At 40.6% G+C, this 144179-nt stretch overlaps 4 protein-coding genes across 5 annotated transcripts in view; 3 read left to right on the top strand and 1 right to left on the bottom strand.

Annotated features, from left to right (window-relative positions):
• Positions 1-5222: 5222 nt before the first annotated feature.
• sox21b (SRY-box transcription factor 21b) lies at positions 5223-7959 on the top strand. The gene is made up of 2 exons (XM_070976559.1): positions 5223-5470; positions 5625-7959. Exon 2 carries the CDS (start codon positions 5641-5643, stop codon positions 6385-6387), a length of 747 nt encoding a protein of 248 aa, XP_070832660.1. The 5' UTR covers positions 5223-5470; positions 5625-5640; the 3' UTR covers positions 6388-7959.
• Positions 7960-24510: 16551 nt separating this feature from the next.
• On the top strand, positions 24511-29922 carry dct (dopachrome tautomerase). Its single transcript, XM_070975685.1, has 8 exons — positions 24511-25014; positions 25119-25418; positions 25595-25695; positions 26000-26166; positions 26301-26480; positions 26580-26715; positions 26815-27016; positions 27434-29922. The coding sequence occupies exons 1-8, from the start codon at positions 24726-24728 to the stop codon at positions 27607-27609; spliced, it is 1551 nt and encodes a 516-aa protein (XP_070831786.1). The 5' UTR covers positions 24511-24725; the 3' UTR covers positions 27610-29922.
• Positions 29923-30017: 95 nt separating this feature from the next.
• On the bottom strand, positions 30018-112045 carry LOC139340075 (glypican-6-like). Of its 2 annotated transcripts, XM_070975679.1 has the most exons (10): positions 111880-112045; positions 90285-90443; positions 80810-81201; positions 74972-75137; positions 55105-55235; positions 54316-54459; positions 53284-53313; positions 32905-33041; positions 31454-31629; positions 30018-30668 (listed from the first exon to the last, which is right to left on the bottom strand). In XM_070975679.1, exons 1-10 carry the CDS (start codon positions 112028-112030, stop codon positions 30463-30465), a joined length of 1692 nt encoding a protein of 563 aa, XP_070831780.1. In that variant the 5' UTR covers positions 112031-112045; the 3' UTR covers positions 30018-30462. The 2 variants fall into 2 exon arrangements, with proteins under 2 accessions (XP_070831780.1, XP_070831781.1); XM_070975680.1 differs by lacking the exon at positions 53284-53313.
• Positions 112046-143907: 31862 nt separating this feature from the next.
• LOC139339853 (FAST kinase domain-containing protein 5, mitochondrial) overlaps positions 143908-144179 on the top strand; it is a 3305-nt gene continuing 3033 nt past the window's right edge. The window contains exon 1 of the mRNA XM_070975246.1: positions 143908-143996. The gene's annotated coding sequence lies outside the window, so the exon portion shown is untranslated. The remainder of the gene's footprint in view (positions 143997-144179) is intronic.

The raw sequence follows: 144179 nt of genomic DNA, 5'->3' as shown, positions 1-144179 counted from the left end.
CAAGTGTGTTTGATGTTGTGTGCAATGTTAAAGATGAACAAGTCACCCTGTGGATTTCTTTCTTGTTCTGAAGGACGATGGCACACTATGAAAGCCCAAATAGCTTGTTGCTGCGCTGCCACGGGTTCAAGGAGATTGGATCACTTTTTGTTTGCGGAGCGGCCTCAATTCAGCTTCCACATAAAGAGTGAGAGACTAGGAAAGGACTGAGAGAGAGCAGTCTTTGTGGGGTTGAAGGGAAGGGGTGGATAAAAAAATTGCCTTGGTGCATCAGTTTTCTCTGATCCCAACTGGAACTATAAATGTATCTGAGAGATGAGCTATCTGTGGCGGGCTGTGCCACAAGCAGGCCTTTTCTTCCCTCTGTCCCTGTGATGAGTTAGCAGGACCTGGAGTGATAAAGCTGATAGAAGGGCTGCTATCAGGTGGCAGTCTGGGTAATTACAACTCTCTATTTGGGGCTTTGCAGTGATGCTGTGGCGATAAGGGGAATATAATGAGGAAGAAAGGCCAGCGATAATGTATCCGCTAAATGGTTCAAAATAGTCTATCATGGGAAAAGTCATCTCGGAGCCTGGAGGGAAACAAGTATCTGTGGATTTGAACCACAGGGCCCTGCTGCAGAGGCTACGTGGAAGGTTTAAGCTAAACATACGGCCTGTGGGGGGTAGCGGCAATCGTAGTTCAAAAATCTGACTTTTCACAAAGGGTAGGATAGACCGTTTTTTTAATGATCCAGGAAGTCGTTTGATTGCCGCTGCTATTTTGTTTGGCCCTCAGGGTGCGGAGATATTCTGCAGTGTGAGATTACATATAATACTTTGACAAGCGGCGGTTTAAAGATGAAGGTCTTATCAACCTCGCGGACTCCACATCCTTCTGTGTAGCCATTCTCCCTCCATAATGTGCTTTCAAAGTTTGTTGTATCTGTCAGTTCAGGTCCTCGAAGATTGAACTGACAATCACTCCTCTTTCCTCCCTCTTTACCATCATTCAAGCATTCACTCACACACGCTCACTCAATCCTCAGGGCCATTTTCCTGTTCCACTCCCCAGTCTTTAATACACACTGCAGTGTGTTCTAGCTTGTATGGCTGTTTCATTGTGAATTACAGATTCCCTCACTAGGGATCATGACCACTATCAATAGTATTTTCACTAATGTGATTAAGTTAATACTGTGCTCTATGAGAGGATTATTTCTCAATTCCTCTTGATATGCGTAATATTTAGGTTGTGGTTGAGTAAATATTTTGGTTCTCCATCAAAATAATTCCCACTGAGACAAAGACACGAAAGTCTGCCCTAAGGAGCAATAAAGACTGTATAATTAGAATGATTAAAGAACTGCACAACTAATTTGGCACTTATTGAATATATTTTGAGAACACAACATTCAAAATAGGTCACATATTTAAACCACAAAAAATATTAACTTTATTCACATTAATTATGTATTTATTCAGACATTCTGTGTGAGTCATTTGAAGTGATGCTGAAGTCGGCATTGTCTTTTTACCAATCCGGTCATTATGTCGCCTTGCACTTAAGCATATTTTCTACGTATTGTGGAAGCTGTAAAGAAACCTCATTAGACAAAATGACATCTAATCTAAATGCAATCATCTTTAAATAGTAATCAATTGGATTCCTTACAACACTAAACTGTTTGTCATTAGCACTTTATCAAAGGCTCACTTAAGATAAGATTCTGCAGCTAATGGCGTGTGATGGTGACAAATTGACTTCCAATATTCTCCACATCATGCAGGAAACACTCTGCTCTAACATGTTTGCTCGGCTGAAAAATGCATTTACAATTTTTTAGATTTTGTTTCCTTGTTCCAGAGTGTCTTTCATATGAATACCTTTGTCTTAATCTCCCACAAATTGGAATTTATTTCAGCCAATCATTAATAAAAATAGGCTACGTGATGAAAAGAGTTAACTGAAAATACACAGTAATTATGTTTGAAACAATATTATATTTCTCCCTCCTTAAAGCTTCTGTATTATAATATCAGTCATGCTTTTAAATAGCTTTTTAGCAAAACTAATGAAATATTTGGGTCCAGATTCATGCTGTTTATCTGCAGCATAAATCCTTAATCTGAAAATCAGCTGTAAAAAGTGGAGCAATTTGCATGTTCATATAAGGATTAATGAAAATCCTCAGAAGACGGATGAAATGGATGAGACGGCTACCTTTTTCACTGTGAGGAGCATTTGCTGCTTTCTGTGTTGGCCTGCATGGGAGCAGCTCTGGCTCAAAGAGGAAGGGGAAGATCCAGGCAGGGCTGTGATCAGACAAGCAGAAAGAAACCACATCAGGTACACAATCAGGACCCCTCCCTCGCCCTTTCTTCCAGCCTCCCCGATAATGAGCAAACTTTCATGTGGCTGTAAATGCTCCTCTCTTCTGTTTTTGAAGTGGCAAACATGAGATATTGTTGTTTACCCTGCTCACTTTTCTTTCCCAGTCAAAGAAAAGCCATCTGATAGCAAGAGGCCAACTTATGTTATCTTGAAATCAATTCATTTTAAGACTCGATTCCCCTCCCTCCACCTCCAACGGTGCCACTTTCAGAGAGTAAACAGCAACACTTTGAAAAGAAGAAGGAGGTAAAGCACACATCCCACATTACTCCTCATAGATGAGGGCTTTTTATGCAGGCTGGGATTATCCAGGGATCCTCATCAACTCTCTTCATAATTTGTTGTGCTTTCTCCCAGAGTTAGTGGAGTGTTGAGCAGAATAAACTGGTGCTATCATGAAGATTCTTGCACCTCCAGGGGCTCCTATTTCAGAGTGATGGCTTTAGCACTTTAGAGTGAACTGTGTGCGATCTCTCCGGCTAGGAAAATGTCCCCATGGGCTTGTTGTTGCTGCTGTCTGCCTTCTATTTGCATGATATTTTTCTATTCAGTCTTATCATCAGTGTGCTGTGAGGTGGGAGTGCTGGCTCCGTCTCAGAGGCTGGACCCGGGCTTTATCGGCAGGTAATTCTCCCACTCTCACTAACTCATCTTGAATTATTTAAGTGTTATTTCCAGGACCCAGGCAGAGGTAAAAGAGGGGGGAAAAACACACTGGGTTGTTGTTGGTGTTATTTATTTATTTTTCGGAAATCAGATATCCTTGAATTACTAAATTGAATAAATTAGCGTTTTCCCAGCCTGCAAATTAATAAGCTGTTTTGTGAAATAGATACAACGAATCTTGACATTTTGATCAGTGGAAAACATGCTGGATGGCTGTGCCTGCTCCCGTTAATGCAGGCTCAACAAGGCCCTGGCATCATCTGAAATCCTCCAACACGTGTTATTAAAAAAACAGATGCCATGCTTTAGGAGCAGGGCAGTGAACAGGGTTTTTTTTCCCTCTACGTTGTTAAACAAATAAAATAATAAATTACATAAAACTGCAGAGAGAATTAAAACAAACCCATCTCCTCGGGGGGCAGTCAAAAGCACGCATGTTTGCAGACACTGAATTGCACACCTCTGTAACTCTCTGCTCCCGATAAGAACTTTCCACCGTAACTTATTCATATAATTCATAGCCATTTTTTCCCTTTTTTTGCCCGTTTGTGTCATGAGAGGCACATGCTCCTGCGGAGTGAGTGGAGCGCTTCATTGCAGTAATGTTATCGAGGTGAATGACAAGCCGACAAAAGGGGCGCGCAGTGTTGAGAGGCGCTCCGGCTCAGTTTGGGCAGCAGGTTTGTCTCTCAGCTGGTCCCTTTGGCGCGCATCATCCTCACCTTGTCAGGTTCCCTGCTTGAGACAAAGGAGCGATCCCTCGGTGAGCTGCAATAAAAACAAGCCTGATCCCCGTTCACAGAAAATTCAAGACAAATCTCAGCATGCAGTAATCAAAAAGGCGCTGCTTTTGTAAATTGCGCATCACTTTGGGATAGGTCAGCGTCATCACTCAGCTTTCACCCTGTCAATAATCTGCCGACACGTTATTTAGGCCTGCGTTAAAAGCAGAATTATTTCTCCGATATTTGTATTTTATAATAATAACAATAACAATATATATGCTAATAATAATAACAATAACAACAATCCCACTTTATATATTGTGAAACCTGTCCTCAGATTAGGTTAAGGCGTTCAAAAAAGAACAACAGTTGTGAATTGAATTTGACATCCATTTATATCCTAATTTAAACGCTCGACCTACAGCCTAATTCGTCATTTGTAATATTGTTTGATAGCCCTTCTCTATTTTCCTTTTTTTTGTACACATAATTATGTACAACGGAGAAGGTGCGGGAACAAACCACTTAAACCTACAATTTACTCAACAAGTCCTGCAGATAACTGTAATTGCTTAGTTGAATATTCGACAACCTAATTTCAGTTGTCGACTCGCTGCCCTTGGGAAAGTCCTTTGAAGTGAAAGTGAAAAGGGGGATTTCGGGAAAGTAATTAATTTCACCAAGCGCGATTAGAAACACTTCAGACCTCCTCGGCGTCCGCGTATTTACGACAAATGCAACGATATCAGAAAATTAAAGAAGATATTCTTTACCTCTCTTGTCGTCTTACGCACTACTTTTCAATGGCAGTGCCACCCATGGGGAAGGGATGGGAAGGGGCAGGCGGAGAGAGACACCGGTGAGGATGAAAGGTGAGAAAGTTGGAGTGGCAGCAGCATGATTCAAGCTGCTTTGATTGGCAATTAAACAGCTGGAACAGAGAGGAAGAGGCGATTGGGCATGCGGTGATGCATGTTTTAAACAGGGGAGACGAGTGCTCCTTTTCCAAGTATTTGATGTCTCAGATTCGACGCAAGTTGAGTCTGAACTTCGAAAAATCCGCACCTGTCTGCTGCGCCCACTCTCACAGTGGCCGGGATGAAGCCTCAGAGGCTCACACATGTTGAAACTTTAGGTGTTCCAGGTGCATCCGCCGCTAACGTAAATAACTTAATTACTTTAACTGAAATAAGCAGTCACTCGCTAGAATAAATGTGATTCAGGATAAGAAACCAATGAGTCCAAACAACACCGAGGTCAACGCTCTGAGTTAAAAAAACAACAAAAACAAAACCCTCACATAATAAATAAAGATGATATATCCTAAATATGAGATGCGTTTCCTCTTTAAACAGGGTGGGATTTTTTAAAAAATCGTTCAGCAGTCGCCTGCGTGATCGACGCAACTGCGCATGCGCCAGAGGCACTTTCACTACCTGCCACACAACCCTGTATTTCACATGGGGCAGGCGGGAGTCATCATCCACTTGCGTAAATGCTGCTGCTGAGTGGTGTTTGACAGTCTCAGGCGACAAGAGGAAAGCAAGACAGCGGCTTTTTTTCGTGCCCTCTCCTGTTTGCTAAAGGCGTTATCACTGATGAATGCCACCATGAAGCAGAAAACATAAGTTGCGCACTCGGAAGGACGCTGCCACTTGTACTTCGCACTAGATATTTATCGGTGGGATGAAGAATTGAATTAGGTAAGTGGCCCAAACATGAGCCGCAGCTGCTGTTGTGAGTCCGAACTGAATTTAACTGAATTGCTCAACTTTTGAAAGGAGTTCTCTGTGTGATTTTGTTCTGATTTCGCAAGTTATTTATACTTATTTTCTCATTTTATATATTTTTTTCCAGAAAGTTTCGTGTGAGCATGTCTAAACCAATGGATCACGTAAAACGCCCGATGAACGCTTTCATGGTTTGGTCCAGAGCCCAGCGCAGAAAAATGGCTCAGGAGAACCCGAAAATGCACAACTCCGAGATCAGCAAGAGATTAGGAGCGGAGTGGAAACTTCTCACCGAGTCTGAGAAAAGGCCATTCATCGACGAAGCCAAACGACTGCGAGCGATGCACATGAAGGAACACCCAGACTATAAATACAGACCGAGGCGGAAGCCCAAGACTCTGATGAAGAAAGATAAGTTTTCTTTCCCGGTGCCCTACAACCTCGGGGAGCACGACGCGCTCAAAGTTAACGGGCTTTCCGCTGGAGCACTTTCCGAGTCCGCCCTTGGGAACCCTGACAAGGCAGCGGCGGCCGCGGCGGCTGCTGCGGCGAGGGTATTCTTCAACCCGTCCATGTCTACGAACCCCTATTCCTTTTTCGACCTGGGATCCAAGATGACTGAGCTTTCCCCGCCTTCGTTTCCGTACGCGTCCCCGCTGGGCTACCCGCCGACGGGCGCCACGGCTTTCACCGGGACTGGCGGTGTAGGTGGCGGGACGCACACCCACACGCACTCACATCCGTCCCCGGGAAACCCAGGCTACATGATCCCTTGTAACTGTACGGGCTGGCCCTCAGCAGGACTCCAGCCGCCCTTAGCATACATCCTGCTCCCCGGGATGGGAAAACCTCAACTTGAACCGTACCCTGCATACGCTGCAGCGTTATGATAGGCCCACTTTGGACTTCTGAGAAAATGAAATGTGAAAAGAAAAACAAAACAAAACAAACAAACAAACAAACAAACAAACAAAAAAAGCTATTCATGCAAGAGTTTTATTATGCATGCACAAACTTGTACATGTGATGAAGTGCTCGTCGTCTCAGATATCACATGTGTATGTATATTGATTAATGCCTTTATCTAAGGTAATGCTTATTTAGAGAACTCTCTAATCTATTATTACTCAGCCATCACCTCTCACAGCCCAGAGGAAAAGGACTAAAGGATGGCACAAATGCACACATTGAGAGGAAATTCTATCAGAGCAGTTTGTCCATTTTGAAAGGTACACTATTCGATTTCTATCTTTTTGCAAGTTGCACCTGCTTGACTAACCTGTTGGGATCAGTGGCAGCATATAGCCCACAGTGACCATACTAATCACAGGATCACAACATTTCCTCTCTGATAAGTTGTTGCAGGCTAATGGGTTATAATCCATGGATCAAGGAGGATTTCCACAACGTTTCTCCCCTCATGAGTGACTGTAAATGTGTACAGATAAAAATGACTCTAGTTTATTTGCCGTTATAGGCTTAGTGTTTGAGATAGGGCCAGGAATCTACGTATTTCACTAGAAATCCGGTGTATATTTTGAGTTTTTAAACCGTTTTATAGATGTCTGTAATATTTATTGTTTAGTGGAATCTATGGTGACCCAGACGATTTTAAAAAGGACAAGACTAGTTCTGTGATATTTGCACATGAAACGTAGAGGATGTAATTTATTTTGAAGGTGACATTCCATTTCAGTGCATTGCAACTTATGGGGTTTGATTCCTTGAACCGCTTTTTTTTAATTATTATTATTATTTCTATTTTTTTTATCCTCAAAAAAAAGTTCCAATTTAAATGCAGATGGAAGTTCATTCAAGGCGTTTATCATCCCTTCATCTCCCACCCTCCCACTCCTCGTATCATGTGCAGCAGAAAAGGAAAAAAAAAAAACGTTTTTAACTAACTCTTATGGAATTTGTATGTTTTGTGTTTTCTTTAACCTCCGTTCTGTACTTCAGCCTATTGCTACTGTTCACTTGTTGAGCAAAGGACTACAATAAAGCGTATTCGGATTAAACGGAAGGGAATCGCGGCTCTACTTCTTGATGAGATGAACAAGATTGTTATCTTCTCTCTCCCTGCTCCTGCTCCAGGTGAAGTGTAAGGTATCCTCCAAAGGCCGCTTTTGTCCGCGCGTTGAATGGCATTACCGGGGGGAAATCTAAATCAGCCCATTGTAATCAAGAGCCAAAACCTTATTTATCACAATTTTAATCGTGAATAGGAAGGAAGATAAAACTGTGTGGAACTCCGAGCTTTCTTTTCCCATGCAAGAACCAAAAAAAAAAAAAAGAGAGAGAGAGAGAGAGAGCGAGAGAGAGTGAGAGAGTGAGAGAGCAGCTTTTAGGCTGCAGAACAAGCTCGTCTTTGAGGCTTTAAAACAACCCGAGCTGAGTGTGTGCGCTCCCAAGTCTGCAGAGAAAAGTACATTTACTGTGAATTCAAATGGGCCATGCTGTTCAAAAAAAAAAAAAAAAGCACGCTGATCACCTGTCTAAAAGAGGGCATGTTCTCACGTGCACCTGTGTGCGTGCGTAAAGATGTGTGTTTGTGAGCGCTGTGCGCAGCATTTCAGCTCATATCGCCTCTCTGACGTGTGATGTGTGTGATTTAAGCAAACTGGCCCTTCCTGGGTTACACCGAGAGATTAATTCATAAGGATCAGAGCGATTATGCAAAACTAATTTGGACAGTCCAGGGATAATTATCTCCGTCACGGTTAATTAAACCCTTTCACCACTATGTTCTCCATTGTAACACCCCGATCACTCCTCTCCACGGAACTTCCCTCTTGGCCCCGAAAATAACGCGCAAGTGACCCTGTGTTTCATTTAAAGGTCTGGAAAACAACAAAAACAAACGCAGAGCTGTCAGAAGTGGTGGCATTTCATGTGCAGCATATTCAAAGGGACATTTTTTGACAGCAGAATTTATTGGTTCAAAGTGGCCTCTACATTTTTATTGCGTGTTTTATTATTCCATTTTTATTGTTATTTTTGTTATGCCATAAAGTGAAAATTAGACGAGCATTTGTAATCTACAAAACAAAATGTAAAAGCTCATTTTGAAATGTTTTTTTAGGTGTATGAAGGTGCTGATGAAAACATAGAGGAGGTCGTTAAGTCAGCAGAGGAACTTGCATGATGAGTTCAGTGGCGATTTCTTTCCCCTTTCTTTGGCTTTTTCTCTTATATTTTTCTTTCTTGGGGGGGAAAAAGGGAAGAAAGCTGAAAGAACTTTTTTTTTCCAACTCTGGGAGCGTTTAGACGGTCGAGGGGGTTTTGTCTGGGAACAAAACGTGGGTTGGGAGGTTTTGTGAGAGTGTTGTTTGTTGAAGTGGAGCTCAGCAAAAGCGGCTGCTTTCCCTCATTGTGATGAAAGCAATCAGTGGTATTTGGAAAACTGTTAGCATTGTGCACTTCTTCTGTGTCCGTTGTGGAGGATTTCTTTTCACAAGGTTTTTTTCAGCCGATCCAGCTGGCCGGAGTGAATAGCACTGCAATGTGTACACGCTTTGTCCCTCCAAGCCCTTCAAGTAGCCCACATTGAATAGAGTGAGTTGACACTGCATGACAGTGAAACAACATAATAAAAAATACATGAGCGCATGAATAGAAGCAGGCGCATAAATAAATAAAATGGGTGGCCAAAACTGGATAAACTGAATGACAAAACGGTGAAAGGAGAACAAAAAGATATTTAACACGCTAGATTAGCATTAGAATGCAATCTACAAGCCAGAACAATTGATGAATAGGTTTACCGGCCAAGAAAGAAATGGACTAAATGCCTTTTGAATAGATAGCCTATGTTTTTTTTTTCTTCTTCTGTCTGAGACTGAATGAGAAAGGTGGAGATGCAACTATGGAAATAAGTGGGAGAAAAGTTTTTCTTCTAAACTGTTTTTCACTCTTGATTCCAAGATCCTCAGTAAATCCTGGGCTGCAGGATGAGATTAAAGATTATAGATCATAGAAAATGTTTTATTAAAATCAAACTGCCCTGAAGAGAAGTCATGCTTTTGGGTTTCATCCTTTGAGTTCAGTTTTCTCACCTCATACAGGCCTAAAATAAGTTTTATAATACAATTCAAATTTAATTTACCCATGGCCCACTAAATATTCTAAATCTACTCAATGAGAATAAGTTTTATGTGGTTTAATAGATGATGGGTGGGTATAAATGGCTGCATGGTGATGAGCAATCTGGCCCTGGTGCAAAAAGATGCGGAGCACTTGACCAAACCACTGGACAAACTCAAGCGCTTGTTCGGATTAAATGATGCTTTAATTCAGCACTTATTCAAACTAGTTAAGACACTGTAGTGGCAGCCATGTGTCCGCTGCAGTGCCTTTTCTCCTGGCATTAGGAGAGCGTCAAAGATTATGTTTAAAGAATATCTTCAGTAAATGCAGTGAGAGTGTTTACTTGAGATAAAGACTGGTCCTCCTGCTGAAGCAGTCTGCGTATTCATTTTGCTTACATACTTCACTGATGTCTGTTTAATTCAGAACAAACAGGCACTTAAGTTCTGAAATGATAGCACTGTTTAGTGGCTTTAATTAAACCTTTATTCACATTGTTTCCAGAAGACAATATGCAGAGAAGTGCTGCAAAAAATGTATCAGAATATTTTAATTTTAAAGCGACGATTGACGCAGTTACTCCACAATAAACAAAAGCTAAGAACGGTGAATATAGTTTATATTTTAATAAGAAATTCAAATAGAAAATCCTAACAATCCTCGCCTTGGTATTTTACTGTAGCTATATTGACAGCCGATACAGGGGTTTCTGCAGACGATTTAAAGCTATGGCTGCCTCATGTTTTCATAAGCCCCCCATCTGATGCCCCGATATCATTATGTCTTAGTGTTAAACCCTTTATGTGCCTGTAAGACATTTGTAGAAGTGAGATTAGGCAAATTAACATACATATGTATCACCGGTTCAACCATGTTGACCTTAGAGGGATGTACAATGGTTTCCTCATCCCTAATTCGCCCAGGGCTGCCCCACAAGCATGTGGATTATCACCTGGCTTCAATGGCTTGAGATAGATAATTTTAGTATTTTTTCTGACATGAATAATACATCAATATCATCTCTTTGAGGATATTTTTCTCTATTTGTTTGCAGGAGTCTGCTTCTTGCTCACCTGGTTGTCATAGCATGTGTGTGCTGTGTGCAACGCTGAGAGATATGCAGCCAGCACTGGCTTCTGTGTGAGCAACCTCAAAGAGTCTGATCACTGACTTCTCCATCTCATTTTAGGCAAATCAAAGTGTGAAAAGTCTCTCCTGAAGCAATATCTCCATCATCAGGTTGGGTCAAGAATGTTTATGAAGGCTGTGTGCCATATTACCTGTAATCTCCGGAGTATGAACTGCCGTATTTCTTACTTCTCTATGCTCCCAGGAGGGAAAAAATGCCAAAATTATCTTGCATTGCACCTTTTCCGCAACACCTCAACATGGCAAATCAAAGCCTCAAAACCGTACATGTCACTGTGCCCAAGGTCACCGAGAGAAATGAGAAATCTCTGTGTACTGTACAGTCCATCCCTATAAACATGCCACACAGCCTCTGAAGTCTGACTCTGCTTTTAAGAAGTCCAAGTTTGTTTAATAGTACATAATGCAATAAGTCGATGGACCCCTGCTGGAGTTCAGAGAGGCAATGCTTGAATTAGGTTGGGGGCAGGTGGGTGGGGGTAGAGGGGGTTGATGGGTTGGGGGGTAGTTGAGGTAATCATGAGTTTTGCAGGGGAGACGAGTGAACTGCACTCATAGTGCCCACCAGACTGTCTGGCCTCTGAAAACATTAGCAGCAATATCATAACCCTGCTGTTATTTCTCACTACGTGTTAAACGTTTTAGGACAGTTCTTTTATCAGTAGAATATTTCTTTATTCTTTGTCCCCCGACTGCAGCTGATGGAATCAGGCTTCAATCGATCCCTGTGTGGAAACATGCAGTTTATTACCTTTATGACAGCTCAAAAACAAACAAACAAAAAACATACACAACATGCTTAATATTCATGTTTTGTTCCTAATTTTATGAGAACTGATTTTTGTGTCAGATGTGTCAGATGTCTGCCACAGAAAATTGAATTAGGTCTCTTTGGGGTCTCAGGGACCCCAGCTTGAAAACGTATGCTCTAGATCTATACTCTCTTCCAAATCACAGATAAGTGTGTACGCACTTGTCAGTAGTCCATTTGGACTTCTGTTGATGTTTTATAACAGTTTGTGCATAAGAGGTCTAACAAGGAGCCCTCTCTGGGGTCTAATAACCCTCAAATATCTCATGTAGTTTTGTAGCATATATTATACGATACTGTTCGTCTTTATTGATGACTTTCTGACAAACAAAAGACAGATGCGTTTTATCGCACATAATAAATATGACAGTAATGTTTGGTGTGATTACAAAGGTTTATGTCATTTCTGTGTTGTGTCATCATCAAATGTGCCCAGTTTTTGACAAAAGGAAGAAATACCATGTCAAATTTTTCAAAATATTGTGTTAATAATAAGAAAATCAGAAGAAAAGAACAAAAAATGTTTGAAAGAGTTCAAAAAAGGTTGATTGTTATCTTTAATATTATGTTTGTGTATATATTAGTGGGATTTGTGGGACCCTAAACAATAAGGAAGGAGAGGCTGCCTTTTCTCATCAGATTGTTACGTCTAAGTAAAATAGATAAACAATGGATATCCATCCCCTCCCCCTCCAAAAACATCTGAAGCATATCTAAAATAGATTTTAAACATTGCCTCTAAATATTTTGTAGTCTTTCTGAACACAGGTTGAGGTGTGCCAGAGACCATGATGAGATGCTGTCTCTGAGTCAGTTTTAAAACGCTCTGCTCTCAGTGGGCTGTTCGACTCTAAGGCTCCCACTGCTGTCTAAAGGACCTCACTGCACTAATAACTTCATATATTTAGTAGCTTAAAAAGGAGCATTATTTCACAGGACGTGTTCGAGCATTACAAAGGCTGCTTTTAAGATGTACAATTTAATATGAGAACATTATATACGTCCATGTGTATTTATACTTGAGGGGAAAAAGGGTGCAGATGTTGTGGGGGGACACAATTGAATTTTTGGCAAGGTTATGCTCGTTCAAAAGATCCTATAGCTGGTAGGTAGTCACTGAAATCATTACGTTAATAACCTAAAACATGAGGCATGGGATTACTCTATGAATCCATCAATAAATTAGAATAATGTCAGTGAGAAGCCTTAAAAAGTGTTCTTTAAACTGACATGACATTTTTTGTTCCATTTCCAAATGACCGCTGGCAGAGATTGCTGGCTCTCCTATTAATTCTCAGGTTTTCAAGGAAAAATATATCTATCATAAGTAGAAATAATGAAGTTGAAGAGCTGATGCCCCGAGGAGCAGTCACAAAGAATTATATCTTTCTATAACACAGGACACAGGCAAAAGATAAGTACCTGTCAGTTGGCATACTTTCTGCTACATGTGCCTATCAATAAAAAAGAGATTATTTTCCCCAGTTATTACAACAAAGATCTGGGGGGCTGGAAGATTGCACCTTTAATGAGAAGGAATGATTTCCTCCTGCACACTCACAACCACACTTGAAGTGAGTGAGCTGTAATGGCATCAATTTTCCCTCTCTCTCTCGATTTTACAAGAACTTATTAAAATGAAATATTGCCAACATTAATTCACAGGGATTATTTATTACATTTTAACAGGATTATGGTGTGCAAAGCTTGATTTGGGATTCACACCCTGTATTGTGATATCGTGGTTTAGCAGTCAAATTCTGCAGTCTTGTCGTAATTAACAGCGGCAGAATAGATCATTGCCAAATGATATGTCGCTCCACAGCTAATCTTCGTGTGCTGAAATGCTGGAATACTGGAGGAGGCGTTCAGTGGATGCAAAGTTGGATTTTGTCTCTATTGGTGGAGGGAGGCTTGTCATTCTGCTCGCAGTACTTTTCTGTTAAAGAGCCTCCAGTCCATATTGCAAGAGGTTGATTTCTTTGTAGCGGTGTCCGTTATTGAATCCTATAGCATCAGGTGTGGTGGTGTTTAATAGAGCCGACACTGATGGCATGTCTGTGGCTGTCAGATTTATTTTCTCACACACAGTTTTGCAGCCATGGTGTAATGCACTGGAACAACCATATAGATGCCTCAGTAATGACAATATAAAGAATGCAAGTGTGTGTACCTCGATGACAGCAAAGCAATAATTTAAACGGGCACCTTATCATATTCAGCAGAAAATCCAACACTTGCAAAACACGTCTTTAATCTCAAAACGTGGCCGGCTGCTGAAACGTGCCATTAGTTATACTGATGAAGGAGCATGACTTCATACCTTAATTGGGAAGCAATGCGAAGGTCCTCAGAACAAATCTATTATGAATGCTCCTACCAGACATCACATGCAGGGGTCCTTCTGACACCCCATACTCCTTAGCCACATCATCACGCTGTGTCTAGTCGTATTGTGTTGTGGAAATTTTCCACGTTCTTTGTTACCACAAAGAAGGGTTACATTGAAGGTAATGGCTTTTCAACATTGTATTTACACTTGCTTTGTTTGCTCGTGTGTGGGAAGAAAAGGGATCTATAGAAGGATGTGAAACAGGGAAAGCAATCAAAAGTCTGGCCTTCACTCTCACTGTGCTGCTAACAAAAATGTTACAAGGCTAGGAGTTGCTGAAGTACCTGCAGACAGAGAGACATTTCTGTCTCTCTCCTTTGAGCCACTGAGAGGTCCTCTTCTCTAAATGTTTTTCTTTATTATTCCACATGTAGGACACATGGTTTTATTCAGCCTCTTCTTCTGCAAAGTAAATGGCTGTCTAAGTTACCAATAGCAATTAAAAGTATGACATAAATAAAGAACAGAAGCATGTTACGCCGAAATGTTGCTATACATATGATGGATCAATGGCAAAATCTGGAACTTTCAGTATTTTAATTCAAGTACACTGAAGTTGTTTGCATGAAAAGTAAAATGGGTCAAGTGGAACAGTGCCCTTTGACAGTCCTTTTCAAAATGGAATGAAATAGAGGCATTTATTTCCTCCTCAAAGAGATGGCACCCATACAAACTCTCACAGGAGACACAAATGAACTTGAATGTCTAAAAGCAAACCTCTACACTTTGATATTAGTGCAGACAGGTGTAAAAATATACATAGCTAACACAGAGCAATAATAAGAGATTTATGTATGTAGGGCGCAAAAGAAATGCAGAGCCGTTGCCTGGTGCTGTCAGGTTCACTTTCCTGTTGCGTCATTCACCATGCCATCGCACAGTGAAGCCAAATATGGCAGAATCCTCTATTTCTCATACCACGTGCATCATGATCTCTTGTCAGGCAAAACAGATGCCTGAGCACCATGAATTGTTGGATGTTTGTATGTGAGTGTAAGAAATGAGTAAACAAGTTGAAATATTTCACCCTTAATTTGATGCACAATGCATCTTGACAGCCAATTGAATTCATGCAGATTCAAGAGCCAGTGTCACATGTCAGGCCCTCTCTGCTCAGATAAGTAAGTTAGTTTACTAGCAGGAAGCTAATAACTCCGTATCGCCGCTCAACATGGCGAATCAGGCGTTTCTATTTGTCCTGTAATATTATCACCTCATTCTGACCCTATCTAACCTTTTACCTGTACAGTCAATACACTCAGAGGTGATAAAAGACCACGAGTGAATGGAGTGTGTGTAATGTTGCAGCCAGCAGCGATTACAGAGGTAACATGAACACTTGGAAGCGATACTGAGACAGGGCTTTTTGTGCCTCCTAAATTGCTGGACAGCTCCAGGGCTGACATTTAAAACATAACATCACCAAACAAAAACACATTAAAAGAGAAAAGCTGAGCACGGGGCTTTGAGCAAAACCTGAAATTCAAGTTTTGGCGAAGGCAACTGACCCAAATTTCCTGCCCCTTCTTCTCCTTAACATGCTTCTGCAAGCCTGGGCCCTGGGGTGACGTATCCCTTACACAGGGATTGCCAGTGCATTTACATAGCATGGTTAATGAGAGATCAACACCAGGAAAGCGCCTTGAATATAAAGCTTTCTTGTAAAAATAATGAGCGAGCGATTGATCCATACTCAAACAAGCCGGTTTGCTGAGTTAATACCAAAGGCAGATTATAGCCAGTGCCAAAAGTGCCCTGGCGTGCGACGCCTTTTGCTTAGAGGGTCCCCAAACTTGTCATCACATTAGCACATGGTCAAGGAGTACATCCTACCAGTCTCATAATCTGCTTTCCTGCACAATTAGCCTTCTATAATAAGGCAGCTGCCTGACAGCCGGCAGGGAGAAAAGAGGAAAATCACTGGGTTTCACATAGGATGGATGGATCGTTTACTGCCACTGAAATATAGACTCTGAGGTGGGTCTCTCTCCAACTCATCACCTACTGCTGGTCCTCACATTAGGTCTGAACGTTATGACAACATGGAGGCTTGCTCCTCTTTATTGTGCCAAGCATCTATTGCACTTTGATGAAGCCAGACAAAGGAGGGTAAGCGGGGGTGGGCAGGGGGAGAGAGGGAGAGAGATAGAGAAAAAGCACCCATGGCCTGGGTAGATGTGTTTTTAGCTCCGAAAATCTGAGAGAATCAGATGTTGGAGAGGGTAGAATGGCAGGGGATGGCAAGTTTTCTGAATAAAATAATAGATAATTTCATTCTGACAAAGGCGAGGAAACTATGGGCAAGAGAACAAAATAGCAGGAAGGGATGGAGAAGGGAAGGGGTTTGAAAAGAATAAGAAGAATTCAGTGCTGCTTCTTGCAAGGGAAAAGAAAAAAAAACATTGATGACACCCGGTTCCATTCTTCCGCTCTCCCCTTTCTCTGCTCCTCGCCTCGCAGCACGGCGGGCTAAGCTGGGAGCTGTAATGTCATTAAATTGCAAATGCTTTTTTTTCATTTCCGACACACACTGTTTACTTATCTGGCAAAAACATATGTTGGAAGGAATCCGTTAAATTCTGCCCATTGCCTTGGGTGAAAGTGCAATAGAAACGGGCCCACTGAGCTCCTTCTGTCGTCTCCTTTTAGCACTTTGCCTTATCTACAAGGCTGCTTAGCAGCAAACTGGCGAGTTCAATGAAAAATGAAGATACAGTGCAAGATTAGGGAAGAACAGTGAGGGGAGAAATGCTTGGAGAGAGGGTCATCCCATTGCAAATGATTTCACTCCTCTCCATCTGCATAAATGACTATTTTTAAGGCATCTCCAGCGTCTGTATATTTTTCTCACTCTGCCACACATTTAATTTCACGCCCCGTGTTCTGAATATGCTTAAATGCATATCTCTGATGCACCTTTAAGCCAGAGGAAAGAGGATGGGGTGGGGGGAGTAGGGAGGGTACGAAAGCAAAATTAAAGATAAAATGGTGTGATTTGCACTACAAGTCTATTACTTTATGGCATTTACATATAGTTTACCTCTGCAATTCCAAGATTTTTTTTCTAGCACCTTCCTATCAGTATTTGGGCTTGTATAAATATGTATAAATCTTTGTTGAGAAAAAATAGAATTCCTAGCACTGCACTGGAAAGTTTGAAGGGTGCACTTTCTTGCTTCAACTTCTTCTCTTGCTCCCACGAGACTGTCAGCATATCTGCTGGGGGTGTTCTCTCTCAGCTTGCCCCAACAAAGGCACAGGCTTCAAGCACTTTGTGCCCCATGATCCCCAGATACTCCTCCCCTCGGTGGAACGAGTGGGGAGAGGGATCCCGGGTCATGGTTTGGCCATGGCTTTAGAGGAAGGGCCTGGCAAAGCCTGATGCAAGCGAGGAGCGGCATCCTTGTCAAACAAGTGGGTGAACAGCTCTGTGAAAGCACAACAGGGACTCCTACTATGCCACGAAGACAGTCATAGACAGTATTCGCAGAGGACCCCAGACTCCCACAGGGGTCCCTCACAGTGACGTGATGGGCAGCAGCTACATGTGTGCTACCGCCGTGCTATCAGGTGGATGCGTTGTTCTACAGTGGCGAGGAAGTTTGAGCTGCAAGTGGAAAGCCCGCCCCTGACAGCAGAGAAGAGGAAGGCTGTGAATTGGCCTGGGAATGAAAAGGAGAGAGAGAGAGAGAGAGAGAGAGAGAGAGAGAGAGAGAGAGAGAGAGAGAGAGAGAGAGAGAGAGAGAGAGAGGCTATTCAGAGCACGATTCCTTTCCTTCATTGTCTGCCCGCTTAGATTTGAATACGCTCACTCAAAGCAGACGAGAAAAATGCTTCAGACCCTCGCATTGTTGGCTTTCTCTCTCTTCTTTTCTATTTGCAATTAAATGCATTTCAAATGGAACAACTGTACAGAGAGCATTTCTGATAAGAAGGAATTCCATTGCCTTTAACCTCCTTTGTAATGGCTTTGCAATTTTTGAGCACTCTTATTATGAGAATTGCACAATCAAAACATATCTTTGAATAGAAAATGCCATACAACTTAAGTATTGCTTCATTGAAAATTAAATTGCATTTAAAAATCATTTTTAGTCCCCTGTGTTCCTCATTTCTTAAGCCAATCTTAGTGTTTCTGTTTTGTTGCTTTGTGTGTAACATTGTGCCTTGACAGGACCCTTGTGTCCTGAGCAGTATCGTACACACTGGTCCTAAGCATGGGATGAGATCAGTCAATTAGAATTAATGTCATCTGGTCATTTAGAGCTAAACACCCTCCATATGCATTGTGTTTGCTTTGTGTGCAAAGCATCAACTGCAAAACCAATCTCATCCTCCAGACATGAATTTTTGAAGGATTTGAACGCTGTAAATAACTCCAAACCCTCTCTTACGAGGTTTACCCCTGCAGCACTTTGTAACTTATCAGGGCTGCCTTGTGCCTCCTCTAATGCTTGCATTATGCTCAAATGTAAATCGGTAAGCTGCCAGAGAGGTGGGCGGGAATCACTGAAGAAAGAATCACTGAAGGGTCTAGCCAATATTCTGATTGGGGCATAGCAAAATAAACAGTATAGTTTTGTTTTTTAGAAGCCAGCTGAACAAAAATATATCACACTACTCTGTTATATTCACAAACAAGAGTTCTTTGGTGTTACACACTTCCACAGATTAAGTAATAAAAAGTGAGACTCCTGCCGTCAAAATGTTGGAATAATTGATAAAGTTTTCGAGGGTTGTAGGTTTTCATTATCAAAATGCCAACACTAGTATAAAAGGAAACTAATGTATTCTGAGTGAATGATGCCCAGGGGTCTGTTTTGTATTTCTAATTTCCATCTCTAATGGTACAAGAGACTGATTAGTAATTAGGACAGACTCATTTAAATGCATGTAATGAGCGTTATAGGTTTCCCATATACTGTGCACTTCATACTGATGAAAACGGATAGCATCTTCATCAATTTGAATGCATGTTGACCTTTAATGGCAATTAATCTACAACACGACTCTGCATGCTGCTCGTCCTTGAATTGGCGTTATAGTGTAATAAGTATATCATTGGCATCTCCCAAATAATTGACCTCAAGCGTGTTTTGCAGCATAACTATTAATCTTATTTTCCAGTGAATAATTTGATCAGTTTGCAAGAGAAGTGGGTTATACACACTACAAACTAGTGCAGACGGATATGTGGCCCCTAGATATTAATTTGGAGATGGATAGGAGTCTTAAAGAGGATTAAAACTCTATGCAGGCTAGTCATTTCATACGACTGCATACCACCCAGTCCTCTGTATATACTGTCAGTCACCGCTTGGCATGGTTGAGATTTGAAATGGTGACAGTTAAAGTACAAAGATGTCCAATCCTAGACTATTTCATGGCATATTTCTTGGAGCATCCTGAAGGAAATGCAAACGGTTGGGGCCATTCCAGTGAACCAGGGCCACCAGAAATAGCAACACTGCCCCCCTGCTATTGTCTACAGACACTGCATCTCCCTGCCTGTCTGAGCAGTGACACTCGTTCTCTCACACTAGGATACACTGTCATAATGAACATAAAGGAGCCTCATAACCACAACTGCTGTTAACATTTGCATGGCACCTGTTTTAAAGACGCGTTTTTGACGTTTGTGTTTCTTCATGCACGAAAACAACAAAAGGCTATTCTTAAAGGAATGCCACAACTAGAAATATCCACATGATATTGACAAAAAAAATTCACTGAATCACTGAAAAACCACAAAAGAGATTTGAGCCTTCTGCGTGAGATTTACAGCCCGTTGTTTTGGAATATAATAAGAGGAAGTGTGCTGCAAATTAAAAAAAAAAAGAAAAAAAAAAAAAAAAAAGAAAAGAGATTAATCAAACAAGTGGATTAGATGTTTTCTAATATAATCTAATAATATTCATTTATGTGGATTTGGACAAGTTCTTAAGAATTAGGCATGCCAGGATGTTTTAGAATGTGATCATGTATTCAAAGGGTTTTATCTAAATATTGGAATAGTTACAAATGTTTGTTAGTAAGAGCTTTTTTTGTTAATCAGTTAGTTCGACAGCTGTCATGAAAGTATTATGAGACATTAATTTACTGGTAATAAGATGACCTGTGCTATGTTTTTAAACGTATAATGAACTTCATGCAGCTTTTATTTTGAAAAACAGTATGCATCATTGTTTTTGTTTCTTCTTGCATGTTTGTTTTGTAATAATTCATTTTGCCTATGTGAGGTATTAACATTTACCTGACCTGTTCTCCACTCCCCTTTGTTTTGTTTTTTTATAAAACTTTATTACAAGAGCACAAAAAATTTAGTCTGTGCTCATTAAATAAAAAACAAAACAAAACAAAACAAAACAAAACAAAAAAACAAGCAAACAAACAAAAAAAAAACCTCACATGAATATTAAGAAGAAATCCAAAGTGAGTGTGGAGTGGTTCCTCACATTAATGAAATGATACCACATAAAAACAAGCAAAAACATTTGAATCAGTTGCCTTTCACCAGTTTCTGCGACACTGAGCTCTGCGCTCTGTAAATGCAACTGAAGTGGCCTCAGTTCAGATTTTAAAAGGTCTTCTATTATTTGGCCAGCACGTATTCCTATAAAACATATGCAGAGTGGGTTAGGTGCAATATTCACAAAGCTGTCAAGAAAATGGATGCATTTCTCCATCCACATGGTAACGAGTACGTAACACAAGTACAACTGAATAATCACCTCCATCTGTGATTCTCTTTGAAAGACCATTAACAGAATGGTTTCATTTGTCCTGCTCTGAAGATGCATTAAGGGCTGGTATGCACATCTTTCTGCGCAACCTGAGCAGGAAAAGACAAAGACGGTGAATTTGAGTTTAAGTGATGAGCAGTTGATGAGCAAAATTGTTCTTGCCATGATTCCTTTGTTTTACATGATGCATATTTTCCAGTCTTGTCGCCTTGATCTCTTCTTAGATAATCATAGAAATATTATGACAACAATCTTCACTTCATATCCTGACCTGATGAGCAGAAGATTCCACATGAAACATTTGTTTTAGACCTACCATCCTCTGATTAAAAATATTTTCCACTCACACTGCCGCATCTTGCATGCCATTATTCGTAGCAGCTTGTTTCTCCACGGCTCTCTGGCACCATCCTGTGTTTCAGCAGGATTCTGTTTATTTACACATCCTGAACAAGTCAGCGTTTAGGTGGAGGATATTTCCAGCATAGACTTGAAGTGAAGGAAGTAAAATATCTGAAAGGTGAATATTAATTTTGCTCAGAGAATTTTGTTCATATTTATACCCTGCAGTTGCATTCAGAGTCTGATGACTGGTTCAATTCAGTGTTAAAGGAATTCTTAGCATTTGGAATAATAAATAATAAACATTTTTAAACATGAACAAGAAAGGCAAATGAATTCAGCTGCATATACCTCATTTCTGCTGAGCACGAAAAGGTTCTAATTTACAGAATAAATCTTAAATCTGTTTACTTCTGGCGTTCAAAAACTCAAAGAGTAGCACATACTTACAGTACATATATGTTTATATGCACCTGTGTGAGTTTGTGTTGAAGGTGCTCATTTTTATCTGAGCACATTTCTTTTTAAATTCCCTAAATTAGCTAAACCTTCAAGCATGTATGTTTTTTTTTCATTTGATAGCATCTGATTTTATCTTGTCTGTAATTTGATTGAAGTTTGTATACTATGCTCAAATGATTTCTGCTTTTTTTTGCATGTGAAAACGTCAAATTTTCCTTTGCACGATGAGCCTCAACTGTGATGAACAACCATCAAGTCATAGATGGGGGAGGGGGTCATCATTCATTTGCACACTTGTTTGCTGGAAGAAATGTGAAATAATTTGTATAGAGACATTCCATTTGACTCCCTCCAGGAATTCTGTGCTCTAATCCTGCTGAGTGCAGTGAACCTCACAGGACCTGTTGTGTAAAGGACTCAGTGGCCCCACATGCGTTTTCTCATGAGGCCATGTTTATGTCTGTGCTATGGACTGACTCTCATGCGTAGCTGGTACTTCACCACTTTAAAGCTGTTTTGGGCACTGATTTTAAATCTGTTTAAAAAGGACCATCGGAAGATTTTTATTATAACAAAACTCAACTGTTTTTTGTTTTTTTTTCATGTATTTACATTGAAATTATATTCTGTAGATCTGAAATGGAGCTGATGTTGACATGACGCCGTGTTACAGTAATATTTAGGATGACTATGGAACCACTGAGAGAAGAATGCTTGTATATGGTTGTAGTTTTACTGTAAAGATCAATTTCATCAGTACTGAAAGAACTCCAGAAATTAAGATAAACTGGGGCAAAATCCGTGCGAGTAGAGAAATTTCCAGATGCCTCTTGTTATGCGTCTTGGCGTCTTGTCTCTCGTTATAATATGGATACAGCTCATCAGTTTGCAGCTTTGATAACAACAGTAATGGGTAAAAAAAACTCTTTCTCTTTGGTGTGGTGGACTAAAGACTGCTCTAAAGTCTAAAGAGTGCATGTGCTTATACTGTCAGGAGTCACATGCCGGCCCACTGGAATGCATCAGGAGTGTGGTTCAAAGACACACATCTCAGCATCAGGAGTTTCTTCTCATTATAAAGCCTCTTTGAGGAGTGTGGAGCTCCTGCTTCAGAACAAAGGCTGCTTAAAGGAAACTCTCGCTGAATCCTATCTATTTATAGAGAACAGTGAGAAGCCACATCCATATGAAAAGATCATACTGCTGTCATGAATCACTGGTGATGAAAACTCAGAGCAGGTGATAAGCTTGCTTTTAGTCACAAGTACAACCTCACAGATGCTTATGTGCGTATATATGACGCTAGAGATGGGTGTGATCTTTATAGCTCATGTTTTAACAGTTTTTTTGGTTCAATTGTTCATTTATAAGCCTTTTGGATCAATAGAATTTAGTATATCATTGATTTGTCTTGTTGATTCAGTTCAAGTCAGGTTTGAAAAAACTACATAACATCAAAAACATACATGAAGAAAATACAAACATATAATAATACAGCAGAAACAATAAAAAAAACTGCCTCTGTCCTTCATGACCACCTCCCTAAATTCACTTTCACTTGTGTTGCTGAAGTGTTGAGTGAGTCACATGAAATCCAGTCATGTATCCTGAGAATCATCCTCTCAATTATTTAAAGACGTCTTTGACGTAGTTAGTTTTCTATCACACACCAACAGAGGAAGAACGTTCTGCCTTCAGGGCGTTTTGTGGTTCAGACTCTTTCACAGAAACCAAACTTTGAGCCCTCTGTTCTTACAGGACTATATCAGTACTGTGGTCTATGTTATTCCATTTACAACACATTGCATTATATTTACATTCGTCTCTAAAGGCACAGTGAACACCACGTCTGCTTTAATAAAGTTCAGTTATGCATGCACTATAATACAGACGACTACTAGTACAACAAAAGGTATTTGGTATTACAATAAATCAGAATTTTCAATAATTTTTTTTTAAAGATTGGATTTATGTGGCTGTTAATTATTTATTTTTATGAAAGACACATACCCAGTGGCAGAGTACTTAAACTCAACACTCAACTCAACAATACAATGATGTAAAAACACTCCATAACAAGTAAAATCACTGCAGTACATTGCATATTCTTACATTTGATGTTATTAGATTGATTATACTGCTGCACAAATTTGCATTATGTTTTCGTTTTAAATGCCACATCTCAATTTGAAATGTCACTTTAGCTGCCAGAAAAATGCGCTGGAGGAAAAAACTAAATATTTAATTCATTCATGAAATGTAGTGGAATAGAAGTAGAAGTAGAAGACTGGAAATGGAAATACTCAAGTAAAGTACAAGCACCTCAAAATTGCACATAAATGTAGTAGTAAATGACCTTAATTACTTTTAAATACTGCATATGCTGGTATGGCTAGCATGTGAAAGATAAGGATACAGCATTCTGTCAAGTCCCTCAGTTGCCCTTTTCTCAGCTCACATGCACAGCAAAGTGTGTCAGCTGAGGCTGGGGTGGGAAGTCTGATCGATGCTACAAAAAAGCTGAGAAAAGATCCTCTATAATAACAAATGGCCGAAAGCTTCTGAAACTGCATTGTCTGGCTGGATTAAAGTGATTATTCCCTCATTAAGATTTACACAACAGATCCTGGCTGGCCCTGACTTGAAAGCTGATTTTTTTTCATTCAGCTCTTTGATTATGATAGTTCCACTAATCGACTCATTTGTTTTGTATTTGTTCACACATCAATTAGATTCATTCTGCATTTGACCAAATATCAAATATCTGTACAGGTGGCTGTACAATATGTTGTGTCTGAGGCAAATCTGATGATCATTTTACTCATTAACTCTCAGCCATAAACAAAGATCTTTGTTACAAAGTGGCTATACAACATTTAATGGTCCCTTCAGGCAGTTCCTTGGTATTCACCCAAGCCTTAGTCCAGCTCACAGCACTGCTGTCAGGTGATCATCACAAGACCAGTGGCTTAATCCTCCTCCTCTTTACAAAAGCAAGACCAGAAATTAGAGGCTTTCTTAATGTGCATGTAACCAGCTGGAACACAACATGATTTGGCTCTAAGTGTTGTTTCCACAGATGTTATGACTATCACTGAGTCTAATTTGAAGATACACAACTGGGGACCGTAGCAGACTGCGATTCAACACTTTTCTGGGGGAACTAATTGACCGTTTTACTGCTGATAGTTGATGTACAAACTGATTTAGCACCACTGACTGGAGGAAACAAGCAGGTGAAATATGATGAACGCGCTGGGTCTTGGTCTTCTTTGTTTGCTCGTCTGGCAGGAGCCTGCAGAGGCTCAGTTTCCTCGAGTGTGCTGCACAGTCGAGGGGATCCTGTCCAAGCAGTGCTGCCCCTCTCTGGGCTCAGATCCTGCCAACGTGTGCGGCTCTCTGTCAGGGAGAGGAAGCTGCATGGCTGTTCGAGTTGACAGCAAACCCTGGGGAGGTCCGTACAGACTGAGAAATGTTGACGACAGAGAGAGGTGGCCCACCAAATTCTTCAACCAGACTTGCAGATGTGCTGGTGAGTCATGTACACTTTTATTAAGATGCTGTTTTTGTGAGCCTGGAACATCACCGACAGCATCACCTTGATTTGACACGTTTAGCTTGCTCTCTGTGTTGTAGGTAACTTTGCAGGGCATGACTGTGGTCAGTGTAAATTTGGCTGGACCGGACCAAACTGTGACCAGAGGAAAGCCCCTGTGGTGCGGAAGAACATCCACTTGCTGACCCCTGCGGAGCTTCAGGACTTCCTCAATGTTCTAGAACTGGCTAAGACCACCACCCACCCAGACTATGTCATTGCCACCCAACACTGGCTGGGACTCCTGGGACCAAATGGAACTGAGCCCCAGGTTGCCAACATCTCCATCTATGACTTCTTTGTCTGGCAACATTACTACTCCGTCCGAGACACTCTTCTTGGTAAACGGTCACGTTTCGTCACATAAACACTTTGATTGTCTTTGGCATTTGGTGTTTTTCCCTTAATATTGGGCTAGGACTTTAAAAACACCTTTTTTGCGATCAAAAGTAATTTGTTTACATGGATGAAAACAGGTCAACATTTCTTTTACAGCTAGCACTTTGTTTCCCTGTAGGTCCTGGTCGTCCATTCAAAGCCATTGATTTCTCCCACAAAGGACCAGCATTCATCACCTGGCACAGGTATCACCTCCTCAGCTTGGAAAGAGAGCTACAGGTAAGTGTTATCTGAAAAAATGTTATTAAATCAATTAATGTTGGCAAGTAGGCTCTTTAAATTTTAGAAAAAAAGTTTCTTTTTTGGGATGATCAGCTTCTCATTTTATTATGACCTGATGTTTAATATTTGCCTTTTAAAAATGGTTCTTGCTGAATAACAATCATTGTCAGATAGCTTGACGGTTCGTTCCAGAGCACAGCTACATGAAAAGGACTTGGCCATTAGCTGTCAGAAGCCCATGCTGTGTTTTTTTTTCTATTAATGTAATCTAGTATCAATAAAATTGGTTTGTTTTTTGCAGAGACTGACCGGCAATGAGAATTTCGCGATCCCTTACTGGAACTTTGCCACAGGGCAAAGCGAGTGTGATGTGTGTACCGACTCTCTGCTTGGGGGCCGAAACCCAGACAATCCGTTCCTCATCAGTAACCAGTCCAGGTTCTCCAGATGGGGAGTGGTCTGTAATAGGTCAGCTCAAAATATTGATTTTAGGGGAAAAAATCCAATGCTAATGGGTTGGATATTGACAAAAATAACACTGTGGAACAAAATAATGTGTATTTTGACTGGTAGGAACAATTTTTAATTGTTTTCTTTTCCAGTTTGGACGACTACAATCGTTTGGTGACTCTCTGCAACGGCACCAACGAGGGCCCCATTCAGAGAGGGATAATGGGGGGAGGAAACACGTCTCTGCCCACCATGAATGATGTCAGGAGTTGTCTTGGGATCAGAGACTTTGACAGCCCTCCATACTTCACCAACTCCTCCTTTAGTTTTAGGTACAGCTTTACTGTTTAGCATCAATAATAATTTGTCTACAAGCCAGTTAACTCAAGGTTTAAGAGAGTTTACCAAACTTTCTGCTTTGTAACCAACAGAAATGCCCTTGAAGGGTATGAAAAACCAAATGGAGAGCTGGATGAATCTGTCAATAACCTCCACAACCTCGTCCACTCCTTGCTCAACGGCACCAGTGCTTTGTCTCACTCTGCAGCCAACGACCCCATCTTTCTGGTCAGAGTCTGATTCCTCGGGTTACTCTGCAGTGTCTCAGCGGAGTCACTAAAGTTATCAAAATCACTGCCGTGTTGTTTCTGGTTGTTTGTCTCGCAGGTGCTCCACGCTTTCACTGACGCCATTTTTGACGAGTGGATGAAAAGGTTCGCTCCATCCAACGCCACCTTCCCAGATGAGATGGCCCCCATTGGTCACAACAGGGACTACAACATGGTTCCCTTCTTCCCTCCGATCACCAATGAGGAGATATACATTCCGTCTGAGCAGCTGGGATACTCCTACGCCGTTGAGCTTGATGGTAAGTTAAAAAGAATGAGATCAAAGGAATAGCTTCGACATTTTGGGAAATATGCTGACACTTAGATGAGAATATCAAGCTACAGCCAGCAGCCGATTAGCTTAGCTTAGCATGAAGACTGGAAACAGAAGAAAACAGCTAGCTCGGCTCTGTCTGAAGGTAAGAAAGTAGGCTTAAAAGCACTTGTATATTTATTAACTTCCACCTGAAGTTAGAAAGTCAGGTTTCCAGTCAGAACTATTAGCTGAGTCACTGATGTTGATTCACAGCCTCATCAAACGTATCAAATCCCTCTTTCTTATATTGGAGCAAATGTTTTAAACATTTTAATTTAACATAATGACTGAAATGTACAAATAAGTTTTCCCCTGCCATGACGCTCCCATGAATATCTCCACCTGTGCTTCATCTTTGCAGTGGCAGAAGGAGGGCCGAATGTGTTTGTGCTGGGCTCAACTCTGGGGGGAGTCTTCATCGGTCTCCTGGTGCTTCTCCTTATCTTTGTGCTCTACCTGCGTCAGCGGAGAAACAGAGGCTTTGAACCTCTGATAAAAGCAGACTTCACAAATAGAAAGTACACAGAGGAAGCATAGATTTCTGTTGTTTTGAAACGCACTCACTCATACATAAGAAAGATGGAGCAGCCTGTCGCCAATGTTATGTGAGCCTTTCTGTGACGCAAGAGGAAACTATTAATCCTGTAAAGGAGCCACACTTTCACTTCTTAGTTGCTAAATTTCGAATAAGAAGAATGATGTAAATCATATAGTATCCATTGAAAAATATGAATAGTGACACAATATGAGTTTCAAGTGAGACCAATCATAATGAATGTATACTTTAAGTGGTTTGATAACATCCTTGTTAGCGAGCTTACAAAGCATGACCCCCCCCCCCCACCGTCCTTCATAATTATATACCTTCTCCAGTGTCTTCATATGAGTCACTACAAATACAAATCTATTGGAATGTTTTTAATAAATATTTATTCTCAAGAACAGTAACAAAACACAAATGCAATCATCTTAATTGCACTGAAAAACAATAAGGCATATTTGCTCAACTAGTTCTTCACCCCTCTCAGTTTGAATTAGCTTCAAACTCCAACCAACCTCATGAGGATAAGACTTCATACAGCAATGCGTTGATTGTAAAAAAAATGTTGACGTATTGTGTTTCCTGCTCATTCTGTTTTTCAGATTATTTGTCTGAGCAGACATCCATTTTCAATATTTTATTGAAAAAATATTACCATTAAAAGTTCAATGATATAAAACATAAAAAGGGCATTCTGTAAGATCAATAGTCATAATAAAGAATCCTTTTAAATGACACATTTGACATATTTTCCTCTATATTTTTGCTCTTGCAATGAGGATGCAGACACTGACATAAATGCAATAATGGAAAGCTCAACACATATTCATTGATATACTGCTAAGGACATAAGACTGGTTAATTCCTTGGATATGTAAGCTTAGCTGGCCTGGTGGTTATGGAGCTGACGGGCTCTCAGAGAACAGTGGACGTACATACAGGCTGGTTTTGTCCGCCCCCCTCAGCAGTGCCAGGCCTCTCACATTCTCTGTAAGTACGCTCCACTGAGGAGCTTCACTGAAGCATTCAGCCCTGTCCAGTCTCCACAGATTCTCATTTCACAGGTGACTGTGGTCGGCTTCAAGCCTGTCTGTGCTGCAGACATAACCATTCAAGCTTTACAGATAAATTTAGGGACCCTTTCTTTGCATTTCCAGTAACCGCTGTGCGCTGTTTGTGACTTCTTCTCTTAATAAATCCCTCAGCTTTTACATAACACTGTTAATAAAATTTCAGAAATGGCAACATTTAACTTGACTTTTTAACTGTCAGTATTTCCGTTTTGTAGCTTTTCAAACACTACAATGCACATTTTAATGACTATTTTATCCAGACTGTGAAAGCAGTTACAGGGTAAGCTTTGGCTATTCAATCACATATGCAAAAGTGACAAACATTTTTTTTTCTGTTCCTGTTGCTCCTGCATATGCAAATCCAGAATTCCTGGAAATTCTAAAACTCTTTAATATTTGTAGAGGGAAACTTTTCTGAGGACACAGAGTACACCTTTAAGGCCCTCAACAACTGTAAATGAATATAAAGGTTACAGCAGCAGGTGATTCTGTACTGAATGGGTTTGCCTTTCATACTGTAATGCGCGTGTCAACTTACACATGCACAGAACAAGGTCATGAGATTCCACTTGTGTGGAACTTCCTTTAAGAGGCTTCATAATGTCAGAAGAGTATGTTCAAATATCATTTAGAAACAGCTGATGTGTGTATGTCTTGGCTGTGCGCATTTGCACGTAGGTCACTCATGCTACAAAGCGGTTACATGGAAACACACTCAATGGAGGAATAAAACCCAGCTGATAAAAAGAAGTGAAACGTATTATCGATCAATCATGATATTAGCAAGGAGTAGAGTTTCTTTTCTGAAAGGAATTAATAGATTACACACCAGGAGCGCTACAGAACCAGCATCACAATGACGGCATTACTGTACATTTGTGGCACCTTCTGCTCCACATGAACTGTGTCCAGGCTGTCTACTCTTGAAGCCAAGGCTGAGAAACCAGCATGATATGAGAATATTTTGCAGATAATAAACATGTCGCGAAGGCAAATGAGTATATAAAAATGTCAATCTTATCCCTTTGAACAAATTGTCAGTTTAAGCACAAGGCGGCTGCTGAAGAGTTTCAGTGGATAGGTAAGAGCAGAGCAGATCCGAGAGCGACCCATGATAAACATACATAAGATAAAGCAACATGATTCGGTGGCTGTATGGATTTATGATAACTTTGATAAATTTTCAATAGCTTCTCATCAGAAATCAAGAATTGGCACATGATTTAATGACAATGGAAGAAGGATTCAATTAAAATTTTAGGTGGAAACCACATGTTCCTGAATTTCATCACTATCCTTTGTATTTGTTTTTAAATATAATGTTAAACATATATTAAACTCATTGTGCCTCTTTTAGGTGCATCAAATAACCACATTCTCAACATTTGTCAACACACAAACAATTTTTGCATCAAAAAAAATCAAAACAATCAAAGTGCGTGTTATATTTTTCCACATGGAGACCTACATTAATACCTGCCATATGTGCGAGAAATCTCTGAAGCAGAGTTTGTTGGGCCGGCATCAGTGCTAGATGGTGAAGTGATGCCATAAAATATCAAGTCAAAGGATGGCACTGCACAATCTTTGGGAAAGTGGGAAATCACGATGCATGACTGCTCTCTTTTTCAGAGCAGACTCCTCTAGCCTCGAGGCTGGCAGCCTGAATACTGTCTGCTTGACTGTAGCTCCAATCTGCCTGAATACAAAAACTGCAAAAAAAGAAAAAAAAAAACAAAAAACCCTGCTGTCCATGTTTAGCCAGTTCCTCCAGCATTATCTCCATTGTCGTTGGAGTGCCAGGGCTGAGAGGGCCAGCGTGGTTGGCAGGGCTACAGAGGGTGCACGGAGCGGGGCAGAGTCATCCACAGGCCCACTCCGGTCGGCTTCCACCACCGGGGCTTCAGTGGCGGCGCCGTCCATGTCTGTGGGGCAGACCTCTGTGCAGCCGCTGCCACTGCCTGAGCCACTGCCCTCATCGCCTGCAACATCATGACAAAACACAAGCCAGACTGAGCACAACACTAAAAAATGTACCATTAGAGAATATATTACAGCAGACTTCACAATTCTAAACTGTTGCTTTGAAGTTAAAATATTCTACTTTTTCATGTTAAAATTACAGCAGCTGCTTTTGGAGGAGACCCAAAACAGAGCTAAAAGGGGAGGACACAAATACCAAATGGATGCTAACACTGCACTGTATCTGCTGGATTTGTAATGAAGCCACTGTTTGCTCACCACAACGACTTCAAAGGTGATAACACAGTATGTCAGTGCTTTGTTTACAGCTTGTTTCTGTGCCCTGAAGTGGCTACATTTCAGTTAGCGGAGGTTAAAAAATAAAATAATTATAAAAAACATATACAAATCTTATCTGTGTCTGTTTATGACTCTCGACCAAATAATTTATTGAACGTGTATCTAAATGAGGGACTGCACACCCAATGTGCTGCTTCCAAATTGTTCCACAACTGTTTTCACCAAGGCTGCACACTCCTCGATGAAGACTGGAACTGTTTTCATTGCACACTGCCTGTGTTAACTATTTGCCCCCTCAGTGCCTCTTGTGGTGTCACTGATGCTGATTACCTCTGCGTCAAGGTCAGGTAGTATTTCAAAGCAGACATGCTATCAAGATGAGTGACAAGTTGGAGCATGAACTTGACCAACCAGGACAGGGAGGGCAAGACTATAAATATATTTCCTGCCTTGTTGCTGCATGTTGTCACAGGTGTGTACATGGGAAGAGCATCAAATGGCTTACTTGAGTCTTGAAAGTAGATGTCATTGCCGTTGTAGGCATTTTTCAACTTATTGGTCATCACCCTCAGAGCCATGATCTGCTGACGGATGAAGGTGTCTGGGCGGGTGATGTCCACGCCCACCTCAGGGTTATTCACCTGGTTGGTCAGTCCATCCTTTTGGACTTCAGGGAAGTACCTTTTCAGTTAAAAATACAACAAATAAAATAAACTTGATGTCTTGTTTTTGACAAGGTGTTTGTTAAAGGTCTAGTGTGTAGGATTTAGTGGCATCTCATGGTAACCAGCTGAACACTCCTTGCCTAATACTACCTTTCCGAACGTTTAGGAGAACCTACATCAGCACAACAAACATGAAAGGTACTCTCTAGAGCCAGTGTTTGGTTTGTCCTTCCTAGGCTACTGTAGAAACATGAGGGTGTAACATGGTGGACCTGCTCTCTGTATAGATACAAAGAGCTCATTTTAAGGTAATGAAAACATAATTCTTAATTTTTTATTAATTAAATCTTAATTTTTATTTAATTTCTGCTCATAGATTCTCCTAAATCCTTCACACTGGACTCTAAAAGGAAAAGGAGTCAATAAAAATAATATTCTTGACACTAGACAAACTAACTAGACAAGAAAGATCAGAGAAAGGCTAATGGTGCACTTGAGAATAGCTTGTTGAAGTAATAACCGAGCTGACAAAATCAACATTTGACCTCATAATGTCGGGTAATGTTCTGGCACACTTTTGAGATATTTCTCCGGGGGAAACATGTCAGCTGCCTGCATTCCTGCTTGATAAATACACAGCCGGCCATCATGTGAGGGTGTTTCACAAACTGTCTCACAACAGCATTTGTTTCCCATAAGCCCGGGTCACTCGGAATAACATGCGCCTCTGAAATCTCACCAGGTCTGAAGAGGCAACATCTCACTGATTTCATAGCAGCTTCCACATCCAATACCAACATACAGGGTTTAACTATTAGCTTTAAGGGTTGTTCAGCGAATTAAAAACATGAATGCTGAACATCTTTTGATCGTACAATTGACGTTATGAATAAAAGCAACGCAAATCCATTAACTATGATCTCAGCCATGGCTGTGGGCATTTGGAGAGCTTGTGCAAATATTTTCCTTGAAAATGAAATCAGATTAACACGGACGCACCATGCTGGCTGCAAATTTTAAAGAAGAATGAAAGGAAAATAACACTGACAAAAAGCAGCAAAGCAAATGATAGTAATGCAAAAGGTGAATCCACACAACTCTGGAGTTTGTGTAGCTGAAGAATAACAAAGTATGCCAAGCTCTTACAAGGTTTAACTCAGCGAAAGCAAATAATCTGGTCCTTAATTCTAGGATTAGACTGATTAACAGCCAGTCTAGCTGAACAGACTTTGGACTTATTAGTAACCTTTTGTATTAGCCTGCATTAGCCTCCAGGCACCGGTGCACTTACCTGCCCTTGGTGTGTCCATTCCAGCACTCATCATCACTGGCATTTCCAGCGGTCACTCTGTCCTCCATGCACATGGCCTCAGGCAGGTTGGACCAAAATTTCTTCGACAGCTTCAGCTTCTCTTTTATGTCAACCACCTTAAGCAAAGACAGGGGTCGTTACGAGGGAGACAAAAAACTGCGTCTAAACAAATCAAAGCTGTGCTCCAACATACGAGTTGCAGCCTTAGAGCTGAAAATGATGCACGCGCGCACGCACGCACGCACGCACGCACGCACGCACGCACGCACGCACGCACGCACGCACGCACGCACGCACGCACGCACGCACGCACGCACACACACGTTGTACATGCATGGTATATATACAGGATATGACACAAGAAACAAGGAGGCTAAAAAGGGATATTGTCTAAAGGTGAAACATTTTTAATCAAACTGGAATGTATTTAATAAGACATTCATTCTCCCGGCAAGAAAATGAAGAACAAAAGATCGCACAGAGTGTTGACAATGACAGCCCTCTCATTCTTTATTAACTGTATGCCCTCAAAGCCTTACAACAGTGTTCCTTATTAACATATATTCTTGTAAAAGCATCTGAGAGAAAATGCAGACGGAGATATCCTTGAAGTTTCTGATATATATGAAAAATTGTGTGTCGAGACGTCCTAATTGAGAGTTTACTCATGATACTGGGACTGAACAATTTATCGAAAAGGTAGAAATTGCAGCATGGCCAAGTGCAATACCCAAAATGTGTCTCAACATAGCGTTATAAATGAAGCTCTGTGGTGCTACAGAGAGTACAGGAACATGCTTGTTTGGTACAGACCCCAGCAAAACATCATTAGTCTTTATAAATTCTTTGGTGAAAATTAAATGAAAATACTAAAATCATGACTCATATTATGATATCTGCCAAAACAGTTGCGATATAATTCTTTTTTCCTGTCATTCAGCCCTACATGATACATCTCATTTGTAAACTCATTATAAACCTGCCCCATCTTCACTTAGCACGTAGCACATTTTATCAAAGGGATTAGAAATCTTGGGATTTAACCCTGAGACATCTTAACTCTCTGACTCCCAAAAAATGATTTGGGTTTTATTTTCCTCCCATGCTGACTATCGAATGTTTGCATCATGGAAAAGTTAAGACCATGCAGGCTTGCAGCAATAATTTCAGCTTGAATGTCAGACTTAAATGCTCCTTTGCATCCCGGCCATGTGACACAGTCAGATATCGTTTCCTGACTTGAGCCTGTTGAACTCCAATCTTTCATCAAACACAGAATTTGACATATTTCACTGAAGCTGAGAGAAAGCCTGATAGCAGCAGGTTGGCCCCATTATCTTTTTCCGTCTGACTTGCTGTTGGCTTACGTGAAATTGTAGTGAACCTGAGCAGAACATGAAAGGTGCTGTACTGACTGTGTGACGCCGCTGTAGGCCCCGACTCTGCTTTTGATGTGTTAATCCTGTCACACTGATGCCAAAGCACTTCAGCGGCTGTGATACTGCCCAGAGGGTCAAGGCTGCACTCAATGCAAGAGATTGACTGGCAATGTTTGACTAAACCTCATACATTAAGTTTAGTTGAACAAGTAAGAGATTCTCAGTTTTTCTGAGCATCAGCTGGCAAAACCAGGCCGGCTGAAAGTGTGAATTAAACTGGAAATGACATACTAATGTTTTAGTAATGCAAATATTTAATTAACACCTCCACTAAATATTACTCTGCCATATTTCACGTAGCTGTAATAGATAAACATTTAATTTCTTCCAGCTTATTTAACAGGCTGAGGCGACAATGTCTTGTCAATGTCTGCATTTCATAATATTCTCTGCTGTGCAGCACATACAGCTATACTCATCATATCCGTTACACAGAGCGACTGAATGTTGAATGTTTCCTATTAAAACCAACCACAACAAACACATCGCCTTTACATAAACTCAGAGAAATCCACAGGGAACAAAATAAAAAGCACTCGATGAAGATAAAGAACCTCAATTTTCTGATGCTTAAAGGAGAAAAAGTTAAAAAAGAAGAGGAAAGGTTGAGTATTTTCACACAAAAATAAATATGCCTCTGGGGAAAGTCTGCCTCTCACTTCATTGCGCATTGCCCATGAATAAATAACACGACTGCAACAAGCGGCCCTGGCATGCAACCAGGCAAAGTGCACACTAGATGGCACTATGTCTTTGAGGAATGGGGGGATGAAAGCAAGCAGAGAGAAAACACAGAGGAAATGAAAGCAAGGCATTTGACATTGAAACATGTTTACTAATGATGTTTCCTTCACATGAAACTTCACGTTCCCATGGATCTCCATGTGGTCGAACGTAGACACTATATTTGCCATGGAAACAGACGGAAGGCGGAAGGCTAATGAAAGTACACAAAAATCTACAGTACAAACAGGAAAACATGTCCATATTATCATTCCAGAGCTGTGATGGTAGGTGAGGAAGGAGAGGGGTGTGTGTGTGTGTGTGTGTGTGTGTGTGTGAAGCAGAGATCCTCATTATAATCAGCTGCCTATTACTGACAGGGTTGATATTCTCATTAAAAATCACAATGAAGATCAAAACAGCTCCCCCTCTCCTCACACCAGGATATTAAATTGTATTTGTTTTCATTGACAGAGTAACAGATTACTATTATAATCATGTGTGATGGCTACTCCAGCTCCCGATGACATTAAAGGTGTTAGAAGTGTGTGTGATACCTATGGTTCTGTAATAAGGGCTGACAAGGCAGTTGATAGAAGCACTTACTCATTGGATGTGCGAGCCATCATCATTTATATTGTAATTTTTTCCTTCAGTGACTTCATGAACTTAAGTAAAACATTAGAACAGTGCCAACATGCATATTCAGGTATTAGAAGTGTTGGAAGACGACAGGCACAGCTCCTATAGGCTGTAACTGTACAGAATAACGTTTTCACATAGAGCACATGGATGTGCGTCTCATTGTCCAGTGAAAACCAAATATCTCCAAATGTTGTTATTTTTAATGTTTCATATAAACCAAAGTATTCAGTGTTGCTATATTGGCTGATGTAAGTTAAACCATTTATTTAGCATTTATAATACAAGCAGTATTTTTTTATCATTACAGCAGCATTACAAGAGTGTTTTACTACGTTTACCACTTAAATGCCCACAGGTAAAGCTATAGTTGTTTGAAAAATATATCATTAAACACATATCTGCTTATAACTATGGTGTGTTGTAAACAATTTATTAGATGCTTGAATGCTAAATAGGTATAAAGTGCTGCAGAAAAGAAGCCCTGTTTTTTGAACAAGTCTTGGTTTGGCTGTATTTTTTCTGCTTTATAACCTGATTTCTTTCTTTTCATCTTTTTTCTGTTTTTGTAAAATCGTGCAATAATATTATTATATCACAAAGGCGCAGTCTAGTGTATCAGTCAGTTTCTATCGTATAGTGCACCCAAAGAAAGAACTGAATGTATTTTCTGCTTTGCCAAGGTCTTTATGGGGAGGGCTCTTCCTATAGGGATGTACAGGGCCTTGATCTCTCTCTGTTTCATGCATCATATATTCTACATCTCTTGAAGAATTATATGCAACATTCATTATAATTTTGTGAAAATACATGCCAAGAGATGTTGTAGGAAAGAACTACAGAATATTCTGCTTCACGTTAAGGACTTTGAAGGTTTTCAGTCATTCATATACAGTAGTGGGATATTTAAGTTAATTGGATTTACATTTTTAGCACTGTTTCACCAGATTTTTATTCGCTATAAAACAAAAAAATCACTTTCCCTGCGACTCACACTGCTAAATATTCACATTAGTGACAAACACTGCAAATGCTGCTTCAGGTTTGGAGGTGCTGAAGGTTTCAGCAGTTCAGCTGGACAGTTTAGATATTTGTCTCACACATTTGCAGAAAAAGTGTGAAAAAGAAAATTCAACGGATAAGTCTGGTGTTATCCTATATTTTTCTTCAGCACAGTCAACAAATCCCATCAAAAGAGCAAAACCAAAACTGCTTTAATGTCTCTTTCAATACTTTCTGACTTCTGTGACTTCTGACTTCTGTGGGACTCAAGCCTAAGCCCACCAGTTCCTGCTGAGACATAAGCTTTAAAAATGGTCGACATATATAATTTTATTGTTAAAAGTTTCGGTAATTTTCTAAAACAGCTGGTCACTGTAGTTTTTAGCAAATGCCATCGTTATCAATGATAACGATGGCATCATCAGGCGTATCCTGTAAAAGTGTTTGTGTTTGGCTAAAAAGAGGACAGAAAGTTTTCATTCTTACGCATTAGTTTAAACCTTGAGGATGAAACGCTGTAGGAGGGGCAGCCCTGCACGCTCTCTCCTTTCCTTTTTCAGGTTCGTCCTCTGTCTCCCTACTTCCTGTCATGAACCACATATTCCTCCATCGTGTCTCCGTCCCCTCACTGTGACTCTGGCCTCTTCTCTGTTTGTTCTTTCTCTCTGTCCACAGTCCTAAGTGAAAGTGAAGGTTTCATGGCTAACTGACCCGCGATCTTAAACCAGACTCCCGTTCTGAGAAGCTTGGTGAGCAAAGCCCCTGGTCTCTCTCTCTCAGCTGTATCACAGTGTATGCTCAGTCATTTCTGGACTGTGTAGCATCTGTCCTCTTCCACCTTTTCTCCATGTCCTCATTGGAAACATCTGGAGTACTACAATGGAAATGAGCAGCAGAGCATGAGTGTAATTGCTCTGAAATTTCCCTGCCACTTAATATATGATTAATCTTTTAATAAAAATGAATTCAATCACAAATGTAATCAGTCATCTATAATTTTCTTCTCTCTCTGTTCCTTCTATTTCTGTCTCTTTGGGAGCAGGAAAACAGGGAGTTAAACCACACTAAAGACGATAAATTCAGCAGTAAACAGCACTGAGAAGTAGCCTGTAATGTATTACAGCTCACACAGCTTAGCGCACCATGATCCAAACACAACCTCACCTTTAAATTTGCTTTTTTGTGTGTCTCCCCACAGATAAAATCCAATCAAACATACTGGATATACAGTACAATGTTTACTCACTGTAAGAAGTAATTGGCTAGCTTGAATGGACAAACATGAGGAAATGTTTGCAGATAATAATTATTTCCAAAAACAACAGCATGAGCCAATGAGATAATGGTGTTAGCAGGCTTAAAGTGTGCGTGTTTACAGACACTCCAGTGTATTTATCACCAGTCTTGTTTTCGTGTGCATGCAGCCGAGGGTACACAAGAGGCAGGTCGTGAGTTCCCCCTGTGTGCATGGTACCAGGGCGGCAGCCGTGTGCCACCTTTCAGCTCGCCGCAGAGCTGTGAGTGATCTGTACTTTGACCAGCAGTTCTCAGATGCCCTTGCCTATCCTCAGATCAAAAGCTGACGTGTCACTGGCTTTGAAGCTGCAGTCACACTCCTGGCAGCAGCACAATGTCAGGGGCCCGGGCTCTTATCTGGCCGTGGGACGATGCCCGGACGTGCTATCTGCCTTTCAACAACAAAAAGAAAGAAATATATGGCCAGATTATCACTCTAACTTTTACTCTCAGAACACATCACGCTCACGGTGCTGACCTACAGTGTTCGGCGTCTCCTCTGGCTGTTCTGTCAGCCGGTAAATCTCCCTCTCCCTCACTTACACCCACCCACCAGCACACATGCAAACCCTGCTTATCAGACATTCTGCTAGTTAAAACACCTCTATCTTGTTAAATTAACAGTTAGTCCTTTTTCAAGCAACTATCTGGAGATGTCATCGTATCTTGACACAGAGCATGTCCCTCTGCTGCCAGTCTGAGCTAAATTAGTGCATGTTCAATCTAATCATAGACCCGGCAGCAGGTCTCACCACTAAACCACAAGGGGCAGACAACTCCTCGATCAACTTATTTTCCCTGGCAACTGCTCCTCCTGTCTGCGTTAAAATAGTTTTTCATTTGATACGAATGCAGTTTTCTTCCTGCATCTCAATTACAGAGGTCAGGGAGTCGGTTCTGCTCATACCAAGACCTTGGCCGTGCCATGAGTCTCTCCCTGACCAGTGACCACTTTGAGGACAGAGCGAATAGTTTCTCACAACGAGGAAGGCCGCAGTAAGAATAACTCTGCCTCTTCATCACATTCTTCATCAAAGTTACATTGTTGAGTGAGCCAATCCTAAAAACTAATAGTGCTCTCCAGGTCTGGGTGCACCGTGTGTTAATGTAGCCAACAGATCAACTTCTCCAGTGTCGAGTATCAGGGTGCAGGGGCCCTGTGGGTGTATGTCCCCGGACACGGCTATTTAATCTGGTGTCTAACACGTCATAAAGTCCCTCTCATTGGTTCAGGTCCACCCATAAACAGCAGATTCTCTCAACCAGGACCTGCCATCTGGCTCTAAAGCAATTTTAGCACATTAAAAAATCAGCAGAGTAGAAATAATATTGGCAATCCCAAAGCACACCAAGTAAATGACCTCTGTGATAATGTTTTGAGTAGCAGTTGTCTGCCCTTTGTCAGGTCTCTCTTGTCCTTGTCTGGAAACATTCACCTCAAAGGTGACTGGTGGCGTTGCTTCGAGCAGGTAACTACCAGAGTGCATGTAGATGTGGGCTGTTTTCATCCAATCAATACCCATCAACGGAGGGCCAAAGCAAATGTGCTTCCCCTCTGTGACTTCACAATAGCTGAGACCAGAGAGACGTTCTCCTTGCTGTTTATTTTGCAGCACTCACACAGATGGGAATGGTACACCAAAGCAAATCATGGTTAGAAAAAAGCACAACCACTTGCAAACTAAAATGTGGTTTGATATGACAGTGCGGCGGTGGTTTCTGTCCTCCGCTGCCGAGCTGCCCGCCATGTGATCACGATAAACCCATTTTTAGCATCATTCTGCAGGCCATCGCACTTTTGCCGACTCTCAGCTGGAGCCGCCCTCCTTGTTTCCCTTGATTACGACTGATTATGTCCCAGCATAAATCTGCCACGGCAGACATGGACATATCAACAAAGCCTCAGCCGGGGCAGTGCCGATGTCTTTCTCATATCTCCTGGTGACAGCACTGTGTGATTGTTATTATGCTGCTTCCTGGGAATGGATACTTGACATACAGCAAAACTCTATTGTTATTCAAAACGGGCTATTATTTTGCATTTCTTTTGATTTTTCGGTGGCTGAAATGTTCTGAGATCTGCCTTAATGGTATACATGACAGCAAAAGATGCAGTTATTACCGAGGCAATAAACAAAAGTAATGAATATTTATCACTAATCAGCGTTATACTTACTTTAAGATTTAAAAACTGCCTCAAGAAAGACTGCTCAGTATGTAGGTTTCCTCCCATACTGTCTGACCACGTTGTCAAATTTAGTTCTGATTCCCTACTTCAGTGAGAAAAAGCTGAATACTGAATTGAATCGCTCACTTCTGTGACACCCTAGAGGCATAACTATATTCTGAACTTTCTTCGTAACTGTTGTAGGAGAAATAATTCATCATACCTTTAATTTAATGTGACGGTGAATCGTGGGAAAAAGAATAAAAAAAAAAAAAACACAAAGAAAAAAATAATGCCGCTTCCAAAAATAGTGGAGGCTGTGTTGTTACAGGAGATGCATAATCACAAGCATTTTGGTCTCTTTAGGCTAATTTGATCACTCTACTGAGTAATAACAATAATCCAATAAAAGTAATCCCTCAAAATACATTACATTTCCAAAAAAGCACCAAAAAATGATGCAGCTATCCTTTGTGAAAGACATTTGTGGTCGTCCAGTGGTTAAAATGATGCTTTACTAATCACAAATGACAAATGGCTGCGTGTTATTGTGCCTCATGTAGAATTTACGTACTGTCAGTGTACAATAGGACATATTCAGGGGCCCATTTTACATAATATTGCCTCAAACCATTTGCTCAGTCCCTTGGCATCTACACAGTTAGCCAATACGGTGCATCATGGTGAGAAAAATTTATCACACAATGATCCCGCAGTGAGAAAATATGACAGAATATTGATGAAACAGTGGTGAGTTTGCGAGTGTGATTCGCCCAAGGCTACGACAGCAGAAGTTTGAGAAGGGAGATGATTAAAGGGAAGCTATGCACTGTGGAGAACAGAGCAATCATCAGCAGGCCTGCTCTCTCCCTGCTGCCCATGTTCCCCAGAGAGGCATGGAGCCCAGAGTGCAATGAGGCCAATGTATTTCATTAATGTATTGATAGATATGAAAAGTAGTGGAGCCTTTGTGAGTAAAAAGGAACGATGTATGGAACTATTTTACCTTGAAAAGGGAATTATGCCAATTATCATCATGATGATGGCGTATGAAAAAGGTGAAAACTGAAGCACTTCAGCTAAATTATCATGAATGTTTATGGTTCGTTAACATTTATTTGCAGCTGCAAAAATGCCCAGAGCAGAAGATCTTACACTAACACCCAAATGTATACGCCTTCATAGCACACATCACAAGCGTGACTGCGTCCGTCTTAGTTTTTCCTGTGGGTAGATAAGCCATCTTAAACCCTACTCCACTCTAGAGGGAGTTGGAAGCGCTGGATGACCTTTCACCTTGTTGGGGAGATTTCTTTAAGAATGTGGCCAAAGTGGGGATTTGCATCTGGCTAAGATCCACCTCCAGATGTGGTCTGGCGGATCTGCCCACATTCCATGTCATGCATTCTGCATGCAACTTGCATACATTTGGGTTTTTTTTTCTTCTTCTCTGGCTACGATATCCAGATACACCTCATATTTGAATGTCGAGGTTTTCACATTTGACGCACGAATACTGCTGCACAGCCATTTGTCCACTAACAAGGCTTCTCACAAACAGCAGGGCCATGGAATAAGTGATGTTTACAGTTGCATATTAAATGCTCTGGATTTCTTTGATCCCGGTGTTATGACTGCATTCGTAATTTCTGTTAGTTCTTGTGTGTGTCCTTGTCTGTACTATGTAGTTTTCTTTTTGCAGATTGGAGTGTGGCATTGCAGAGAGGTGATTGGTCAATTGTTTCTGGTCCTGGCTGGTGGATTGGTTGTTTCCAGAGGTACCTGCTATAAAAGGGTCCAAGATGAATATTTGAGTGAATATTTTTGTTGTCTTCAAGTATACTTCAGTGTACTCAGGTAGTCCTTGAGTACCACTTGAGTAATATTTGAGTATATTTAAAGTGTAAATAGCTGCTAAACTGGCACAACTTTTTACAAACATAAGGTGTAGTGAAGTACACCAGCGAAAATCATGATTCATCAGCATTCAACACACACTTGCAGTACAACTGTATTATATCACCAATGTGTTGCAAATATACTGAAATATACTTAAAATGAAGGGAAATTAAAGTACAATTTAATGAAGCTTGCTAATAGTGTATTACAAAGGACTGATAATAAGTATACTTTTCATAAGTACACTTTATAACTATTACTTTGTAATTTAGCACATGCCAGGCATACATGAAATTAAACACAAAAAGTTGTGATAAATTTTCTATACTTAAGTTATATTTCTAATACACTGTGTAAGTATACTACTTTTTGACCTGGCTCATATTTATCACACTGTGCAGCAGTGACACAGGCAAACACGCAGCTTTGAGACACTAAAGAAAGCAAGTCGACCTTTAGGTTGAGCGTATAACACACCGTGCCTGCACTTGTCAAAGTGTTACTGTATTTCAGACTATAGCTCCTCTATCAGCAGCGGACTTTCCTTTGAGCTCCAGTTTTCCTTTTGTTTCTCATAGTTTGGTCCCTATTTTTATAGTTGGTGACTACTTGTGAATTTCCTGCTGATCAAAGGCACACAAATAAAATGACCTCGAATCATCATAACAATGATCATAATCATGATCAATCACACGACTGCTCGTGAGTTACTGCTGCCCTTTGCTGTTCGCCGGCCCGAGCTGCTTGACAAACGTGTCTTTTTCTTCAAATCTGCTGTAGAACATTTTTCTCTTAAGCTGGCTCCTAAATGCTTTCTTAAATGTACTTCACAGAACTTCACAGATAAATATGGGCCCAGAACTCACTTTGTGATACAGACTCAGGTTCTCCTTTTTGAAGTTTACTTTCAACCACCTTGGAATAGGCTTTGGAAACGGTGTTATTCTTAGTTTCACACTACATAGACACTTGTGCATGCATGAAATATGTCTGGATTTGTCTTAGAGAATAAAAGTGCTGACTTTTTATGACTTCTATAACTCCTCTCGTATAATTTCTAATGTACTATGGAAGCCTGAATTGTTTTAACGCTAAAGCCACGGTGTTCTCATTGTGCCTGTCTCCTGGACAGCGGGACTAGTGCTGCTTTGTGAATGACAACAGTGAACTGTGCCTGATAAGTATTCTATTGTTGTTGCACCTTTGGGGTTAATACAGCATGTGTGATGTCTCTATCTCAGGACCAACAGGACTGTTACAACCCCCAAAGAAATGGCTCACAAAAGAGGTCTAACATAATTAAATGATTAAAATTAAGTTTATTAATACAAATTATCAACCCAAAAAACAACCTCAACCAAACAAAAGGACTGATGGACCAGCCAAACTGAACAAAAGGAAGGAAAGAGCTCCAGGCCAGCCCACCAAGGGCCGTCGGAGCTGGGATCTTTCCTCTACCCTGAAAATATCCCAACTAAACCCTAAAGGAAATAAAGCCACGAAAACAAGACTACTGGACCCATCAGAGAAAACAAACGGAAACACAAGTACAACACAGTACGCAGTACAACAGAAACAAACTGCTGCAGACACATTATCTAACTATGCCCTTCCACCTGACACAAAGTGAGGGTGTGCTTCATGTTCATCGACATCCGCAGCTCCTTTCGCTCGCACAAAAGGTGAGACTTTTCACTCATGCCATCAGAGAACCACGATTTATCGGTTACTGTGGTTACTGTGTCACCTGAAGTGGGTTTTAATATAGTAGAGATCCCAGAGGTCCATTCAAATCAAAGTGCGCAGCCCTGACTGTTCAACAATTCGCCTTGGACTGAGCAAGAAGACTCATCTGCATGGTTACACACCCACACAAACTGATCTTTTTTTAAAAGCTTTATTTAGTTTCAGTGAGGTCTCTTCATGGAATGCACTGCTCCACAATTACATATGATAACAATTGGAGGCTGTCCAGAACAATTACAGCCTGACCTGTTGGTCACTGGGCAGCTCCACTGGACCAGTTGGGGGATATAGTATAGGTGCCAACAGTGGTACTGACGCAGGTTGCATGGATGCATCTTTCAGTGCTCTCCGGTCTGAGGATGTAGGTTTTTTTAGTTTCAAATAAACCTGCAATAAGAGCCATTAACAGCCTATAGTTCTCCATATCTGGATTTTAAATGTGCACTTGAATGCTGAACAAAGGCAGAAAGAAAAAAGTAAAAACTCATTGTTCATGATAAAGTTAGAGATGAACACTTCGAGGAGGTCTGGTCGAAAGTATTCACATCTTACTGAGTAAAAGTAGCAATACCACAATATAAGTAAAGTATTTCAATCTGGCTAAAGTTAATGTGCAAAGTTGTGTTAGTATTCATTATGCAGGAGAATGGCTCCTGTCAGTATTATATTATTTCATATGTTGTTATTTTATATGTTTTAAACTGATTCATTAACATATAAGCAGCATTTTGATGTTGTAGCAAGTTGAGATTAAACACTTTAATATTCAGCAATGCATCATATTCTATGACATGTTCATATATTTTCTATGTCAAATCATAATCTACAAAGTGACTTGGTACTATAAGTGTCAAATAAATTTAGAGAAGTAAAAAGCAAAATATTCCCCTCAGAAATGGAGTAGAAGTATGAAGTCGCATAAAATGGAGTTACTTAAATGCACTTGAGTAAATGTACTCGGTTACGTTGGTTACTACTGAGTCTGGTGCAGTGACAGAACAAAAATATTGCAGATTGATTGATTCTCACAGTTAATAGTAAATCTTACTGACATGCACAGACTGGAGCGTACAGACCAAACAGTAATCTGAATTCAGATCATTCATTAACGCCTATAAATAATGCAGGATCCTCCTCTGAGTGGGGGCCTAAAGGTCCACCACACATTACTACTGTCTCTTGGCATAATTAGAATTCAGAGAATATAGCCCCAAATCAAATCTGTCCAGTTAAAGATCTGTTTACTTTCATGATTTTTAGACACGTTCATAATTAACACCACGGCTGAACGCTGAAGCTGGGGCAGAAGTGCTTTAAGCTGCAGTTCCTCTACGGTCCTTCACGCATGCCACAATGTGCCGACTGGGAGTCCCAATCTCTCTGAGATAAACACTTTTCCCCACAAGACGCTAATCTCAACAAGTGGTTTCACTCAGTCTAATGGTTGTTAACGTTAAAATTAGTGCATTTAAAATATACTGACACATAAGGAGTGTTTGCTGCATGTTCACAGCTACCTGTTAATCCTCCATTATCATGCAAGGATTTTCTGTAGGTTTTAAATGATCATTTCCTGGGAATGTATCACTCTCTTCCAGGATTTATTACAATAAATTTCATGTTAACCACAGAATTGCAGAGCATAAATCATATAATTTATTGTCATTTTCTGATGTTTATCTTCCATATTTATAAGTTTATGTGGCAGTGCACAACACAGCTGTGACGCTGATTCTCCTTGAGGTGATTTCAGCTGAAAATAAACATGTCCCAAAATGTATCTTACTGTTAAAAAAACAGAACACAACATTAATTATTATCACATCCTGACTGATTCTGTCTGCGCGTCAGAAGACTGAAATAATTAACAAAGTTAACGACGGTGTGCCATCTGCATAAAAACGCACTGAATGTTAACAATCCTGGTTTCCCAATCCTGGGAAATCCCAGGGATCACAGTTTGTGGCATTCAAGTCTATCCCACATCAGCTCCACCCAAACGCCCCTGTTTCCGATGAGCAGTTAACATAATGTTTATAGAGCTGTGGGTGACGGACACTGAGTCAGGAGGTATTAGTACACACTACTATCACTGCCATGTGGCCACACATGACGCACATGCACACATGCCTGTTCCTCTTGCTGTCTGCTCATTGTGAAATATAGAATATGTGTATGTTGTAAGCTGAAAACACAGCTGTTTGTCTGCTTTGGGAAGCTCTTTATGTTTTGGTCTCTCTTGTTTAAACTACATTGCAAAGACCACTAAGTACAGTAGTAACGAAGCATGACTGGTGTGTACTGCACAGGTGTTTAGCTTGAAAAGAGACACGATCATGAATTGAAAATGTAAGAGAGGTGCTTGACCTTCCATAAGAGCCATTATACAGCCACTAATGAACCTTTTCAATCCATGTTTGTTTTCTCTGGTAATAAACCACGAAATACTGTTTGGGTTACACACAGAACAAGTCTCATAAATCCTCTATGTCCAAGTGGTGCTGAAGGGCTGATTCACAGTTTAAGGTACATTTGAAATTTGTCAGTATGTCATTTTACAGCACTCAAATATTTATGCTCGAGTGCCACTCCTCACAGAGAGATTTGTTTAATTTACAGTCAAACAATGCCCTCGACCATAATGCCACATATGCATTTCTAGACTATTTATTTTTGTGTGGTCTCAGAGAGTCATGTCAGAATCTGTGGAATCTACATAATTGCACGGCTTGGGCAGGAGTCTGTAGATACAACAGCTCAGGGAACGGTGCTGTGGACAGGCCCACTTTACTTCCATTAAGCTGTATCCAAAACAAGAATGTTTCAGTGGCTTGACATGTTCCTGGACTGCACAAATATAAAGCCTGGGTCAAGATTTTGGGAAAGGAGTGGTTGTGCCTTTTTCCTGTCAACTGACTTCACAAACCACACACGGATGTTTTACTCAGTGTTTCCTACCGAACATGGCAGAGAATGAGAGAGAGAAAAATTGTTGTGTGCATGAATATTCAGTTTCACTTAAAAACAAATATTTGGGTATTGTTGTTGATGACAAGCTGGGTTTGAGTGCCGTGTGGATGCTAAGACGAAAAATGAACTTTTTTAACCGTTCCACTGAGATGATGTCTCTCTTTTAAAGGAAGCTTCACTGACTATTTAGAAACCTAGATTTGTCCAATAAGCATAGACTTGGATGTCAAGTAATATGGCTGGTAAGATCTCAGGAAAGAGTCAGGCCAAGCTTTGGATGTTTTTAACAGGCAGGTTCTTGGGACGGCTAAAGCTATATTGGACTGCCAGGACCATCCACTCCAGAGGGAGTTTGAGCTATCGCTCTCAGGCTGCCATTTCAGGACTTAAAGACTCCATTTCTCTTTCATCCCAAGTGATGCTGATATGCTTAACAGCAATTAGCACTGGCTGCATTCCTTGCACGACCCTGGCACATTTGTACTCCATATGAATTTCCATTTCCCTGCACTACTTGTGATTTATTGTTGATGTTGTCCTTTTTTATTCTATCATTATGTGAACTATTGCTGCCTAACAAATTAGCTTTAGTGGGAAAATAAACATAGCTTTGAACACTGAACCTTGTTAAACAAGTTATCCATGTACTAAACCGTAATAATGAATAATTTATCCTGATGAGGAAGTGAGCAGAGAATAAAAGGGAAATGATCTTTTCCACCACACACTGTACGTAAAAAGATTCAGCATGCAGCCTGACTATTCTGGGCTGGCTGAAAAACTACCTTTTTGCACCTTTTATTCATTCAGTCACACTCTTCACACACTTACTCCTGATCAAAGTCATGGAAGACTGGAGCTCAAGTATTGGATAAAAGCAAGGAAAAACCCTGGGCAGATCACTGGTCTCTCACCATGCAAACAAACATAGACAGACAATCACACAGTCACACCTAACAGCAGTTTATTGACCTGCATGGCATGGCTGCAGGAGTACTTCGAGAAAAACAAAAAAAACAAAAGCAAACTAAGATTCAAGTGCAAAACTTTTTTTGTTGTGAGGCAGCATTTCTCAGCATTGATCCACCAGGCTGCCACCTTTCCTTACTGAGAGCGCTGGCCAAGAGTGATTGTCTCTTTCAGACTCCCAGCGACTGAAATGCACATTGGCACGATTAGGCATATAGCAGACTGAGTATATAACACTCAACAAAGTGTTCTGGATCTAATGTCACAGTCACAGAGGAGGCTTTTGGTTATTTTCTACGTAGTCCCACTCCTCTCCAAATATGTTTGCTCAGTTGGACGTTTGACCTTCAATCTGCAGAACTATGCAGAGTTTGACTTTAGCCTCCACATTCATCTGCTAAAGAGGGAAAGTCTCTCTGAACTCACCTCTAAACTGCATTAAAGAAGCGTACGTGAGAGCATGATTTGTGACATCATTAGTCAACTAGAGCAGGTGCCAGTTTCCATAAATAGTGCACGAGCAGTTCAACCAAGAAGGGATTTGGATGTAAAACTAAGCCGTAGTTTTACAAGCAAAAATAGCAAAAACAAAGTTTATACAAAGCCTTGAAAAATAAGCACACAATGTTCTGTTTATCTTGTTAATCCTCATGTGACCCTTCATACTGATTTCATGACCTCAGGTTGGAAACCACTCTGTGTCTCCGTGTCTAGCAGTTTCTGTGGAGAGTATTGTCCATGATGGCTGCTGGGAGCAGGAGCTTGGAATATAGACTAGGTTTAGACTAACCTTGGGGTGTATTCCTGAACACGCCGCTGATTGTTGACTTGGGTTTGCAAAAATGTTTATCCTGTAGCACAAAAAAAAAAAAAACCTCTGACAGGGCGAGACGGGGAGAGGAGAACGGTGGGAGTGAATTATATCTGCAAAGATGAAAAGGAGGCAACAATTTGTTTACAATGATAGCTTTTTCATTTAATGAGCAGTGATAGTCATCAAGCCTCTATCATATGTGCGTGCACGGAAACACAAAAATATTAATATTAATAAAATAGCAAAAAGAAAACGATCTGAGAAAACGAAACCCTCCTCGTGAAAATCAAATTTTCTGAAAACCATTTGGAATACAAACAGAGACTTTGTCAATAATCAGAAACCTCAACTGTATTTTCTCCTGTTTTGTCTCCTGCTGCGGGGAGCAGACATTCTTTATTGTGAGTGGACAACAGTGTCTTCTTTGAGCAGGAAATATAAAAAAACATCCAGGTGAAATTCGGAAAAACTCAACGAGTCTTCGACATACACATAAATTGATGTGACCCAGCTTACTGAATCCATTATGGATGCAGGAGCTGGCCATGACTTAGGTTTCATTTATAAATAAACAGGGAAGAACGTGTACAAGACTGACTTGACTTGTAGTTGCTGGTGATGACTAAATCAGATAGAAAAATATCTGATTCGTCTGAATGACTTTGAAGACATTTCATGGATTAATTTATGATGAATACTGTTCCCTACTGGCTCTTTCAACAATCTAGTCTTATTTGCATCTTGCTCTCAATGTTTATACTGATAAAATGTCGACTGTGTATTACACAAGGGAGACAAAAAGAACCAATAAAACTACGCCAAATTGAACTGCACCAAACTTGTTACAAATGTCAAATTAATAGCTCCACCTCTTATCTATAATGTGCCTCTGAGCCTGACAGTCTGTTGTGCCTTTATCCCCTCTTTGGACTTTCAAATCTCCATTTCTCTCTGAGCTTTGAGGGTGTGTGCGCTGACAGAATGTCAGGCAATTAAACAGTCATGGCTCATTGAGCTGGAGGTGGGCGCGCTCCTCCAGGCTTCTCTAAAGGCAACACAAGAAAAGAAGGCAAGCACTCCCTGCCATCCCTCGCACATTCTTTAACTCACAAACTTAGCGGTAAATCCAGACAAGAAGGTCTTATCAAAGGACACTTTAAACTATTGTCAACTTTCACAAGGCTGAGCAGTGTCACTGTCACGGGTAATTATCCCGTGCCAGAATGTAAAGGAGGACAGTGTGTGGGACAACAAAGATGCGCTCTCAGGGAACCAAGTCATGTGCCTGGTGCAAAATAAACGCATAGATGCTGCAACACTGAAGGCAGCATGAGGCGGCTGCTAGACGAGACTTACACCTTTACATCTACTCCTAGCATGCGGCACTGAGGCGAGAAAAAATAAGCTTCAGTTAAGACATGCATTAACAGATAGCTTCAGGCTTAAGTCACGATGATATTTCTCAGGTGTACCAGTCAAAACCTGCATTTGAAGGTCTGCATTTTGCTGCATGCTGGATATGAAAAGAGAATCGTGGCAAAACTTTCCAACTGCAACAGTTGCGGACTAACACCTCTATCTTCACAAATGTAACAAAATGTTTGTTAAGTACCTGTGATACCCTTTTGAAATGATTACTAACAACCTACTGGGGTCCAGCTGCGCTGCCATATTGAAGGGAAGAGGCAAGAATTGAGGTTCATGAAGAACAATGGCTAATAAATTGCTTTTCATGAAAGCCACCCACTGACCACCTGTCCAGCCTTAGTTCTAAAGAGCCAGAGATGCAATGGTAAATAAGGGGAAATACATGTTATGCCTACTGCTGCTGCTCAGTTGATATATACCAAACAATAATAGCATGTATCCTTAGCCAAATAAATAGGAAATATTTGTATCGAGCAAACAGGTAAACCATCCTCCTGACACTGTTTCTTAATTAGCTTAGTGGAGATCTCATCCTGCTGCAGGCTTCACTTGACCATAGCATGGCTTAAGTGACCAGGAATTACAATATAATACACAAACGTGTCTATTTATTTCATTAGCATATGCTTTGTGACTCATTTTAACACCTTCTGATCCAAATGCTGCCTTCTCTCTCAAAGAATGTCTACAATTAACGTTTGAAACTGAGAGGCCATTATTTTAAAATCAGTACTGCAAATGTCCTTCAGACAGAGTATCTCATGTGAACTAGCTACCTCAGCATTCAGTGCGGCTGCAGCCGTACTGAATGCTGAATTTACAGCGGCTGCTGTAAACGGAAGGTTACAGACCATTCGTGCATTTTCAGGACCTTTTTTCTGCCTGTCCGTGCCACACCTTTGCTTGCCTGCTATTGGTTCATAACCAATGTTATTCTGTTACATGTTTGACAGCTGGAGGTAAGCTGATGTGTGTGGTATCTAAAACAAGTGACCTCAAGCAACATAATTTAATGTTAGCTGTACAAACCACTGCCACCATCAATATTTCCACAAAATGACTCACCACTCTCTCACGAAGCCCATGTTTCAATGAATCTAACTTTTACCAGCTGACAATACTCTTTGCAGACTAATTCTCTACCAGTGTGGCTGCTTCATTTGCTATCTTCAAAAAACTGCTGCAGCATGATTGTTGAAACCTTGAATGAAACCTTTAAGTTGTGTCAAACAGGCGGCACAGGAGGATGATGTCAGCAGCTGTTAAATACAGTGCATGCTGTAAGTGTGGTGTTATTAATATGAAACAGGTGGCTTGGACTATGAAGGCCATGTGACATAATGCATGAGGAAGACAGCCTGCTTTCTCTTCCTTTTTTTCTACACAGACTTTTAAGGCATTTTTGCCTTTGTTTAAGATTAAGAGAGAATGAAGAGAGGCAGAAAACACAGGGAGAGAGAGATGGGGGTTATAGCATGCAACGAAGGCTCACGACTTGAATCAAGAACCCAGAGCGTTGCGGTTGCAGCTTAACCACTCAACCAAAAGGATACCCTGAGCTAATTATCTTAGCAGAATAGTCGAATAGCCAGTGAGGTAAATCATATATTCACACACACACACACACACACACACACACACACACACACACACACACACACACACACACACACACACACACAGTATATCAGCTGTGATGTACATAATATACAACTATAATAAATTAACAATGGATCACATGGCTACTTGTATATGAAAGGGGACAGTGCAGACAGTTGCAGTGATGAACCAAAAGAGAATTATCACTGGACTCTGCAGTTCTCAGCTCTATTGAGCTTTATACCATGTTTCAGCGCACAGTTTGGATTTTAAGGCCTGAAAGTTTTGCTTAGCTTTGACTATTGTAGAGACAGCAGGCAGCTGTTTTCAGTGAAAAACCTCTGAAAACAGACTATGCAGTAACTGGTGAGCACCAAACAGCAGGCAGACAAAGACAATGTCTAGCTGGTGAACAGAGAGGAGCGTTAAGCAGCTAAAGAGACAGTCAGTGGAGCTAAAGGCAGAGAGAATATTTGGTATTTAAGTCACCTGCACCATGATGCCATATAAATGTCAGTGTTGCTCTGTATCTTCTGGATGATCAGAATGGCAACTCTTTGCCAACAGGTTTACCATATTACTTAACCTGTAAGCTCAGCCATATGTCGTATTGCAGAAGGCATTCGGACGCTTACTGAGATTCCTAAATGTACAGAAAGCAGGGTTTTGATTTTCAGTGGCTGAGATGAGGGATGTGAGCCGAACTGAGACAAAAGACAAACCGAGCATTTTCTTTGTCTTTCCATTAAAAACGCAACCCACATTACAGCACATTACAGAAGTGTCACTATTCTCAGCTTCCTGTGGCCACAGTGATCGGCATAGACTCCTCTAGTACACAGATGTTGATAATAGAATTTTCTGCTCAGGTACACCGCTCTAGTTATCGTATGTCAAAAATAAGCTCCTGTCACTGAGCTCCATCTTGTGAGAGTCTCCAAGCAGGCTAATAGCCCAGTTATTCATGAGCAGTCTGGAGCCCCCACTTCACTGGACTGTTAGAGCAGATGCTAGCTGCAACACTCCCCCCACCAACTCTTCACAGCTCTCCCCTCTGCCAGCTCTGACGGTGCAGGTCACCTGCTGATTGGTTGGCTTCCTCGAGGAGTTGACTCCATTAGATATGGCAATGAGGGTCTTGGACGGGGATGTGTCTAGAATAGATATGGTGGTTGACGAAGGTTCATGTTGGATCTCCAGAGAGGAATCCTCCCTAGCTGAGGACACCTTGGCATCCGTTCAACAATCTCTGTGGTGATAGAAACTCGGCTGTAAAATATGGTGTTTAACAGCTGATACTCTGATGCTATAATACACTGCTTCGGTCATTAGCGAGTCTGAGGTGTTGCTGCATTAGAATCCTGACGCGATTAAGGAGAAAATGCTCTATTATAGCAACTTCACTGGGGCTAGGTGACAATGACTCTCATGTGAGATGAAAATGAGATCATGACTGACACACCAAGTGCTGCATACCGCCAGGATTTACAGGCCACGGTGCTTGTTTACTGTAAATCTCCAGCGCTTAGAACACAATCCTACGCATCCCCCCACCACACAACATTAAGACATCATGTTTCCTTCCAGTCACAATGCATGAAACAGTTGCAGACAATAAACCCAGCAAAAAACAACTGAAATGAGTATAAAATCTTGAACCTTACACTGTGTTGCATCGCATTCCAAACAATCCTCTGGTTTGCAGGATAAAGGCAGGGAAACAGAAAGTGTTAATTAATTCAGTGTAGGTGGAAGAAATTGTTGATGGACATAGAAAGCTAAAGAGGCTGTATATAAAGCATCAAAAATGGGTGCAGAATTAATTAGATTGTGCAAAAAAAACAAACAAAAAAAAACATAATTAGTGCTGAATAAAACAAATAAGTAATTTACTGCTGTGGGATTGCAGGAGCCAGATGGCAAAAAACTGCTGCTATTCAAATGATGTATTCATTAAGTACATAACCTAATATTAACCTGACACCAAACACGGAGTTGATATTGTGGGTTTGAAACACTGTGGGTGAGGCTGCCACTTCACTAAACTGATTCAAGAAATTTGGTACTTTTTAAGGGTCAAGAATGCAAAAGAACACACCAACATAAGTGAGGCGCAATTTGAAAAGATCCACTCTGAAAAGGGCTGGAGGGGAGAAAGGAAGGGCACGGTGGCTGCAAAGGTAATCCATGATGAGAACTGTCTCTCAGCCGAATTGGTCTGTCAGCTGCGTGTTAACCTTTACCCTGATGCAGCATTTTAGGTTTCAAGGTTGTTTGAGATGGAAATCCATGTATCAAGAGCCAATCCGACAAACATACAGCTAATCTGATAGAAAATAAAGGTGTGCTTTACAGCAAACAATTGATACTATGGTCAGCCTCAGAGAATCTATCCATCAATTCTTTCATCCCTCTCTTTTCTGTTTGCCAAGTACACAGGGATGAGAAGGGCACCGAACGCGGCGCACCACACCTTCCACTGCCCTCTTGGGGTAAAGCTGTTGATTCGTTAACAAACACAGATCGATAGACGGGCCTGAATGGAGGACAAGTACAAAGAATTAATTTCCGGCTCCAGGGGCTTACGATGGCAAATCACCAGCTTTAATCAACAGTGTCAAGTCAGAAAGACAAATGATGTTTACACTGAAGCAGTGTCTTGCCTGAAAACAGCAACACTGGCTCTGTCTCCTTACCAGTCTGTCCAGGCTTGTGCCAGCTGCAGTGGTAGGCCGCTCCTCTGGGCTGTACGGCCTGAAGCGAGCGTTGAACACATCCGAAACACCACGGGTAGACCTAGTCATTTCTGCGGGTTTTGGCTGGCCACAGCCTTGAAAAACCTGCAATTACAAAAACATGGGCACCCAATTGTCAGGGGTTTAAATTACTCTGGATGCAGAAAATAGGGAAAACATGCTGTTTTGTTAAGGTCTTGTGAAGCATTCACCCCACATTACCGGCGTGACAGTGCTCTTTGTCAAGCTGAGGTAACCACGTTGATAGGTGATTCAACTAAGAGCTGTGACCGATGCTATTTACGATGGTAGAGTTACGTTTTTACGGGCTTTTGGGAAAATACCACATATACTTAAACCATAAACAAAACTGCATCTGTTGCATGGGAAAGCCAACAGAGCATTTAGCTTTGAATGAGAACTGGCATCCAAAAACTGTGTAGGCTGAAAAAATTCTTCACAACCACCTACCTTTTTTTTTTTCTTTCTGACTACAATTTTGTGGGCAAAGAAAAATGCAGTAAAACACAGGAAACACATTAACTACTGTTAGTTGAACTAAGATTATCTGACCAAATTGAAACATATAATTCAAATACAAGACCTAAACTTGGACATAATTAGAACGTGTTGTACTACACACCTTAGACACAGCCCAGTATGACTTAAAGCAAGCTCCCCTCTTAGCTCCTGCACAGCTCTTTCTGAGGTCTTACTTTCCTTCTCTGGCTATAAACCAGATTGACATACCCTGTAAGAGACCTGGGCACTGTTGTCTTGCATATTCATGATGGCCTCTGAAATCTTGACATCAATAGGCTCCATGACGGATTCAATGTTGAAAGGTCCCTCCAGCCTCTGTGCCACCAGCAGCATGGCATCTGTCATAACAGAGGAAAAAAAGGTGGGGAGGACAAGCAGAGGTGCAAAAAGATATAATTTAGTTGAAAAAAAAAAAAAAAAAACTAAACAAAACAAAACAAACACGTTTCAATGCTACCTAAGTGGTCATGAATGGTTGCTTTTTAAACAGTCTGCAGCATGCCATGATTGGGATACAAGCAGGGGAATGATGCATTCAAAGTAACTGTCCATCGCTATTTTCAGTCAATATATCTGAATAGCATGCACTATGTGGTACTGCTCACATGCTTAGTGAGACATTCCTGTCATGTCTGATGTGGCAGGGTCCAATATTAGTAATGCTTGGGAGAGCTTGTGCGCTGCAACTTGAGAAAATACAAACATACAGTGTGATTACACGTTTACAAGTTCACTGCAAATGCAGAAAACACACTCATAAACTGGCTCCATTCACGCCCTTGGATACTTCTCTGTTGCGGTGCAGCTAAGTTCATTTGTGTACATTTGCAGTGTTCCTATATTTGCTTGTATTGTTATTATTATTATTTGTTTCCGCTGGTGTTTTGCATAATTGCTTGCATTTTATTGATGCTGGTTTTCTGTATTTTGAAGCAATTTCCAAAATACAATGCATAAGTTGTCAAGCCGGCGAGTATGTTTTCCTTATTTGTTTCTGTTTTCTTTCATTCCTTGTTTTCTTAAGCTGCTGTGTGTCAGGCTCTGTCAGCTCGCACTGAGACTTAAAAAAAAGGAAAAACAAAAATAGAGGTTGATTCCACAGACAACCAAAGAAACACTGTTAACTTCCATATTGCACATTTCTATTTACAACCCCGATTCTGAAGAAGGTGGCATGCTGTGGAAAACGTAAAACCAGAATGCAGTAATTAGCAAACAAACTGTTTACTGACAAAAGTTTCATGAAGTGTTCCTGAGCCCATGTATTAATCCCCTTTATACAATCATGTGTGTGATGAACCTCTCTCCATCCTTGCTTGTGAACAACTGAGCCTTTCCAGGATGCCCCTTTCATACCCAATCATGATACTCTCACCTGTTACCAATGGACCTGTTTACCTGTGGAATGATCCAAACAGGTGTTTTTGGAGTATTCCTGTCTTTAGTTGCTCCTGAACCGACTTGTTTGAAACATGTTGCTGCATCAGATTCAGAAGTCCGACCTCCCAAAATTCTAAATCCTAAAATGCGATGGGTATTTTTCACTATTTTCTGACATTTAAAAGACTAAATAATGAACGCATTAAAACAAACCCGTAACAAATTGTTAGCTTCTTATGCAACATTTCAGCAAAGGTCACAGACTCAAACTGCACTGCATCTTTCTGATTACTGCACAGTACTGCCAGGTACCTCTGCCTTCTCCTTACAGTCGACTCTTGTGAAGCCTGAACGTTTCTTGGGGCAAATTAGATTTTTATGTAGATCAACTCCATCAAGTCAATGAAATTTGGTTATGCTGGCCGCAACAAAAAGCGCTGATGAGTCATTGATTTAATAGAACTTTTGAAAAGCTAAGCATTTAATAATACTATAAGGTCAGTGGCTCATTAATATCCTCGTGTTGACGCAAGCCAGAGGGGCTTGTTGAACATAAGACACTTACCATTATCACCTCCACAGAGTCCTTTTGCTTTCACCGCTTTAAATGAATGCCTCTGACCGCTTTATATAAAGATGCTGCATTCAAAATATTTCATATTTACAACTGTGGTGGCTGTGGAACTAGTCAGGCAATAGCTGTTACCCTTCAGAGACTAAGTGAGTTAATTGATATTACCACGAAACGGATCTTTAGTGCTCTCAGATCTAATGTCTCTCCATAATGGCAGTTCTGCATTTGAATGGTGTACCACAGGGAGCCGGACATCACCAAACCACTAACTCACAACCAGGCCCAGATCTGGAGACAGCACTTAGGCAGTTTGTCAAGGGAAGTTTCTCCATCCATAGACCTCCCAGGACAAGACCTCATGAGCAGGCTGTCATAACGACTCTTCAATTACCTCGTTACTAAATAGAGTCATCCTGTCATTTGGAGACTACAGAAACAATGGCTTCTTACTGTACATGCCGCCTTAACAGTTTATTTAATCAGCACTAACATGCAGCCAGCAGTGTGTTGTTTTGTTAAATAACATCTTTTATATTTCTTTTGGCTTGCTGCTCTTGCTGCCCCACCCATCATAAGAAAATGGCATAATCTATTCCCAAACTGTGAAGGCACAGATAATATTCCAGAGAACAGACCCCCCCCCAGAAAAAAAAAAGATCGAGTGAAACTGTGAAAAAAAAAAAATTTCTATGAAAATTAATTGAAACTAATATTCTCTGTAAAAGGCAGCCAAGTACTTGAAGGGAATATAGGGGAGAAAAACTGTACCTGAAAAGAAAAGGAAATCAAAATTACACTCAGTTCCTTTTGATAGCAGGCCTGTCTAGCTTTTCATTCTTCTGGGACCTGAGATCAGTAATGGCAGAGGAAAAGAGCTGAGAAACATTAGCTCAGCTCTGGCTCCATTTCCTTTCCAATTATGGCAAAATCGGAGCCTTTGAAGAGCTCTTCTGTTTGTTTACACTGTGGACTGCAAATAGCCTGTGATGCTTGCTGAGATTTTAATATACAGACTATATCAGTGCCAAATGATTTCCTACAGTAGCACTTCAATTGCACCACTCTGTAACCATATGGTGTCAGTGTAGATGACACCTGCACCAGCAGGACAATCAAACAAACAAAGAAAATATGACTTGCTACAACTTGTCTATTAGCTTTGATGCTCATCAGTTGTTAGATTGTGTTTGACATTGAACTGCAATTAAGACAGAATTACTTTCTTTTGCGGTTTTTGCCTGGAAATAATTTGACTTAGGCATTGCTATACAGCTTGCTGTTAAATCTGTTTATGATGGAAATTCATTCAACTGCCCCAGGTGTGTCTGCTTACTTTATGACAAACAGACAGAGAAAAAAAATCTAAATTCAAACATGTGCTTAAAAAACAGTGCAAATACTGAAAATTTAGGTCAAGGGAGCCAACTGGGAAAAACTCATATTTCATAATAACAGAGAAGAAGAGTGCCTCTAGCATTAGAGACGATGGCAATCTTTCCCTACGATGGTGACTTATCTGTAACTTATCAGATGGGCTCGACAAACAGGGGGAGCTGGGGTCTTTGTCTTCATATATAACTGAAGGAGAGCAGACAAAGACGGAGGAGAGAGGGGAAGAAGAGAGCAGGGGAACGAGAAGTGGTGCCATTTGGGTTGAGTCGGGCTGGGGTACGTCTCTGTCCCAGAGGAAGAGGGGCTCCTGCACTGCGTGTGGAAAAACCTACATGGAGAATTAATGACTCTCATTTATGAGGAGTGCATGAAGTCCAGTCCGCTGTGGCATGGCTGCCACTCTGAGCCAAATTTTTGCCTGCATCACTTTTGCAGGACTGAGATAGGCCACTGGCCAGCCGCAGGAAATCTTTTTATCATCACGAAACAGCCGTGCAAATAGACACATCTTGTCCTATTCTGAGCTGAGAGGTTTTAAAAACAACTGAGACTGCGCCTTACTGGATGTAGACATGTAATAATAAAAGACACCACGCCATGAAAGCAAAGCGTGATCCAGATATTTAGCTTCATATTGGAGGTTAATGCTAGAGTTTGTGATGTGAAACACGCTTATTTGCACTGTCTTGCTAAACAGCTACAAAAAAATCTGAGGAGGTAATATTACTCTGGGCTCTGCCTCTTTATCGAGATTGATGTCCACTTAAATTCAGGCTATGTCAGCCAGCGGCAACCTCCAGCAGACAAGGACAAATAAGGAAAGTGAACAGGCCCATCTATGGCTCTCTGCCTGTGAAGAGCTCCACAGAATGAAAAATGGCTTGAGTGTAATTTAGATTCTGTAAAGCATAGCTCATCTGTGGTTCAGTCAACCAACAAATGGTGCTATATGAAACGGTATAAAAATAGGAAAGAAAAAAAAAAGCATGTTGTTTCTTTGGCATACTTTGTCCTGATCAAAAAAGTCCTTGAACATACACATATGTGCACAGACACAGACACACACACACACATTATGTACACATAAGCACACATTTGCACATACTGTTAGAAAAAAAAAACCCCTCGTACTTTTAAAGTATTAACAGCAATAAAACAGCCGGCACTCTCAGACCATCAAGAGTTCCTTGATGAAATGAAGAGTTAATTTCTTCTTTTATTAAAAATCTCATATACAAAGGGAATTCGTCCATAGTAGACAAGCTGGTGGCTGCTCGTCTTCTCTGTCAACCTCCAGTGACTCTCAGAGAAAAGGTCAACATACTGTATATGAAAAGTATCCTCAGCTGATACAAGGATCACAAAGAGCGTGTCACGACCGCACAAATACAGAACACAGCAAGAAAGAGTATTTCTACAAGATGTAGAGCTTTGTTCAGCTTAAAGTCTGGGAGACAACGTGATATAGATCTGCAGTCCTGTATGCACAGCAACTGCTGCCAGCTTGATGGAGGAGAATGAGCCTCTTCCACACAGATTTTCTGCTCTGCTCTGGAAATAGCTTTATCTTAAACATACTGAAGGATACTGAACTAAAAGATGCTTAGTAACATGTCCTGCTCTGCTGTAACACATGACAGCCATAACACCAATGAGAGCCTGTGTGTTGGGAAATGATGGGAATTCTTGGAGAGGCGTTGTCAATAGGAGCCTTCAGAATGGAGCTTATCGCTTGTAAATGCAATCTACTGAGGTGAAGGCGGTTTAGTTGGCCTTTACAAAGACCTTTTTGCCATATGGCTCCATGGATGGACCATTTCGGTCCAAACCAAAATATCTCATGTTTCCCAGAGGATGAACCCCCTAACATTTCCCTTATCCAGTGAAACAACATCTACAAGATGAACTAGACCCAAATTTTGGAGACATTCAGGGTTTTGAGATGATATATCCCCTGACTTTTCCTCTGGCGGCACCAAGAGGTCAACATTTGTGGTTTTGAGTGACGCATCGCAACAAATATTGGATGGACTGCCATGAATTTTGGCACAGTCGTTCATGTGCCCCTCAAGAGATATTGTAATAACTTTGGTGAACTTTTCATAGAGCCTTCATCAGGTCAGAACGTCTACTTTCCCGGACAGACATTCCCATTAGCCTCAGTGGTACTTTGCATTTGATGCTAATTTGCAAATATATACTAACTAATGGCTAAAATAAGATGGTGAACAGGGTAAATATTACATGCTGAACATTAAGACGTTAGCATTGTCACTGTGAGCATATTAGCATGCCAACATTAGCATTTTGGTCAAAGGACGGTTGTGCCTAAGGCCAGAGATATGCTTCCTTTTAACTACATGCTTGCATATGCATGATGGCTGCCTCGTGTGACGGCAAGCCGCTCTGCTGAACTGGCTCGCTGTGTGTGTTGTGTGATGGACTATTGAAAATACTGGGGGTGTCTCCCATCATCAGTTTCTCACATTGGCAGAATGACAGTGACATACTCGCCATTTTCACGATGTACTTGGCTTAGGGGCCTTACATATCATTTACGATGGCACTGTTGTCGCTTTTTCTGCTGTGATCTCTGAATTAAAAAAATAGTAACATCCTCGAGTCTAGTGCCATGTTTATTGTTTAAATTATGCAAATCTAGAAGTACCATACTGTCCAAATTATCTGGTGCGCCCTCTAATGGTATCCTCCAATACCCTGTGTAATACATTGTACATAGCCGGTTGTTTATGCGGCTGCGTGGGTAAAAATCAAGTACAACCTAAGAGAGCTGTAATATTCATGCTTGAATATAACATCACACTCATCATCATTCTTTTTCCATTATTGCTGCACAGATTTGCAAAGGGGTGATGACAGCACACAAAACGCTATGCAAGGCTACTAACATAAAAGCCATAAACAAGAGCAGCATTGATACTTTGCTGCACTGCCAATGAAACCAAGCCACATAATCCAATAATGAGGCATTCAAAAGCAGATTGTGTTACTGACGGGGTTGGAGATGTCATGGAATTTCTGTCTATGGATGCTGACAGGAGTGTTTCAACCATTTTGACCACAAGCATGTTAAAGACGCCCTTCCCCCTAATGAACATCCTTGTTTGCAGTTTGTAAATGCAACATGTTAAGGAGCACCTCGACGCCAAAAACCTCAGATGTGATCTGGACAGAAAAAACAATGAAGCAGCTCAGAGCAAAGACAATGATAGGCCTCGCTGCTCCTAAAGACGCCACAGAGAATCATTTCTCTCTCTTCACAAAATCTCTCTCTTTCTGCAGATTCATAATTGCACAGGTGGGAAGTGAATCTGTAATTAGATCCACTCAACCACATCTTCATGTGCTGTGAGTGATTAGGAAAGCCAAGAACTCTTAAAAAAAAAAAAAAAAAAAAAGGAAATTAATGTTGTCGCTACAGATGCCTTTGCAGAGGCGAGAGCACAGTGTTCACCCGGTGCTGCTTTATGAAGGCACGCAATATGTTCTACAATATTTGTTTGAAATCTGTAGACAGATGATGTACAAGAGTGGCACAGGCTGGGTCTATTCTCTGCCAGAAATAACTGTCTGTGGAAGGCTTATAATTTAATTTATTAAAGAAACTAGATTGTTTTGTATATTCCAAGAACCAGACCAAACTAGGCAAGACAAAAACAACACAACACTGCTTTTCCTCTTTTGGTTTAACTGGTTTAAGGGACAGTCTTCACGACAGAAACTAAATACAAAAAAAAAAGAGATGTGGCGCAGGAACGTGGTTTAAAAGCTGCAACTGCCAGGAAGAAGACTGACACACTTGATTTGACAAACTCAGGCTGAAGCCTCATATTAGCTCATATTATCTTAAAGGAATAATTTGGGCTTGTTTGATTTCTGGTGTAGAGTTAGACGAGAAGATCAATCCCACTCTCATCTCTGCCCTGTAAGGCTTTGGCAAGCAGCTGGTACGTTTAACTTAGCACAAAGGCTGGAAACAGGGAGAAACAGCTATCCTGGCTCTGTCCAACAGTAATAAAGTCTGGCCACCAGCACCTCTAAAGTTCACTAATCAAGACGTTACGTCTCATTTGTTCAGGTGATCAGTACAAAAATGTGAAGTGTAAAAATGGCAATTCTGCGTTATGCGGGTGGTTATGTGCCAGACTAGTTCTTGGCCGGGAACAGTTTCCAGGCAACCAGTAGGGAGTGTGGATTTGTCCCCAACTTTGCAGTTACTTTAGTGAGCAATCTCTTCATGTCAACTATGAACAGAAGACACCATTACAATGGAAATGGTAATCTCAATACGTACTTGGCAGACTTGGAAAAAATCAGAATTCTGAAAGGCAGACTGATGCATGAGCATTAGACTGGTTTGATTTCTTTTGGCCTCTCTGGGAAGGGGAGACAAATCATCACCTTTCAGTGAACTTTTTAGCAAACAGTTGCTTATTTACACATCCAGCAGGAATGGAGCAGCATTAGCATTCGTTTGGAGTCGTGTCTCTGATCACCTGGTGAATTTAAGTTCAATTTTCACTCTCTTTTCAGCTTTGCTTTTATTTCGACTGTCTCCTGAGGGAAATATCACACTTTTTAGATGCTAAATGCTTCAAGTTCACCAGCTAGTCGCTAACTGTGACTGTCTTTGTTTGTGCAGAAGAGCACCTGGTGTGTCCCACTCTCCTGGTGAAACTCATTTTTCATTAGGTATAAGGAAGCAGAATAAGGTCTTTGACATTGTGCTGAACAGAACAACAATCCAGGTTCAGGAACCTTTATCTTGAAATTTTTCAAGTTTTTATATCATTTATATCATATATGTTTTGTTAGAGTTGAGGACAGATTTTTTTTTTCCACTGTAGCAGATTTTACTGGTTTGCAGAGTTTGCATTGCAGCTTTGTATTTTCTGCCCATGGGTGGTGAAACACGCCACAGAGATTAGACAGTGCAAACAACCATTATAAATCCATTTAACTCCAAAGTCGTGGGTAAAATGGCTTTTAGGCACCACTGTTCTAAATCACCGCTGTTCAAAAGCATCTATCCTCTGGATGGAAATGCAGACCTCACACAGGATGGAAAAACACAGGATGCAGGTATCCTTGGCACTAATTTTCTTTTGACATTTCATCACAGACTGGACCCCATACAAGGTGGAGACAATGATGGCCAGCTGTAAGAAGTATTATTCAAATTAAACTTTGTTCCTTTAGCTGTGGGTGTTGCAGGAACTAAAATGTCAACTAAATATAAAGGCCTGTGGCTGCACTCTGCTGCTTGTGAGAGCTCAAGCTCCCTGGTTTCAAAACCACTGTACGGCAGATCTGATTGCAAAGTCAGATGTGTTATTAGGCACACATCAGAAGCAAGGCGACTTTCCGTCTCCCTTTTTCTTGGAAGTAATCTAATAAATCATTGATATAGCATGCACAGAAAGCACAGAGGCTCATTGAGACAATCATATAAAGCGTCGCCGTGCGAGTCAATAGCTACTTCACGTCATAAATAAGGAGCAACTCTAAATGTTTCATGACAAAGCGAGACAGTAAACACATTACTCCAGATTTAAATACTGCACCGACAGATGCAGGATGTGATCAAAAGTGGCATTAAGGCCATATTTTTAAACTTGATTCATGTCATTCAGCAAGTAACTATCATGCCCAGCTATTTGATAAGAAAACAAAGACAAGTAATTGAAAGAATAGCCCATTATTTCCAGCGGTCGAATATAATACGTACATTTACTCAAGTATTGTGGTTAAGTAAGAATCTGAGGTACTTGAAGTACTACCAAAATAACTGGAAACTAATTTGAGATTTGTTAGGGTCAAGATTTCATGGCTCTAGCTTGTCAAATGTGAGTATTTGCTGCCTTTACTTTACATTCAGCTAATAATTTGAATTTATTTTTAATAACTGAGAATTTGCACAAAACAAGAAATGTGAACATGTTTCTTTGGGTTCTGGATAATTGTGACTGCCTTTCCCACTATTTTCTGAATTTGCACAAACCAAACGATCAATTAATTAAGGAAACAATCAGCAGAATTCTTAATGATCATCGCTAGTTGCAGTTAAAATTAGCTTCACCTCAACTACCTACAATACTAAAGTGCTGTTGACACATTGAAATTTCCTGACTGTACCAATGTTCTTTTAACTTCAGCTAAATTTTCAATTTATATTTTATTTGTAAGAGAGTATTCTTACAGTGTGGTATTAGTACTTTACTTATCTTAATCCCACCGCTGATTATTTCACAGGGGACTGCTGTCACAGGTAAGTGGCTGTTACCATTCACAGAGATTCAAGCCTACAATTGGCGCTCCATGCTCGATTATATTACATTAGCACCAAATAGGGAGACGCTTTGGCTATTTCAGTGAAGTTGCGCTTTCACTGGCCCACTCATGTGCCCTCTCTCTTCCTTTACCAGACCAGTTGGAGACTCAAATGAATACATTTTAAGCATTAACAACACTGAATGAAATGACGCTTAATGGAAACATCTGATGGCTAAAGCGGAGCATTGTCTGAGTACATTCAGTCCTGGTCAGGAGGAGAGTCATTCAGTCCGGCTGGATGATGTGCGTTGAGCCACTCAGATTGCCAACGTACGTGTCTCTGTGTAGGTGTGAAAGGAGTATCAGCTCGCTTTAATTATGGTCAAGTGTGAAGATGTGAGATGTATCAGTGTCTGAATTCATGCTGGTAAAAGCAGAACCCTTCAGCATCCTTGTGAGCGGAAAATATTTTGGTCTAGTCATGCGGTCAGACTCTCAGCCATGGGTTGTCCACTCACAGTGTGTTGGAGATGGTTTTTCTACTCAATATTTTATTCATGAGGAATTTCTCACAAAGGAAAGGATATGTTGCTGGCTGGAATTTTCATAAACAGCGAAGCTGCGGCTGGCTCCAGTTACCAAGTGAAACAAATCACCTAATTAAAAAGAAATGAGTGCATAGAATCGATGCACATCACTTCCAATGTGGTGACATGTCTCTCCAGAGAGAACAACAGCCTGTAAACACCAATGCAACAAGATTGCAAATAAAGCCGTGGCGGTGGCAACCAGTTCACTTGTGAATTACTTGAAGCCAACTTGTGTCTCACTGCGAATATTGGGAAGGTGCAAAGGGAGAAGCTCCATCACAGGTGTCAAACACCTGTCAACACAAAAAAATGATAATGGCACATGGGTGGAAGCTGCAGTGGACAATATTCATCACCACAGTATGCGGCTGATATTCAAACAACCTACAGTAAGAGGAAGAAGACGTCCGTGCAGACAGCCTGATAAATAACATCAAAACTGGTTAAAAACAGCCTGCTTCAGAACACACGACAAAAAAAAAATACCCAACCGGAAGAGTTTTTAAACACAAAGACAAGTAAACACTGTCAAAGCGATCATCTTAAAACACATATCCAGTGCTTTATGCAGGAAGCATAATGCTCCATACCATCCCAGAGGACTTGGTGTGTGGGTCCTGAATATGTTCCCAGGTGCGAAAACAGACTGACAGCTGTTCATCAGTCGCTCAATGCTTCAAGTAATTCATGTAATTAAACTCTAATCCCCCTCTTAATCTCATCAAATTGCACTGGACTGCTTTTTTAACCAGATGTTTATAATGACGAGCAAAGCAGCGTTTATGTCTGGTTAATTTCTCAATCAAAGTGGTATTTGCAATGGGTTTATTAGCAGAATGGATATATGATACTGCTTAAAAACATACTATAATTAGCATCTGTTTCTATAATGAATGCTATGAGCATGCCTCGTCTTTAGGAGCAGAATGGGGATAGGTCAGCAAGGATTTGTCCTCCAGTGGGAACGAATGGATTCCAGACTGGCTACTCAGCAGCCCTATTTAATCCACGGTATGATTTATTCAGATTTGATTTATTCAGTGTAACATTAAGGAAGAAATGCAGGTTTTACACTGACATTCTCGCTGTTTATCTCATGTTTTCTAAAACTGCAGGTGTTATTTTAGCTGCTCCATGTCAAGCAAATATTTAGTAACGCTACAGAGTAAAAGTGTTTCATACCAATATTAATAATGACATGATGCTCTGGAGCTACAGCGATATTAGTTCCAGGAAAAAACACCTTTCCAAATGAATCTGAAATGACAGTGTGAGACCGGTGTAATTGACATTGGCCTTTTGAAGCCTGCAGCGCTTTAAATGAAATTTCTTGGTCATATTTTATTTGCTTGTCTAATTAATCTCTTGCTCAGAGGCAAGCAAAAAAAAAAAAAAAAAAGCATATGCACAAGGACATTTGATCTAAGGCTGTTAGTGGATACTTAAAAGATATCCTGTGTATGCATACTGTATGTCACATAAATCAAGTGGAATGATTGGAATCATTTATTCTGAGGAATATGCAGCATGCAGCTGCTCTTCAAGCACACATCTGTTACAGTTTGCCTCTGGTGGTGCCACATCAGCCCCCTTCCGCCTCACACTCACATAGTGGATAAATGAAGGTGAGACCTTGGTTAATGTGAAGTGGGACAAGTTTTCTTTTTTTTTTTTTTCATTCAACTTCCATCACAAGTTGGAATGTATTTAATCAGAGGGTGTTATTTCCTGCAGGTGGAGTCGTTGGGTGAGAAGGGGTTGTTGGGGAAAATCGTTGCTATCAGGCACACAGCCTCTAGGTTTAAAGGATTTCTCACTCTTTGCTTGGATTAGTTTTTGCCTCACCAATATCTTGTCTTCTCTGGTCAGTGGAGCAGGTATATGATGTTGGTCTGAATGGATGCCACAGGAATCAAGATGAATATCTTAGCTGCGAGTCTGTGCCGGCTCTGTGTCAGGACTATCAGGTGTTTCTCACTATTTCTCTCTGAGCCCTCAAGCCATGGCGCCTTATTCTTTTTCAGCGAGCTGGCATAACCCAGTTTAAGTTGAGAAGACGACTAACTGTCAGGTCTGAGTAATAATCGTTGACTGTTGCGGATGAGAACGACACGTTTGTACAGTATGATTCATATCAGCATGCTACTCATTGACTGTACACACATTAGGATAATTTGTCCGCCTGTGCTGAACATGAAGCAGCCTTCCTGACAATTTAACACCAAGGGCCAAGTCAATATCTTCTTTGTGGTTAGACCTTAAGCTAATTGAAAATCCTTCATCCCATAATGAGCATGAAATGTCAGAGCCAAAAGATATAGAACTGGCATTTAATTTACACGGACGGACAATAATCCAATTGACAAGAGTCCTGATGAAGACAGAATGACCGTTGCTCCGGGATTAAATGTGAAATTGTCAAATTCAAGCAGAGCCGTGTCTGAATTTCATTCTTAGTTAGTGGAGTAAATGTAGACACTTCTAGGTGGACTGAAACACACTTGCTGTATGTAACATTACTGACTCTCAATAACATATATTGTAATATATTAGCAGAGACAAAGCGAGAGCTTTACATTAGCGAGAGCTTGAGTTCGTGCTTGTGCGTGGGGTTTCTCACACATTCTAAAGAAGCAGCTCAGGTGAAACTGTGACTCTTAAATATCTGTAGGTGTGACTGTGAGTGTGAATGTCTGTTTACATGTGTTATCTCACTGAAGTAATCCAGTGTGTCACTCTGGCAACCCACATGACCCTGAACAGAATAAGCAGTTTGTATATAGATGGACGGAGATTAACATTACGCTATATGCAAACACACTTCAAAACAGACTGTCGGGTATGATGAACATATTGTCAAGCCTTATTAATAGCTTTTGATGTTGTCCTGTTTACTTTGTTGGTCGCTTGCTGAAGGTAAGCTGTCACTTCACAACCAATATTTGTACACTACAGGGCTGGAATAGCAACAGAAGCAACAGAAATAACACTCTGTCTTTCCATTGTCGATTTATCTGTATATTATATTCTTGATAAAAAAAAAATATATATATAAAAAAAATAGTCAGAAAATAGTGAAAAATGCCAAACACGATATCCCAAAATCCAAGTCTTCAAATATCTTGTTTTGTTTCAGCAACGGTCTAAAACCCAAAGATATGAAGTTTGTCAGACATAAAACAGAAAAATCACTTCAAGAACCCTGAGTGGTTGGTATTTTTTTTAACCATTTTCATTAATTGGGGCTGCACGGTGGCGCAGCAAGTAGTGCGCATGCCTCACAGCAAGAAGGTTGCTGGTTCGATCTCCGGGCGGGGCCTTTCTGTGTGAAGTTTGCATGTTCTTCCCGTGCATGTGTGGGTTCTCTCCGGGTACTCCGGCTTCCTCCCACAGACCAAAAACATGCTCATTAGGTTAATTGATGACTCTAAAATTGCCCGTAGGTGTGAGTGTGAGCATGAATGGTTGTCTGTGTATATGTTGCCCTGCGATCGACTGGCGACCGGTCCAGGGTGTACCCCTCCTCTCGCCCGTTGACAGCTGGGATAGGCTCCAGCCCCCCCGCAAGGGACAGGCGGCATAGAAAATGGATGGATGGATTTTCATTAATTGTTCAAGCTCTGTGATGCCTTTAGGTTACCAGTAATACAGCTAAATTATATTAAAAAAACACTGAAATATAGCCTATATGCACAGATTTGAATTAATTAATTCATATTTTCAATGCAAATGGGTGATATAATATTTGTATGAGTTACTTTTTTGCCTTGTGTTGCATTTGCTGTTGGAAACCTAATTTTGTATATATTCAAAGTTAAGACATACAGTACGTCTGAAGCAACAACACAAACAGTGTTTATGATATTAGCTCTGGGTCTGGCCCTGTAGAATTAGTAAAGCAGGTGTATTAATGTGAATCACATGACTGATCACACACACAGCATCATCTTCCTCCTTCCACCTGCAGACTTCCCTGGCTTCTCTTGGCTTGTTCATTTTAATATTAGCTTGCACTGTGGATTACTGAAATATCATGTTGAAGCATGGTGATTGTACATTGACGACTTTGTCTTCAATCACTGCCACAGTCATGAATTCAATCCAGTGACAGGAGAACGCTGTGGGAGGTTAAGGGTGGTCAGTGTGACTGTAAGTGAGAATGTTATTTATCGTGATGGACTGGTGACCTGTTGAGGCATTTTCCCTGACTTTTACCAAACGCTATAATAAGTTAGAGCAGCAGCATCACCTCCTATGAAAGGTCATGTGCTGTCGTCGTAACACATCACAAGCCTGGAAGACGCTCTGTCTACAGTGTTCTGCTGCCGTGCTGCTGCTAAATAAAGGTTTAAGTGTTGAGCAAATATTTTCACTTCAACTAGAAACCTTTTCACAATGATTCTACATAAAAATGTTGTACACCGTGAATCGTGCATTAGAAATGTACTTTATTTATCACACACAGTTAGTTGCACACTACATGCACACACGCCTTGCTTCCGTGAAAATATTTTCTCCGCCTTTAACCTTTCTTGGTCCGTCCTTCCTCCGTGGCAGACCAGGAGCGGTGGACTGTCAGCCAACAGCGGCGCCCGGGGACCCACCTCTGTTCGTCACCATTGGTCAGGTGGTGATCCTCTAGCATGTTTTTAGTGAGGGTTATTTAAGGAGGATACCCTGGTTGAAAACGGGGAGAACATGCAAACTCCACACAGAAAGGCACGCCACCAGCGCTCACAGCGGGCCTCGAACCGGGACCTTCTAGCTGTGAGGCGACAGTGTTACCACTTGTTCCACCGTGCCACCCCATTACATTAACAAATAATAATAATGATGTAATAATAATACAAAACAAACATTATGAAAGAGATGAGATGAAAACTAATATTAAACAAATAGAATATTTGTGAATGACTGAAACATTTTCAATCACTCATCTTCCCCTCCACCTGTCTAGTCCTGCCCCCCATTGTCTGCTGCAGTAGTGTACTGGTCCTTGTCCATCTCTCCCCCCCGGGGTTCTCATCAAAGGACCCACTAGAGTTCGCCTATCAAACCTGGCACCCAGGTGCATGACACTGTCATCCACCTCCTACACACATCCCTCTGTCACCAGGAAAAGGCTGGGAGAACTCAGAGAGTCATGTTTTTTTCAATTTCTCCAGAGCCTTCACAACCGTATAGCCCACAACTCTGAGGGAAGCTGGAGCGCAGAGAGGTGAACCACCACCCCACACCATGGCTAATGGACATACCTCACCAACCAACCACAGTATGTGAGGATGCAGGACTGTGAGTCTGGTTGTGTGCACCAGGGGGGCCTTGCAGGGGACAGTCCTGGCTCCCTTCCTCTTCACCATCTACACTGCATCAGCGAACTGCATCCTGCAAAAGTTCTCTGACGACTCTGCAATTGTTTGCCTCATCACAGATGTGGACGACAGAGAGCTGACCCAGGGGTTTGAGGACTGGTGCCAGAGGGACCGCCTCCTGATCAATGCAGGGAAAACCAGAGAGCTGACGGTGGGCTTCCACTGGTGCAAACTCCTACACCAATGAACATCCCAGGAATGGACACTCTGCAGTGGCATCAGCCATCTTCTATGGCCTACTGAGCAACAGCATCTCAACTGCTGACAGGAAGAGACTGACCGGCCTGGTTAAGAAAGTCAGCTCTGTCCTGGGATGCTCCCTTGCCTCAGTGGAGGTGGTGGGAGAAAGGAGGATGATGGAAAACACACTGGGCAGCTCCTTCAGTGACAGGCTGCTTCACCCACAGTGTTTGAAGGGGAGATACTGCAGATCCCTCCTTTCCACCACGGACACCAAAGCTGACAAGCTCCCTAATGTGCAGTATCATTGCATACTAAACTATGCAATACCAATATTTCCTTATTAAAGTGACTTCAACCATTGTCTGTTCTATTCAGTTTTACTTATCATAATGTTTGCTTTTATATTATATCTTCATTGTTTTTAATGATGTTTCTTACTATTCCACAATCCCCTGTGCTGCTGCAACACTGGAGTTAATCCTGCAGTGGGATTAATAAAGAGTTATTTTATTTTATTACACAATAATGATGGCTCTGTGTGAACAAAGGCATGCACAAATTGAATAGACATCGAGATTCCTTTTGTGAAATGCAGATATCTCATGCTGTTTGCTTTAATGAGGGCCTTTATTGTGGGCCAATTCATGTATTTAGCCAATCCTCTATGCCATTTTATTAATTTCTGACTGATGATAAATGATGTAGGTCAACACAACGCAAGTTTCCAACATGTCCCTTGATGTCAAGAACAATCAAATATGGATCCGATCAACAGAGAGGTATATTACAGTCTTTAATGAAACAATGGTATTAAGAGTCATAACTGACAAAGCAATAATATATAATCCAAATAAACCTCAACTGAATTAGAAATCATCATTGCATAAAAACATTGTTGCACATATGGAGTAAAATGCCAAGTTATTCAACCTTTATCAGTATTTGTCAAATTGGTTTAAACTGCAAGAATATCTAAGAGCAGAAAAGTTAGAAAACTTCAACGTTCATTATCAGACGTCCAATCGAATTATCTGTGTGTCTTCTGTGTCGCCTGGAATATGCACCAGCTCAGAGAAGTGTTAGTTTCTATTCCCACTTGTCGGTGGTGTTTCTCATCTATCATGATGCAAAGGAAGACAAAATGAGCAGCCGAGTTTACAACAGAAAATGTGCAAGATAGCCTACTGAAATCCGCATTTATGTTATGTCAGGTTTGAGAGGGGCTGGTGAACTTCATTAATGTGTGTTTACGCTCCACTACATCCCTGCTTTTAGGAGAGAGCTCCCTAAAATAACCCATGCCAGCGTCTGTCAGTCTTGTCCTTTCTCCCTCTGCATTGCAGCTGCTCTGCCCCCTGCTTGTCGAACACATAGACATTCAGGCCACCGTGGATCATTCGTGAAACAGATCTGCTTCGACATCGAGATCAGTGAATGCATGTAAGCACAGCCTTCGTCCTGTCGAGCAGTGTCAGACAACCAACCAAACAAGGGCCATAATCAATACTTTGCAAAAAGCCGCTGACCTCACTGATTACTAACGAAACATTAAGACTTAAACAAGGAGACTCACACGCTTTGACTGACATTAAATAATGACGTTGTTATTCACTGGAAAAAACTGGCTTCTATGCACCAAGTTCACATATGTGTGTCAAATCTATCTTTAAAACTGCATCAAGAGAGGATCTTGATATTAAGGCTGAATCAAATGACTGTGCTTTGTGAAAATGTTGGTGGTGCTTCTGATCTCACTGAGAATCAACCCTCCACCCTGAAGCTCTTTGCAGCTTTCACCCTCTTTGAGCTGCTCATTGTTTTGGTTCGCTGGTCCATATAGTCCCAGCGGCTCTCACAAAGACTGGCACGAAACTTTGTGCAGCCGCTCCAAGGTCACGAGCTTACACAAGCTGGTTGTACACTAATGCCCAGCGTAAAATGGCTGAGTGCCGAAGACAACGAGGGGCTGGTGAGGAGGGCTGAAAATCCAGAAAACCAAAGTTTTCTCAGGAGAACTGATTCAAAAGGGAAGCGAACACTGGGGCTACATTTGTCAGATGCTCTGAATCTGCAGGATGTGTACGTAGACATGTTTATTTTGTAAGCACACACTTGATGAGTGTGACTGGCCCTGTGAGTCTTTCTGCCCTCCAGTCGTCAACTATCACTCTCATTCCAAGTGAAAGGCAGTTGGAGCATGTTTAGCTGCCGGTGTGTGACATATTTGAGAGTGAAAGAGGGATTCGAAAACTCAAAACATTTTTTGGGGGAGGAAAAACAGCAGTGTTAGATCAGGAAGTGGAGGATGAGAAGAAATCAAACTAGATCCCAACCATGTTCTTTTAGAAATGCAAACACAAAGGTTTGGTTGCCCCATATCTCATTTGATTGGGTGCAAGATGAGTCATTTAACAGGAAGAGAAAACACAGGGGCTTTGAAATACGAGCACAAAAATGCTCTTTTTGGTCATATATTTGACAACAAGGTAACAATTAACTTGCATTATAATTTGGATAATTCTGCTTAAAAATCCCAACTTCTAAATAAAACTTCTTTATCTTAAAACTGCTTTATCATATTTTCTTTATAATAACCCCCAAATGTGCATTATCTGCCACAAGCTAGCAAGGAACAAGCAGAGCTCACGCTTTCACTGCCACCGCCTGCGTTCTGGATGAGCCTCGGTAAGTGACGGCAGGAATCACCTGTGTGAGGCATTCTATGAAATATTACATAAATATATAAATATTACACTCATGTTTGTACTTTTTGTGTCTGAGCTGAACAAGTTCCCATTGAACTCATCCTCACAAAACTTGCCACTCCCCGCAGTGCACTCCTGCCCTATTACAAGTCCCCACTTAGCCCAGCAGGAGAGCAGAATCCCATGAATAAAATCTGTTTTTATGCAGGAAAATGTTGATAAAAGAATGACAAATAAAGTGCCTTCTTATCTGAGGGGCCCAATATGTGTCAATGGAACTGATGTTGTCAAAACATGACAGCAACACAGAAGCAGCTGTAACCTCTCTTAAAATAGAAAGTCAAACTCGACAGCATAAAACACCTATTTCTGTATTCCTGCAGACTAACAAGGTAAACGCTCTGACCTGAGCCTTCTTTTTACATTTCATTCATCATATAGAATTAAAACATAGTGCTTACTTAGCAGTGTGGAAGCAAAGAAAGGCCATAATAATTTAAATCCTATAGGCAACTCAATACCTAATTGAAATTTAACCTCCTGGAAATTTCCGAGAGGGAAACTCAAACCACGTAAATTCAGATAGATGGTTTATAAAGCAGAAATCTTTCAGCATTAAGTATTCACTTGTCACCATTTGTTTTTCAGTTTCTTAATTCAAATTATTACAGCGTTGCTCTGCCTCCATAAAACATCAGCCTGAAAGCGTGCGAAGCATTTATGTTTCAACACTAACCTGTTTATGCTTTCATGAGAATAACAGACAGAAGGCGTAAAGCTACACTGAGCGATATTTGCGATATTAAATTGATTTCAGTCGCTCCCTGTTAAGTAAAAGGGCTGCTTGCTGCAATCAAGACTTATTCTGCTGCTTTCAGCTCATTGTTATACAGTTATTTGCTGGTCCAACACATGCAGCTTAAAAGATTATTTAAATCACGCTATTCTCTGTACAGTTCAAACAGTTTTAAAGTCATTCATATTACTTGCTGGCATCTGCTATTGCTTCACCGCAGTGTGTGAAGGAGAGATACCGCAGGTCCTTCCTTCCTGCTGCTGTCTGACTTTACAATCAACACTGCTCCCAGTAGACCACACACACCCAAACTAACATTCACCCCTGTGCAACATGAGCGCTTGCTAAACTGGGCAATACCAATATTTCGTATGTGGAATAATGTGAATTCAACCACTGTCTGTTTTACTTATTACAATGTTTACTTATTTATCACATCTCGCTTTATTTACTGATGTTTCTTACTATCACACAATCCTCTTTGCTGCTGTAACACTGCAAATTTCCCCAGTGAGGAATTAATAAAGTGTTATCTCATCTTATCATATCTTATACAACACTGTGTAAAGCAACAATAGTAGTAGCTTGAAAACCTCAAATTGAATCTACTGTTTTATTATTGTGTGTGCTAATATGTGCTTTCCCCCCCCTCATACCCACCACATCAATTAGTCCCATTTAACCCTACTGTGGAGCCACTCACACAGATATAGACATGTATAAAAACATCTAATAGGTATGATGGACCCAGGAGAGAAATGGCAGGAGTAACGCTTGAAAAGACTTACCAATGTACAGGTTCCACTCTGGATCCAGATCAGCTTGATTGGCCAGACAGCCCTTCATGACATTCAGGCAGTAGTTCTTACAGGGTTTAACAGCCGGCATGCCCTGACAAAAGGGGCAGTACAGCATCTTGGTCAGAGCTCGGATACATGCTGGAGCGCTGCTTACCTGCAAACACACAAGAGTGCAACAGCAGCCATTAGCAGCTGGACAGCTCCTTCACAATCCATCACTTCAGCTACATTCTGTCATAACTGCATTAGTTCCAGGAGGAAGGAAATGTTTGCCTGAAAGCTAAAAAAGAAAGTTTTATATAAAAAAATATTAACTGTAGTTTTTTTGGGGTTTTTTTGAGTCAAAAAGTAACATTAGCGCGCACACACAAAGTCTTCTGAGTGTTTGTGATCACTGTCACACAGTTTGAAGTGCATTTAAATGCCAAATGTTGATTAAAGATAATTATTTATTTGCCCACTCATTAGCCAGAATTAACTCTCAAGCTTTTTGGGGTTTTTTTGTTAGACTTCCCACAGAAAAAGGTGACAGGCTGAGTTTTGAAGAGTAAAGTATCATCAGTCACCAAGTTACAAACACACATCAGGAAATGCAAAGTCTATAATAACATACAGTATAGACAAGATAAGCACAAATGTTACTGACACAACAAGTGTGTTTTCGCAGCAATGACATCTGATAAATCATGTTCAGCACCTCACCCTAACTTACATACACAGTCCTACATATACAAAAGGCCTTAAACAGCACAAAAACACACAGAAATTTATCAGTATGTTGTAGTAAATGGATTACTGTATACAAAAACCCATTCCAAAAAATTGTGATGCTGTGTAAAACATAAATAAAACAGAATGCGATATGTGCTGATCCTTCTTGGCATATGCTCAATGAAAACGGTACAAAGACAATATATTTAATGTTGTACTTCATCAACTTCATTGATTTTTGTAAATATGCTTATTCTGAATTTGATGCAGCAACACGTCTCAAACCAGTTGGGACAGGAGCAACTAAAGACTGGGAAAATTGTGGAACGCTCCAAAAACACCTGTTTGTAACATTCCACAGGTAAACCAGTTCATTGGTGACAGGTGATAGCATCATGATTGGGTATGAAAGGGGCATCCTGGAAAGGCTCAGTCGTTCACAAGTGAGGATGGAGCGAGGTGCACCACTTTGTGAACACATCATTTCGAAAGAGTCTGCTCCACTCAACATCCTTAACGTCGTCACTCAAATGCTGGCACTCTGGAGCTGTCAAGATGTTTGAAGCGAAAGCTCCTGGGTTGCACCGAATGGACTTTTTTCTGTGTTCCATGAAAAACCAAGAAGCATTTCATTAAGCATCTTTCAGACTGAAAACCCACATTTCCAGTCATGTCCGCACCCACTAATGTCTCATTTTCTTTCCAGAAATAAGAATTTTACTCCGACACTGAACACACTGTTAGCTGTTTTCTGAGAAGGGATGCACCAGGAATTTCTAAACACATCTAGCTCCGGTTCTAACAATGAATGCACTCATCGTAAGCTCCTGTGGACAAAAGCTTCTGCTACATCAATGTGAATGTAAACACAATGAAGAGGAGAAATTCCCACACCACATTAAATGCACTTATGTGAATACTGCATGCACAAGAATGGACACATGGCCTCTTCACTCACATGAAATTCAAGGTACAATAACCTCAAGCCACACAAAGACACTGAAGGAGCTCAGTACATAAAGTGGAAAGTCAAAGTACATTATTACAGCAGGGTGAGAAATGTAATTTTTCATTAGTGTAGTGGAAACCTATAAACCCGAACACACACATACGCAAGGCTAACATTATTGTTAATGTTCTGTTGTTGCCAGGCAACCACAGATTGAGTTAATGATCAGGTCTTTGTTACTCAATGAGAGCAGAGAAAAAGCAGCCATATAAAATGCTATTAAATGGGCTGTGGCTGTTGTACGGGACTTTGTGGTCCTGGCATTACGCAATGCCGTCACCATTCTTCTCTATGATAAGTTTCATATGATTTAGCCAGTTGCTGGGTGGAGATAATGTAGCCTGCAGTAAAAATCCAATATCAAGGGTATCTTAATCTAAAACAATCTGCTATTCTCAAGATATTTATCTGTACTGCCATATTTCTATTTAAGTAAATAGTAATATTGTTTTAAAGTAAGTTGTTCAAGCATAAAATGTGGAAAGTAAAAGTACACTGTTCAATTGAAGTGAGACAAAGATTTAGACTTTGTAGAAAGTTCTTGCTTCATCTGAATGTAATAACTTCCTATTCATTTCTAAAGCACACAAGATCTGGAGCAAGAACACAGATAATACAGCAACAGATGGTTCAAAAATAAAATAAATAAATAATGAGTAAACACAAAGAATAATGACAATTAATATTCCCTCAAAAAACAGTAGCGGCAACAAAAACGTTAGGAGTTAAAAGAGAACTGGCTCGCCTGAGGGGCCTGGACGACAAAGGCCCAGACACTCACGGTGACAAGCTGAGATTTCGGACCCAATAAAAGGCTGAAAGATCTCAAGCAGCGATCAGGCTTGTGGGGAATTAACTGATCACAGAGCAGGAGCCTGGCTGAGCAAAAGCCTTTAAAAACAAGCAATAAAATCTTCAGATCAATTCTCAGACAGGGAAGTGCGGTGCAGCGAAGAATGGTTTATTATGGTCAATTGTCTTGAAATGTGATGAAAGCCTAGCAGCAACATTTTCTGTCTGTTGATGTTTCACCTGCCGAGATCGGAATAAAGTGAGAAACGCGGTCGAGCTTGGAGGAGATAAAAACATGGATGACCTTCTCCTGGTCCGCAAATTAGAGAAACGACCTGGTCTCGGCGATGTGTGTTAATGTTTGATGCGCCTGGACCCCTTCCGCCTTCTCCTCAGCCCGGTGGTGAGCATCATAAAGAGAGGAGTGGCAGCTCCTGTGTAGCTTCACATAGTGCGGCTCTGAGGAACGCTCAAATGCACACAGCCCTCACACATCACCTCGCAGACTGTGATTTGTCACATACTAACTTGGCACTGAATATTCTAAAAATGCTCATGCCAGCATCTATCACACCAGACACAGGTGTCAGCCAGTCTGACGAAATACACTGGAGTCTGTTTTCAGAAGAAGGTCATGAGGAAGGAAATAATAGTAATTTTTTTTTTTCAACCTAGATTTTAATATTTTATTGTGTGCTTTAATGCACTGTCCTTATTTTTTATTTTCATCCCTATCTCCATCTTATTTTACATTCATTTTTTTTATCTGTTTTTATGTCCTCTCTGTTTTTTCTTCAAGCTGCAATTCCTGTATGAAAAGTACAGTTTATTTATAAATTGATAACCTTATATTTATAAAGTTTATTATTGTGATTTTTTTTTAAAAAATGTGAGATAATATGAATATTTATCAATTAAAAATCTATTCAAAGATCTTCCCTTCACACTCGAATAACTCCACACAAATGCACATTCGTCTGTCACCTACCCTTATATTTTTAAGTATTTCAGTATCAATCATGGAACCCACTGGATATATCTGATGATGATTTAGCCTCTGGGGCAACAGCCAAGGTTTTGGGGCTTCTGCTGCAGGCAGTGGATATCTGGATTATTGATATCTGGGCTTACAAGCGCCGGCCATTGTTTACAGTACAATTAGCAATTTGAGAGGTGACAGTGTAGTTAAGGCTTGAGAGACGACGCTCACAAGTGCATTGTCTCATGTGCAGATGACATTTTGGCTTGTCTTTATAAACAGATATCTGCATCTTTTATGCATCTGAACGCACTAAAAAGAAAAAAAAAGAGCTGCTCTATTGTTTACTTGCATGCAACTAAAGCCCGCTCAAATGTGACTGCTCAATACTACTTGGAAACCAAAACGGTTATGATACCACAATCTTGTCCCTTGCCCACAGATTCTGCATTCATATGCACGTATTCGCTTGTAGAGATTATGTAAGTATTCCAAATAATAATAATTAACACTAGCAAGATGAGAAGCGGATGCACAAATCGGCATTTTTCTTGAAGAAAAGAAATGTAATTAAGTGACTGATTGACTGAATGATTCATCCTGTGGCAAAGCTTCATTGGGACAATACTGTGCAGTATTAACAAGTCATTAACAATTCATTTTACAAAGTTGATGCAGCACATTAACAGGGTTTAATGGAAACACAGCACAGCGATTCCACATTGGTTGCATCTTTGCCTTTGCCAAATCCATTGCCATCTCACTACTGTGAGTGCATTTAGATAAGTATTCTTTTTAGTTACGCTCAGATTTTAAAATATTCTGAGTACTGCATCAGTAAGCAAATAGATGATTATAAGATTTTAATCACTTCAAATAAACAGAATTAGATGTAGTGTTTGGGTAATGATCTGGGATGAATATGAGCTTTATTTGTGAGATGCAGCCTCCAGACAAGAGATTCTGCTTCTCCAAAGCTCTGTTGGGTTTTGGGTTTTGTCTCTTAAGCTGTGAGAAGAAACAAAGCACCACATCATCTACTTTAATTCGATATATATCCCACCAGCAATAAGCATGGATGTCACATCTTAAAGGCACTGTGCAACAGTCACCTCTTGCAGGGTGTCTTATTCCATTATGCTTACACCCAATCCCTCGTGATGAGTTTATACCCTGGGGATCAAAGGGCTGCAGTCTCAGACACATGACCTGGATCTCAGGTCTCACTGAAATGTCAAGAGGTGACGCTGGGACATGCTGGCTTGTAAGAAACGCAGAGTGTAACTCAGTAAACGCATACTAACAACACATCCTCTGTGGCAGCTTCTAAATGAGCCTCACAGCTACTACTGGTGAAGGGGGTGGGGGGTGAAGGGAACATGGTTAAAGTTCACTGAGTGCACCATGCTGGGAGTACAAGAGAATGAACGTCGGATTTCTTTGTGAACAGTCTTCTCCTTCATGTCTGCCTCTGTGTCTCTCATGATTGAGGGTTACTATATTTTCATCGCCCTCTGTTTATCTACTCTATAGCATGTCTATAAATATTTATAATAGACTCGATAATCCAATCTATCTGATATCTATACAGAAGTGAAAGGAAACCAGGGTGGCTGGGGATTTGCAGAGTAGTGTTTATCGGTGCTTCTCTCATCCCATAAGAAGGCGTGCAGAAACAGCCCTGCTGTTGTTGAGTGTGACTAAATCCAAGTCTTAGCCTTCTTGCTTTTCCTTTAATCTTACTTTGCACATGATCAAAACTACACACACTCCCAGTGGCAGTATGATATACCGCAGAAGCTGCATTACGATTACATCGCATCAAACAGAATTCTAAGGCTACAGCATGATTAATGGCTTCTGTATACTGGCTGAACAAATATTAGGCAATAGAGCAATAAACAGCGATGCCAAAATTTTCTTTTCTTTTTCATTGTCTGTGCACTTCTCCTGAGCAATCTGCATACCATTCATTGCTGTTTTCTAGACAGCACCTAAACAAGCCGCCTTAAGTCCCAAAACTTCCTGAGGACATGCGCCAAGAGAGAACACATTAGTCAGTGAGGAACTTGTTCACAGTGGAAAACCAGGGGGAAAATGTGTGCTTCTGCAGAAACACCAAACAAGACCTTGGGCTTGTTAAAATGTGCATGGGATACACAGTAAATCTTAATTTCATCTGAGATCAAATGTTGAATATTGTCCAACAGAATCAGGACGTGAAATCAAGTGGAATATGGTTTTGTTTCAGGTTTGCAAATGGTGTAAGCAAAGCAGTTGATGAGGTGTTTTATAATCCAGTTAAAGTTTTACTAAGAGCGGTGTGAAGTTTTACCTTAGACACTCTCTGAGCCACCTCCCGGCCAACAGAGAGCCCCTGGACGAATGTGCGTGCGGCGATGAATGCCCGGGTAACCTGAGCCTTCAGCTTCCTGGGCACGTCTCCAAAGGGCTTGAGCTGGTCGGTGTACTTACTGATACACTCGAGATAGTCCTCGGTGATGACGTACTGCGAGTTGAGCAGTGTGAACATACGCTCCAGCAGCCGCGACCAAAAGTCATTAAGCATTTCCTCCAGGTTGACATTTCCTCCCGTGTAATAGCGCTTCAGCTCAGCAAACAGGTTCTCAAAGACCTCAGAGTTCTGCATGTAAGGCTTTCCGTAAGTCCTCACAAACATCTCATTCAGGGACCGCTCTGTGTTCTCCAGTAGCTCCAGGAAGAATTCTGGGTGGAGAAGAAAAAAAAAAGAGTTATCTACTGATTTTCTTTCACGTGTGAGTGTGCTGATATACATCATACTGTACATGGCATACATAGACATGCCTTGATAAGATGCAATGGGAACCTTGCCTAAATTTGAGATTAAAACAAATGCAGCAAAACGACATTAAATGTGTCTGATTGCAAGGTGGAACGCATCTTGAAAACGAATGTCTGCTTGATTTCAATACTGACAACCAAAAAATACCAAATGAGCAAATCAATTAGGGCTTCTGATGATGATTCCATTTTGAAGAGACTTCACAGCTTTGTTGATCTTTATCTCCAGTAAGCCTCTTTTGACACTGCAATGGGAGCATTCCTCATATATTTCTGGAAAGCAATAAGTTCTGTGTTTGCAGTGTATAAAGCCTGTATTGTCCCTATCTCACCTTTAAACCCAAAATGCATTCCTGTACCTTGGTAGAAAGGATATATACAGATTTGCACTGTGCTGCTTCACATGCACAGAGCATAAGGCTGTCACTTTAAGTGCAATAAATTATCCTTCAGCATGATTATGTGTCCACAATACAGTTCATCGGTATGGTTTGCAGCCATTCTGAAAGCTCGTTTTTAGGCACCACTTGTTGTTTGCCTCATGACCTCTATGACTCACCAGAAATTGGGATGAGATGATAATATTTCTGACCATCTGCTATCCATAATGATAGTCCTGTCTTTCAAGGACTGAGATTAAATTTTAAATAGGCTTCAAAACTCTGCACATTCAACTGCAAAGTGAAACAGTTCATGACGAGTCATAAGAGACTCCGTTCCCTTCAAGGGCACTGAAGATTCTAGAAAGTCTTATATTCCTCAGTTATTGTCTTTTTATTGCGTAATATGTCCAATCCAAAGATTTATTTTTGCTATATCAACCTCAAGAAATTGATTTGGTGAACATGCTAGCAAACAACCAGACAGATTTGCATTTCTTTGGAGCCACGTTTCCAGACACTATACAAATGTAAGTCAATTAATCACATTCCTTTTAGCTCTATTTTCAGTGTTCAATTGTGCACTATGTTCACCAGCTCAATGTTAACTTTGTGTGTCTGCTGTTTGGTGCTGTGCAGGCAGTGTGCAGTGGGTTTATTAGACATTTGTCAGTGAAACCAGCTCCCTGCAGGCAGTGATGGAGGAGGTATTCAGATGCTATCCCACTGTAAAACACTCTGTTACAAGTAAAAGTCCTGCATTGGAAATGCTACTTAAGTAAAAGCATGTATAATAAAGAAAGTAAGTAGTAGTAGTAGTAGTAGTAGTAGTAGTTGAACTAAAGAACTGGGTGATAATACTTTGTGGTTTCATCACCTTTCCCATTACAGTCATTTGATCCATCGTTAGTATTAATATCCTTGCACATTTCACAATCAGTGTGTTCTGAATTAGCATCTGTAAAGCAAAAGCATGATAGCTGGGACATACTCTGACCACATATCCACTAAGAGATCCATCCTCCTGAGGCTTTCACATTACAGTCACTCATCAGAACGGCCCTGACAAAACTGTAATGGATCTGAAGTGGTCATTAGCGCTCAGCAATGTAGGAGAGATTACGTATTACAGTGGCAGAGAAACAAAATGGCATGACTCTCAATGACACCGTGCCAAATCACATCTGATGAGTTACATCGAGAGCTGACCCTGTTGCACACCAGCAGAACGTAACATGAAAAAGACGCCTCATCTGCAAGGCAGTGGATGTTATTCCACCATGTTAATACCTGATCGAGACAAATGTATTTTTAGCTGCAACGAGCAGCTATTATAACTCACTTGATGCTAGATTGGAGGGTAAAGGTCACATTTGCCACAGAAGAAAGGCTTGGTTTCTAATCCTGAATAAATCTATCCGGTCCAAAACTGCTTCTTAAGACTCTCTGTTCTTATTGCAATTAATTATTGTTCATTAGCATGTGTTATCAGCTACCTGTGAGTATTAACTGTAAGATTTCCTCTGGGGATCTGATAAAATTAGCTTTACTTTCACAAATGTTTTTCTGCTATCTTAAGAGGATATGACTTTCAGTAGCACATACACTACGCAGGACTTGTGATGTTAGCCAAAGCATGGTTATTACTGTTTTCAGACTTCTTTAATGAAAGACTACAGTGAGCAGTTATTTAAATATGCAAAGCTCCGAGCGTGATTGTGCTTGAGCGACTCATTTTTAATAGTCACTGGTGCTGAGCGATATGCACACTGATTAATGACAGCTTCAAAACTAATTCCATGTAAAAATGTGCATTTTGGAAAAAAATGCATCGTAATGCAGTCGAGTTCTCAGCCCAGTGCGTCAGCTGAAATATTAATTGAATGTAATCAATGTAATTAAGGCTAAATTTATTGTTAATGTGGACAGTATATTTGATATCATTTTCAGCTCTGTTTTGGAGTGATTGCCATGAATAATGCCATTATGGACGACCTCAGTATAATTCAGTGACTAAAATATTTAGTTAAAAAAAGACAACTTAATCTAATTTGTGAAAATTCATGAGAGGGATCATATTTTACAATAGCAAATTTAGTGAAATGTCAGAGACTAAAAATGATCGTGAAAGCTCACATAAATCCTTCACTCATCTTAGTAATTAAGAGGTGTGTGCAAATGAAAGGCTGCAAAAGCTGCAAACAGAGGAAATGATGTTGAAATGCTGGGCAGGGGTTTAGTCTAATACTCCCAACTTGCAGAGAGTTCATTACATTTTGCTGATAAAGCTCAGTTTGGCCCAAATTCCTCACTGTTTGGAGAGAGCTGTGCTGTGCACAGGTTACACTGAGCCATTCTCTCTGTGATAAAGAGAAAGTGTGTGCTGCCGTGCTTCCACAGCTGCTTACTCTCACACATACCTGCTGGATGATGCTCTCCTGGATGTCAGTTCTATTTTGGCAGTTGTGAAACAGCACCTACTTTAATTCTTTGAGCTAGGTGATTGAAAAGGCAAGTTGTGTGCTTTTCATTCATATGCAGACCTCAGCCTTAAGACAATAGAAAACATGGAGTCTACTGGAATCGGTGGAACGGAGGTAGCTGTGATTGGGATGACATCTACTGGGAGGAACCTCGTGGGAAGAAGCCTGCAGAATTAATCACTGCGAAGTCTCCTGAACTGTGACCAGCCATAATGTAGGAGAATAAAATGGGATGGTTTTCCACCACAATTCACTCTTCTTAATTCGTAATTACAATCTATGATAGGAATTCTCACTGGAGCACATTTGACATCTGGGCATGCACAACTCTTATATGTTCATGCCCAAACAAAGCAATCAAAAGCATAACTGAGTTTGTAATCAACACGTAAGATGGACATCCTTATCAAAAGCTACGGCGTAATACTCCTAAAACTAGAGGAAATGTTCAACAGCAGCACAGTTGAACAGCTTATTTAAATTGGTAAGAAGCTGTTTGAGTAGAGGGCAATTTAAGAATCAATACAGTGAGGTCATGTAGTCACTGAAAAATACTGGGAACATAGATTATTTTTTCATCGTCATTTGTCAAAGCTTGGGCCTCGGTAAAAAGTTGAAGCAGTTCATGCAACCTTTTATTCATATTGTGTTTGATGTAGGAGATGTTAACAGGAAATGATCATTTGATGGATCTTGTTGTGTGCAATCCATACCCTGGGAATAAACTCTGCCTGCAAAGACATCTTTGAAGGAAAAAAGGCCCTATGGCCCTGTTTGCAAGATACTTGGCTTGTTGAGGGTCAGGAAGGATTTTGTTTGACCCGAGCTTGTAAAGTTGGCTGAGAGTTGGATTATTTTCTGCATTATAAACAGCCTTTTAATTTGAAGAGTTTTTTAAGAAATATTGTAGAATTGCTCACAATTGCTAGAAACTGGTTGAATTTGCATTAATTCTTGTGAATATAAAATCTGAAATCCCTTGAGGGACTGACTAAAATGCTGCATAATAATAATAAAAAAAAAATGCTCCTCCTGTTGTAAGTTCTGTCTTTCACAGGCATTTGTGTGCAGTGACACTTGTACAACACATTATTTTGAGTGCAGCATTTGCACTCACAGAAAATTAATGAATTCAGCAAAAGAAGATTTTTCTCATCATCTGTCAGATGTCAGTTGTCTGTGTAAAGCATATTCCTGCAAGCAACACATTGTCAAAACTATCTGCAATTTATCAGAGAAGCAGCCCTGAAAAAACAGCAAAAATGACTTGCTTGGCAGGCCACTAAACAGCCTGTTATCTCCAGCAGAGCCACTCAGTGTCTTCTCCAACATGACTACAGCCAATCAAAGAGGCAGCCCATCTCCTGCTTTTATGGAATTATTGAAACAGCATAACATAACACACAGGGCTTGGTATGCAAACTCCTAGAGCTCTCATGCCTGTACATGAAAAAAGCAATTTTGCTGCTGAAAAAGACCACTTCTAATTCCACACGTCAATCAAAAACTGGGTCATTGATTGGTCTGGCAGGATGTGCTGCTATGAGTGCTAAAGCTTCTGTGGAGAACATGCACATTTCATGTCTCCATTTTCTTGTGTTCATTTCTCTGGTGTGCCTTTTGTGAGCAACATATGGAAAAAAAAAATCTAAAAGTAGAGGTTATGCTGGTGCGGGAGGACAGAGAAGTCCCATTTATAAGGTCTAATTCAATCTAATCTAATGTAATCTAATCTAAGGAGGTACTCATGTATAACATAATGTCCTCAACACATCAGAGTCCTGTGACAATTCAAAGACAAATAATTAAAGTCAAATCTGATGTTTTTGCATATATGTGCAGAGACACTGTGGCACTTGAATCTGACCAGTCCCCAACTGGACCATCCAACATGGCTTCCTAACACAGGAGTGGTTTTGCTGAGCAAGCATGCCCTTTTCAGCACCGCCCAGCTTCACATTCATCCCGTCACACACATCAACACCTGGTAGCTGGCCAGCACGGCACGGCCTTCTAAAGTTGGCAGCTTTTGTGGAGTAATTTCAAGTGCTTTGCTCAAGAGCACCTGGACAATGGCTCCTGAGGGAGGAGAGAATTTCCTTTTCACTTGGGCCATTTTTACCCTGTGATTTTTACTGTGTGGAAACATTTTTGCATGTTTATACAACAGCACAGAAAGTGCAAAGGAAATTCTCACCTCCCTCAGCAGCCACTGACCGAAACTGGATCTATATAGCAAAAACTCAATACTGGGTTCACATTACCCAGCAGCATGCTGGTTGTTCACATTCTTTTTCATATTAACGTTGGCTTATTTCACCATAATAACACATTATTTTGACTCAGTGTCACGACAAGCTTCAGTTGTAGAAAATATGTGCATATGACTAAAAACTGCAAAAAACTGCACATTTTAAAAAGCGTTTGATAGATTATAACAATTCACAAGCATACCTCATTTACCTACCTTAAATTAAGTTTTAAAAACAGTGTTTAGTGGTTTTCTAAACGATGCTTAACGTTGTCTTAATAGACTGACAGGAGATTTTTGCCCAGCGATGGAGTCAGTAACTGCAAAAGATCAATTGTAGAGGGTGGACCACATTAATATTCTATTTGGCTCCCCAGCAACATGGTGTTCACGGTCAGAGGACGGCCAACAATTGATTAGCAATTAACTTAATCTTTAATGAGAAAGTGGAAAAAAAAATTCTCTGTTCCGGCCATTTGTTTAATTTCTTGGAGGAGCTGTTTCCAGGGATCTCAGAAGTGTTTCGGTGAAAACAATGAGAATATTCAGATTTTATTAACAAACTGCAGTAACTGTGGCTGCTTGTTTGGCACTGCGTTTTCACATGAAGCCGTGTGTCTCTTAGACTCACACAGCTGTACTGTGTAACACCGGTCGCTGTGGATATTTCTGTATTTCTGCTCGAATGGTCTTGGCATAGTCGAGACTGTGCCCTCTGACTGTGACACATAGGCTACGGTGTCAGGTATGCGTGGGCTGGCCAGCTACTGTCAGCTACAGTAACACTCCTCACAAACTCTGCATGAAGAGAAGAAAATACATACACACACAATGAGTTTGTAGGTGGGACTCCAGAATGAGGTGCTAAATAGATGGTAAAGAGCATCTAAATGAACTAACAGCTTTGTATTGTTTGGATCTTTAACTGTGTGCTCAGACTGAGTATCAAAGCCAACACAATTATTTTTAACCCTGCTTCATGAGGAGAAAATAGTCTTTAAGGAACCTGGAGTCAGAGAAATGCAGGAATCTTATAATAAACAAATCATGCTTCAAATACTTGAAAGATGATTTTTGTTTCTAATATTTACTCGCTGCTAAAATCTCATCTGACATATCCCGTTTAAACTAATAACCACACAACGTTCAACACTCAGATTCAATTAACGGCACATAGAGATCAGGCTGAAATTCAAATCGCGTAATCGATATCTCAGATTTCCCGAGCGGGTGGTCAGCGAGACCCTCGGCAGACACAAGGTCTCCAGACGGCGGAGGGCTGCCGAGCTGAAACCTGCATGTGGCATCTGCTTTGACACTGATGAAATTATGGAGAGTGGCAGCAATGCCCAAGAGGAAGAGAGGGTGCCTGCAGTCATGCATCTAAGTGCTGCTGGACAACCCGCATTTCCCCCCCCCACCCCCGCCCCCACCCCCCCGACCAGAGTCCCGCTGGTGACATTCGCTACCCTGACAGCGGCTGATCAAAATAACACTTATTTATTTATGCACGCTTCCAGGAATCACATGTGAGCTAAAGAAGTGTATATTCCTGGAAAAAACAGACAGACATCACCCAGGCATCGTGACATTGAGCTTCTGGGCAATCATCTGTAACTGAATCGTATTTGTTTCATATAATATGTTTGCATAGTTTGAAAAGAAGCACAGAAAGACAAGACATTGACTGGTGAGGATCAAATTGCGCTATTAAATCACTCAAACATTATTCACTTGACACTGGATGTACTGAGATAGCCCCCGAAAATCTATGCTTTGACCTCCCGCTGTTGGACAAAGATTACTTTTAACTTTTGGATGTGTTGCTGTTCAATCATGTGATCTAAGATAGATCCATGCTGCAAGACTATACTTCCCTGAATGTAATTTATGTAAATCAGCTATAAAGTATATACAGAATGTGTGTGAATCATAGGAGATATACTGTGGTGGAAGATAAGCTTTAACTCAAACCAGCAGTCAGGGACATGAAATCAGAGATGTTAGGGTTTGCTAATATCACAATTTAAGGCAAAAAACAAACAAAAAAAAAGGTTAGGCATGTGCATAGTGTCGTATTCTCAATGAAATCAATTTTGCACCGTTGGTCTGCATGTTGCGTACCATCAGCTCAGTCGTCTCAGCTCTGCACAGGTGGCACAATTTTGAATCCAGACGTAATTGAAGATTCATCGCTCCTAATCTCCTCCGTTTTCACAGGGAGACTGTCGCTCGGCAATTTAAATCCCACACATGACAAGCAAGTAAATAGATTTGAAATAAAGAGCACGGGAAATGTCAGCAGAAGTGCAGTTAGGATGCTCGATTCGCTAACGTCGCCCAAAATGAACCCGGATGTGTGTCGCTCATGAGCGAGCGTTGCTGCTTGTTTCCATGCTACTGTATATGCAAACCATGTCACAGGAGGACAAGATAATATATAATGATCATAGTAAATGTGATTCATGTACTGGAGAATAAATGAGCTTCATTTCATTATCATCACAGTGATAGAGTGCTTACAGATGGCAACATGTTGAGCATAGACTCAGGTCACTGCGCTTTCTCTGATGCTGCTCCTCGACTGTGGAACAGCCTCCCGCATGGCCTCCGAGTCTCAGCATATTTTAAAACACATCTTAAAACTTCTGCTTTCTTTGGCTTTTCTAGATTGTGTAACTTTATATTCTGTGGTTTCTACGTTTCTCTTTTTTTTCCTCCTGTAAAGCTCTTTGTATCCATTATTTTGGAAAGCGCTTCGATAAAGTTTGCTTGTACTGGCACTGATGAATCACCCATTATTTGAGTCAAGGTTGCCAAAGTTTGATGGTACAGGCAGCTTTTCTTCATGGTAACAGCTAGAAATGATTAAACTACCACTGCTATTCTTCAAGTACAGGAAGCAAAATCTGATTTTGGGTTTTAAATATGGTTTGTTATATCATATATACACAATATGCCAAGGGTTCAGTGCTAATGAGTCATTTTTGGATTTTGTGTCTCGCCACTCTTAACGTACATTAAGAAAGTATTATAATCCAACACTCTTTGATTTGAAAAAAGGAACCATTAAGGCATTTTCCTTAAGACTTAAGTTTTGTCCTGCCATTCACTTGAAGAGAAAGACAATTCAGATACAGTAATCTTTCAGAGGCTCCTGAGTGATGAACTAATTGAAAGCTTTTATGCTGCATTCCTAATAAATGGTTTGACAATGCTGACAGGTGGCTATGCTTGACAATTCTCACCTCCACCACCCCTCACCATTGTCCATGGTGATAAGCTGCTGCTTCCCACACAGTATAATGTTGGGAGCTGGAGGGATTATTATTTCTCATTAAACTGTAACAAGAAGGAGCTGACTCTAGAGAGAAGGGGACCAAGAGGGAGAAGTGGGGAGGCAGAGTGAGGCTTGGTTCAGTAATGAGTACACCCCCTTTCATAGCAGAAACTCAGCGGATGTGTGGTGGTCAAGACAGTCACCATGGGGCTAAGACAAGATCACACACACAGCACAAGACCACAAAACAACCTTAATAATGCAGAATTTGGCTCTGTAGTCCTGTTCAAGCTGTCAATCTGCTGTGCAAGAAGCCATGTTTGTCTAATCCAACAAGAGGGTTTTCCACTCCGAGGCATATTAATGAGATTTTCACATCTCGTCTCCTCTTGAGGGAGGGCAGCTACAGAACTACAAACAGTGAACCTTTTCAAATTAAGTCATACAGTCTCAGTCCTTTGATTTTCCTTTTTGCAGCATTTTGTTCTACTGTGACTGACCATTAAGACTGTTGAAAAAAGAGAGAGACAAAGTAGGAAAATTAATCAGCGTAGAGCATTAAGCAAAAACAAGACATAAAAAAAAGGACTTACCATCAAACCTTTTATGTCTGGAAACAAAGGTGCTTCTCAATTCATGACTCGTTTCATCAACAAGATTCTCAAAGTCCAGTTTACTCTGTTGGCCAAATTTGTCCTCCATTTCCTGGGTGCAACATGTGTTTCCCTGAGGACATACACGGAGATGTTCACCTGCAGGATAGGACGGAAAACAGGTCTCAATAAATGTAACGTAAGTGGAGCACATAAATTAGAACAAACTTTATAAAATCTGCGATTTCTGTATAGAGAGTAGTGACTGCAATGCAAAATCACAGGAAATTCAGTTACACTTTATTCACGAGTTAGATGTGAAAATATCAGGGGAGGAGTGAGAGGGAGGTTTGGTGTCAGAGGCAGCGGGGAAAACACCACGTCGAGCCCGAATGCTTTCACACCTAACTCACTGAGTTTATTTTCGACCAAAGCAGAGTTGGTGATTGTTGGAACAATGGAAACACTCACCAAGATGGTTTTGGTGAGTTTTAGTTTTGCTTCTCTAAAGTTTAAATGAAGTGTGTTTCATGATGATCTGCAAGGAAAACTGGCTGTTTTCATCAATGGAGTCTGGTGGCTTCGAGGAGAGCGATGTAGTGGCCGTTTCTGCTTAACAGAAAGACCTATCTCTGTCGGGATCCTCTCCCTAACGTTGCTGGATGCTCTGAATAACGATCTGAGCCTGTCACTGGCAAAAACAAACACTTTTAGTAGATATTCTTTGACGCTGTTGCCCTCAAGGATTACCGTCCAGCCGTTGCAGCGTGTTTGGTGGCTGCCGGCTGAAGCGATCTAGTGGACCAATTCCAAAACTTTTTGTACATATTAGCCACTTATATATGTAAAAATAGGCCCCAAGTTTAAAATTAGCAGAATTACCTTTTAATATTTCCAGCTGACTAAGGGCAGCTCTGTAAAGAGGGGTCTAAATATTTCCTTGTTGACTACTTACATGATATCATGTTAAACGATTAAAGCTAAAGCTGCATGGCCCAGGCACAATGTGAATGTGTGGCCCCACGACGAATCACTGTTTTTGTTTTCTCTCAAGACTTTAAAGGAGTGACTTTATGCCAGTGACATTTCAGCGCCACAGCCAACAGCCTACAAAAAATGTTTCTGAAATTAGAGGCAGATGCATATTAATGAAATGATAGCAACTTGAAAAATAATAACAATTAATGACAGCGCTGGTTAAAGTCAATTTTGTGTATTTCAGTGTGTGTTTTAATAATGTGTTCATAACGAATAGGCAAATAAGTGCATGGCACAATTGGGCAACATCTAGTAAGCAGGCTTTAGCTGCTTTCCATAATGGCTGGAAATACTGCTTTAAACCATTCACACTTCTGCTCACAGTAGACATATTTAGACTTTTTTTAAATAACCTCCTACTTTTCAAACTTTGTGGCCTTTCTTTGGAGACACGACAGCACAAAAGAGCTGGTAATGAAATACAGGAGCAAACGATTTACAACCATTTCATGATGTCAAAGTTTCTGGGTAGATGATTTCAATATCCTTGAGTTACGGAACTTCACTCTGTTATATACCCTCTAAAACAGTTCAATACTTTTAACCACGAAACTGTACAAAACAAATGCAGGGGGTGAGAGTAGAAGGGCACAGACCACATGCAAATGAATGATAGTTACTCCTATTCATAAACTTTAGTCTCTCAGTAGCTCACCAACCAGATGACATTTAAATGGTCACCGACATGAAACCCTTGTCAGAGACCATTTATCCAACAGGAAAAGAAATATGCATTTTCACTGCAATTTTCTCTTTATAGAAATGGACGGAGTAAAACAATGGCTGGTGGTTTTAACGTGATTTTTAGAAATACCATTGACAAAGTGTTATCAAAGTTAAATCAGTGGGGAGAACAGATAATACATTCCTTTAAAATATTCTCTTGCACATTCCATAATTGATGACACTGGGAAAATAGTGAAGTGAATGAAAAGTTAATGATCTACATCATTCCGTTCTCCCGAGCAGCGTTTATGAAAGAGCCGCAGATAAAGCAGACTGTCTTGAACAGCACTCGTTTCTACATTTCACAGTCTGAAACCTATGGAAGTATATTGACAACAGAAGATCTGAGGAAGCACAAAACAAATTTGAGCGCAGCTCGGCCTGCAAGTCAACCTTTGAGAGGAGCTGATCTGTAAGAGCAGAATGAGATTTGTGCACGAGGAAGGACAGAGCGGTGAGACTAACAGATGATCTGAACACGCGAGAGGGCTTCTAAACTACATTTGGGCTCGCAATAGAGATTCTCATGCTCGTAATGCTTAAAGCTGCTTGTGCTCACCTTTTGGAAGTCACCTGCTCAATCTGACCTGGAAGTGAAGGTTGTTTTTACCCTGACACTAAAGGACTAAAATCACATTTAATTTGATGGGAAATGTTCTCATTTTTAACACAACAGCAGGGTAATTTCGAGTATCACATTAATTTAAAAGTAGTTAAAAATCATCCTAGTGGTGTTAGCTTTGCGTTCTTCTCATGTACTTCTATTTGTAGTATGATTTTTTTCTATTTCTAAAGGCATGACCATGATGTCTGTTGCAGCTTGCGAGTCAAAAATGGCTACATGACCTCTTGTGATGCTCAGAAGCTGCGAAAACAGCAGGAGAAAACTCAAAGAGCAGACTCAGAGAGGAGCATGTGCATGATTGGGACTGCAAACTCAGATCTGATGCAGCTCTTATGAATCAGTTAGAGATGCACTGATCCACTTTTATTCAGCGCTGATCCGATTCAGATACCTGAATTTGATCTGATGATACCAATACTGATACTGACACCACAGCTCTTCCTTTCTGTCTTATTATTGTTGTCACTGTTGTTGTTGGTATTATGTGTAAGGATACATGAGGCTGCAGTAAGCCAAGCAGCCCTTCTTATTAAAAGAGCAAAGAATATACAAAAATGCATTGAATCTCAATGTATTCCAAAGCAGTTTAGTTGAACTGTAGGTTTAGTAGTCTTCACATACAGACAGCTGTATGAGTACAAATTGTTTAACATTTTGAAAAACTTTAACAAATCAAGTGCACAGTAACACATTAGCAACTACTCAGTGCGTTTATGCATTATTCAGAAGTACTAAGATCATTTCAAAGAGTGCAAATTGACAACTCCTTCATCAGGCTTTCAAAGTGAATACTTGAAATAAAAGTGTGATTGTAGGCTGTCGAAATCTGGATCAGTATGTCGATCGGTGACATCAGTATAAATGATACGACACTCGGTCGGTCACGGCTCTAGAATCTGTGCCTCTGCGCTCTCAAATGTTGACTTGCTGACTGATAGCGCTCAGACATAACACAACGCTGCAACATATTTCAAACTCTGTGTGGCTGTGGGAGGCTGCGAGCACAACAGGAAATGAAATACAAATACAATCATGTGATAAAACTATCAAAACCAGCAACTGATAAAGAACAACATCACTGAAGACAGCTACTGGAATTCAATCAAGCTATGAGCTGACATGATTTCCACTGGTCTCAAGACAAATGTAAGACTTACAGAAGCCCTTTATAGGGAGGATGTCATGTGATGTGGCACATCTGAACAAGATTCATTTACAACTGGCATGATAACATCTCCGGTATAATAGTGTGATACTTAGATGGGGGACTTTTTCCGTTGTGTCCTCTGCACACACATCACATGAGCTGCCTTCTCTTCCCCACACAAAACTCAATAAAACAAGGTTCCAGTTTCTCCATGAACAAATACAGATCTAATGTACATCGTCCATAATGAGTTTGACCGTCCAATCAGGCAAGCAGCTGTAAACAGATGGCATCTGTAAAACTCTCCCTGCGTGCAGCAGCGGACAGACTGCACAGCAACAGAACGAGAAATGGCTTTCACTTAGCAAGCACCATACTGAGTGAGTGATATTATGTGAGGACAAGACCCTTTTGTACACTGGCAAGTACAAATGGTAACGAGGTAACATTTCAAAAACACCCCGATTTTCTGTAATATGTCATAAGCAACCTGCACCAAGTCTGGCCATGTTTACATCTGCCAGCAATGTTTCTACTAAGAAACACCAAAGAGGAAGAGATGGAAAAATTGGGATAGGTGACACCAGCTGTGTGTAGCCCAAGCAGGTCAGAAAATAACTCATCATAACTTTATTCAGCACCTCAGTGATTCTTGAATTATTCTGATAACATGAAATATGGGTGTGCCATATGATATTGTTCATAATAATACCAGTGTAATTTTTAGCACGATAAAAGAGCAGGCCTGAAAGTGAAAGCAACAGCGGCACCGGAGGAGTTAGTTCCAAAAATCAGACTTCAGTAGTGTGGAAGTGCTTTGGTTACAAAAGATCAGATGTACAGCAAGCCAGGGTAATATGCAAGACGAGCAGGAAGACGGAAAGAAGAAAGGGGGCAACACAACAAACTTGTTTCACCACCTCAAGCAGCGGCACCTGGTTGAGCACGAGGAGAGCCAAACAGTTAATGTGAGTGCTAAAGCAGAAATATTTTTCAGTATTTAGTCTTATAGTCAAGAATATCATTATCACAGACATAACGATATTTGCCCCCTCCTTAGTGTGCAATGTACTTTAGACTAATATGTGTGTGTAGGGCTATGACTAAGCTCACAGCACTGGAAGCTCCATGTAATGATACTTAATGCAGAATGAATTCAGCTGAGAATGCAGAAATTCAGCGTTCACACCTGCAGTCTGTTGAAGACTTTTGAAAATGAACAAGCATGTGCTGCCTGGGTGTTGCAGATCAAGAAACACATGCAGAACGGTGACCAGTGTGTGACAAAGTAATATCATCTGAAGGTCCTTTCAACCGCATCTCACAGTCATCGTTAGCGAATGGAAATAGCTCCGGTGCCATTATGCTACCTGAGCATGTAACACCGGTCATGTGATAGCAGTGATGTGATGACACCTGAGCCAGCTCCGCTCGCTGATGAACATCGAGAGATGGTTAAAAGCTCTGAAAAGCTGGCATTGAGTTGAGATTATTTTGACACACATAGTGATCCCAAGATTAAGGATGAATTTCAGTGCTCAAGGTAATGTTGTACTTATCAGTTCTCTTTGACAAGGGAAAAAAAACAACAACAAAACAACAATTTTACTATTACAATGTTAAAGTAGTGTGTGCAGAACACCATGAAGCAGAACAGGCAATCTTAAAAGGTCTTATTTTAATATATCCTGTAAAAGTCAACTACAACATTGGGAAAAATATATATTTTAACTATGCAAGTCTTGTAAGTGTATATATGGAAAAGTTCAAACAAACTCAATAGAAAACAGGGCAGCATGATTTATGGTATTTAGCTTACTTATTTAGCTGCATACTGGCTCTGCAATGCTGATGATTTCATTTAAATGATGTTCAGTAAGCATAGCAATTTTTTTTTTGTGTGTGTGTGTGTGTGTGTGTACATGCTGCACACTGGGACAGTGAGACACACAGTAAGAGTGTTTTTGTTGTTCTCCAGATCACCACAGGCTAAAGCAGAGGGTGGTAAACCTTTCTGATAACACTTGTCTTACAGTATGTATTATCTACATGTGACTAAATTTGACTTTTAATGCGCTCCATCATTTTCCCTGTGTGTTTGCTTTCCATCAAAAAGTAAATTATTTAATTTGTACAGAATTCAAGGGAGTTTGTTTAGAAAACTGTGGCATTATTGTTTTATTTCACAGTCATTGGGGATAGTAATGAACATGCATGTCAATAGAGAACTGCAGCAAAATCATTCAAATAAATATCCATCATATTACGAACCAAGGGAAAGATTTAGGGTATGCACCTCCGCAAGAGAGGCTTTGATCTTAGAGGAAAGAGAAACTCCAGAGGAAATACGTCAATGGAGCGTTCACTGGACCTCCCATTGCAGATGTTTTGTTTAATAAGGCCAATGAATCACGTTTCCAGCATCATAGCCCCATTCTCTGTACACACTTCCTGCACTGATCTGCACCGCACTACCTGAAAAGCAGGTAGAATTAGTATTTTAAATCAACACTTAAAAATAAAGTCAGAAAAAAAGGGATTTGGCTACTGTCAAGTCCCTCGTGCCACACTTTTTGAGTGCAACCTTTTCATCAGATATGTCGGGAGAGGAAAAAAAAAAAAAAAATCCATCTTGAAACAACAAACCTACTGTGTGCTCCAGCAGTCTCAACAGAGCGAAACATCACTTAAAAATAAACCTGTCGTACATCAACATATGGGAAGGTGCTTTCAAGGGACTCTAGCACTCAGCAAAGTGCCACGACCTAACTCGCCAAGGTTAAAACAGCACTGAGGCTTCACAGATAATCTATCTGCTGGAACACAGACCACACATTAGCAGGAGACAGGATGGAGTGTGGCCCAGACAGCTACAGCAAAAAGAAACTAAGCAAGATTTTATAGCTCATTACCTTAACTGACATTATTTGGATGATATTTTAGATTATCTATTGTGAACAACATGAGAAGGCAGAAACCAATGATGAGCTGACCTCGCTAATGAGCTTGCAGCGGGAGCCTGATAGTCCTTTTTGTTGTAGTCCTCGACTGTTGTTCACAACTATTCAAACGTTACATTACAATACATTTTGTTTGTGATTTCTTTACAGACATATTTCTTCTGTGAAGCCTTGTGGTCTCTTTTGAGAAACAAAAAAATCAGAGAGCAAAAGGAAGACATTCATATTTCATGACATTGTTAGATCCCTGTCTGTGTATGTGAAGCGCTCTTCTCCACACGGCCTTGTCAAATCTATGAAGGAAATAGGTGAAGTGATGGTTGAGTTACCAACAGCCTACCAAACAAGAGCTGTGCTGTCACAACCCACACTAGCTTTATATGGATATGAAGTCTGCTTCATATCCGTGTCACAAACAGGAACGCACGTCTTGTGGCTGTAAACTGTCCTGCTAATCTTAGCATAAGCAATGTGACTGTAGTCAAACTGCTGACAGTTAGGATGTTGGGTTTTAAAGTGTGAAATCATGTTTATTGGAGCTGAAGCTATGTTGATGTTATTGCCATTTGGCAGATTACTATGTGGAAGTGTCTCTGTGGTAAACAGTAAAGGCCAGTTACACAGGTTGGTTGTAGTGATCTTGCTGTAGATGTTTAGTGAATATTCTGCCAACTCTTGTTCAGTTTTGGCTGCTGTAACAGCACCTGTGACTGGCACAGAGATCTGAACCTAAACCCTTTGTCTGAAGAGACTGTGGACAGGATGAACAGACTGACAGTTACTGCAATATTACACATACTGTATATCATATGTGACAAATTTAAACTCACTGTTGAGTATCCATAAAGGCCGTACATTATTAAATTATGACCAAGTAAGACTAAGATAATGCTGGGTACGCTGCAAGGCAACTATACAACAGCAAGACCTTTAGTACAAACATTTAAAGGCCTGTCCCATCCTTGAACACATCATTTCCCATGTGGTCACACAATACATCAAAGTAGTTTGTACTTGGACTTCACCCGACACTCCACCTCCTCTAAACTAGTACAATCCACAAACTCTTTTTAGTCAACTGCAGCTTAAATTTCCCCCAACACCTCAGCTGCTTTGATGTCTTACATTCAGCAGTCATCTCTTTTCACTAATTACACTTTCACTCACTTAGGCTACTCTCAGGACTTACATTTCAATTGAAACTTTGACTGCTTTCAGTACACTTCAGCTCATTTCAGCACTTACATATTCATTAACCAGTCTTTGACCCCTCCATCCTCCTCTTTATTTCAAAGTAAACATACAAAAGTATTTATCATTCTATAGCACGGAATGAAATTCATTGCAGCCCCTTTTGAGGTACTCACAAAACAAATATTCTGTAAATGGATAAATAATACTATATAGTACTTTTCAAGCTTTCAAGTGTTCTTCAGATTGAAGGGTTTACTGAGTAAAAACAATAATAATAATAATAAAAATAATGAGCAACTTGTATTTATGCTGGAGTGCAAAGGATGAATTGAGGAGAACTTTGAGATAGAGGCTGCCTTGTAGTCTGGTGGAACAGCAGCAGATATCTCTGGATCCCTCATCAGACGGCAGCAGGGGGAGCACGCTCTGGGGTGGTATTGTTTTTGAGTATCCTTGAGCTCAGTGCAGGCAACTCACCTCATCGATATCACTGATGCTCGGTAGAGGGCTACCAGTGCTGCTCTGTGCGGTGTTAATCACCCGCTGCAGAGCCCTCCTGTCCTGGGCCGTACACATCCCATGCCAATTTGTGAGGTTTCCTGCTAGGTTGTTTTCTGTTGCTCCTCTGTAAAAGTTAACAAGAACTTGCCTCCAGAATTTTGCCTTTTCAAGTTTCCTTAAAGAAATATTGTTGTTTCTGAGCTTTCTTTACCAAAGTGGACCTGCTTCCCCTCAGCAGTACTGATGTTTTCTAAAATCAACACTCATTTCCTTGGTTTTGCAAAATTTGAGCAGTAATATGTCTTTTTTAGAAACAGGGGGGTGGGTCTGGTGGCTGAGCATTAGAGTGGAGGAGCTGTGACGGCCAATCCAAACTGTCTGAGGTCTGTTTCTGAGGAATATCTAGTATTGTACTCAGGTCCAGTGTGCTACATTTGCAGTGCAATCAGTTTCACAGATTCCTTGGCTTGATTGTGCTGAACGCTGAGCAGAAATCAACAAACAGCATTCTGATGTACAGTAGGTGTTGTTATTTTCAAGGTGTGTGAAGACTGAGTGAGGGCCTGTGGAGACGGCATCCTCTGCGGATCTGTTTGTTCTCAATAAAAACTGGTGCGGGTCCAGACTGGCTGAGAAGTTGTTTTTGATGTGCTGGAGAATCAGTTTTTCAAGACATTTCATCAGAATTAGGGGGGAGTCCCACAGGGCGGTGGTCGCTTTGACTCGTCACTGCAGACTTTTTAGGTACTGGATGATGTTGGCAGTCTTGAAGCAGGTGGGAAAGCTCTCCTGTGACAGTGATCAATTAAAATGTTCAGGAATTACATCAACTAGCTTGTTGGCACATGTTTTTAGTGCACGGCCAGCGATGTCATCAGGCCCGGCAGCTGTGCTCATATTCACGCTCAGCAGGATTCTTCCCACATCTGCTGTGGATACTGACGGTGGCCCTCACCTCTCCGTTCACCCAGGCTTTCTAGTTGCGTAAAGCTTTTATTGTCTTTGTGATCAGCACATCATCAACACATTTCCTGATGTATGATGTCACTGATGATGTACATTCCTCAAGACAAATGGGGTCCTCCTAGGTGGTGACATGATGGTTTGACCCTTTTTATTGGTGTAAGAAGACAGAAGAAGTAGGGAAATATGGACTGATAGACCAGAGTGTTGCTTCCCTGGGTGGGGATGTGGACATGCTCAGGGAATTTTAATTAATCAGTTCTGAGGTCTGTTTGATTAAAATCATCAGCTACACTAAAAATACCATCTGGCTGTTTTGTCATGCGCCTGCTAATGACCTCATACAGTTCCTGTACTGAATTTTTGGAATTTGCACTTGGAGGAATGTAAACAGTAGCAGCAAACACTCTCTGAGCAGATAGTACGGTCGACATCTTTACATTAAAAAAATCGACGTCTGGGAAATATTGCTCATCCACCTTGACGGTATTTGAGCACCAAGCATCACTGATGTGAACACAGAGTCTGCCTCCCCACGTCTGACTGGAGTCTTGTGTTCTGTCAGCGCGGAACACAGTCCGCTCATCAAGTGCAACAGCTTCATCCAGGATGCCGTGATTGGAGAAAGGTCTCTGTAGAGACGTGGGCGCAACGGTCTCTGAGCAGCTGAGTTAGGCCAAATTCTTATTCCACCTGTCTTATTTTCCTGCGACCAGACGTTAGCCAGGAGTAGGCTGGGTAGAGGAATAACCTTAGGACCAAACTGGCTTAGCTTAACTCTTATCCGGACTCTCTTCCCTCTCCTCCTGGGGTGACGGCATCACTTGCAGTGACGTAGTCCGGCTGGTCTTGTGGGGTGGTTGGAAGATGCTGTGGGCAGTGATCGTCTCAAGGTCCGCTGCACTTAATCCAAGCCCTGCACTCTCTTTTCTAACACTGATGAGCGCATTTCTGTCATTGGAAACCCATGCATCACTAATAAAAGGCAGTAAAATAACAAATTAAAAGAAAAATGTAGCAAAGTTTGACGGTTTGAAGGCTACTGGCAACTGAAACTGTTTTCCGAAATGCTTTTTTTTGGAAAATGTCTGAAGTGACTAAATTAGGGCTATCATTTGCTCGTCACTGCATTCGTATCACCCCTATTGTTCCTACGAGATGGAACAGAAACTTCTCAAAACAGTCCAGCAGCATAATCCACCTGTCATTGATTTGTGAATCTGGTACGTTCACGACAATCAGCTGGGCTTTGGATGGAGGTGACACATTATGTTGGCATTGCTAAGCTCTCAAAGAAGTGCCTCTCTGTCTCCTTCTGTCTCTCCCTCACACAGACACATAGAGACACATGAATTGCAGAGCTAGTTATTTTTTCCTAACATCACAAGACTGTATAAAATCAAAAATGTGTTTTCTGCGATGAAGCCTACCAGCTAAAAGACAGCTTTTCTATCTCCCCATGTCTCCTCTTTGCAAAAGAAAACTAGAACGATGTGACTGTGACCCACGAGAGCAGCAAAGGAGTTTGTGGAAAGACGTTGAAAAAAGCCTTCTTCAGGTAAGTGTCTGAGCACAGCTTTGGGATGGCTTGGACCTGCACTGAGCCAAGTCTTATGCAGAAGTTTTTTGTTGTTGTTGTTTTGCTGGGATTGTACAAAGTATGACTTCCACCTGAAGCTGTCTGTGATCCTGACTTCAGCAGCTGAGGGGGAATTATTTCCCACTAATAGCCTTGTATCAAAGCTGGCCTTTGGTGAGTCATTCAGAATTAAGAGGACTGTGAGGGTGAAACAAGGATACTTCTCCCTGCTTAGCTTTACTGTACCAACCCATTCCCTGTCCTTTATTTGACTAACAGGAGGATACGTAACCTGGCACAATATCATGTTTAACATGCATAGAAAGCAGCAGATCTTACTCACATTAACATATTAATGACAAAACAGGCAGCCGATTCAAAACTTACTAATGTTACATCTCTGGTGTTAACATGTAAAGTTGACAGGGGTTTATGCATGCATTCAGTGGTTTATTAACACCCATACAAGCTGTCATCATGAGAGACAATTACTTCATGTCACTTCCCTGTCTGTAATCAAATGGAGTGTCAATCAAACTAGCTATCTTATTATCACTACTGATGAAGCACTGCAAAGGCATTTACATTCTACCTGCTTCCTGCTGAGTTGTGCTCACATTTTACAATGCATACCTTCCATTTAATAGATTTCAGCATTGTTTTTTATGGCTACAAATACAATACGAATACTTGCTTTGTTGTAAGCACTAGTAACCCTTTCCCCATCCTTAAGGAGTTAAGGTTAAAGAGTTTTCAGATGGGAAGCTTCTCTGTGTTTGTTTACGTAATAATAATCCTGCATAAGAGAGGTGAGTTACTTTTTCTGTCTGTTTCAGATGCACTCACTGCTGCTTGCATGTTGTATCCTTATTTAGCCAGTGTTTCCTTTCTTGCATCTGTTGTCACTGGTAACTATTCAGAACATTCAATTAACGCCTCCTACCCGCCTTTCAAAAAAGTGTTGGCTGGAGCCACACACTTGTAAGTTCGGCGTCACGAATAAAGTGCAGTTTGATGCAACGTTAATATCCAAACTCCCAGCTTTTCCCCGCCCCTCCAGCCCCCTTCACAATAATGAGCGGTGTTACAAATTATCATTTCAAAACTGCATATATTAACACATACAGTAATTGTTCCTAAAGTTTAGAAATACTAAAGTTGTCGATATGAAGACATTATAGCTTGTACATCTTCTACAAACTCAACTTATGAGTCAGTCTGGAGAATTAAGTGTCCGAGTTGTTGCGCACACCAGCAAAGGTAGGCCACCTCTCAGAAGTATTCATCAGTGTACCTGGCCAAAGAGACCCACAGCATATGTGCTCTGCCATCTGCTGTGTCCCATGGTTCCTCTGACAAACTTTTTATGGATTCACACTTGAAGCCACACTGAGTCTTAATGAGATCAACATTCCTACTGTCAGTAGTTTCTTCTTGGTCCTTGTCACATCACTTCATCGCCAAAAGGCAACTGCGAAGTCACTGGAATGAAGGTATTTTTAAAAACAGTCCTATACTTAATTCTTAGATTAAGAGTTCATATGTATTAGTCAGAGTTATTTTAGCCATCGATTAGTTAGAAATCGCTTTCCAGAATATTAAGTAAAGATCGTCAAAGTGTCTCCTCCCTGCATTTTTATCTGCCATCCTCTGACATCAGCCAAGCTCTGAACATGCTCTGATTTATTGCTTCATTGGTGATAGTCATGACAAATGATTCCAAAAAGTTTTTTTCTGACCAATACATTACGTCCCGTAGGCATGTCATTTATAATGCTCGTGGGATTGCTTTGCCTTGTCTTTATCATCAATCATCTTGGTGATAAGGGATTAATCCACTTTATCTCAACAAAGACAGTCACTTGTTGGAGGGAAAACTCTCAAAATCAAGTGGAATCAAGTGATTTGTTCTCTGAAACGGCACACTTGCTTCAGTTTGTCTAACCCAAGAAAAATGCTGTCCAAGTGTATCTGAGATTAAACCCATTTGCCAGATGAGCAATGGGATCACAGTTCGACCGTCCAGAGCTGCACACAAAATATGTCAAATCCAAAATACAGTGCTGCTCATTTCTGTTGTTATACAGAGATCTTCAATATGACTTCTTCACAGCTTCAACGGATGCTCAGGCAATTCTCAGCGGATCGTTTTCCTGATAAATATCTTGTTGCCTCTGAGTTTCAAGAGATTTAGGCTGGCTTGTGTGGAACTAAAGTTGTTTCAGCAACATGATTGAATCCATAGCCTGGACACAAAGACAAAGCGGCATACACTTTAAAACGTTATTTCAGAGAGGAAGCAAATTAATGATGATGTTTACTCAAGACGTATGCATTGACAGGCTAACAATGGACAAATGCACGACCAAATGAATTAATGAATTAGTCTGACTGCAAGGAAGTAAGTGGGTGGATATACCATATGAATAAATTACTGTGCAAGTTATGCTCTGCCTTCATGAGCATCACATCTAGAACTGATGCACTGTAAGGATCTCATTATATCTGACCCTAAACAGACTCACTTTTCTAACTCTTTTCACCTCCTTGTTAAAACTGAATCAAGAGGTTAGCCAGAGGTTGCTGTAAATCACTATTCTATCCAACACTCATCATAATCACTCAATGTCATATGCTTTCAGACATCCAAAGGCACTTAATGTACATAGTTTGAATGCAGGAGAGATTCACCGTTTTTGTCTCACTCTAAATAGCACTCCTGAACATGCCCTCTGACTGATGGATAATCAGACTTCGACAAGAAAACTACATCAAATCCTTGGGAAGTGCAGCACATGAGAATAAAATTCAGTGCATATGAACATCGGCATGGATCTATAAATCTGTGTATTCCACACAGTCTTTCCTTCACACTTTTAATAGTGTCTCCAGAGGGCTTTGTGTACAGAATAGCCAAGTTTCTCGTTCAAGTCGAAGTCGTATCAATCAAATCCGAATGACATTATTCCTATCACATTTTGGGTCATGTCAGAAGTCATAATGAAAGGCATGCTCGTGTTTTAAATAACTAGGGGATGCTGATACAGAGGAGTCTCTGTCCTTGGGTGAATGAGGACAGGTTCAAGAGGAAATGAATTCTCTGACATAAAACAGTCTACAATAAAAGCAGCACAGTACAATGGTATGATGGTATTCTTCATCCTCGGGAGAGTCAGCGTGAAGGGAAAAAGGACAGGAATAAAGATGTTGGAACAGTTTCAGACTCCCAGCAAATGTGTCAGGTTTTTTTTTTTGTGAATATGTCAAGATATTCCACTGCAACATGCCATGTGCAAGGATGTGCGCATGATAAAACAGACTTGACGGTATGTTGTTTCATATTGAAATATTTTTAAATGCACGATAAAAAAGAAAAAAAAAAATCTCTTTCAGGAGAGAAATACAACTGCATAACTGCCCTCTGTCACAGCACGAGAAATATTTTAAGAGGCTTTGAAGAAACCGCTGTGGAGGAATACGTTTTCTAAACAACATATTCTGTTTTTAAGTTGATCGTTCCCAAAACTGAGCTTCAGTGCGGCATTTGAACATAAATCTGTCTCTGAAGCTGATACTTGATACCTTTGGGTTCAGAGATGAGAATTCTAGGTGTTCTGGTACAAAGGAGATGACCTGTCAAGTTAAAAGTGATTGCATTTAACCACAGAATTATTTTGAGAATCGATTGATTGTTTCAGCTGATTTCAGTCAAAAAGCAAAAAACGCCAAATATTTTCTGCCTCAAGCTTGTTAACTGTGAGGATTTGCTCATTTTCTTTGACATATATGATGATGAACCAGCTATTTTTCAGCTGTGGACTGTTGGTCAGATGAAACAAACTGACGATATTGTGACGTGCATTTTCTTTACTGTCCTTTACAGACCAAACGATTAAGGGACAAAATACTCAGCAGGTGAATTGATGATAAAAAAAATGTTTGTTTCAGCCCTGCATCCTGAGGCAATCCCCTACATGTAAAAATAAATAAATAAACAACACAAAGACTAGACTTATCATTGTATAAATCTTTGCCAAGAAGACAAATGTGCAACCAAAAAGTACAATGGATGTGACCTCGAGGTTAATAGCTGTGGAATATTCATGCGCCATAGGCCTCTGCAGGGTGCACCAATATCATTACAGCTTAGATTAATGTATGGATTTCCCTTACACCATGTGCAGCACATTTAGGAATGACAAGCACCGCATAATCAGCATGTGTAGCACTATGCCGTGGCTTTGATATTTATTGTGGAGCATGTAATAAAGTGGAGGCATGAGGAGACTGGTGTGGATATTCGATCCACATGGGCAACATGCCTAGAAGCCCCTGAGAATGAGACGAGAGCGGGCAAGCCACTCTCTTCTGTGTCAGCTTGCTAAGTGGAGCATGGCAGAGGACTGCACTACAGGTAGCAGCTGGTGGCTGTTTGGAGACCTGCAGGGCCTTGAGACCTGCACTGATCATTACCTTTCACTCAGCATTTACAGCTCAGTTTACCGACACCGGCCATTATCAGGCCTGATACCGGTGTTCTCTAGTCAGCAGGCTGCTTAACTGGGAGGGAGAGGAAACAACTAAACAGCACAACACACAGCTCCCGGCGGCGGCGGCGGCTCACCGAAACACACCTCACTGAACCATCCTCAGGAGCAGTGTAAAGGCAAACATCCTCTCCAGTTGCACATCATGTCTAGTCAGACGTTGTCAACAAGACAGGAGTGGCAGACGTGCAGCTAAAGATAGATCCAACGACAGCAATGAGGCATGGGGGGGGGGGCTTTGTTTCACGGTGGCTAGGTTTTGACAGGCAGATAAGGTGTCGGGGAAAAACGCCAGCTATACGTCACAGCCAAAAGCCAAAATCTGATCCCTGAGTCAATGAAGAAACGCGCATTGATCCCGAGGATTGCTTTCTGAAAGTCAGCGATGATCCGCGAACGGCTTGAAAAGAGAAAGTGGAATTTTGTCAACTGCTGGAAAACGTGTAAACAATTCAGCAAACAATCAGACAAAGCAGTCAGAAATCGAGTAAAAGATATGTGCCCAAAATGTGAACGACATCACCAGTCATCTCATAATCTTACACATACACTGCAGCAGTTTTGTGATTTGGGGGAAAGAAAAAAATACGACAGTCAATTTATCCAAAGTAACACCTCTCAGCCACCTTCGGCTCGAGGAGATGAATAAGTCCGTTTTGGGCTCGGTGGTGTCTGAACAGAATGATGACCGTCAATTCAGTTTGGTTGAAACAGACTGTCATAAGATGTAACCCACCAGAAGGAGCTGAATGCTTCTATTTTTGCAACAAATCAAGCATGCAGCACACAGTATGCGTAGTCTATACTGGTCAAAAGTTTTTTAAAAAAAGGAAGAAAGGAACGCAGGATCAGTGACTAGTGGAGATGTTTATGCCAGCTTCTTAAATGAGGAATGAAAAAGCTCTTTCTCAGTGGCTCCAGGTTAGAATTTAATTGGACAGTTGTTGACAGGAACTAATAGATCAAAATAACATCTATTCAATCTCTTGTTGACAGCGGGAGCACTCATTCCTTCACATTTCAAATGATTCTTAAACCATTAAATAGCTATTGCCACGTTGTCTCAGGAGAATCACTTCAATCCATTTCCTCATTTTTCACAGTCGATTTATCTCAAATGAGTTTGACAAACATTAATTCTTCATGGCCGTGTTTGCAGCGTTGTTCCTCCACTAACCTATATAATAACAGCTGCTTATAAACGGTATAAACAAAGCTCGTCGGGTTTACAGTATTTGGTCAAGCTTCAATAACCCTGTCTCTCTTTCTTGTGTTTGTACAGCTTTGTTGCTATATTGAAATAAATTAAATGTAACTTTAAATATCTTAATTATGACTTCCCTTTTCACACAATAGGCACTAATTAGCAAAACAAACTGCGTCATTAATAACCGCCAACTAAAATGCCTTCATGTATTAAAATGTGAAGGCTATTTTAACATCTCAGCAATCAGGATTGTGAGCAACAGAAAGTTGGACGTAAACCCTGCTGGAGGCCACAAACAGAGTAAACAGAAGGCTCGGGTCACAGACAGGATTAGGGCTTAGACATATTATGCAGACATGACTTATGGTGCTTAAAAAAAACATAAACCCCGAAGATGTGAGTTTTCTAAAAAAAAAAAAAAAAAAAAAAAAGAAAACACATCAAAATTCATATCTGAAGGTGTTTTACTTATGTGAGCTGAAACTGAGCATCACTGCACTGACGGCTCCAGACCGACAGAATGGAATAACTTGGGAGAGCTGGTCAGACAAAACAAGGTAACGGCTTTGTGAAGGTGACTGAGTAAGTGGCCCACCTCAATACTCAATTTGAACAATTCAAATGGCCTGTATGTGGCAGAGTCATGCTTTGAATATCGGCTGATGAATTAAAGCCAGCATATAATAAAAACACCAGATACTGCTCGTTCAAAGAAATGGAAGAAAACTTTACTAACGCTTCATGAAGTGCACCTGTTCCCATCATGGGTGTAAAGAAATGACAACACAGTGAAGTCCTGCACAGTCCACCTTAACTAAAACTGCACAATGATATGGTTTCATTCAATCAGATTCAATTTGTGCCATTAGGTCTTGATTCAAATGTGGCTCAAGTCTGAATGGGGCTCAGACGTACTTGGCATCACCTCCATCCATCTGAGGTCTGTCCACTTCAACACAGAAATCACAGACTATGGACATAGTCTCTGTGACGTCACCCATAGGTTTCTGAAGAGCCACTGTGAAGCTCAGTGACTCCATTAGTGGCAGTGTCTGACTCCATCAACCTCCCAGAGAGTTGGAGGTGGAGCTAAGATGGGCGCAGAGGTGATGTGAAGATGTGAAGTAAAGGAAACTTCAAACTTAAGCAGAAAAGTTTGTGTTCATGTCGGATCAAACAGCTCTTAGTGAGAAACTGTGTGAAAATAAGTTTTCGGGGTCTTTCATGCAGCACTACTGTGCACCATGGACAGCATTAAATTGAACATTGGTGTTTATGTAATTACGCTTTTTGATATGATTTCAGTGTTGTGTTGTTCTGCTTCCAGTGCTGCAGCACTAAAACACATGCAGGACACAATGTTTCCTGCAGCTCTCTGAGGGAACACCCATAGAGAGAGCCCATCATGAGACCATTTTGGCATTCACGAGCATGATTGATGACACAGAGACAGAGAGAGAGTTTGAGAAATCCTCTCTGCTGTGGGAAAAGTGATGATTGTTTGGATTCTACTCCCCCGATAGTGCCCCCCCCTCTGCTTCTCAGTAGGATGCATTCACATTACATTACGTAGTCGAATGCTGCCTCACATACTGCCTCTACCATGTACAAGCCCAATAACAGCTGATTATCTGCACGTTTATCACAAACATCTAGATGTTTGCAAAGCCAAATGTAAAAGCATAAACATGCTATAATCCCATCAAGAAGCTCTCAGGACTTCACTTCCAGACATACCTCCACATGTGTGATGGACAGGAAGGTCACAGTGATGTGACAATACATCACAGCAATACTGGCATATGCTGCAGGGGCTAACAAAGTCACCTGGCCATTCCCTCTGAAGGCACTCCCATTTAGCCCTTTTTAATCCTCTCCATCCCATTACATGACTGTAGAGAACCTGTGCACATTACACGCTTCAGCAGAGATCATTTGCCTCGTTGTGCAGGCAGCCAAGTATCACATAAAATATCAGCACCGTTATTTCTGTCCCATCTCCATCTCCCGGCCGGGAGTAAACAGAGCTGGACGTCAAATGATAGTTCAGAATATGACATGCTAAGAAGTTCCATTGAATCCAGCAGTCTGCTGCATGACTCACTTTCCATATCTTGCCGCCTTGTCTCAGATGTTGAGTGGAAACTGAGACAGCAGGGGCAAGACAGAGTGCAGTTCTGATCCTTAACCAGGGCAATGAAGGAGTGCATTTAAAAGGCTCAAATGTTAGGAATTTGTTGAATTAAATAGATTTAAATAAAGGCTGCTGCAGAGGGGGAGATGCTCTGGCCATTTTTAAATGTGCCAACACTCAAAGACTTTTAGAGCTCTCCTCAAGTTCATGCTCCCGTGGTTTCACAACGAAGCTGTTGACAGCCTCCAGCCCGGCCTGGTCAGCAGACAGAAGCGTGGCCTGAGTCTTGTGGAATTGCTGTACCAACTGAGCCTTTCGGCTTTGGTTCAAAGCAACATTTCTGTCAATAACATGGACTCCGCTGCTGTCATTCCACCTGACCTGGTTCCTCCTGTTTGACCAAACACAACAGCAAAAATCTGGGATCCTAAGATTTTCTTGAAAACATACTGTAGTGGTGGCTGAGCGCTCCTACGCTCCTGCAAAAACACCCTGCTGATTTCTGTTATGTTTGTAATGAGTGCCTCACGTTGGTCAACCAGCATACAGTCCGATCATAACATGAAAGGCAACAACTAACACGAATGTGATTAAGAATTTCACAGTAATCTAATGGGACTAACTTCAAACAGATGGCTCAAGTCACAAAACGCGGCACTGACGAGACAAATGTGTGTTTCCTGTCTAATTTTGCTGTCTAGCACGGTCTCTGACGGCATCTCACATCACAAGCAGCGAGCGCGTACAAATCCGCCTGTCACTACAACTTGATGCTGAAGGCTCCGCAAATATTGGATAATGACAGAGATGTCAAGAATCCCAAAAGCAGAAAGCGGTAATTTATCGGGATTGAACAGAATGTAGATGCTTCTTTGTAGAGGTGGACCAGTAACACAAAGGTTGACATTAATAACAAATCATCAGTGTTAATGGAGTATGATGGTAACTGTGAGGCTGACAGACAACAATAAGCTCTCTGGGAAGTCGCTCTAGAACGAATCCCACAAGGACCAGCTAATCAACAAGTACTGGAATATTAACTCCAAAGTAATGCTCCCAGTCTGCCACATGGACACTCTTAACCCCTTCAGTGCCACCTCCTTAATCTGCTAAGATTTCCAACCCGCTACATGAACACAATGAATAGAAAGTCTTCACAAATGTGGGCCTGCAGTGTTTATGTTCTGGAGTTATCTGTCAGTAAAACACTCCCAGGCATGTATAACATAATGCTTCATGGTGTTTTTTTTTTTTTTTACCCTTATAGACCCTTTAAGTAAACAGTGAATCTGCTTTGAATAGCACTTTAATTAGAGAAGCTACATACTCAATGATAATTCAATGACACAAAATGATATCAATCTCCAGAGTTTAAAGAGTTAAAATGTTTTTCTGCTTCTGAGACTTTTCACGCTCTTTAACATTTCAAGTAACCGTATTTACATTGACACTTTACTCCTGGCGTAGCTCAAATATGCCTTGCACGAGTGAGAGGCAATGCGTTGCAGCCTGAAGGACGTGCCCATCACGGTGTGAATGTGCTGAGCTGTTGATAATGTGTTGTCTCTCCGGCAGACATGTAAGGTTATGACTCATCCAAAGACCAGATCAAAAGACATTTATTCAGGGTGACATCATTCGGAGATGAGAGAGATTGAATTTTTCACTCATTTGCGAGATTAGTTGTGATGTCAGAGCCATGGATCCAAAGGATTTAATCAGTTGGTTATTCAGCCCATCTCTGAACAGGTGTGCCTGTTATCAAATATGCAGCCTTTTACTGGTGCCAGATTCCCTGCTTTATAGAGAGAATCATTAGCCTGAAGCATAACAATGGCCTGGAGAGACAACTCAGATGGGGTAATATGAAAAAACAACACCTATTAATCCTAATTCATTTTCTTCAGATGCAGGCATATTGACATAATAACAACATGCCACATATACGGCTAGATGATCATTAACTGAAATCTGTGACTTAAACTCTAAAATCATTTAATACAAATTCAACTTGCTCACTGACACATACGATACCGTTGCAGTAAAACACTGTTTTAACACTTTGCAGGACTCATTTTTATCAAAATGACCTGCTAAACACCATGGATTCGTGTCCACTTCCAGCACACACATTATTAAACCTGTATCATCCGCACGTGTGATCCGCCTCAGTGACACAGGACCCAAATGCAAACAGGCCTAAATGTGGTTTTCACTCAATAAGGTATTTCAGATAATTGGCCCTGGGGATAATGACTGATATTATGTAGAAAGAGCTCCTCGTGGTTATGGACTGCCGCTGAAGCACTGCAGGAGCCAGCACTTCCACTTCACCTTATCACTTCATTTTCGCAGAACAGGAGTTCATCTCCAGAGTTGACCATTCATTATCTCTGCTTGGTTAGCACAGTCGGAGACCTCTGCCGGACACACGCGGGCACATCCTGCCTGGGGGACTCTTCGCATTCAGCACTGATGTTGCCTGATAGGATATTGCTATCGCTGCATGAATATATTACCAGCAAACCCGCTCCCATAAACTGATAGCCTCTGGGTTGTGTGTTCGGGCGTTTTAAATGAGGGGTTGTATTCTTCTTGATAACAGCAGGCCTGTCACTCGGCTGTGAGGCTGTGAGGATGCAGGAGGCTGCTCATCCACTCATCCACTAATTGCGTATGCGTCTTGCGTGCGGTTTAAAACTTTGCTCTGTCAGACTCGCAGCTGTAACTTAGTGAGTGACAGGTGGTTGAGGTGCTGTACTAGTCACAGGCTGCCCCCCCCTCCAAACAGCATTTCAACCCGCTTTAAAAGACTAACTTGAATGATTTGCATCACAAATGAGTTGCACTGGCATGCATTTTTGGTAACTTTTTCCACATTAATATTTGTAAAAAATGCATTTCACAAAATATTCCTCTTCATGCTGCTCTGCGTGGCAGGTCGCGAGCCTGACTGACGGGTCGGTGCACTTACCTGGGATCTCCTGAAGAGGAACATGTGCGAAGCTGAAGCCTCTGCCGACGCAAGCCTCCCTCACCTCGCTGCAATTCCGTGCCTTAAAATCTGCCCTCGCTGTCACAGACAGCACGGAAAAAGTGCAAATGAGAGTCTGTAGTCTGAGCATTGTTCACTTCTGCGAAGCTCCTTAGTGTTCAGGGTGCTCTGCAGTATCCCGCTTGCTGGTAAAACTCCCCTGCAGTAGATCCGCAGGTACTTAATGACTGGGCGTCTAATGGTTGCAACTCAACTATTAGTGTCTACAAACACATTCCCCAAGGCGAGATTTTCTATCGCAGCCGAGAACGGTTAAAAGTCCCCCCGGCGCCGCAGAGAAGAGGGCTGAGAGCCTGGAGGTGCCACATGAATCCGGGCAGCGCGTTTCCCGGCGCCTTCACTCAACTTCGCTGACAGAGGAAACCTCCCGGTCGCTGTGTTGAAGTGGAAATGCTGCGTGGAAGGGAGCGCACTGTGTTCACATTAGATATACCGGCAGGACACGAAGCGGGACACAAAATATGGAGTGGAATCCAGCCTCTTCCACTCCGGTGGGGGCTGCAGGTCGGCACCTCCCAGCACAGACGTAGTGGAAACAAATGAATCAGACAAAAAGGGTGTTTTGTTTTATGGATGGGTGAACTGTGGAGTGCAAGGTTTTGAAAGAAGTCATGTTTGTGAAATTTCCAGCTGTTACAGTAAATAGATAAAACCTTTTAGGAATATCTGGGTACATTAGCATGAAATAAGGCTACTGGAAATTCCTTATTCCTGCTGCTACTCCTGCGAAATGTGGTTGTTTGCAGCTAAATATGATTTGAAACACTTAACCATCCTTTACTCAGCCCCTGCTGTGCTTATGTTCCAGTGATGGGGATTTTACTGAATACAGAAAATGTAAATGCTGACATGGTTTTTTTTTTTTTTTTTTTTTATCCTCCACATTCAGCTGACACCAAAGCGAAACACCAGTAGCATGGAATCACACTGTATTAACTGGAGGATGTAAAGGGTGTGATGAAGACCAGAAGGCAAGCTTTCATGGCTTTATTGATTTTGGAACAACTTGATCCGTGGGTAGATCAACAGTGGATTAACATGGCTGCCATCACTGTGCAAAGGATTCCTATTGGTATGAGATACCACATTTTGAAAGGCTTGTTGCAGAGGGCGACACTGCATTGGGATGTTGTGGATCAAATATCCAAATCTACAGGGTTAGGAGGAGAAATACTTGGACAAGTTCTCCTTTTGTGTGGTGAGAGAACCTTTTCTTCGCTCATATTTAATTTGTTTTGTATGTCCGTGTTGGTTCAAGGTGCAGTGTCCTTTGACTACAGGTGCAGTTTTATGTCTCCTCCTGACCCAAAACACATATAAATAGCACTAAAACTAGTGTTCAACACTAGAAAATCAAGGTTTGAATGAGAAAACACAGCCTTCTTAAGCCAAATTTACACTCCTGCGTGTCTCTGTCTCAGATGATGTAGATGTAGTTCATATGGCTGTGTGTTACTGCATATGTTAAAAATAAACCAGCTGAATACTTGTTCACATCATCAAAGGTGCAAACGATCTCACACGCAGTGGCAGTGGTTCGTCAAAGCTATCCTACAGCTCCCTTCCTGAATTCTCTCCTCTACTCTTGTAGTGAGACTTTTTGACCTGCACATGTCACAGTTAATTAATCTATCCAACTTTGAAACTCAGAGGACGGTTTCATCCAAATGAAGATTTTTAATACAATGAAAAATTAATTTCATGGGAAATTCTCGGCTAAGATAGCTGTCAAGTTATCAAACTAGACTGTAAAACACTGCAGGAAGGGCGACTATATGTATATGTGTGTGTGGAGCCATATAGGCTGCCTTCAGTGCTGCCTGTGCACACTATATATATATATATATATATATATATATATATATATATATATATATATATATATATATATATATATATATATATATATATAATTTATTTTATTTTTTTATTTTTTCAGACATGTTGACTTGCCAAGACATGATTTTCTCAAGCACTTCCAGCTAGCTGGAGATGTAGTCCCTGTTGTGTGCACTGAGTTTATCTTTGGGTCTTCTTCCAGCTGGTCAAACCCAGTCCCCCTCCAAAGGAAAGTGTAAAACATAGTCAGTCACAAACTCAAGTGCAGTTAAAAGGCAGGAGACTGAGGAAGCGCTAAAAATTCAGTCTTATTATCTTGGCAAAACCACAAAGACTACTTGGCAAAGCAGCAAACACTGCAGCCATCAAGGTGACTAAACTATAACACTGGCAATCACTTGACAGTGCAGGAAGCAACAAAGAGAGTAGAATGAAACTGTCACACTTTAACCGTACCCATGAAGAACACATTATCAGGCAAAGGCACACCACAGCGACTGAAGTCTTGGCAACCAAGACAAATAACTCACACTGTATAACCACATAAATATGTGCGCCCAATAGTTAAACAAGTTCAGTCATTGTCTGGCATCTTCCTGCTGGCACCTGGAACAACCTGCAGTGAGTACCTGACAGTTCCTGTGCAGCTGACGTAATCAACACCCTGGAGAGCGCCACATCCTTATCAGGTATCTGAACCTCTACATCAAGCTCCCGCTGTTGGGGAAAGGCAATCATGCACCTTTGAGATCATCCCAGTTTGCCAAAACTTTTCACCGCACAGACTGAGATGGATCAGTGCTTGTTTGGCTGCTTTTATTTGCAACTTTATTCTCTTGGTCATTAGCCAAAGCTTGTGGCGTTCATGAGCAAGATCAAATATTAGATGAAGCAGTTTGATCTCCACATAATCCAGCATGTATCACTGCAGTTGATAACTAATACTCAGGATGACAGAGCTGATGATCAGTCAAGATTAAATACTATTGTGTTATGTTTTATGCCTTTTAATATGTTTTGTAGTGAAGTCCGTGTGTGTTTTTTACATGGCTGCAAAACAAATATCCCCTTGGCGGCAAAAAAGTATATATTGCCCTTTTTACATCAACCTGTAAGAGCCAAACTGTAAATAACTGAGTCCAATTTACTATTATGTGTATATTAGTATTGCATAGGTCTGCAACTTGACTTATGGTGGTGGTTCTGTTTATATTGGGATTTATTAGTTGCCTGGGTTACTGTACATGTGCAGTTGGCTAGATAAGAAGAGCAAAATAACTCATGATCAGTGAGTGAAGAAGGTGGAAGTGTTGACTGTATAGTAAGAGTGGGGAAAAAGACAAGTGTTCTCAGCTCAGAGGTGCTTTTGGATGGAAATTGAATACTAATAGGAGGAACACTGATAAACTGTCAAACCCACACGACCTGATTTCTGCCCCTCCTTGGAGTGATGATAACAGAAAGAAGAAAATTAGCAAATAGTATGTGTCAAAGCGTTCTGCCTGACTGGCATCCTAATGGGCTCTGATTTCCCCCCTATAGAACACTGAATGGTTGTACTTTGGGCAGCTGCTCTCTCCTCATATGGACGAGAAAACCCATGTTTATTCATGGCAATAAGCAAGGTGTCAGGCGATCCCAGAGCTGATGCCACGATCTAATGAAAGCAGAAGGATAATGTCATCTGCAAAAAACAGACTGACTCAAGGGAATGAACACAGCTCTCTCTCTCTCAATGTGCAGAGACTGACCCAAGAGTGTCTTTACCAAATCCTAAAAACATGCAGAGAGCCAGCATACACCTGTGGTCTCTTAATTATCTTTTGTGAGGTGTCTTGTTCTGTAATCTGGAGTTACTCTTAAATCCACCTTTTGTCTTCCAGTCCACAGTCCATAGAAGACTGTCCTGCTGTTTTAAGCTAACTGATTAAATGACCATTGTTGTCCAAATAAGCGCTGCTTCTCTATCACTTGCCAAATGGCAACTAATGATATGAGTAATCGAGTCATTGTCACTCAAAATGGCTGTTGGGTTTAACCTTGGTGAGTATAGTCTAAAGTAGTTCTGTGGCTTGTGGTATCAAAGACCCCTCCAAGACCCTTTTTCCCCTTGCAATTCTTTCCATTACTATTGGTGAAATATCAATAATAACATAAAGTCTAAATGTTCAAAACACACACGCTCAATCATTTACCTCGAGGGCCTCTTTCCATGCTGTTATAATACAATGATGAACAGTAATCAGAGCAAAGCATTAGCCCAATTAAAGATGTTTATATAGGTTACATGCAGGACTGCTTATTATTCATTCATCCTGGATTCCCACTATGGTGCATAGTCTGATTTATGGCTGAAGACTCACAGTATAGTTCAGTCATCCATTCCACTCAGTGCTGAGGTTCACTTCATCTTCATGTAATGGTGCTACCACAGCAGACTATAGGCTTTTGGTTGTGTTTTTGGAAATATTTTGGTTATCAGCCACTCATTTTGTAGAAACACTTTTTAGTAGAAGCTCATTTGAATTTGCTCGCAGCCTTGAGAGTCGGATTGGGACAAAAAAAAAAATCTGTATCTTAATATTTGGTGACGTGGTTCATTTCTAACGCGCAAACACTGTTATTGCAATATGTTCTGTTCTGCTATTGAGGCACAGGTGTTCCTTTCTGCAGACATTAAACCATGCTTTGTCAGTTTCCCACTGTATCACACTGACATTTAAATATGTTGCGTTGAAAACTTGTTTTAGATATTGGTGATATCATAATACAGTGTATTCTTTATATGAGTGTATGTATTACATAGACTATTGTGCAGACTTGACCCTGTCTACCATTCATTTATTCTCCAGTTTTATTTCAGATGTTGAATCATTGACACTGTATTGAAACGTAGGCTGGAGTGACCACGCTTACTGTAAGGAGGATGGTTCTATATACCTTTAAATCCATTTTTCAAGCTTTTTTCTGTAAAATGCATTCTCCTAACTCCAGTGTACCCACAGTCTATTCTGAACTCAGCCAAACTGCCTTTTCATACAGCACACTATGGCCTTGGAATAATCTGCAAGATCAACGACTTTTAGAACGGCCATCGTTGTATCAAACGCCCCTTTAGAAAAATGTTTTAGAAGGAATTTAATTGTATAGAAGAGGCCAACAGCTTCTTTCACTTTTTAATTCAAACACATGCACACGGTAATTTATCCCAAGAAAAAAACCTGGTCAAATACAGATGAGATGATGACAATATTGAATAAAAAAATATACTTTGAAGTGTTTCAGGGGTGTATTTTCAGTTTCTGTTGTCATGGTTAACTTTAGATTCCCAGCCTTACTACAGAGACGGAGAGAAGTCAAAGCTATATTCAATAAACATCTGTAGCCATAAAGAAGCATACACAATAATCTCCAGCCTAAAGTTTTTATTAGTTTATTATATTGCAGTGAGCTTCCTAAACACAGTCTCTGGAGTACAATGATACATTTTGAACAAAAATACTGAAAATCGAAATCTATTTTTTATTCTCACTCTGAAGCACTTCAAGTGAAAGCAGCTCACCACAAACCAACCCACCTCAAACTGAGAGCCTCTGAACGGTTAAAAATCAGATGCTTTGAACCATTTTTGCGCATTGAACTTCTCGACTTGCCAAACCAACCCAGCCCTCCCAGGGGGGCTGTGGTATAAGTGCATATTAAAAAGTTTTTGTGTTTGTCTCTTAAAAATTCTTACTTGATGTCTGTTTTTTAGTTGCATTTTCTGGCATTGAGAAATTGAGATGCTTCCTTGGAGAAATAGTCTGTATCAGCCTATATCTTTGGCACCTGCGTTCTCATTCAGATTTCTCTGAGATGTGAAAACAGGCGTTTGTCTGAAGCTGGAGCTGCAGGGGGACATAATATCTCCTGCGGCACTGAGCAGATGCTCAGAGGACGGGGACTCTAAATCCACTCCCAATAAAACGAGCTGCTGTGTTTCAGCAGAGCAAGGAGGCAGAGGACCCACTGAGAGAAGAAAAAACAAACACCTGCTTCACTGATATGAAACCAGTAATGAAAATAATTAGAATTTTCCTCAGTCTAATGGCTTACCTAGTCACCAAACCCTGGACTGTGTTCACCACTCCTAAGCCAGGAAGTGTGCACTGGAGGTTCACCCAGTTTTATTAAACAACTTGTAGAGTTGTTCTTGAATTGCTATTGCCTAGAGCTCCACCAGAGACCACTTTGGCCTGGGTGTCCTTACTACTACTTGCAAATCAACCTCATGGTTACCGAGGCTCACAAAGGGCTCCACCATAATATCTGCAATTTCAAGTGGAATATGCCAAACACATAAAATCTGTTTAATCCAACTTTTATCCTTATTTTCAACCAATCAATGTTTCAAAACCACAAAAATAGATAGATAGATAGATAGATAGATAGATAGATAGATAGATAGATAGATAGATAGATAGATAGATAGATAGATAGATAGATAGATAGATAGATAGATAGATAGATAGATAGATAGAATACAAGCAGCCAAAATACAATTGCTAAAAGAAGATGAAACAGCAGGTGAAAAGGAAACGCTTAAAGAAGTTTAAGTTGCAGTTTAAGCGTAAGAACTGGATGAAGCTGAAGTTGTCACTGAAGTCCTGAAAACATTTGAGCGATGAAAGTAGTTGAACTGTTGATCTGACGTGTAAAGGATGAAAACAGTTCAAGTGATAAGATGAGGTGATGCGTAACTGGTAAAAGCAGTTGAAATTTCATCTGAAGAATAAAACCAGTTCAGGCAGCGAGTCAGAGAAAGTGACGAAAGTGTAAAATCGTATTCAAAGTGCAAGTTAATGGGACAGTTGAAGTTCCGTCATCTGGACAGGACCCATGAAATCCACAAAACTGATACCAAGCAGAGTTATTTTTCACTTTCCATTTTCCACTTGATTTGTAACTCCTGCAGCTTAATTTTAAATTGTATTCATGTCCCATGATTCTCAACTCGAAGCGGTAAATGTAATAACAAGGTATCCTTATGGGACACTATGCTCAAAGTGTGACTTTCATGTTATCAGCAACACCTCATTGGTACACAGATTGTAATTATGTTTATGATGAACTAATCACATTGAACAACAGACACAAGAGCTAATTGCCGTCACCTGAAATCAAGTCAAGTGATTCTAATTAAATCAGTTTTAACTGCAAATACACTGAGGCTTTCCTTATTGCGTATTTTACTGCGCAGCATCAAACACCTGCAATAATTGATTCTGTTGTAATGTTTATGACCAAAAGGTTCAGATTAGGACAAAGAAATTAAAAATAATTAACAAACCTTAAATATACTCTGGAAATAAATGAAAAGCCTAATTAATTGGATGAAATCTGAAGTCACAAGACTTTTGATGATTCCAGGCTGTTCCACCATGATGGATGAGACATGTTAACAGGAACCCAAAACTACCTTAAACATACTCACATAACTTACCGATGCATTAATAAAAGTCAAGCCAGTTCATTTATATTCTCTAAAGTTTTAGGCTTTATGGAAATGCAAACCTTTAATGTTGCCATAATTATGTAAGAAGATGGTCTCCTTAAATCATGTATCTTAAAAAAATGACACAGCACAGCCCAGCACATAAAAGCACAGCCTCTACTTTAGAGCAAGATGGCAGTACATCGCACATTAATAAGTAGACTACACTCTCTGCTTATTAATATGAAAGGCAAATACACATGATCCCATCATGGATGAAAGGTGTCAGGGGTTACGTTACCTGCTTACCCGGTGTTAAATGAAAAATACATCTGAAGCAGTCATAACTTAGTGAAGGAAAGATATTTAATTAAGGAGTCTATAGTCTATAGTAATGCAGATTCATCCTTTCATTAAGCCTTTCATTACCTTTATGGCTGGCATGAAATTGCTTCAAGATTTTGCTTGTGTTCTTTCACAGTACGCATAATACTTCTTAAGCACAGTAAGTACTTATTATATTATGCACAGTCTGATACAAGACTGAGACTTGTGCATTTTAAGGTGTTGATTAATTTCGATAAAGCTGATCATTCTCACTCGCCTTCACAATAATTAAATGTCAAATTTAGACCTACACCTTACAGGTACATCCAAATGTGTTAAAATCAAGGCTTGTGCATCTAAAACAGCATCAGCACTCCTCTTCCTGAAGTGCTTCACCAATGAAGCTTTCGTAAAGTATGGCCATGGAGGTCCCACACATTCCCCATGAGCCCGAGGCAATGGAAGCCTCTGAATATATTTTCATTACTCATTCTTCATCACCTCAGCAATTGCATTAGAAACAAACATGTCTTTGGGGCATGTCTTGGCCTGTCTATGAGAAATGAATCCATTATATAATGAGGAATGATCACCATTTACAGTATGCAAATACAGTAAACAACTAAGCAGGTTTTCTCCACAATAAATCCTGCGTCTGCTATAATGATGAGGTGATGAAAGTATCGCAGTGTTACGAGCAAGGTGTCGGTCTTTACATCCGCAGAAAAAAAGTACTGCATGTATAAAGTGAGAGAGAGAGTTGAGTTTTATTAGGAAGTAGTCACAGGAATTGAACTGACTACTATCTCATCAAAAATGTGTCTACAAGACACAACAAAGGTCGTTTGAAATACAGCAGGGAGTAATGGAACCAGAAGGAGCAGCCACAGTGAGCTGTTCGATGAAGAGCTGCAGGCAACAGGCTGCACACCTCCAACTTCTCAGCGAGGTAACAAACTCCTTTCACTGTGCCCTGCTGTCTGCAGACTCAAGCTGAGTGCAACATAAGATCAGATCACAGTTGCTGACAGAACAGTGCAAAAAGGCCAATTACTGCCTGAGTTTGCCACCCCCAGAATGACGTGTCATGTGTGGTAACTACAGGTGTCGCCAAATCAACCCAGACTGAAATCTATGAGACTCTTTAAACGTTTAACATTTACAGCTTTAGATAATTGTTCTTTCAAATCTTGCCCAAACTCTTTCCTCCATGGCATCTGCTGACTCAGATCCTCATAACATTGGATTGTGGTCTAATCTGGACCACCGTGAGGAGAAGGATTCCACCTGACAGAACCTGCAAACACTAGCAAACATCCCGGGCAAAGCAATAAAGCCGAATAGATTAGCACATAAAGATAAGTGTGCTGTCATTAGACCTGACCATTTCAATGATTTATCTTTAGTCTGATGGCCTTGGCTGCCCCAGACTAGTCAGGGCTCTTTTATGGTAGTGGTGTTAAAAGACCGTGGTTGGCTTCAAGTACAGACACTTAGCTGGCCATAATTAAGAGCCTTTTACTGAGTTGTTATAGAATTTGCAAATATTAGAAGACTGATTACTTAAACACGTGTTCATAATTGAATTTAATGATGAGTAAATATGTTTATTCTCTGCAGTTACTTACTGTTTTCACGTGCAAGACAGTGACTCAGGATCGTGCTTTGACTCATCCTGGTGCAGGTGCTTTAAAAACATTGCAGGCAAGATCACCAATAAAGTCATCCATTCATACATTGAGTGACGTTACATTAACTTACTTGTTTTATCTGTCATATCACTGCCTGCAGTTTACGTTATCCTCCATTTCCCAGGATTGCATGTGAGTTAAAATATGCAGTTCCAACCAGCGACTTGTTATTTTATATCTCCATGTGGATCTTCATGGGATTTCTTCATTCTACTGATGTTCAGCAAGACAGATTTAATATGCTGTGCAATCCTTCAAGCTTTGCCCCTTCCCTCCTCCTTGGGCATCTAATGCAGCATAATGAATCAGTGGAGGATACTCTCAGATGAAGCCTGTGTCAGTGTCAGTGGTATGGATCTATGAAACTTTCATGAATGATCCAAAACATATCGTGCGTTTGCATACTAGTGCGGCGCTTGTTCTAAATGTCAGCTGAATTTTCAAAGGCATGCTTTCAGCCAGCTAATTACATTAGTTAATGTCAATTGCTCAGAGCGAATAACATGAATGCTACACATTTTTAAACGTGATGCTCATGTTCCTCTATCTATAGTCACGCACAAATGTCAGAATACCAAATGCAATGGAAAATCAATGGCTTCAGGGAGGTTTAGATTTATCATTTTTTCTCATTCGCACTTGCTCGTCTGGTCATAATTGCTTTATATTACATAATAAGTGCGTCTGTTAAAGGAAAAATACGCTCAAAGGTTGAAAGTTTGTTTTTCCAGGTGTCACGTCCTGTCCGCTTTTAGGTTTAGGCAGCAAAAGCATTTCGGTTAACATTAGGGAAAGGTTGTGATGTCAGTAATATTTGTGAAGTAGTCACAACATTTAATCTGTAGAATTTGTGTACATGGATACAGATTTTCCATTTGAAAATTGGGCTATAAAAAAAAAAAATAATAATCACAAGCTATTGATGTCCGATAGTTTTATCATTTGGTGGCAGATCAATAAAAGAAAAACTTATGAGGGATGGTATCGCAGTCTCTCTTTTGGGGTATATTTTTGTGTATACATGCCCTGTAACACCCTGTAAACTAGATCAGAATCGGTTATGATTAGTAAAAAACTGATACTGGACCCTGAACAGGTTGAAAATCTTCCAACAACACCAAATCCAAAATTTGACTGCTAATGCTTTATTTTCTGCCAGTTAAGTTTCATTATTTTCTAAATGTCTCAAAGCTGGCACCGCGCATTACCCGGACAACCCAGCTGAACTCAAGGCATCATTTGGCTGGTTACTGCAGTTTTTCATTCAGCACAGCAGACTGACATTCATCATGACTGTGCAGTCATGAACAGGAGCAGGATGGATCAATACAACCCAATTAGAAACACAGTATCTCTGGGATCAAAGGCCCACTCCGATCTTAGGGATCTGACTACTAGACAATACGCTAATATAGAACCTAGTTGTTCGAGTGACAGTAGCATCCCATCCTTTCATGCTCCTGCACAGCCAACTGCCAGAATATCAACAGCCTTTCATTGTTACAGTCCTTATGCAATCAATTTCAATCTAAGGCCAGTGGTCAATCACTCTCCAATGGCGGACACGCAGAGCCTGCAAATAAGTGTGAGGGGGGATAGGCTTGACAAAGCTCCTGCAGTCTGACGCCTCTTTGCTGTCTGTTGTGCTGGACTGAGCAGACTATAGCACAGGGGGTTGTAAACAACACAGCTGGGACAAACAAACCAAATCCTGACACTCCTTGGCTCCTCTCTGGTTTAATCCTTCGCTAGCTCCGTATCTGCCAGAAACCATAATGATTTGGACTATTCCGGGCACCTGGAAGATGTTCTGAAAATATATTGCAAGTCAAATTACCTGTGGGAATCGGCAAGACACAACACACCTGATGGCTTATAAACACAGATAAGACAAGATGGATGGCAACAGAGAGGGAGCGCCGAGATGCAAACTGTGCAGTTACTGAAATGTCCAAGTTAGAGCACTGACAGCATGTCTTTCATTTGCGTTGATGTGTGCATGTGCATGTTTTTGAAAAAGAAGAGGCAGAAAGGAAATGGAAACAGCACAACACGTTATTGTGTCAGCATATGTTTGTGTGTTAAGGAAGTTGGGTTTGTTCTTGTCATTGATGCCCAAGAAGCAGATTCCAAGACAAAAACAGCTTAACTGCACTTAAACATAATTCATGCGTTTGCTCGCCTCCGTTGTTGGTATTGCTGTAAATGAACTTAAGCTGGGCACCTCAATCTGTTGCTTCTCTCTGAACAATCAATCAACAAGAGTCCTAAAATTGAAACCGACTTATGTAAACAAACACAACTCACTCTGCTTGTGTTGTTTTTATTTCAGTCTTAGGTCAATTTACAGCATGTGCTTGCGCACTAAATTCACTTCCTAACATATATTTACATTTTCAACGCCTTCTCACTGGGGATATTTTCAGTGTATTGTCTCAGACAACATTTCCCTTTCCTTTGTGAGAATTGTCAGGGAAGAAAAAATATTGTTGTCTGCCTTTCTGTGCCTCAACAAAGGCCGCCACAGAAAGATTGTGTATTTCACAGATGTACCAGTGAGACAGTTTTGTATATGTAGCTGCGGGCGCTGCACTAGGCGCACATCTCTCAAGACAAACACAATTAAACAAATCAGTTTCAAGGTGCTGCATGCAGCCAACTACATGTTGTGGATGTAATTAACTGTGTTTGGTGTTCCAAATTTATCTGCCAAGAAAAGTTTACATTTCTGAATTAAGTGCACCTATTTGTCCTCACGGCAAATGCAAGCAGTACACACCTGTCCTCCATTAGCCTCTACTCTGCCTGTGTTTTTTATCGTTTTTTATAGTGTCACTTTTCATTCATAATCTTGCAACATCAAAGCATTTCCTCCTCACTCTTGGGTCTGTCATGTTTTGAGGTTGTGTGTGTTTCAGTGGGCATGATAGCAGAATAGCAATTCTTGTGGTCCTGCATCAGATTAATAACCGGTCATAAATGTCACAGTGCATTTAATAGACACACTTCAACATTTCTTAGTTTCAGGTGAAAACGTGCTATCTGACATACCCTGAAAACAAATCAAAAAGCTGTGAACAAGTCTTGATGGCCTGTGAATCTTCTTCTGATTAAAGTGAATTTCCATCAAGGAAGTGACATGCTCTGAGAATTCAACACCGCCAGTATGCAAGGGTCCGGGCACCTTGGGGACCCCAAGTCTAATTTGCCTCAAACCTAAAAGGCAGATAATAGCGCTGATCTGAGAGCCAGCCAATTCCCAGCTTCCCTCATCAAGAATACATTCAATTTCAAACATCAAACTGCTTGCAACAAAAAATGAAAAACCCTTTGAATGAATGAAAGTTGGATGTGGGGGGAAAACCTTAAGGAATCCTTGATAGACTTGACAAGTTTGAAACACTATCAGCCTCAATGTTATGAGCTTACGGATGGTCCAAATTATTAATTAGATGATGTTTCATTTGAAAGTCACAAACTTATTCAAGCTTGGAGAAAAAGTGAAAAGTTTCAAATCAGATGTCTTTATCTCAGAATTTGAGGAAAAGGCGAGAGCTGAGGTTGAGAGTATTTCCGTCATCATGTGCTGTGGTGCTTTTTCAGTATAAACACATACGTTCCATTGGTTAAACCCTGTGCAGTGAATTTACCAATGTGTTGTCAAGCATGACATAATTATATGTATCATGTTCCTGTTGCATTTTACATACATGCATACTGTATGGATTTTTTCTGTGCATCCACTTCACTCATTATAATAATAATAATAATACACAAAAGATGCTTTAATCAAACACAAAAAATAGCATGTGCTTCCCATTGATCTCTCAATGTCTTAAACAGTATTTTGCATAAGATAAATATAGTTTGGTGCTTGTAATGACACTTGGATTACATTTTCTAATTCTTATATATTGACAATTTAATCACATTAAACATCTGTGAAATGTTTGCTGCTCTTGTGTTCATAGATAAATTTACTCTGAATATGTAAGCTCAATGTATATGACAATATACAGATATGCAATGAATGGAAGGCAATGATAAACTCCTTGCATGGATTTGATGTTCAAGCTAAAAGCAGCGTTAGAGGCCAGGCTGTTGAATCCACAGTCAGTTGCTGTAGCTCACTGTGGCTGTGGTGTTGTGTTATGTTTAGGCAGCTGAAAGCACATCTGGGCCTATGAAAAGTCTTGGTTATGGCATGTGCAGTACAATTAATGCAAGCTGAAGGTAAAGAGACTAAACCGCTTGGTAAAGGTGTCGTAGGTTTGGTTCATTATGTTTAAAAGCCAAAGATGACTTTGAGTAACATTCATATGAACCTGCTGCTATCAGTCCACATTAGCTGTAAATGAGCATAACTGGCAGGAGAAATGCTTTGGATCATTCCAAACCGTTGGTGAAATCAATGCTGGTGCAGTCAAAGAGAAAAAAAATGATGTAACTCAAGGGCGAGAAGATAATGAAATTAAAAAGTAAATGGTACATTAATCGACTTCTATCTGCGGCCAAGAAATTGCATCAGCAATCGACAGATTTCTGGCAGTTTACAGGGGCCTGTAATTGAAATAAATAAGGCAGCCAGTAAACCAGCTAATTAAGGAGGAGAATCAATGGATCAGAGCAGAGATCTAATGAAGAAGCCATGTACGTCTTAATGAAAAATCTAACAATATCATGCTTTTCCATTTTGGAACGTGAGGTTTGAAGCCGAAGTATCTGCACCTATTAAGGTCATGCTTGATGCAGGAATGACCTGTCACATCCTCATCAGTGGAGGCTGTGATTCTCATCTCCTGCATCATGTGATAAGCAGTTTTAATCATGACACATGACTAACAGGAATCTAAATCTGTTTAAAAAAAAAAAAAAAAACTGTGACGGCTTTTGCATTTTATGTTTGTTTTTTGTGCTTTTTTTGTAACTGTTTGAGAGCAGTGAAGTCAATCCTGACCTGCAGTAACCTCAGTAACCACTAATCTTAAAATTGGTAAATAATTAACAGTGTCCTGTGGTTTCAAGTCAACATTATCTCTGTTTTTACTGTGGGATTTTTCCACAGCACCTTTTCCAGTAGCCTTTAGTTTCAGTTAGACATTGTTTCAATTTTGAATATTGGTCTCTATTTTAATTTGGGTGCTGGTTTTAATTTCCTTGTTTTATCATCTCATTATTATTTGTTTTGTTTTGTTTTTCGCTTTTGACCTATTGAATTTGTACCAAATCCTTTTCTGTAGCAATTTTCATTATAGGGTGTTCACAGATGCCACTGGGTGGAAGTCAGTGTGGCCTTCCTCCTGCCGGCACTTGGTGGTAATTTATTGCACTTTTACCTTCCTTTGGCTTTCTGTGTGTGTGTTATTAAGGTCTTGGTGTGCAAGTGTGTGGCAGTTTTCCGGCTTCTACTTCCCCCGGCCTGAGGTAACCATAAGGTACATCTGGATTTTACAGATTTGTTAAAATTATTTATACTTTTTATATGATACTAATCCTGGCCATTGCTAATTTGTTGGCTCCTTGTGTAGGGTTCAGTAATGCTTTAGATTACAGCCTGCAGATTACAGTGTAATTATTTAGTATAGATAGGATATGCATGAAATACTTATTTGGTACCTATACCAAGACATATATGGAAGAAGAAGTCGGGTTAGGTAATAGCAGGAGATCACAACTTTGTGTTTGAGAGGGATAAAAGACACTGAAACTATTATTTTAATATCTAATTAGTGATTGCCAGGTACAGTAACATTATTACAGGGCAATAAGACAGGAAAAAATGGGGCAAGTGAGGTAATTAGGGTATCATTTATTTTATTTTTGCACTGTAATTATAGTGTTATCTCAGGGCATGCACACTGTCAAATGAAACCTTTTTTAAGGCGCACAGGGTTTTGATAATTCTAAGTAAGCACCTTGTTATACAGCCTGGTGCACTAGTACATTTGCCCATCCTCACACTAAAATCCACATCAGTCTTCATTTCCAGACTTACCTGCTTTCTGTGGGCATTTCGCTCAGCTACAATGAGATGATGTGAACTTTGCTCAGTCCACGCTTCATTGCCAAGATGGTGCTGCCACAGAAGTTACGGCTCATTAATTCAAAGCCTGAATTACTTGTGCTGGGATGATGGAGGTTAAGACTGAGGCTCTTCATTTGAAGAACAATATAAAGGCGTCGAAAGAGATCCTACGCGCTAAAGGTGGATTTCATTATTGTGCACAATTCAGAAAAGTGAACGTGTACTCAAATGATGCTCACATGTTTGATAAGCAGCTTTGTGGTGAAAATCTCCTTTAATGTAATGAAATCTTCTGAAACACTGTCACACTGAAACAAATTGCTTAAGATGCACTTATGCAGGTCTAGATATGCCTGGGATACAATCCACCCACTAATTCATCAATAAGCTCTTCAAGCCTGCTGTTTTCATGTAATCCCACACACTTCTATAGTAGGACCTCTTCTTTGATTTCCCCTGTTCCTTTACAATGAAATGCATGCATAATATAAGCCCAATCTTCAAACTGGTGTACGAGTCCACTTTGTGAAGGGTGCAGTACATTTTCTGGCATGCTGTGAAGAGTGTAGGATTGTGTCAGCGAGGCAGGTCATGATAAACTTCACTGTAGTCTTCACAGTGTCTGGCCCAAAGCATTCTGATGCCTGTCTCTTTGGTGGGCAAGTCAAAGTCCCATCAGCATTCAGTCTGGCAGCATCGCCAAGTTTCTTGTCAAAACTGTCGAACAGTGAATCTCGACTAGACTCGATGAGCACTCTTTGGATCGCATTAGCAGAAAGGCTGGTTCTTACATCTAGGACAAAGGGCATGCCAGCACTACAGCTGTATGTGTACCACAGGAGATCTCTCCAATCTGGCATGCAGTCAGAGCTGCCTTGCAGCAATTATGAAATGTAAGGGGACAGAGAGCTGTTGCTGAAAGGAAATATTAGTTTATTTCTGACAAATGGTACATGTTTAGCAGCAGGCAGTGATGTGTGTCATCCAGAGCTGGCCCCAGCTGTCTCATTTGACATTGCCTACAGGAGTACGCATGTCAAGTATGATTTTCAGACAAGTGGGGTCAAACCATCAATTCTCCAGACTGAAGATGGTGACAGATAATTGCTTGCAGCTTTACTTTGTAAACTTTCCCAGGATGGAGCTGAAATATTATGCTAATTCAGCCGGAGCAATTAGGAGACATAGTAATCTAATAGTAGCTCAGAGGGGAATCACTCTGTGATGACAAATTATATGATTCATTGGCCACAAAGGAACTGTAAACACATCTTTTCACTGTCAGTGAGGTAGGAGGAGTATTTCAAATGTTCATACCTGACTTCAGCAATATTCATTGACATATACAATTACATTACAGTTTTTGCTTATTTTAAGAGGTTAAATATAGTAAACTGAATATCAGTTATTGCTTTTCACTGCATTGGGTGAGCCAGTTTACACTTAGAAGCAGACCTTATAATGCAGTATGCTGAGATTTTAGTAATTCTGATCAACATGCAGAAGACTAAAAACAGCCTGAGCATTGTTACAATATCAAAATATTGCTTAATTGTACATGACAAATGGACAGCGGTTTTATAAATGACTGAGGTTTTCTGCTTCTCACCCACAGTGCCTGCAACAGCACATAAGATGCAGTGTTACAAGACCACTTCCCCTTTGAGATACTTTATTAATTAATGAGACACTGCTAAGAGGCCTCCTCTCAGTTGGTTTCCTCAGAGAAAATCAATGTGTCATTTGAACTGTCAATAAATCTCTCCTGCTACAAGGCTTTATTTCCCAAAGACCTCCATATCAAACATTTCATGGAGTGCGCAGAAAGACAAAAGAAAATGTCAGGCGATGAGGCACCATGCCCGACCCACACAGATAGTCTAAGATCAGGGTGTCAAAGAACAAACATTTCGTATGCTGCTTAATGGAACAATACACTGTTTTCATCCCTTACTGGTACAAGCATGATGCATGGTGCCAAATCTGTCAGATCTCAGTAATCCAGCCTATCAGGAGCACCCCAGATTGACAATATAATAACAAAACCAACTGTCAGACCAGCACAGTCATGTGGGTCGGGCCGGCTTAGACTTGAATGGCTCAGTGTATGTTACCTCGAGTGACCTGGCATCACAACTCTCCTCCAAACCCTCGCCAGGCAGTGCTGAGCACTGGAAAGCAAGAGAGCCAGAGAGGGAGACATAAATAAGACAACCAACATTTCTACCCATTTATTTATCACTGCAACCAACAATATAATCAGCAGAGCTTTCCATTGAGATGACCCGTCGTCACTGTGACATTCTCACAGATAATCAAATGGAGAACTTAAAAGATTTTGTAAAAAGAGTTTTTCTTCAAGTGGATGTCAAACAGCACGTGGCTGGAGAGGAGATGTTTGAGGGGAAATGAGAAAGCTTTGCCTCTCTTCATTTGAACATAACTCGCGCAGTGAAACGCCTTAAGTGAGATAAGGCTAAGCCAATGTTTCATGTTGCCATAATAAAACATAAGAAAAGGCTGAAAAGACTCAACTGCAATCTTTTCACTTCTTTGTCTGTTGGAAAATAAATATACATTTCTCTAAAAATGTACGCTATGTCCTGCAGACACACTGCCATAGCGGCACGCAATGTTCTGTCATTTATCCAACATGTTGGTCAAGACTAGCACTGCAGCTGAGGACAAAGAGTAAGAGACGCCCACCGCTCCTGGTCTGCTGCGGAGGAAGGCGACCAGGATGGGTTAAAGGCGGAGGACAGATTTCACCAATTTGCATGGCGTGTGACAGCATGTATGTAGTTTGTGTGACTAATAAAGGGGATTGTCCCTCCGATTCTTCTTCTGTGTATGAGGATGTGTCAGCCTGTATGCTATTCTTGTTAAAGTGTGAACGTGCTTTCAGTTCACTTTGTAAAACTGAAAAGAAGCTCCATCTCGTCACCACATTTGCCATATACCGGTTTATTTTCAGTTTTTTAATTGGGATCCTTCACTTCAAAAGTATCCCTGCTCTTTTTTAAGGAGGAAATACATCAAAAGGATTTCTGTATTGGCTTTCACTTGAGCCACCATCTGCCATTCAGAAACCCTCTGAAAACATTCACTGTTATTTGCTCTGGAAACAGACTGCTTCCTGTTTTGTGTTAAACAGTAATCTTCTAGATTTCCCCCTCCCAGTCTGGTGGCAACAATACTGTGAAATGCAGCTTGTGGAGGCCATTTTCTTAAATTACATTGCAAGCTGACCACTGCTGAAGAGAATTTATCAAAGCTATTTTACTGGGTAGCGAAGCTGACTTCTACTGTGTGATCTGTTACCGACCAGCTTTGTTGCTTTGTTCCTGAGTGAAACATCAACTTACAGAACGACTTAAATCCACTATTAGGATACATTCTACCAACATCATTAAACTATAGTCAACAAGTCTTCCAAATTAAATGCCAGAATAGGCTATAGTGTTTATCTATCTATAGATTAGCTAATGCTAATATATTAACTTTAATAGGTTACACAAATGAAACTGAGGTATTCGACTGATCGAGATCGTTGCACTCCAGAAAACCAAAAACGTGGGAACAGCATAAGACAGTGTTGTCATGCTACTGTTCAAGGATGTGACCAAAAGCCCAGATGGCACACATTGGATAGTTCACACCATATAATCCTGATGGAATACATACAGATGTTTCAGCATCATGCGCCCCGCGTGGCCTTTCAACAACCCAAATCCAAGGGATAATACACAATTTCACTGCCACCCAGCATCTCTAAATCCTTAAAAAGACATTAAGGTCCTCCATTCTGCAGTTTGGACAGAAACCCCTCAGACAGACAGGCACTACACTCCTGGTATATCCTGAGCAGCACCATTCGATGTGGTTGACAAATGGTTGCTTAGAAAGTACACAATCACATATAAAGTAAAACACTGTAGTTGTACAGACTTGATATCATTCTCCCCTCTGTAACAACCCTGAAATTGTCTTTCACACTGCAGGGCCAGAAAACTGGAGAGCAGTTGGTGCTTCAACATCTGCAGTGCTGTAATCTCTGCCAATACCATCTTACTGCCTGGCCTACTGGAAATTAGTCGGGCAGATGAAAAAAGATTGGAGAGGTTTTCAAGCCAAAGGGAACTTTGACTCCCCAAGGATAGGAAATGAGAGACAGGTGACAGTAGGGTTGAGTGGAAAATAGGACATAGATTGGTAGCTGTAAAATTGTGTGGTTAAAGACATTTTGTGTGATTTAGCAGCCCAGTATATAACCACAGCAGTGCTCTTTGTTGCACACAGCACCTTTGGGGGCCTACTTGAGACAGCAGCCTCCCACGATCATCCTCAAACTGGCCTATATTTTACAAGGACGTTACTTGCCACATCTGTCTGGCTTCCAAGTTCTGCTGAAATATTACATTACAAATCTCAGTGAAGGTCTAAAAGCAATTTGGATTCTTCAGTAGGTGTAACGTGATCCTGTTGTCAAATGTTCACAGACTTAAGACAGATGCTTTATATTGGATGATGTGTAAGTCTGTATCACTAGCAAGAATTAACAACGTAGAATTACTGATATAATCATTATTAACACACACACACAAAAAAAAATCCAACACAAGGGTCCATTTTGACATCACAACAGATCACGTGTGTGTACAGTCTCTTAAGCAGGCCATTGTCCCCTTATCTTAAATGGGCATTCTGTCCATGTCTCGCCTCCTAAGCCACACAGTCAGCAAGTGTTCTCGCACAAAAGATTGTGATTATGCTCCTCGTGAAAACTCCTCATCAACCTGCTCAGAAAATTAATTGTTTTTCATGGCTAATTCAAAAGCGCATTAGCATAAATTGACAGCTGCGGTGTACCATATGCATGCGCAAAACTGGGAGTTCATCCTCCGGTCGGGCACAATGCCGGAGACTGAGCCACGGTTAACTCTCAGAGGTCAGCTGAAGGAACAGACCCCCATCAGAGTGAATGCCAGCAGTGAATTGCAGCCTCAGCAGCATGGCTGACGCGGGCTTTTTTGTGTCTGTTAGCAGAATTAAACAATCCCCTGAGACATAACATCAACACACACAAGGTCCCCTCTGAATTTTCAATTAGGCCAACAAATAAGAGGAGCTAACCAGGATGGTCTAAAATCAGTCACACTCTGAAAGTAGCTGAACAGAGCTCTCTAGGCTAAAGACTCCTCAGGCAAATCAACAAATTGATAGCTGCTAAATTGTGACCATTGTGAGTGCCACATATTACTCTATAGTTATAAACAGACACAGTTGGGGTTGATAATTACTATCAGGACGCAAGTCTGTTCAGGACTTATGTTGATTAAGTGTTTGAAGCCGTCTGCAGAGAACCGGGGGTTATTAAATGATGACGGATCCAAAAACAAACCAAACCTCTGTGAAGAATGACTCACAGTGGTGGAATACACGCAGATGTTTCACCACCACTTGCTCTGTGTGGCCTTTTGACAACCCAAACCAAAGAGAAAGTGTCCAATTTCATTGCCATCCAGCTTCTCTAAATCCATAAAAGGACATTATGTTCCTCCACACTGCAAACCTCTGAGAAGTGACAGCTGCTACACGACAAGTATATCCTAAACAGCATCATTTGATGTGGATGACAAAGGACTGCTGACGAAGTACAAACCTCTGTGAAGAATGGCTCGTGCTCAGACTCACACATGCTCTTATTTGTGATCCTTGCCAAAGTCACAACAATAATTGCACCAGGAAACCCAACAAATTTAAGCGTGCACAAACAGACTCCCAGCAGTCCGGTCATCAAGGAATCACAGCACATCGATTTCCTTGCTTCCTGTTAGATTTCGGCTGTTGCTCAGAGGAAAGGAGAGCACATCGCATCCAGACAATGAATGAACAGTGTTGTTAATTTGGCTGTTGTGTCCTATATCATCTTCTCTAATCCAGGCAGAGTGAAGGCAATAACTGTTCGCAGTAAAAGGTCAGCTTTGCATAAACCTGAGCTGAAAAATATCAGTCATGGGTTAAGGGGCTAGTAAAATTTCTATCATTTCAAGCCATGGGTGAAGAGAGAGAGGCAGGAGGAGGCTGAACTCTGAATACAGATTAGGCCGGAGTAAGTCCACGAGATGAACAACACAATCAAGCAGAGAGGCAGAAAGCCCAACACATCTAGCAAAGAGCACTTTTGTGCTGAGAGGGTTGTGTCTTAATTAGAGTCTGCCTTCGAATGACTTGAGACAACTGGCATCTGCAAAGAGACGGGCGTTCATTTCCCATGGCTACAACTAATAGCTCATGAGCAGATATTCTCTTATCACCATCCCATCGCAAATGGATTTCGATGACATGTCCCAAACAACATATTGAAGTATTTAATAACCTGAGCGTGCCATCAGATGTTTCATCGTCTTCACTCATCTGTTCAGCACGACCCCTTGAGGAGTAATCACTTATGATTTCAATTCTAATATGGCTGACAAAGGCAATCAAGTAAGACTATTCTTCACTCAGATTAGACTGTTTTGACATTTGCTGTGCATTTATGACGTGACTGTCTTTTCAGCTTCCTTTTGGGTGAAAAACAGTGGTATTGATTTAACGAGACTGACCGTCTACAGCTGCATTTGTATGTGCAGTGGTGCTTTGCTGAATGCATCGACATGCTCACGTGCTCCCAATGGTAACGTGTTGATATTAAGCAGGTGTGATGTTTACGATGCTTACAATCTTAGATTAGCACCTCTGCATGCTAACATTTGCCAACTGGCTGTAAACACGGTGCAGCTCAAACTGATTGGAGTTCATTTTGCAGATATTTGGTCATAAATTAGACGAATTGATTGGAATGATGGTCTAAGATATAGATTATAGTTTCTGATAACTTGCACAAACCCACAAATATTAACCTTCTGGAAAAAGATCAAGTCATGAGGATTCATCCTTTGAGAACCGTGAATGCATGCATAAAGTACCATAGCAATCCACTTAGTACTTGTTGAGATATTTCAGTCTGGGGCAGACCTGGATGAAGTGACAGACCATCACACAGACAGATATTTCCGTCCCTGCAGCCATGCCACTAGCATGGCCAAAAGCCAGTGCAGAGCTGTAATATGCGTGTCTAAAAGTGGTTCTCTGCTGGAGCTTTCCTCTAAGTGTTTTAGTTAAATGTCACGGATTTGAAATAAGGACAAATGCTGCATTAGTTGATCTCTGACAGTTTTGCCACATTAGCACAACAGCTTGAAAACACCAGGTGCCATCTATCTGACAGCCCTCAATCACGCAGCATTCTATGTCTAATAAAAGCATACGAGTTCCTAGTCATCAAAGTAAATAGAGGTTGCTGGAGCAATCGGCATGGGCTGACAAGCAGAAATGCATCTTTGAGTTCACGTCCTTTCTGGATGCCTCTCATTTATCTTGACTGTCAGGTAAAGAGGACATGATAATGAAAGGTGAACACTCCAGTGAATGGCTCTTTCTGCCAGCCTACTATACACTGCCGTATAATGAAAACTCTGCTCACTGGCCAGAGGTTGGCTGAATTTGTGCACGTGTGTAGGTGGAACATTCATCTTGTTAATATCTGATTGCACAATGGAATTTCGGTATAAAGCAAAAAAAAAAAAAAAAAAAAAAAAAATATCCCTCTGGTTAATATTCTGGGACGATTCACAACAGAAGCTATGATATTTAGAATTAGGAAAAAACACCAAGAACATTCTCTTGATTTTGTTAAACTACTCAAGTACTTGCCCAAAGCACAAAACCCAAGCAACCATCATGTTTTACAGTTAAAAAGCGTCTTAAGTTGGAATACTGTGATGAAGTGCAGGCTGTTTGATTCACTTTCATTTCAAAGTGCTCACTTTCATTCAGCTTGCAGTAAGCACTTTATTTAGCATGCAGATACCGCCCTCTGCTGGAGGAAGGCATAACTGCACTCCAGATTCGATTTAAAGGAACAATCCAAAAGAACAAAACATATCACTGACAAACTTATCACAGGACTGACGTTTTCCACCACCCCCACGTCCCTTATAGTAAACACCAGCTACATCCTCTGTTGTCATTTTTGTATACAAAATATCTATCTATCTATCTATCTATCTATCTATCTATCTATCTATCTATCTATCTATCTATCTATCTATCTATCTATCTATCTATCTAATCTGCTGCATTGCACACGTAAAACTCCCCAAAGTTTCTGACCATGAATGAGCCATCATTCATGACTGCTGAACACATTCTTAGACCAGAAGAGTTGCAGTCTAAATGTTAAACGCAACTTTCATGTATTTTAAATACTGTTAATACGTTCTAGAAATCCATTTCACCATTAGATAATTTACAGGAAAACTTGAAAAACATGTATTCCTCTCTGGGTTTTCCTGTAAGGATAATGTTCAAATGATCCCAACTTATGCAGGTGCATGACAGAAAATGCACTGGCAGGTGTTTGCATAATTCCTTACAGCCAACATGCATCACTGCATGATAGCTCAACCAGCCATGCACTCTACAAGAGCTTTAGGCATTTAGAAGACCCCCACCCTCATAAACCCTCCTTCAACAAAACAGCTATGAGGTGTAGTGAGGACCCTGACAATATTGCATCAACAGAAAAATAAAAAAGGGTACAAGCAGACAATGTTAGACTGTCCAGGAAACTGACTGACTGAGGGAAAATAAATTAAAAAGGGTTTTCTTTAAATCTGCTCAGATCCACCATCAATGGTTTATATGGTCAAACAACAAAAAAAAGCGCGGGAGCCGATGGAAATATTTTCACAATTTGTTATTTGTCACAGTGATGTTACTGTCTTAACACACGTTTTTGGCATTAATGGAAAAAAAATCTTAGGTGTAAAAAACTACATGTATACACACATAATGGCACTTCAGACAAGGTGGAGTTGACATAACGATGATAATCCAAAGTTCAATACAAACGTATCCTGGATGAATCTGTGGGCCACTTCACAGGATGACTTGGTGCAGAACAATTCCCCGTTTCCTCAACAGGCCGGGACAAGTGCAATACTACACAAACACAGAGCATTGCTACCTCTCCCAACCTGCACAGAAAGGGATCACTCCTGATAGATTCATTTCAGTTCTATGATCAGTTTTGCATGGATTTGCACAGCAGTACATTGAAAAGCTGAAAGCAAACCAGCAAAACTAACCAGAGACCCATGTGCACAAGCTACCTCTGCAGTTTTCAGAGATGAAACGCATCTAGAAGTACTTTAAGTGCTCACACTGCAGTAGAATTTCATAAAACTACCTGCACTATAAGCACTTTAATACTACTGAAACCTGTCTTTACCTTATTGACACATCTGACTGACGACCGTGGAGGAAGAAACAATATTCACAAAGACAAATTCAGATGAAAACACAGGCCACCATCAGTTTTGCATAGATTTGCACAACTTATTTCTTCTTGCAGCGCAACTATGCAAAACTAACAGGGAACTGCCAAAACTTAAAAGTGTGTATATATGCACACATAATCAAATAAAGAGCAGACGAGAGTCCCAGCTCCTTATGCCAGAAGGAGCACTTAGGGCAGTAGGTGCTAGTCTACTTCACTATCTGCACTAGATGCACCTTAGCATAAGCACTAGCAGAAGACACACAAGTGCAACTTAAGTTAGGCTGAATACCAATTCAACAATTTGTCAGAACAGTATATTTGCATAAAAAGAAAACTAAATGTTAAACTTTACATTACTTTGCATTTTGTGGTCGTTAATTACTAAATTAAAAGATAAAGAACAAAAGTGTCAGCAACATTCTGTAGCCGTGCAGATTTCATGCACCGCTGAATTAGGAACTGTCATCAACAATAACAGGATGCACGATGCCTCACAAATAACAAGCATGTCTGACAGTCGGGGAAAGTTGCTTCACTCTGGAACAGCGGGGCATCGAACCTCTCAGCAGGATGGTGATGAGGTCCGGCCAGATGTGTATTCACATGAGAGCATTTGGATTCAGTCACGCACTGGCATAAACCAGCCGTGCCTGTGAAGAAGCGGGATCCTTTAGTTACCATTTTCAGAATAGTGCTGAAAGTGCCTTCACTGCAGTAGATTTGATTAAACTACCTGCACTGTAAGCACTTTGACACTACAGTGACTTCAAATTGTTCATCGGCAGTTTTCATTCACAGAATGTCCTAGGATGCCTTTCAGTCCACAATGAGGGGCTTTCCAGAGGTGATACAGATGTGCACGGGGGTCTGAAAGCACAAATGAGACATGGAATCAAGAATATGTCAGCAACTTCAATTGGGGCTGAAATAAATGATTTTCTTCATTCAACTAAAATGCATAATTTCATTAATTATCATACAGTCTGCATAACATCAGAAAAATGTGGAAACTGCAGGTTGTTTGCATAGGCCAGGGGCGTCTTTAAAGTGTTTGCTTTTCCAGAGTAACAAAATGCAAAATTCACAGGCATTGACTTTGCAATGATATAAAACATGGACAAACTGCACATCCTCACATTTGACAACCGGGAACCAGAGAGTATCCGTTTGGTCCAAAGAGGTAATTCATCATGAAGTTATAGCAGATTAATCATCTGTGAGTTTAACTGATAAATGGCTTCAGTACTCCTTCAAATTGCTGGCAGCACATTGTAAAACAGTTGAGCCAACCCAGTCTGTTATCTCCTACCAAAATGACCCTTGTTATGTTACACTTGTTTTGCAACCTCCACCGAGGAAGTTGTGTTTGCAGCGCTGTTCTGACTGTTGGCTTGCAATGTGCACATTCATGAAACTTTCTTGCTCATAATTACTGGGCTTGAATCTATTGAAACGTGCCATTTTGTTTACAGTGTTGCACAACTTCTTGAAACTCTTGACTAAATTTGGAACTCCACATTGGCTTTATTTACATGAAACAGCACGAAGAAACACATTCGTTGAGATCCTGCCGCATTGCTGGTATTTCAAAGTGGCGTAGCAATATGAAAAACAAAAAATATAATAGCATGTCATGGGTCGTGAGGCTGCTTCATTCACAACTTTGCACATGTATCCTTGCACAAGGCCTCAGTATTCCGAGGATTGAGGCACCCCTCCGACCCGCCAAAGTGCCTGTTACTGTGCATATTGACGAAAACGTGGGTCCAAATGACAAACCACAAAACTTCCGTTGTTAAACATCGGTGACTCAATAAAGAAAATAAATATTAAAACGGCAAGAGAAACTATCACATCGAAATGTCCTCAATAACAAAGTTGAATGGGGAAACCTGAGTGTGAACCTAGGCTGCTAGAGGATAGCAACACTTGCGCTCCATTCACATTGCCGTACCCCTCCCCCATGCGCTAACATGGCGCCCAGGAGTCCGCATTTTGAGCGTTTTAAAAAGCTACTTCCACCGACTGGCTAAGGACACAAATAAAACTAAACACGTTATGTTAAAAATTCTTTTCACTTAACACTGAAATAGGTTACAGGGAGGTGTGCGCTCATTATGATAGGCGCACCAAGCGTATGATATGAGCTACTGCAAACTTAAGTCAGAAACCAGCACACAACAAGCTAGTAGTACCCGAGGGCTCCATCAAAACAGTCCAATGCAGGCGTGAGCTAGCCAAACAGGCTAGCGCGTGTAGCCTGCGACTACGGCTGGCTTTAAAAAAGATTGTTATCCGATGAGGATTAAGAACACCACAGATCGGTTTTATTAAAACATCGCACCTGGGTAAATAGCTTCAAAGACATTTTAAGTCTGCAAGCTAATGCTGGCTAACACCCTCCATCCACTTCAGAGCAATGCATTCTGTTATCTTAGCCAACTTAGCTGCACTGACATAGCCTACTCATACAAGCTAGCTAACACAAATTAAACGTCAATGTACCCGAATGCTTGTAAACACCGATATTCCCACGTCAGTACATAAAATATGCTCAGTCAAGCCAGTGTCAATAATGTAACTTAACGGTGTCTTCTCGTCCGTATGTTAGCATTAGCAGCTAGCTAACTCAGCAGCTCGCGGGATAGCAAAGGCGCGCGGCCTGCTGCAACCCCATGTGCTGCTGCTTTGTTCTGGAGGCACTTTAAGTGTATACCACAGCGCACAAATCGACTGAAAACTTAAAATTCTATCAACATGTGCCCAACAACAGCAGTATACCAGTCTGTAACTTGCAGCGACTACCAAAGTGTGTAACGCATTATTTTCACGAGTGAGTATCACTTCCTCGAGCTATCGACTTGAGGTGCAGCAGCAACACATGCTTTTCAAATCTCCCTCATTCTCCAACCATGGTGGAGAGGTTGCCATGCGCCTCTTACAACATTGTTTTCAAAGGCGGAAACTGACGATTAAAACGTTTTTCCCTACTAATGTTAACGTGAAAGTGTGGCCCCGGTGTCGCATACGGTGCCGAGCATTTCACTTTCCTGCCGTTTACCGCATATCCCGAAAAGGCTAACAACAGGTTTCTTACCAATAACATGCGCGTTATAAGACACTAGCTTCTAAAAATCCACCATCTTCACTCACTTGTACAGACTTACCGTTTACTCACTCTGTTTCAGGGGCATCTGCAAAACTGAGAAAAGGAAAAAAAGACTTCACAAAATGAGTAAGAGCTAGGACGCATAATCCCAAAAAGCACAACCATGTGCTACTATTGTGATTTGCTAGGAGTTTGGGAATCGTAGTAAGATTGCGAAAGTGGCGCGAGTACACTCGAGGTTTAACCATGTGGTGAATGAAGGGCGGCTCCCAGCCAGCGTAGCTAAACCCCAACTCCTTCATTAGCATAAATCAACTACTTCCTCTCCAAGTGCGACTCTCAAGTTTCACCACTTCATTTAGGCTGTTGGTAAACATGCAGATGGAGTGAAATACATTCGCTACGAACTTATTCCTCGTTAGGAAAACAACATCCCCCCCGCCCTGCCCTCTGAAAAACAAGGAGACAAATGGGTCACTATGACAGGCAGCATCAACACAGTTGCACTCGACTCCTTTAAAGTTTTATTACCTGATTTTTTTTACGTGTTTTTTTTTTTTTTTTTTTTTTTGCATAATGTTAAGACAAAAATGTTCTATGAGTATAGATAAACTATAGAAATAAATACACCCTGATGTTCTAACGAAAAATCATTCAGGCTTACTCCAATTCACTTGTCATATAGGTCACATTATGACATGTTGTTGGTGCTCCTTTGTGTTTACCATGTCAAATTTCCCCATTTCTGTAATAGGATTTTCTATAATGACAGGTATTATTTCTGGTGTGTTAATTGCACAATATTTTGGGCCTTTGTTTTGTAAAAGCACACAAAATTAATCATGTAATTAATCAAAACTAAGACAATTTTTATAAAGTGAGAGTTGCACAGATGCCTCACGAATTAAACAGAAGTGTTGGCTTGATGTGCCTTAAGTGAAAATATTTACATGTAAATGAAATAAATTGATGTCTTAGTGTCTCATTTGCTCAGACAACCTGCTGTTGAAAAGTTTTTTTCATTTGATTTTGTGGCCACTATTATATTATAACTACATGTACATATTAACCCCCAAACTAACAAAAAATAAATAAATAAAAATAAAAATAAAATAAAATACAAACCAAAAGCCTCAACACTGCTAACAGAAAATCTTAACGGAGGAACAAATGAAAAAGTCAGTTTATCTGAATTCAGTTGAAGTTGGTTTGTTATACTCTTTAAATGCACATATTTCTTCATGATAACGGTTTGCTTTTGGGTCATTATTATTCTAATTTCTATCAGCATTTCCCAACAAAACTTACTGTTTGTGCATGTTTACTGTGGCCTGCTTTTGTCTTACATTGACACCACACATCACTCTCTAACTTAAGACCACACATTTTTCCTGAGAAAATCTTGATGCACATGTAGTTAAGATTATTCAACCAAGACTTTAATAGAAGTGAATATAGCTGCCACCAACATGGTTGTAAGTGTCTGTTGCCAAGGTTCCTCTCTCTGAAAAGGTAGGAGGAGTGCGCCTCCATCAAGCAGAAATGTGGGGGAATTGTCTTGATTAGGACCATCGGTCAGTCTAGTTCACCTTTCACCTCGAGATTCAGTCATGTGTGAAGTCACACAATGGAGGCACAGAATTTGAAGTGGCACGCCTATCCAGACAGATGGAAAATGCAAGAATGGTAAAAGCACTGCAATTTAGATTTAGAAACTAATATGTTTTGTGTTTTGTTTGAATCTGAAAATAAAACGTGAAGAGAAAAATTAAAATAAACAGTAAATAGACATGGATAAACATGTTATTCTGAAATGGTGAAATGTTTTCTGATGCTGTTAAAGGTTTGTTTACCTCAGTATTTTTTTTGTAAGAATAAGAGTTAAAGGCTTACAAATATAGAAGTCACATATGTATAATAGAAAGCATGTATTTGTTGGCCTAAATCAGTTGAGTTCATCTATTTAAATTTATCAGTTATGTTAAGAGTTTATCTGAATTTTATGACCTCACACGAGTTGTGGGTTGAGGGAAATAATCGGTCAACAGGGAGAGAAACCACAGTTAAAAACGAATTTTTGTAAAGAGTAGGCCTATCTTTCAACAAATTAAACAAATACAATTTTAATGTCCAATCAATCACTAACATGTTTGGTAAGACCCTGCCACCCCCCCAACAAAGACAAAACAAATCTAGCCATACCACCACTCAGACCAAAAGGGGTGATTAAAACTGATGTTGATGTAAGTTTAAAACATTACAGGTCATTTTCTTCCCAATACAGACATTTTACTGTATTAGCACACACAACAAGGAAAGTGGATAATTGTTTTGGAAAGGATTAAAACTTTTATGTGCTCACTAATGCTTACTGGTTGCTGAAGTGATAAGGGCATGATGTTTCTGTCTGTGTCAGAGATGATTTCCTGGCAAGCAGAAAACACACATTTATTTGTGCTGACGTCAAAACAAAAATGCAGCAGTTGTGTCAGGTTTAACTAGGGCTGATCCACCGACATGCTTTTCAGACTTGGCAAGTTTGGAGGTAAAAACCAGTACCAGTTTCAATATTTCTTTGTGCTGTGTTCAAAATGAATTCACATCAAGTAGCAAAATGGCCCGTGCCACAGATCCTGACATATATTTAGCACACATAATATATTTTAAATAAATTCTTTGCTCATATAGTGCGTAAAAACACACAAACTGATTCCTCCGATCTTAAACTTGTTATTAAAACTTTTAAATTCCCAGAAATGGGCCTTTTCTACTCATCATTGCAGGAAAAGCACGGGTGTTACTGATATTCAAGCGTCCCACTAAGCCATGACAGTGTGAGAGTGAGCCAGCATGCACAACACCAGGACCCTGAAGCTGAAGCAGCTAAATGGAATTCAGCCATCATTAATTTCCTAATTCAAACACCTGCTTTGGGCCAGTAAGAGTTTGTAGTGAATCTCAGTTTTAGGCCCAATGACAACTGAATTAAGTTCAAATTTAAATTAAATCACTGTGGATGTCTTCTCTTAAATGTTTAATTTGTTATAAGCCACTTCAAAGTTTTTGTACAGAAAGACTAAAACAGTTTCATAAAAATCTAAAATCTCAGCTAAAAATGGATCCATTAAATTAGGTGTTTGCAAAGAAACATACCTCTAAAATCAATATATGTGCAAAGATAAAAAACAAAACAAAACAAAAAAAACTTTACAGTTGGGTGAACTGAAAGGGATTTTTTTCAGTCATATTTTTCAGCTGCAGAAAACATGAGGAGCAAAGAACAATCAGGCAAAAATAAAATAAAAACAGTGACAAAGTGACAAGCATCTGGCCTACAAGTTTTTTTTAAAATATATTTTTATTTTTATTATTTCTATTTTGCAAAAACGTTTCGGTTTTAGAATGTGTTTACAATCATTACATGATGATGCAGGTAATTAAGTAGTAAGTAAAAGTACTGGTAATGGTACTAATGATTAAATGAAAAAGTTAGCATATATTTAAGTTCTTTGAAATATATATATATTTGGTTTTAGTTCTTACAATCATATTAATATATGTTTGATATAAATCAAAAACCTGTCATGACATTTGTTGGTGTAGGAATCTTTTCCCAAAGTACTTTTTGGGCTATGAATTTAAAAAAAGGGAAAAAAAGAGCTTGACTAGACTTTCAGTGACTTGTATCTAAGAAGGATTTAAAATACAACCACAATGATTCGGCGGTACAATATTATTTTGTCACATAAACAACCAATTCTAGCATTTAAAATAAAAACAACAAGTATTTGCGTTTCGTCGTAATGATGTTTGAACCTGCCGAGCTGCCATAGGTCACGCTCTGTTCAGTTATGGCTGCCCTATACGGAAGCCACATCACCCTGCCACAATAGTGTAATACCACAAGTCCGACACGATCCTTTGCAGTCATTTATTATGCAACCTAACGGTGACACTGAATATTTAAATGCGTTATTACAATGTGTACGCTACCAATGTACCCACCAGTGATTACATCGCGAAGTAACGATATCTAGGTTTTTTATTTTGAAGGTTCAAATACTTGAGTTCCGGTTTAATCTTAGCGTGGCTATTGACTTAACGCTTCCTCTTCGCCTAACTTCATGCGGTTTACATGTCCACACTGTTAACAACAGGCTCTTGTCAATGCAGGAAGGTTATAGGTAAGTTAAACAGCCAATACTGATGTGTGTGTAGTGTTATTTTGTTTTATTTAATGTTATTTTATATAGTTATTCAAGTATTCATTGTGACGGACACACTGCAACTTAAAGCCTAATTTAATGTTACCAGCTGTCTGTTACCACATTGCGTTTCGAAAATATGGCTTCTCCCTGTCAGATGCA

Source organism: Chaetodon trifascialis, chromosome 12 (assembly GCF_039877785.1).
Source record: "Chaetodon trifascialis isolate fChaTrf1 chromosome 12, fChaTrf1.hap1, whole genome shotgun sequence".
In the NCBI taxonomy this organism is placed as follows: domain Eukaryota; kingdom Metazoa; phylum Chordata; class Actinopteri; order Chaetodontiformes; family Chaetodontidae; genus Chaetodon; species Chaetodon trifascialis.
The sequence above is the reverse complement of the archived record's forward strand: the minus strand, read 5'-3'. Positions and strand labels throughout refer to the sequence as shown.

What these genes read in the sequence shown, in the direction of transcription:
- sox21b (XM_070976559.1), top strand. Translation starts at nt 5,641, where the DNA reads ATGTCTAAACCAATGGATCACGTAAAACGCCCGATGAACGCTTTCATG.
- dct (XM_070975685.1), top strand. Translation starts at nt 24,726, where the DNA reads ATGATGAACGCGCTGGGTCTTGGTCTTCTTTGTTTGCTCGTCTGGCAG. An exon ending in GCTTGGAAAGAGAGCTACAG is followed by an intron (nt 25,696 to 25,999) that starts GTAAGTGTTATC and finishes TGTTTTTTGCAG; the next exon opens with AGACTGACCGGCAATGAGAA. An exon ending in CCAACGACCCCATCTTTCTG is followed by an intron (nt 26,716 to 26,814) that starts GTCAGAGTCTGA and finishes TTTGTCTCGCAG; the next exon opens with GTGCTCCACGCTTTCACTGA.
- LOC139340075 (XM_070975679.1), bottom strand. Translation starts at nt 112,030, where the DNA reads ATGCTCAGACTACAGACTCTCATTTGCACTTTTTCCGTGCTGTCTGTG. An exon ending in AGAGTGGAACCTGTACATTG is followed by an intron (nt 55,236 to 74,971) that starts GTAAGTCTTTTC and finishes CTGTTATGACAG; the next exon opens with ATGCCATGCTGCTGGTGGCA. An exon ending in CATCTACTTTCAAGACTCAA is followed by an intron (nt 30,669 to 31,453) that starts GTAAGCCATTTG and finishes ATGATGTTGCAG; the next exon opens with GCGATGAGGGCAGTGGCTCA.